The following is a 144,179-nucleotide window of genomic DNA, read 5'->3' as shown; positions in this document are numbered from 1 at the left end:
TCCTCTAAAATGCAGCAATTCCGGAAAAGCACTCAGCAGTCTCCGCTGTCTTCTCCCCACCCTCCACCAGGTTCTGTTCCCTGCCCCCACCCCCACCCATAGGAACCAGCCTTGGCCTTTGATGCATCATCTCTGAGTCACCGCTCTTCTGTTCTTTCAATAACGGGGTTGGGTTGAGGTAGCTCTTCCCGAAAAAGTCTGTACTCCTCTCTTCATTCCTTCTCCATTCTTAGTGCTGTCTCTACGCCAAGGTTTTCATCAGCTGCCAGAGCCAACAGGACGACCCGGCTGCTAAAAGTGCCCCTGCCGTCTCATCCAAGACTCAATGTCTAAGATGAAGCGGGCGAAAAGTGCTGTGCTTCTGCCGCACTAGACCACTTGTTAAGTGAGAGATTTAGGCATGACTTTAAAAAAATTAATTTATATATTTTAATTGGAGGCTAATTGCTTTACAATATCGTGGTGGTTTTTGCCATATATTGACATGAGTCAGTCACGGGTATACATGTGTTCCCCCATCCTGAACCCCCTCCCACTTCCCTCCCCACCCCATCCCTCTGGGTTGTCCCACAGCACCAACTTTGAGTGCCCTGCTTCATAGGCATGACTTTTGACCAACTGAATTGTGTCCAGATGATGGCTGGGTGTCTGGGAATCACCTCTGGGACTGAGGAATAATTGAGGTGACAATTAGCTGGGGAAGGTTGAAGGGGCAGAGGCTCTATTTGCTAACATTTTGAGGTTTGATCCATGAGGCTCAGGGCAGACTTTCAGGAAGGGAATCCCACCTTGCCTCTGGACATTTTTCTTCCTTCTGCTTCTCTGTTCCTTCATTAGCAAATTGGGGATGAGTACATTGCTTACCCCTAGGTTTGGTGTGGGGATTAAAAGTGTTAGTACAGCAATGTGCTCAACCAGTGTTAGGTGTGATAATGATGGTGGTGCCAAGGGTTTTTTTTTTTTAACTATAAAGAGCACTTGAGGGGGAAAAATTTACATACTACCCAAAGAAATCTACATATTTAATGTGATCTCTATCAAATTACCCATGACATTTTTCATAGAGCCAGAAGAAATAGTTCTAAAATTCATATGAAACCATAAATGATCAGAATCATCAAAGCAATCTTGAAGAAAAAGAACAAAACAGGAGGGTTGGTTAAAAAAGAATGAAATAATGCCATTAGCCGCAACATGGATGGGTTTAGAGATTACATACTAAGTGAAATAAGTCAGAAAGAGGAAGACAAATGCCATTACTTATATGTAGAACCTAAAATGTGAAACAATTAATCAAATTATCATTTGAATTTCATAAATTATTTGATAATTTATGAAAAAGAAACAGAATCATGGGCATAGAGAACAGACTAGTAGTTGCCAGTGAGGAGGGGGTTGGGGGAGGGATGAAGTGAGGTTGGGGTTAATAGAAGTAAGATTTTGTATACAGAATGGATAAACAAGGTCCTACTGTATAGAAAACTATAATCAATATGCAATGATAAACCATAATGGTTTATCATAATGGAAAAGAATATTTAAAAAGAATGTATATATATGTATATCTGAATCACTTTGTTATACAGCAGTAACACAACATTGTAAATCAACTATACTTCAATTTAAAAAATTTTTTAAATAAAAAGTGTATATGTTTACTGATATATAATTGATTTACAATACTGTGTTAGTTTCAGGTGTACAGAAAACTGATTCATTTCCTCCTCCAGGGGATCTTCCTGACCCAGGGATGGAACCCAATTTGATTATGCTGCTGCTGCTACTAAGTCGCTTCAGTCGTGTCCGACTCTGTGCGACCCCATAGACAGCAGCCCACCAGGCTTCCCCGTCCATGGGATTCTCCAGGCAAGAACACTGGAGTGTGTTGCCATTTCCTTCTCCAGTGCATGAAAGTGAAAAGTGAAAGTGAAGTCGCTCAGTCGTGTCCGACTCTAGCGACCCCATGGACTGTAGTCCACCAGGCTCCTCCGTCCATGGGATTTTCTAGGGAAAAGTACTGGAGTGGGGTGCCATTGCCTTCTCCGTTGATCATTATACCTATGTATTTTTTTCAGATTATTATCCATTATAGGTTATTACACGATATTGAATATAGTTCCCTGTGTTATGCAGTAGGTCCTGGCTGCTTATCTGTTTTATAGTAGTATGTATCTGTTAATCCCTTACTCCTAATTTATCCCCCTCACCCCATTTTTTTGCTCTTTGGTAACAATAAGTTTATTTTCTATGCCCATGAGTCTGTTTTTGTTTTGTAAATAAACTTATTTGTATTATTTTTAATATTCTACATATAAGTGGTATCACATGGTATTTGTCTCTCTCTTTCTGACTTACTTCATTTAGTATGATAATCTGTAGGTCCATCCATGTTGCTTCAAGGGCATTATTTTGTTCTTTTTAACCAACTCCCATTGATTATTCAAGAATCATTAGAGTTCATTCAGGAATTATGTTTTGTAACTGAACTAAAAGAGTTGAATGTACATCAGAGGATGCTCTGTTTTTCTGGGCCAGTGCTTAAGATGCTAAATATCAGAGGCAGCAGAGATTTTTATATCAGTGCTTGAGTTAAATGACATTCTGTGTTTCTATCATCCAGACAATAGGTGGAAAGTGAGGTGAGGGTGGGGAAATGCCATCTTTCCTAATTTCAGTTTATTATGAGACCCCTTTCCAAGGGAAATATCACAAGTGCTGAGTGGAATCTTCTATTTAATAAAGATATTTAAATAAAGATATTTAAAGCCTTTAATTTATCTGATAAAGACTTTATTTGAACTTGAATGTGTGAATTAAGCCTCCAAACTGTGTTTTCACTTCATCCATAATTAGTATTTGAGTTTTCAAAAGTAATATTGCAGGCAATTTCCTGGTTTTGGCTGAGACTTCTCACTCCCCATGCAGGGGTCCCAGGTTTAATCCCTGGTCAATCCCACATGCCACAACTAAAGATCCACACACCACAACGAAGATTTAAGATCCCACATGCTGCTATGGAGACCTGGCACCTCTCCTAAAATAAGCAACATTGCAAGGAATTCCCTGGTGGTCTAGGGATTACTCTGTGTTCTCACTGCTGAGGGCCCTGGAGTTCAATCCCTGACTGGGGAACAAGATCCCACAAGCTGAGTAGTGTGACAAAAAAAAAAAAAACAAACCACTTTGCAACTAAGTGGGGAATTGCTGGTTATCCATTTAAAAGGCTTCCCTGGTAGCTCAGCTGGTAAAGAAACCTCCTGCAGTGCAGGAGACCCTGTTTCGATTCCTGGGTTGGGAAGATCCCCTGGAGAAGGGATGGGCTTCCCTGGTGGCTCGGACAGTAAAGAATCTGCCTGCAATGTGGGAGGCCTGGATTGGGAAGATCCCCTGGAGGAGAGCATGGCAGCCCATTCTAGTATTTTTGCCTGGAGAATCCCCATGGACAAACAAGCCTGGAGGGCTACAGTCCATGGGGTTGCAAAGAGCTGGACATGTCAGTGCGATTAAGCACGCACACATTTAAAAGGAAAAATAAAACAGAATCTCTACCTCACACCAAACGTAAAAGTCAATTCTAGATGAACTAACTAAAACAGTAAAAACTTCATCAAATTAAACCATAAATCTAGATGACTTTACTGGTATAATGCTATTCTTACCTTGTAGTCTCATTTTATGACAAAGTTCTATAGTATACAGAATCAACCCTATTGATTACAGGCATGCGTGCATGCTCAGTCTCTCAGTCGTGTCTGACTCTTTGCGACCCCAAGGACTGTAATCCACCAGGTTCCATTGTCCATGGAATTTTCCAGGCAAGAGTACTAGAGTGGGTTGCCAATTGCTACTCCAGGGGATCTTCCCAACCCAGGGATCAAGCCTGCATTTCTTGTGGCTCCTGCACTGGCACATGGATTCTTTACCTCTGTGCCATCCAGGAAGCCCCATTACAGGCACACATAGGAGATACTGCAGTTCGGTTTGAGACCACTGTAAAACTGTGAATATCCAAATAAAGTGGGTCACACAAATTTTTTGGTTTCCTAATACATATAGTTTTGGTTTCCTAATGCAATATAATGTAAAAGTTATGTTTACACTATCTATTAAGTGTGCAATACCATTATGTCTATTATGTAAATACCTTAATTATAAAAAAACACTTTCTTGCTAAAAAAATGGGAATCATCATCTGAGTCTTCGGCAAGTTTTCATCTTTTTGCAATAGCAACATTAAAGATCACTGATCAGAGAGCACCATAGTAAATATCATACTATTAATATTATTAATAATAATAAAATTTAATATATTGCAAGAATTACCAAAATGTGACTTGGAGACACAGACTGAGCAGATGCTGTTGGAAAAATAGCTTCAATAGACTTGCTCAACACAGGGTTGCCACCCACCTTCAATTTGAAAAATGCAATTATCTCTGAAGCCCAGTAAAGTGAAGCACAATAAAACGAAGTGTACCTGTATCTGACCAAGTAATATAGATTACTTTAAACATCATGTGGACCATGGATAAGAGTCAAGTTGGAAGGCTGCTGCAATAACCCAGGCAAAAAAAAAAAATAATGACATGAATTAGGAAAGTGGTTGTCAGGATTGAATGAAGGGACTGGATTCTGGATGCACACACTGGGATTTTTTGGATGAGTTCAATATAGATGGTAAAAGATAAGCAACATCTAGGAATGCTTATCTGTTATCTGCCTTGGGAAAGGAAGTGAGAGGAGCTGGTTTATGGAGGAAGATGCTATTGCTTTTGAACTGTGGTGCTGGAGAAGACTCTTGAGAGTCCCTTGGACTGCAAGGAGATGAAACCAGCCAATCCTAAAGGAAATCATCCCTGAATATTCATGGTAAGGACTGATGCTGAAGCTGAAGCTCAAATACTTTGGCCACCTGTTGCGAAGAGCCGACTCATTGGAAAAGACCCTGATGCTGGGAAGGACTGACGTCAACAGGAGAAGGGGGCAGCAGAGGTTGAGATGATTAGATAGCATCACCAACTCAATGGACGTGAATCTGAGCAAACTCCAGGAGATAGTGAAAGACAGAGGAGCCTGGTGTGCTGCAGTCTAGGGTGTTGCAAACAGTCAGACACAACTTAGCCACTAAACAACAGTAACATCACGCTATAATTTACTGTGAAGGTAGCCATTCATTGAGGTATCAGGCTGGCCAAAAAGTTCATTCAGGTTTTCTATAACATGTTACAGAAAAACCTGAATGAACTTTTTGACTAACCCAATATATTCTATAGATCAGGCCCTGTGCTACATGATTTAGATGTAAAATTTCATTTAAATCCTCACAAAAAGCCTGTAATGTGGGTGCTATTGTCTTCATTTTATAAATGAGGGAACAGACCTAGAGAAGCTAAGTAACTTTTCAGCCATCATAGTGGAGGAACCAGGGTCAATGCAGGACTGTCACACACAAAGCAAGAATGCATGACGATGTTGGAATATTATGAGCGTGACCCATCTGTGAGGACCCTGTGATGGGTGACACGTCCAGCAGGTAGTTGAATGTATGAGGCTGAGCCTTTGGGGGTTAGGTCTGGTTGAAAAGCATTCCAGGCAGAACAAACAGCAAATTCAAGTGCCCTAAAGCAGGAGTGTTGAGTGGGTTCAAGGAACAGAAAGTCAGTGATCCTAGAGCACAGGGGATGAGAGGAAGAAGTGAGAGATGAGATGGGAGAGACCTGGGGAGGCGGGGGCAAGGCCATGGGGCTCTGTCTTTTGGGTTGAGAGGACTGCAGATGGCAGCCGTCCTCCACCTGGTCCAACAGCTGCAGCTGGGATCAGGCTGGCAGCCTTTGTGTCTCAGGCTCTCACTGACGCCCTCCATATGGGGGTTATAAAGACCTGACTTTTTCATGTAAGTTTTGTCCTGATAGAACTAACATGTGCCTCTACCCCACTCTTACCAGTGCTTTTTAAATGAAAGAATCTTCCAGTCTCTTTGGGCTCCAGGTTAGACGCTCCTCTTCTGAAGGGGTCCAGCCAACTGGTCAGGGAAGAGGGTTTTTGCTGGAGGTAAGGGTGCATGTTAAGTCGCTTCAGTCATGTCCAACTCTTAGTGGTTGCACCCTGCCAAACTCCTCTGTCCATGGGATTCTCCAGGCATAAATACTGGGGAGGGTTGCCATGTCCTCCTCCAGGGGATCTTCCCTAACCATGAATCAAACCCACATCCCCTGCATCTCCTGTATTGGCAGGCGGGAAGCCTGGAGCTAGGGGTAAGTCCCAACAAATTTACCACTTTGGTAAAGGCCCTGGAAATCATTTCTATTAACATTAGGTCATGCTGCTGCTGCTGCTGCTAAGTCTCTTCAGTCGTGTCTGACTCTGTGCGACCCCAGAGACGGCAGCCCACCAGGCTCCCCCGTCCCTGGGATTCTCCAGGCAAGAACTCTGGAGTGGGTTGCCATTTCCTTCTCCAATGCATGAAAGTGAAAAGTGAAAGTGAAGTCGCTCATTTGTGTCCAACTCCTAGTGACCCCATGGACTGCAGCCTACCAGGCTCCTCCGTCCATAGGATTTTCCAGGCAAGAGTATTAGAGTGGGGTGCCATTGCCTTCTCCACATTAGGTCATATGTGCCCTAAAATGGCCTTGTTCAGCATTGCTTTTCCTCTATTCTTATATCCTGTCCATGAGCACATGTTTTCTTTCTTCTGGTGAGTTGTACACAATCATTAGACTAAACTATTGGAGAAGAGTATCCCTAATAAGTTACCTCCTATCTCATTCCCTGGTGGCTCAGATGGTAAAGAATCTGCCTTCATTGCAGGAAACCTGGGTTCGATCCCTGGATTGGGAAGATCCCCTGGAGGAGGGGATGGCAATCCACTCCAATATTCTTGCCTGAAGAATCCCATGGACAGAGGACCCTGGTGGGCTACCCATGGCATTGCGGAGTCGAACACAACTGAGAGACTAACACACACACACACTAACACTATTTCATTCTCATTCATTCAATTTGAAATAACACTATTACAAATTCATTCAGTTTAGGGGCCTGGCAACCTCTGAGGTTAACAGACTATGGCAACTAGCTCCATGGTCTCAAACAAGCCAGCTTCTTTCCATCCACAGAAGGAGAGGCAGGAATTCAATATTTTGTTCCTTTCCCATCCAACACTCTTTGAGCGCACCCCAGAGGACTGCATCGAGTGGTATTTACTGCCCTCTGGTGGTAGAGAGATTTTGCTCTTTCCAGTTGATTGACTTTTTTAGATGAAATCGAAAAGATCAAGTTTTGCAAGAACACATGTTATTATATTTATATTTGGGTGACATCTTTAGTATAGAAAGAAAAGGGAAAAGGGAGGGAGAAAAGGAAGAAAAAAGGACGGAGGGAGGGAGCGGGGGCGGGGGGGGGAGGGAGAAAACGAGCCACAGTCTTTTAGAATCTGAGTAGGCTAATCTCTGACCCAAGAACCAAAAAAAAAAAAAAACACCTCCAAACAAACTTATTCCTTATTCTCCTTGACTAGTACCCCAAATTTGTAAAATGAGCCATGTGTTTTATTATCCATTTGATACACTTTTCACACAAGAGTTAGGTGAAAAAAGTTTGCTGCACACAAACTACTGAAGTTAGAATTTTAGGGTTTTGTGATGTTTTGTTTTTACTTTTTAAAAATACATCTTAATTTACTTTTAATTGGAGGATAATTGCTTTACAATGTTGTGCTGGTTTCTGCCATACATCAACATGAATCAGCCTTATACATCTGTCCCCCCGTCTTGAAGCTCCTTCCCACCTCCCACCACATCCCACGCCTCTAGGTTGTCACAGAGGATGGTCTGAGCTCCAAGAGTCATATAGCAAATTCCCATTGGCTATCTATTTTCCATACGGTAGTGTACATGTTCCCATGCTACTCTCCATTCGTCCCATCTTCTCCTTCCACCAGCGTGTCCGCAAGTCTGTTTTCTATGTCTGCATCTCCGTTGCTGCCCTGCAAATAGGTTCATCAGTACATCTGTCTAGGTTCCATATATGTGCGTTAGTATACTATATTTGTTTTACTCTTTATGATTTATTTCACTCTGTGTAATAGGCTCTAAGTTTCTGTGATTTTTAAAGTTCAAATCTTGGAGTAAAACTTCCCCCAAATTTATATTAGAATCTGTTTGGATCAATTTCATTATAATTTAAACTTTATGGCTCTATAGAAATTTTTATTTTAGGCTTTTTACAGAATGTGTATAATGTGTAATTGTTTCTATTCTAGTACTTCAAGAATGCATTCTTATTATTGTGTTTACTACTTACTCTTAAATTTCTATATGCAGTATTTTCTGTGCTGTACTTAGTCGCTCAGTCGTATCTGACTCTTTGGGACCCCATGGATGGTAGCCATGGCTCCTCTGTCCAAGGGGATTCTCCAGACAAGAATACTGGAGTGGGTTGCCATGCCTTCCTCCAGGGGATCTTCCCAATGCAGAGATCAAACTTAGGTTTCCCCCATTGCTGGCGGATTCTTTACCATCTGAGCCACCAGGGAAGGCCATGCAGTATTTTAGATATAGAAATATGGTTTAAAGAATAATTTGATAAATACCTGTATTTCCACCACCTGGTTTAGGAAATAAACATTGCCAACACAGTTAAGTACCTCAGTGATAGTTAATTTTATATGCCAGTTTGGTTAGGCTGTTGTAACCAGACTTTGGTCAGACCCCCATCTAGATGTGCTATGAAAGTTGTTTTTTTCTTTTTTTTTTTTAAGCAAGTGATTAACATTAAAGTCAAAAGACTTTGAGTAAAGCCTATTATCTGCTGATGCCGGGATCCAGCGTGAGGAACTCCGCCCGTGGCAAAGGTCATGAGGAAGGAGGCTCGGCATACGCAAAGGCGGGATCGAGCCTCAGGAGTCCCCCTGGAAATTCTTGAGCATCTACCCGCAAAACCAGAGTCTGCTTACTTTACTGCTTTGTGCTCTCACCTACAGCTCTGACTTTATGGGGGGCTGTCCCCCACCACCTCTCTCTGGAAAAGAGTTAACTTAGAGCTCCAGTTGATAAAGTTCCTGGGCGTGATAAGAGTGTTTCAACTTACAAACTCCTCTGAAGGTTATTCCGGCCACATGTGATTGTTCACAGCCTCCCAACCGTGAGAGGCATGAGATGTTCTAAACTGTCTAAATACAGATTCCTTTGAGCAGTTAAAAGATTGATTAGAAATTGTATTGGTGAAGGGGGTTTCACTTTTGGGGCCAATGTTTGCTGCTAAGTTTCCATATCCCTTACCTACTGTGTCCCTGGCAGTGTATTGATTAATATAGTTGGTGTATAGGAATGTAAGTAGTAGCTTTAATGTTTGTAACCTTGGACCCTTGAGTTAATTCTTTTCTTGTTATAGCCCACCACACCTTTGCCCTATAGGAATGCAACTTTATCTAATGCTTTTGGAGGGTGGTGCCTGACTTTAGAATAATCACCTTTAGAGAAAAATAAGTTTTCTGAAGAAAGGATCTTAAAATGTTGACAGGCCCCCTGGCCAGAAGATGATGTAATTCACCTAAACTTTTGCATATGATTAAGTTTGCAGAAAGAAAGCCTGGCTTACTGCTAACTCTACCCCTTCCCCCATTATCCTCTGTGCACAACTTAAGGTATAAAAACTACTTTGGAAAATAAAGTGCGGGCCTTGTTCACCGAAACTTGGTCTCCCCATGTCGTTCTTTCTCTCGCCTTCTGGCTGAATTGGAGCGTGGAGACTCCTCAAGCCTACTAATTATGCCTGGGCTTCTAAGATCTGACCCAGGAGGCCTTAGTGTCTCCTCTCCTTCGGGAGAACGGTAGGACACCTGTGGCCTATGTAGGTGACATAAATTCCTTATTTTGGAATTTTATTAGCTTTCCATGTAAACCAAGTTACTCAGCCTCTTTTCTCCACTGAGTTTTCTCACTGAGCTATCCTTATTTAACCACTCTTTTTATCTTTAATTCTATCGTATCCTGATCGCCGAAGCCGTTCCCCTTCAAAACCCCTGACTCCACCGGGGCTGGACCCTGGCATGCCATCATGTAGTTTGTTGTTGTTCAGTTGCTAAGTTGTGTCCAAGCCTTTGTGACCCCGTGGACTGCAGCACACAGGCTCCCCTGTCCTTCACTGTCTCCAGAAGTTTGTTCAGACTCCTGTCTGTTCTATTCATTCATCTGTGACTATTCACTCAGCATAGTCAGTGATGCTATCTAACCGTCTCATCCTCTGCTGCCCTCTTCTCCTTTTGCTTTCAATCTTTCCCAGCATCGGGGTCTTTTTTCACATCAGGTGGCGACAGTATTGGAGTTTCAGCTTCAGCATCAGTCCTTCCAGTGAATATTCAAGGTTGATCTCCTTGAAGGTTGATTGGTTTGATCTCCTTGCTGTCCAAGGGACTCTCAAGAATCTTCTCCAGCACCACTATTTGAAAGTATCGATTCTCCAGCCTTCTTAATGGTCCAATATATGGTATTTATTTGAGTGTGTGTATATAACATATAGGACTTCCCTGGTGGCTCAGATGATAAAGAATCTGCCTCCAGTATGGGAGACTTGCATTTGATCCCTGGGTTGGGAAGATCCCCTGGAGGAGGGCATGGCAACCCACTCCAGTATTCTTGCCTGGAGAATCCCATGGACAAAGGAGGCTGGTGGGCTACAGTCTGTGGGGTTGCAAAAGAGTCAGACATGACTGAGTGACTAAGCATAGCACATCACACATAACACATAAGGTATATGTTATAATACATATGTGTGTGTTTATGTTCAATGATGTTAAGTGCTTTGATGGAAAATGAAACAAAACAAGGGCAATGCAGGCATGGGTGATGTGGTGGGCAGAATTCTAAAGATATCCCCCACAAATGGAACTGAGGTCGCTAATCAGATAACCCTAAAATAGGGAAATTGCCCTCATTTTTGGAGTGTTCCCTATGTAATCACAGTATAATCCCGCTACTGCAAGATCCTTACTTTAATTCCACCATGGAGGTAACACATGCCATGTAAGGCGCCACAGTCAGAGGTCTGGGGGTCAGGGTGTGGATAGCTTTGAGAGGCCATTATTCAGCCAGCCAAAATTCTGTTTTGAGGTTTCCTGCTTTTTTCAATGAAAATAAAAGGGTTATCATCAGACAGGGAAGCAAGCAGAGGTTATTGAAATTTGAGAAGAGAGGGGAAAATTCAAGATGGTCATCTGGACATGGCAGAAAGCCACCTGACCAGGGAAATGTAGGGCGATGGGTCATGATGAGGAAACCTGGAGGTCTCCGGTGGGACGTGTGATGAGAAAGCAGGCATCTCATTGAGCTTTTCTCCAGCCCCGCCAGCTTCTGGAGTGCAATCAGGGAGCGGAATTCAACTGGGGTGAGATTTTCCAGTGAGCTTGTTAGTAGAAAGGGAGTGGAGGGACAGCACATCATAGAATCTAAGGTGGGGGAAGAAAAAGCAAGAATGGGCTGCTAAGACAGAGAAAGACAACTATTATTTGGTATCACTTATATGTGGAATCTTTTTAAAAAGTTATACAAATAAACTTACAAACAAAACAGAAATAGATCCACAGACACAGAAAACAAACTCATGGTTACCAAAGGGGAAGAGAGGGTCATAAGTTGGAAGTTTGAAGGACTTCCCTGGTGATCCAGTGGTTAAAAATCTGCCCTTCCACAGGTTCAGTTCTTGGTTAGGGAGTAAGACCCTCCATGCCATGTGGTGTGGCCAAAAAATTTTTTAATTTAAAAATAAAAATAAATGATACAAATTTAAAATTTAAAAATATAAAAATGAAAATAAATTTTAAAAATTAGGAGTTGAGGATTAACATATACACAGTACTATATAAAAATGGATTCTATTATATAGCCCAAGGAATAACTATAAGGGAAAAATCTGAAAATGAATATATGTACATATCAGTTCAGTTCAGTCGCTCAGTCGTGTCTGACTCTTTGCGACCCCATGAATTGCAGCATGCCAGGCCTCCCTGTCCATCACCAACCATATACATTATATATATGAATCACTTTGCTATACACTCAAAACTAACACAACATTGTAAATCAACTATACTTCGATTCAAAAACAACTATGAAAAATATAATGGGCTGCTAGACTGGAAAATGTTATCCAATCTGCAGATTACAGGCTGATGAAGAATTTGAGGTTGTCAGTAGTAGAGAATGTAAGCTGGAACTGAATGGTGCAGCCACAGGTTGGGGGGATGCTTAAAACCAGAATTTTTTAAGATGGTGCAGTTATTGGAAAAGACAAGTTCCCTCTAGCCTTGACAAGAGGAGTGGTGAATGAGGTGTTAGGAGAAAGGAGGTCAACTTTAGATGGGTCATGGATAGTTTATAATAAGAATGCAATGCTTAGGACTTCCCTGATGGTCCAGTAGTTAAGAACCTATGCTCCCACTGCAGAGGGCATGGGATTGACCTCTGGCTGGGAAACTAAGATCCCACATGCCATGTGGTGTGGCTGGGGGAGTGGAGGGGAGAATACAATGTTAATGGGCTAATGGTGGGGAGGAAGCTACTGAGCCTGATGCTAAAATGTTTGTTACAAGAAAGGAAGAGTCCTAGAGGCGACTCTAACTCAAGTCCAGCCCCTAGACTTTGATTCTGCAGAGGGCACAGGGTTCTGGGTGGTCAGCCAGAGGACCACTAGGCAGGACCAGGAAGACTGCACTCAGGGGGTTTTGTGACAATGACTTTGGGTTCCAGAGGACTCAGTGGAAGACTGTAGGGGGTTGGGAAACTGGGTCTGATTAAGACTTGATACACAGAGCATGGAGAGTAAGGCTTGGGAGGGGAAGAAGAAAATCACTTGACTCTGTAGTCAAACCACTTTACTCTGATTTCTGACATCAGATGTATGTATTTTTGTTTCTTTTCCCTCCACACCAACTAATTCACTAACCTGAAGTCCTACAATTCAGTTCGTATCTGGCACTAAATACTGGTGTTAGAATAGACCTCATAAGCCAAGGGCTCAGTCCTATAAGACTGCCTCTCTTCCAATGCCTATCACAAGTTCCTTCAGTATTTCTGATTGATGAGCTATAAATTGAGGGAACCCCATGACCCCTCCCTCAAGTTTAATAATTTGCAATAACAACTCATAAAACTCGAGAAAACAGTTTACTTATGATTGCCATACCTAGACAGACAACTGACACAAGGGCAAATGATCATAATTGCAGAGAACCTCCCCGAACAGTGAGGAATCTGAGCTCCACATTTAACTCCTCAATCTGGGAAGATGAGCCCCCAGTACATCTGTCTTTGAAGGCCAAATCAGGCCAGGAACCAGCTAAAATTCACATAATAGGGCTCCTAGAAAAAGAAGAAACAGAAAGAGGCAGAGAATTTATTAGAAGAAACGTTTACTAATCTGAGAAAGAAGACAAAACATCCAGACACAGAAAACACAGGAATCCCAAACAAGATGAACCCAAAGAAATCCAAACCAAGACACACTATAATTAAAATGACAAAAATTAAAGATAAAGAAGAATCTTAAAAGCAGCAAGAGAAAAGTAGCTACTTACATGCAAGGGAAGAAACCCTGCAGGCATGAAGGAAATGATATGCTATATCAAAGTGATGATGGGAAAAAACCTATGACCAAGAACTCTACTGGCAAGGTTTTTATTCATATTTGAAGGAAAGATAAAGAGTCTTACAGATAAGCAAAATCTAGAAAAGTTCAGCACCACTAAACTGGCTTTACAAAAAAAAAAATGGTAAAGGGATTTCTCTGGGTGGAAAAGAAAAAACCACAAGTAGAGATATGAAAACTATGAAAGAAAAAAAAATCTATATATAGATTCAGTTACATATATGTATAAAACTGAATCACTCTGTTGTACACCTAAAACATTGTAAATCAACTATACTTAAAGCTTAAAAATGTAAATGGAATAAACATTCTGATCAAAAGACATAGAGTGGCCGAATGGATAAAAAAATCTAGACCTGATTTTGGATGCACATAGCAGTAAGTGGTAACAAACTGCTGGAAGCAAACAGCAGTAAGCGGTAGCTGAAAGCAAGGTCTTAGATCTGGAATCCTAACCACTGGATCACAGGAGCTAGCAGTTAGGGTTAAGGTCCCTAGTCTTTGCCTGCCTAGTCAAGAATTCAGGTGAGGAGGCCAAAGGAAAAGAGTAAAGTAAGAAGTTTACTGAAAAGAAAAGTACAGGCAGAAAGACTCATGGGTGAGCTCAGAGAGTCATGCCTTTGGGAATTTAAATCCTTTAACAGGGGGCAGTTTTTCCAGTCTTAGTCTTCCCTCAGGCCAAGCATCTTGCTTTGTCCCTCTCTGGTTAATTTGTCTCAGGACCCTCTCCTGGGGTGTGCACATCTTAGCTAAGAAGGATCTCGAAGTAAAGGCTTCTGGGACAAGCAAGACTCATTATGGTCTGGAATTATCCTCTGACTTTTTTATTCCAAGGAGCCTTTATGTACATATGTAGTGTCTCCATTATCTTTTACTCAGACAGGGTTTTTGCCTCTCTGTGTCCTTGCCATGATCATTCCCTTGAGGTGTTTACAAGAGACAAAGACTACCTTATTTATATTGTTACTTCTATTAAGGACTTCCCTAGTGGCTCAGCTGGTAAAAAATCTGCCTGCATTGCAGGAGACCTGGGCTCCATCCCTGGGTTTGGAAGATCCCCTGAAGAAGGGAAAAGTTACCCACTCCAGTATTGTGGCCTGAAGAATTCCATAGACTGTATAGTCCATGGGGGTCACAGAGAGTTGGATACAACTGAGCAACTCACTTTCACTAAGAGCAAACAGAGGCTGATTGTAAATTTCTTAGCTGGAACCCACCTATCTCTTTTCTCAGGAAATGCAAAGAGGAGGCTGGCTGATTGTAAATCAGCCAACTGGGAGCCCAGTCTATCTACTACCTCAGACCCATATATGTGCTGCCTCAAGAGACTCATTTCAAATCTAAAGACACATACAGACTGAAAATGAGAGAATGGAAAAATGCATTCCATGCAAATGGAAAGAAAAGGCTGGGGTAGCAATACTTACATCAGACAAAACAGAATTTCAAACAAACAAAAGACAAAGGAAGACATTACATAATGATCAAAGGATCAATCCAACAAGAAGATGTAACAATTTTAGGTGTATATGCACCCAGTATAGAAGCATCTAAATACATACAGCAAATATTAACAGACATAAAGGGAGAGATTGACAGTAATACAATAAAAGTAGGGAACTTTGACACCCCACCTACATCAATGGACAGATCATCCAGACAGAAAACCAATAAGGAAACAGTGGCCTTAAATGACACATTAGATCAGGTAGACTTAATAGATATAATATACAGAACATTCCATCCAAAAGCAGAAGAATACACATTTTTTTCAGGTGCACATGGAACATTCTTCAGGATAAATTACATGCTGGGCCACAAAACAATTCTCAATAAATTTAATAACACAAATCTTAAGAAAATATTAGCAAACCAAATTCAACAATACATTTAAAGGATCATACACCACGATCAAATGGGATTTATCCTAGAGATGCAAGAATGACTCAGTATCTGCCTATCAATCAGTGTGATATATCACATTAACAAATTGAAGAGTGAAAATCATATGATCATCTCAATAGAGGCAGAAAAAGGTTTTGACAAAATTCAACATCCATTTATGATAAAACTCTTGACAAGTGGATATAGAGGATAAAAACCTCAACATAATAAGGGCTATATTTGATAAACCTGGCTTCCCCAGTGGCTTAGAAAGAAACCTCCTGCAATGCAGGAGATGTGGGACTGGATTGGGAAGATCCCCTGGAGGAGGACATGGCAACTCACTCCAGCATTCTTGTCTGGAAAGTCCCATGGACAGAGGAGCCTCGCAGGCTACAGTCCAGTGGGTCACAAAGAGTTGGACACGACTAAGCATACACATGCATGATAAACCTACAGCCAACATCATACTCAAGTGTGAAAAGCTGAAAGCATTTCCTTTGAGATCAGGAACAAGCAAGGATACCCACTCTGGCTACTTTTGTTCAACAAAATATTGGAAGTCTTGGGGTTCCCTGCTGGCTTAGTGGTTAAGAATCCGCCTGTCAATTCAGAGGACACAGTTTCGATCTCTGGTCCTGGAAGATCCCACATGCCTCTGGGAAATAAGCCCATGAGCCACAACTACTGAGCATGTGTTCCACAAACTACTGAAGCCTGCAAACCTAGAGCCCGTGCTCACCAGCAAAAGAAGTCAATGCAGTGAGAGGCTCGCGCACCACAATGAAGAGTAGCCCCTGCTCAGCTCAACTGGAGAAAGCCTGCACAAAAAGCAGTAAAGACCCAGAGCAGCCAAAATAAATAAAATAATAAAGAACAGCAACAAAGTACTGGGAGTCTTACCCATAGAAATCAGACAAGAAGAAGAAATAAATCAAATTGAAAAGGAAGAAGCAAAATTGTCACTGTTTGCAGATGACATGATATTATAGATAGAAAATACTAAAGACAGCATCAAAAACTATTAGAACAAATAAATTTACTGAAGTTTCAGAATACAAATTAATATACAGAAATATGTTGCATTTCTATATACCAACAATAACAGAAAGAGAAATTTAGAAAACTGTCTCATTTACAACTGCATTAAAAAGAATAAAATACCTGGGAATGAACTTAGCCAAAGAAGTAAAAGAATTGTTAGAACTGGACATGGAACAATGGACTGGTTCAAAATTGGGAAAGGAGTACATCAAGGCTGAATATTGTCACCCTGCTTATGTGACTTATATGCAGAGTACCTCATGAGAAATGCCAGGCTAGATGAAGTACAAGCTGGAATCAAGGTTGCCAGGAGAAATATCAATAACCTCAATATACAGATGACACCACCCTTATGGCAGAAAGTGAAGAAGAACTAAAGAGCCTCTTGATGAAGGTGAAAGAGGAGAGTGAAAAATCTGGCTTGAAACTCAACATTCAGAAAACTAAGATCATGGCATCCAGTCCCATCACTTCATGACAAATAGATGGGGAAACAATGGAAACAGTGACAGACTTTATTTTCTTGGGCTCCAAAATCACTGCTGATGGTGACCGTGGCCACGAAATTAAAAGACTTGCTCCTTGGAAGAAAAGCTATGAGCAACCTAGCAGCCTAATAAAAAGCACAGACGTTACCTTGCCGACAAAGGTCTGTCTAGTCAAAGCTATGGTTTTTCCAGTGTGAGAGTTGGACTGTAAAGAAAGCTGAGTGCCAAAGAATTGATGCTTTTGAACTGTGATGTTGGAGAGGCTCTTGAGGGTCCCTTGAACTGCAAAGAGATCAAACCAGACAATCCTAAACAAAATCAGTTCTGAATATTCATCGAAAGGACTGAGGATGAAGCTGAAGTTCCAATACTTTGACCACCTGATGCGAAGAACTGACTCCTTAGAAAAGACCCTGATGCTGGGAAAGATTGAAGTCAGGAGGAGAAGGGAACAACAGAGGATGAGATGGTTGGATGGAATCACCGACTTGATGGACATGAGTTTGAGCAAGCTCCAGGAATCAGTGATGGACAGGGAAGCCTGGTGTGCTGCAGTCCATGGGGTCACAAAAAGTCAGACATGACTGAGGGACTGAACTGAACTGAAAAGACTTGTACTCAGAAAATTATCAGACACTGATGAAATAAACTGAAGACAATACAAACAAATGGAAAGTTTTACCTTTCTTACTGATTGGAAGAATTAATATTGTTAAAATGACTGTACCACCCAAAGCAATTTATAAATTCAATGCAAAATTTGTGTGGAAATGCAAAGACCTTGAATAGCCAAAGCAATGTTGAGAAAGAAGAAGAAAGTTGGAGGTATCATCCTCCCTGATTTCAAACTATACTACAAGATGACTATAATCAAAACCATATGTTACTGGCACTAAAACAGACACATAGATGATTGGAACAGAATACAGAGCCCAGAAATAAACTCATACCTATGTCGGCAATTAATCTGCAACAAAAGAGGCAAGAATATATAATGGGGAAAAGACAAACTCTTTCATAAATGATTTTGGGAAAACTGGATAGTTATATGCAAAAGAATAAAACTGGACTACTTTCTCACATCATATGCAAAAATAAACTCAAAATGGATTAAAAATTTAATGTAAAATCTGAAACCATACAATTCCTAGCAGAAAACATAGGGAGAACACTCCCTGACATCAGTCTTAGCAAAATTTTTTGTTATATCTCTCAGGCAGAGGGAAACAGAGCAAATATAGATAAGTAAGACTACATCAAACTAAAAAAATTTTGCACAGGAAAGAAAACTATCCACAAAAGGAAAAGGCAGCCTATTGAATGGGAGGACTAATTTGCAAACAATATATCCAATAAGGGGTTAATATCCAAAATATACAAAGAACTCATTCAACTCAACATCAAAAAAACTCAAAAAATTCAGGCAAAGGACCTGAATAGGTATTTTTCTACAGAAGACATAGAGATGTCCAGTAGACACATGAAAATATGTTCAACATCACTCATTATCAGGAAACCCAAGTAAAAACCACAATAAGGTATCACTGCACACCTGTCAGAACGACCATCATTAAAAAGAACAAATACCAAGTACTGGCAAGGCTGTGGGGAGGAGGGAACCCTCGTGCACTGTTGGTGGGAATGTAAATTGGTGCAGCCACTGTGGAAAACAGCACAGAGGTTCCTCAAGAAATTGAAAATAGAACTGCCATATGATCCAGCAATTTCACTTCTTGGTATTTACCTGAAGAAAACAAAAATGCTAATTTGAAAAGATATCTGCTCTCCAATGTTCACTGCAGCTTTATTTACAATTGCCAAGATAGGAAAGCAACCCAAGCATCCATCAATGGATGGACCAGTGGAATATTGTTGTTCAGTTGCTAAATCACGTCCAACTGTTTGTGACCCCATGGACTATAAGCCGCCAGGCGCCTCTGTGCAAGGAATTCCCCAGGCAAGAATACTGGAGTGGGTTGCTATTTCCATCTTCAGGGGATCTTCCTGACCCAGGGGTGAAACCCACATTTCCTGCTTGACAGGCGGATTCTTTACCACTGAGCCACATGGGAATGAAATGGAGTATTCCAATGGAATGTTACTGGAATGGAATATTACTCAGCAAAAAAAAAAAAAAGAGAGAGAGAGAGAGAGAGACCATCTCTCCATTTACAGCAACATGGATGAATCTAGAGAGCATTATGCTATGTGAAATGTCAGACAGAGAAAGAAAAATACCATATGATCTCACTTATACATAGAATCTAAAAAGCAAAATGAAAACATACAGATACAGAGAACAAATATTTGGTTTCCAGAAGGGAGGGGACTGGTGGAGTTGCAAAATAGATGAAGAAGATTAAGAGGTACAAACCTCCAATTGTATAACAAATAAGCAACAGCTATGTATTATATACAGCTTAAAGACTATGATCAACAATATTGTTATAACTTTACATGGGAGAGATGGTTATTAGAATTATTGTGCTGAACATTTTACAATAAATGCAGGTGTCAGATCATTACAGAATACACCTGAAACTAACGTAACACAGCAGTCAACTATATTTCAATAAATAAAAGAAATGGAGGCTTCCCTGGTGGCTCAATGGTAAAGAATCTGCCTGCCAATGCAGGAGACTCGGTTCGATCTCTGGTCCAGGAAAATTCCACATGTGGTAGAGCAGCTGAGCCCCAGTGCCACGACTAGTGAGCCTGAGCCCTAGTAGCCCTGCTCTGCAACAAGAGAAGCCATGGTAATGAGACGCCCTTGCACCGCAACTAGAGAGTAACCCCACTCTCTGCAACTAGAGATGCCCACGCAGCAACGAAGACCCATCACAGCCAAAATAAATGAATAAATAAAAGTTTTTAAAAGTACGGTCAGTAATATTGTAATAACTTTATAAGAGGAGAGATGGTTACTAGAATTTTTGTGCTGATCATTTTGTAATGTTGTCAGATCATTATGGAGGACACCTGAAACTAACATACTACTACATGTCAACTGTGCTTCAGTTGAAAAAGAAATGATTGAATTACAGAATATTGCATTATAAACACGTCATTAGAAAACTTTGGAGGGAAAAATGAACATTCACACTGTTGTGTAACTATTGCCACTATTTCCAGAACGTTTTCATCATTCTTCCTGCTAGCGCCTGTTAAAGGACAATTTTGCAACACCTATAAACGTTTTTATTTTATTTTAAAATGAAAAATATTTTGATTCATTGTTTTAATCAATTTGGAACATGTGTTGAAATAGAAAATAAATGTTAACTGCTTCCTCTCAATATATATTTATATAGTAATAAATCTAGATAGCACATGAAGGATGGACTCTTGGAAAGTAATGATGTAGATTAGCCAGGTTATTTGATATTTGAAATACCTTTCAGAAAATGTTTGTTAAATTCCATGAAGAACACAAAATGGTAAAAATTTTAATGGAACATCACTGAATCTACAGGTCAATATTTTAAAATATTACTTTTTTTCATATCAGAAAATATGACTTTCTACCAAGATGTGTCACTTGGGTACCTTTTATATGTTTTTTGTTTGTTTGTTTTCATTGGAATATAGTTGGTTTACAATGTTGTATTAGTTTCAGATGTACAGCAAAGTGAATCCCTTATACATAAACACACATCCACTCTCTTTAGATTCTTTGCCCGTATAGGGCATTATAGAGTACTGAATAGAGTTCCCTGTGCTGCACAGTACCTACAAACATTTTAAATTCACATGCCCTGTCGTCTAGCAGTTTCACCTCCAGGGCTCTATAAAACTATTCATGAGAATGAGAGAAGAAATTCATTGCTGTATTAATATTCAATTTAATAATTAGTAAGTATATATAGTTGAGTGGAATGGCCTAATTAAAAAATATCATTGAAAATGTATTATTGAAAACAAATTTGTTTTTACTCATTATTGTAGCAACTTAAGCAGTTACATTTGAGGTTGTTTTAACACTCTTATTCTGTATCTTTATTTAAAATTTTGTATCTCAGGGACTTCCCTGGTGGTCCAGTGGTTAAGATGACACGTTCCAATGCAGCGGGTGCAGGTTCGATCCCTGGTCAGGGACCTAAGATTTCACATACATTGAGGCCAAAAAACCAAAACGTGAACCTGAAGCAATATTGTAACAAATCCAATAAAAACTTTAAAAATGATCCACATTAAAAAAACTTTAAAAAATATAAAAAATAAAACTTGTATATTAAAAATTATTAAACTTAATCATTGATATCTAAAAATTCTAATAGAGAATGATTTTTCCATAGTATTCTCTGTGAACATTTAAATTTATTTCAGGAATGCCTCATATTTGAGATCTGTATGCCAGAAGAAGAATTCCAGTTTTAAAAATATGTTCTTCAAAAAATAAAAATAAAAACATGTTCTTCAAACAGTGTTCTTGCAAGACAGGAATAAGCAGAGCGTGGGGTAATTTCAAGCACCAAACATGTATTTGTTACACAAGCCATGTGGGCTTCCCGGGTGGCTCATACCGTAAAGAACCTGCCTGCAATGTGGGAGGCCCAGGTTCGAAGATCCCCTGGGTTGGGAAAATCCCTTGGAGGAGGGCATGGCAACCCACTCCAGTATTCTTGTCTGGAGAATCCTATGGACAGAGAAGCCTGGCGGGCTACAGTCCATGGGGTCGCAAAAAGTCGGACACGACTGAGTGACACAGCACACAAGCCATGCAGGATTTTGTCTTTTAAAATAAGGAAACACTGTTTCACTGTCAAACATGTACTCAGAATTCACTTGTAAAGTTTAATAAATGGAATGTTTTACAGTAGAGGGAAGTGCATGCAAATACTCCTGTATTTGTTTCAGTGAAGGAGGAAGAATTGGAAAACAGCAGTGGTTATCAGACTGCCAAGTTGCACAGGAGGTGAGCAGGCAACTCCACTTTGGACAGTTTTGCTAGGATTGATTTCTTGGGACCTCTTAGGACCAGACCAGTCAGTGTCTATATTTGGAAACACCATGACTGCAGGATGTCTGATTATAATTACACTGAGTTATTGGCATTGACTGCAATCAGGAATGCTAAATTGCTCAAGAGAGGTGCTATTGCACTGAGCACAGCTTAATGTGCTGTTCATGCTTATTTAAGAAGAACGTAAGATCGTTCCTTGAGTGCTTGATTTGCAAAGGGGATGGTGATAAATGTCATATTTATGTCATCTATGCAACTGTCCCATGACATTTTAGGCAGGAGGAAACCATTATCCTCGTTAGAGGATTATGTTGACTCAGACAAAAGGAATGGCGACAGGGATCAAACCTCAAACTGGCTGAGTCCAATGCCCATGAACTGAACCCAGATACTGTATGGCCTCAAGCTGTCTATTAGGTGTATCAGATGGGAGAGTTCACCAAAGATTCTGGTTTGCTATACATTTCTTTAATAATAGTGAAAAGAAATCTTGAAAGAGCACAATTTGGGATTTCTTAGAGATGGTTAGGCTTCTCAGGTCGCGGTAGTGGTAGAGAACCTGTCTGCCAATACAGGAGACATAAGAGACTCAGGTTCAATCCCTGGGTCGGGAAGATCCCCTGGAGGAGGGCATGGCAATCTACTCTAGTGTGTTTGCCAGGTGAATCTCATGGACCAGGGGAGCCTGGCAGGCTACAGTCCACAGAGTCACAAAGAGTCAGACACGACTGAAGCGACTTAGCACGCGTGCATGCATAGAGATGGTTAGATAGCATTGCTGACTCAATGGACATGAATTTGAGCAATACCTGGGAGATAGTGAAGGACAGAGAAGCCTGGTGTGCTGTAGTCCACATGGTCGCAAACAGTTGGACACGACTTAACGACAGAACAAGTATGCGAGCCTGTGTTCATCTAATGCCACCTCATCTCAGCTCTCTGTGTTTGACAGGTTAAGTTGTCTCTTCCACACTGGGGTAAACTGTTTATTTCCCAGGATCCTGCCAACACCAAGAGCAGAAACTGAAATCCCATCCAAGTCTCAGATCCTCTGAAGAGAAGCAAAGTCAGAATGCAAAGGGAATGGTGTGCCTCTCAAATGGAAGGTAAAATCTTTTAAGTTTCCCCCCAATTATCCCAAAGTGGAAAAGAACACTTATATGGTGCTCAGCCAATGGAAAAGAATTCACCTGCCAACGCAGGAGATGCGGGTTCAATCCCTGGGTCAGGACAATCCCCTGGAGAAGGAAATGGCAACCCACCCCAGTATTCTTGCCTGGGAAATCCCACGCACCAAGGAACCTGGCAGGCTAGAGTCCGTGGGGTCCCAAGAGTCAGACACGACTTAGTAACTAAACAACAGCTGTCATGCAAATCCCTCTCCCTGATGGTATGAGTAGCAATCGTGATCAAAGCTCAAAGAAAATACACCACTGCCAATCTTAGAGTTCTCAGGAACCATAGTGAGCAGCTCCCCCAACCTGGCTTCACTGGGTAAAAGGTAGGAATTTTGGCAGGATTTCTTACAATAAGTGAAGAGAGTTGGTGTTGCAGGAATATTTTCTTGCCACTCGTTCGATAAATGGCTGGCTACTAGTGTGCCTCCTTGATGTCATTCATTCACTCATTCATTCAACCCACAGTCACAGACACTTTCCAAGGATCACAGCAGAGAGTCAGTGGTAGGCATACAATAAAGAAAGACATATACAAGGTGATGTTAGGTGGTGAGGATGATTGGTGACAGTGAATTCTCTCCAGGTTACAATTTATACAACAGCCTATACAGCCCAGTCTCTGTCATGGTCAAAGCCATTTTCTGGTATTAAGATTCTGAGTTCCTCTTATCCCATAAAGCTGGGGTGCGCGGTGGGGTGGGAGGTGAAAGTGGGCAGGGAGGAAGGAAGCACTTTTTCAGTTGACATCTTTCCTTTGCTGATATCCATTTCCTTCCTTACAGGTTTATTTCCTTCTCGAAATTCCATGCACCACAAAAGCTTGTTTTGCAGGACACTATAGCTACTGGTGCCCTAACATCACCCACTAGTCTGAGTGTTTCTGGTAACCTGTCTTCAGAAAGATTGAATGATGTATTGGAATGGCCTTTATATAATAGTAAGTACATAGTTAATTTGTACAACTGGAACTTGGAATCTTTTTGCAACTCTTGCCAACATCAATTTCCTTCTCCCGCTGACCTCTGTTTCTCCTGGAAAACCCCGGGGTGGCAGGCAGGATGAGTGTGAGGGTGGGAGGAAGTCCACTCCCCCTCTTTGGAGCCTTTACAGGAACCTCAGCCCTGGTGGAGCTGGACTGCTGCCCCTGCAGGGTGAAGCTGTACCTGAAATGAGCTCTCCAAGCCTCCAATCAAATGGGCTCTTTATCTCCCATCCTCCAGCCTTCCATACATGCCTCACCAACCCAGTGCTGGCAGAGGATCCTAGAGACCTTGGTAGCAGGCAACCCCCTCTCCCTCCATGGAGCCCAGAGAGCTACCAGCATCTGCATTTGCCCGGCCCCGCTGGATACCTCCCCCCTCATTACCTGTGCTCCAGCCACGCCCTCTCCACCCATCAGGGTGCCCCCACCTGATTCCCATTCTAGACTCTGTCCTTAACATCTGCACATCACCTTGCTCAAGTCTCTTCCACTGAAAGAGAACCAAATACTCTGCTTTAATGAGGTTTGCCAAATTTAGCAATAAAAATACGGAACACCCATGGGCATTCCCTGGTGGTCCATCTGAGCTCTCACTGCAAGGTCTCACTTTCAATCCCTGGTCAGGGAACTAAAATCCCACAAGCCCCTCAGTGTGGCCAAAACAAGAAGGAGAAAAAAAGACATCCAGGTAAATCTGAATTTCAAATAAACCACAGAAAATTTTTGCTAAAAGCATGTCCCAGATAGTGGGACCTATTATAATGAGAAATTATTCATTGCTTCTCTAAAGTTCAAATTTAACTGGGCATCCCTGTTTTATCCCAAGACCCCAGGACTCCATGTGGCTCCCCAGTTCTCACCCCCAACACCTTTTTTTCACTAACTTTTGACAGGTTTGTGTTCACCTGTTGTCACTCACCATGAATTCCCAGATTCCCATAGTCTGGCTTTCCCCTGAAAGCCTCTCATTAAGGTTAATACCTTGTGGCTAAACCCAGTGCATGTTTCATTGTCAACTGTCATGGCATCTTGGTGACCTTGGGTCACCCTGAGTCTGCCATCATCTTCTTCATCCTGGAGACCCTGCCCTGAGCCTCTGCCAGGTCATCCTGGCCTCTGCCTGTCCTCCATCTCCTCACCCACTTCCACCCATCCTTTGGCCCCTCCACTGAGGTATCCTAAAGGGTCCAGGGCTGACTTTCCTCTTCCTCCTCCAGGGTTTCTTGCTTCTGCTGATGGTACCACTGTCCTCCTAACTGCCCAAGCCAGGAATCAGGGCCTCATTCCTCACCTCCCCCAGCCAGATGAGTCTCCCTCCTGGAAGAGTTCCTGATCTCTTTAATTCATTTTCCTTACTGTAGTCAAGGAGATCTTTCTAAAATGCAAAGCACATCAGGTCCCTTCCCTGGCTCCCTTGTCAGTGTCCAAAGTTGAAAATCTGAGCTTCTTAACTTAGGTTCTAAGATCTGAGTATGTGGTCCCTGCTAACCTGCAGCTTAGAATGGTAAAGACCTAACAGAAGTAGAAGAGATCAAGAAGAGGTGGAAAGAATACAGAGAAGAACTGTACAAAAAGACCTTAAAGACCTGGATAACCACGATAGTGTGGCCACTCACCTAGAGCCAGACATTCTGGAATGTGAAGTCAAGTGGGCCTTAGGAAGCATCACTACAAACAAAGCTAGTGGAGGTGATAGAATTCCAGCTGAGCTATTTAAAATCCTAAAAGATGATGCTATTAAAGTGCTGCACCCAATATGTCAGCAAATTTGGAAAACTCAGCAGTGGCCACAGACCTGGAAAAGGTCAATCTTCATCCTAATTCCCAAGAAGAGCAGTACTAAAGAATATTTAAACTACCAGACAATTGCACTCACTTCCCATGCTAGTAAGGTTATGCTCAAAATCCTTCAAGCTAGACTTCAGAAGTACTTGAATTGAGAAGTTCCAGATGTACAAGGTAGGTTTAGAAAAGGCAGAGGAATCAGAGATCAAATTGCCAACATTCGCTGGATCATAGAGAAAGTAAGGGAATTCCAGAATAGCATCTACTTCTGTTTCATTGACTGCACTAAAGCCTTTAACTATGTGGATCTTAACAAACTGTGGAAAACTCTTAAAGAGATGGGAATGCCAGACCATCTTACCTGTCTCCTGAGAAACCTGTATGTGGGTCAAGAAGAAATAGAACCAGACATGGAACAACTTACTGGTTTAGGATTGAGAAAGGAGTACGACAAGACTGTTTATTATCACTCTGCTTATTAAACTTATATGCAGAGCATATCACGCAAAAAGCTGGTCTGAACGAGTTACAAGTTGGAATCAAGATTGCTGGGAGAAATATCAACAATCTCAGATATGGAGATGATACCACTCTAATGGCAGAAAGTGAAGAGGAACAAAAGAGAATCTTGATGAGGGTGAAATAGCAGAGTGAAAGAGCTGGATTAAAACTCAGTATTAAAAAAACAAAGATCATGGCATCTGGTCCCATCACTTCATGGCAAATAGAAGGGGAAAATGTGGAGGCAGTGACAGATTTCCTCTTCTTGGGCTCTAAAATCACTGCAGATAGTGATTGCAGTCGTGAAATTAGAAGATGATTGCTTCTTGGAAGGAAGGCTAGGACAAACCTAGACCGCATAGTAAAAAGCAAAGACATCACTTTTCCGACAAAGGTCCATATAGTCAAGGCTGTGGTCTTTCCAGCAGTCGTGTATGGATGTGAGAGTTGGACTTTAAAGAACGCAGAGCATGAAAGAATTGATGCTTTCGAACTATGGTGCTGGAGAAGACTCTTGAGAGTCCCTTGGACAGCAAGGGGATCAAACCAGTCAATCCTAAAGGAAATTAACCCTGAATACTCACTGGAAGGACTGATGCTGAAGCTCCAATACTTTGGCTATCTGACGCGAAGAGCCGACTCATCGGAAAAGACCCTGATGCTGGAAAGATTGAAGGCAGAAGGAGAAGAGGGCAACAGAGGATGAGATGGTTGGACAAGATTAGTTGGATCACTAATTCAATGAACATGAACTTGGGCAAACTCAGGGAGGTGGTGAGGGACGGGAAGGCCCGGCGTGGGGTCGCAAAGTGTCTGACACAACTTGGTGACCGGACAACAACCTGCAGCTTCCTTCACCTCCTCTGCCCATCCCCTGACCCTGACCCTCCCTCCTGTTTGCCTGGGCACCTTGCTCCTTCTGGAAAACACACAACCTGAGTAGATATCACCTATTCTTCCCACTTGTCCTCACCCTCCGCCAAGGAAGCCCTCCCTCCACCCTTGCTATGTGTATGCTTCCCCGCCGAGCATTCAGGCTCCCTAGCACACAGCTGTCTCTTGACATACCTGGAGGCTCCAGGAAGGCTGCATTCTCGCCTCCTAGTTCCTGCTCTGTTCCTAGCATGTAATAAGTCCTGGTAACACTGTGTTAGTCAGTCCCCTGGACTCAAAGCTGACAAGAGGGAGGTGGGTCTGTTGTCTTGGTGTCCTAGCATGGGGCTGATCAGAGAATCTGGAGGATGCAAGTCCAACGAAGAGGCCCTTGTATTTCACAGTCGTCCCTTCCCTGGGTTTGTCAGAATCAGCCACTTCCATGAATTTGTAAAAGGCATGTTGTTTGAAAGGTTCAGTGACTTAATTTGAAACAAAGTTATCCGAATCAATATTGATATTAAAAAAAATGGCATTCATCTTTATATGTGAATAAAAAGTAAGTTGTTGGAGCCAAAGAAATCCCAGACTCAAAATCTTTCACGTAGCTTGGTACTAAAGTCTGTTTCTGGTGTTTACAAAGAATAGCACATCAGGGACTTCCCTGGTGGTCCACTGGTTAGGAATCTGTCTGCCAAGGTAGAGGACACAGGTTTGAGTCCTGGTCCGGGAAAATCCCACGTGCCTCAGAGCAACTAAGCCCGTGGGCCACAATAACTGACCCCGTGCCTGCTCTAGAGCCTGTGAGCTGCAACTACCGAAGCCCACGTGCCCTAGAGCCTGTGCTCTGCAACGAGAGAAGCCACCGAAATGAGAAGCCTGTGTACCACAACGAAGAGTAGCCCCTGCTCACCACGACTAAAGATAAGGGGGTTCGGGATGGGGAACACATGTACACTTGTGGTGGATTCATGTTGATGTGTGGCAAAACCAATACAATATTGTAAAGTTACCTCCAATTAAAAAAAATTAATAAAAAAAGAATATCACATCAATTTACTATTAGCCTTTATGATTTGACATTGCAAGGGGTAGAGACATTTTTTAAACTAGGAATTTTCTTAAGTATTCCTTTTTCCTGTGAAAGCTATGTTTTATTATAGAGTCCTTTTTATTTTATGCTTTTTATAGAGCCCTTTTAAAAAAACATACGTAATGATTGCGCTGCTGGCCCCGCCACACACAGACCGCACATAACTCACACCCTCTGTGGTCTGAGTATACACCCACCCACAGTGGAAAGCTCTGCTCTGCAGAGGAGGGAGGCACACATTAGAGCCACCCAGTGCCCCTCATATCAGAAGTTTCCATCAGACTGACACCTGCCACCAGAGGAGAAAATCAAAATTTGCTTTAGAAGTCACCAAGGCTTGTTTTGAAACACTTGGAAGACTGTTTCCAACTTGTCCATCCCTAAATAGGTTAATTTCTTTGGACCAGAGCAACTTCTATTCAACTTAACTAGTGGATTTCCTAAATTAATCCCCAAAGGTGATCACTAAGTTCTGTCCCAAAAGGGGATCACTAAGTTCTGTCTTGATTTTCATTCTTCGTTAACTGTCATTTAGGGGGAAAGATGACTCATACCCCCAAGTTCCTGTGTTTTTCATTTATACCATTTAGACTTTATGCCAAAATATACTATGATAAAACTGTGGTACAGTCTGTGTAATAAACACAGCCTAGGTCAGATAAGTAGAATAAATTGTGGATTTTCTGTGTTTACAATCTAGGACAGATGAGGTTATCTTGGGTGACCCAAGCCTGCGGGGCATGATCAGTCCCTTTGTGTTTATGAATAATGGGCAACAGAGAATTAAACATAAAGGCGCCAAAGTGGAGAGTGAAAGCCATGCTGGAATTTAGCGTTGCAGTTTGGAAGAGAGATAAAAAGATTACACCTAACTCTGTTCTGAAGCAGCACTGGTAAAATCCCTCAGCTTTGCTTTGCCTCTTATTTTATACCACTTTGTTCATTTATATCTTTTGGCCACACTGCACAACATGTGGGATCTTAGTTCCCTGACCAGGAATCAAACCCATGCTCCCTGCTGTGGAAGCATGGAGACTTAACGACTGGATTTCCAGGGTGTCCCTGCCTCTTATTTTCAAAGGATTGTACCACCAATGACTGTTCTCTTATTCTTGCCAGAATACCGGGTTAACAGGACTCTTGCCTGAAGCATCCTCGTCAGGTTCCCAAAATTAACAGCCAGAGACTGCCTATGAGCCATTCAGAGTTGGTCAAAGTGTCCAAATCAAATCTCAAATGTTCTTGTTCTGGAAGACTAATCATGCCCATTGTTACTTTTTCATGGGTTTGATGAGATTTCCTAGAAAGTTTCAGAAAATCCTCCACAAACATTACAGTCTTTTACTATAAACAACAAACTCTTACCAAAATAGTAAAGAAAAAGCTAATGGAAGGTACTTCCTTGACTTAAATTAAAATAGCAAATGTTTTCCGAACACATATTCTTTGCTGTGTGCTGGATTCAGTTGTATCTGACTCTTTGCCAAGCTCCTTTGTCTATGGGATTCTCCAGGCAAGAATACTGCAGTAGGGTGCCATTTCCTTTTCCAGGGGATCTTCCCAACCAGGAGTCGAACCTGCATCTCTTGTGTCTCCTGTATTGGCAGGTGGATTCTTTACCACAAGTGCCACCTTTATTACATCATACACCAAAGCATATTTTAAGGAGGAAGAAGGAATACCTATTATTATACCTGTTGCTGCATTAAATTTCTTTCAGGCAGAAATTTTCTTGGAATGTGACTGAAGTTTTGATCCAAATCAACATGACAGAACCATTGGCTGAGTTATCTATAATCAAATGCCTTTTTTCTTTCCGGAAAAGTCATTTGATGTAATTCAACACCCTTTCCCGATTATAAAATGGAAACTAGCCCTCTTCACAAACCAGGAATAGAAGGGAACTTCCTCAATCTGATCGAGTATATTTACCAAAGAAATAATAATACCCTGAAAGTATCCCCTATAAATAAGACTTTAAAAAGACTATTACACTGTACTGGAGGTCCTGGCATGAAGCCAAGCAGCACATCAAGCAAATGAAATAAAATATAAAAGACTAGAAAAGAAAGAAACTATTATTATCACAAATAACATGTCTATATAGAAAACTTGAAAGAATCCACATACATACTCCTAAAAATAATAGGAAAGTTTCGGAAAGAGACTGGTTAGAAAGTAATATAAGAAAATCAATGATATCTCTCTACTCCAATAACAAACAAAGTCATTTAAAAAGCAACAACAATGAATTAAGAGATAAATCTAACAAAAGCTGTACAATTTATAGAGAAATTTTATGAAACTTTATTGAAGAACATCAAAGACTTGTCCTGCCAAGTTCAAGGGCTATTATTAAACAATGTAACAAAGACAGTGTGTAGGGGCACAGGACAGACAAATTGGCCAATGGAATAGAACAGAGATCCCAGAAAACACTCATAGACAGAGGGAAATTTAGGAAATGACAGAGGTGTACTACAGATCCATAAGGAAACAAATGGCCTATTGATTAGTTGATACTGGGACTGATGGTTATCCATATAAAAAACTCAAAATTGGATCATTACTCATAGCATTCACAAAAATTTTTCCTGATTGATTAGAATTAAATATAAGAAACAAAACTTAAAACTTTTACAATAAAATGTGGGGAAAGATCTTTATGCTATTGGCGGAGCAAAAGATTTCTTTAACCAGGACACCAAAGAAATGTTAACTAGTAAAAGAGTTGTAAATTTAACCATATTCAATTAAGAACTTTGCCTCTTATTCCCGTCAAGACAAAGAGAGACACTACAAAAAGAGAAAAAATTGCAAATAAAGCAGGTATTTATAACACATATAAGTAATGGAAGATTATTATCAAGACTACGTAAAGAACTTGTATGAATCAATAATAAAACGACAACTTAGCATTTCTCAAAAAAGAAAAAAATTGGTATAAAAATGTGACAAGATACCCATTAGTAATGAAGGAAATGCCAAATAAGAGAATGGTAAGATGCCATCCTAAACTCCCTGGGTTGGCAAAATTAAGACTCTGAAAATACCCGAGGGTGGCAAGGGTGAAATGTAATGGGGTGCTCGTACACTGCTGACAGGAGCACAAATTAGAACAACCGCGGTGAAAAGCAGTTCAGTCCTGCAGAAGACGCTTTATTGCTCAGAAATATTTGCTGCCCCTCCCTGTGTGAAGATTATACTTTCCGCCCTGTAGTTACCCATAGTCGGCTGCATGACTTTTTCTTACAGTTAGAATCTAGTCAACTAAATATGAGCAAAGTGACCTGTGTTCCTTTGCCATGAGCTGGTCAGTGTTCCAAGGAGAAGGTGCTCTGGGACTTATACACCTAAATCCCAGAGTGAGATAACATGGGACAGAGTCACAGCCAGCCTGCAGTGGGCATATCATGACAGCCAGAAGCGTACCTCTTCTGTGTGGTTGTGACCCATTAAGACTTTGGAGGTGGGGTCACTTGTTCTTTCTGCGTAATTTAGCACATCCTTACTGATATGGGTACTAGCTCATAAAGTTGAACATTCAAATGCCTTAAGATCCAGAAATTCTTACTATAAGGAAGTTTCCCTAGAGACACTCATCAATGGGAAACACACAAAAGAACATTCATAGCAATGTTTTCCATAATTATTTAAAAAAACAACCTGGAAACAACCCAAATGTCCTGTAGTTTAGAGTGGATTTGATAAATAATAGTATATTTGCAAGACTATATAGCAGTCAAAATGAAAGCATTCTAGCTACACAAAATAACATGAGTGAGTCTTATAAATATACTTTCCAGTGGTTAAAGCACAGTAAGTTTCCATATAGCATAATACCATTTTCATAAAGGTCAATAACAAACAAAAGTAAGTAAACTAGTTGTGGGGTACATAATTATGTGATAAATGAGTCTTTTAAAGGCAGGAAAATGATAGACAACATTCCTGGGAGAAGTTTCCGGGTTTGGGGTGGGGAGGTGGATAGGAGATGAAGGAGGGAAGGAGCACAAGGATGGATGCTCTGATCCTGACTTTGACCTATATGTCAGTTATTAAATATTCTAGGCTTTGTGAGCCATGCAGTCTCTGTCACAACTACTCAACTCTGTTGTTGTAATGCAAAGGGCACCTGCGGGTGGCTTGTGTTTTCCAAAAAACCTACTTAGAGACTCCAAAATTTGAGTTCCAGCTAATTTTATGTGTCATGAGATAATATTCTTATTTTGATTTGCTTTTAACTATTTATACATGCAAAACCATATGAAGGCACATGGCATCTCAGATTTGGCCCATGGGAGTTTGGCAACTCTTGCTTGGTTGGGTGATGTGTTCATGGGTCTCCTAGTTTATGTGTATCAAATATTATGGTTAAAGTTTTTTAAGAATATAAAAAAGTAAGTTGTGACTCAGAGGGGAGTAGGACAAAGGCAGAAGATGTGAAGATGGAGAGGACCACAGGATACCCATGAACTCTTTTCAGAACTCTTCATCAAGGTCTGCTTTTTTTTTCTTTTTTTCCCTTTTTGTTTATTTTTGACTGCATCACACAGCATGAGGGAATCTTAGCTCCCCAACCAGTGATCAAACCTGTGCCCTCTGCATTGGGAGTATGGAGTCTTGACTGCTACACCACCAGGGAAGTCCCAAGGTCTGTCTTTTTTTTTTTTTCCATTTTTTTGCTCTTGACCCCAAACTTGGGCCATGATGATGATTGTCATCATTCTTTCTCCTGACAGTGGAGGAGGCCCTTGTTGAGGATGCTTGAACCAGTGGAAAATCTGGTCGGGGATATTGTCTGCATTTTACGGCTTATTGACACACGTCATATGAGCACCAGAAAAAAATAGAACTGATTTTGATTATCATTTTAGCTGCACCATTGGATTCCATGATTAAATTTAAAATATACTTCTCTCGGTTTCAAGAAAACTAGCCTGAACCTCTTAAGTAGTATGTACAAAATGCCCCCTTCACCACCAGTTCTGTCCCATTTTTCTGTTCTGTTAAAAGTGGTATATCTTCAAAGGCCAATTCACTAGCATTTAGGAAAAGTTTGTTGGGGTAATCCTGGGTGTGATCTGGAATGATGTTTTAGAAAGTATAATAGTGGGATCCTTTATATTTCTCCTGCGATTCTTCTCAAGAGAGTCCCAACACATCTTCACAGTTCACACTCTCCTTCCTCTTCTTCTGGAAATCGGCAGCTGCAGGCATCTTCCTCTTGGGCTGTTTGTACTGGTCTCATAAATGCTAAAAGGTAATTTAGAAGAGTTATCTTTCATTGTCTGTTTTAATCATTTAACATCCATTTTCCATAAATCCCATTTGCAGAATATCTCTAAACAGCAAACATTCTCAGCTTTAGTTTGAACAAACTCATCAGCCAGAGAGGTTATAGCAAATATAAAAATTTTCAGGATTATTTAAGATTTTTTTTTCTTTTTACCTAGTACTGTTTTATTGGTCCTGAACAAACTAGTTTCTTTAGTGTCCACAAAAACTAAAAACAGTCTTGAGCATGAGTCATTATAGCATAAAATTAGTCATATGCCAAACATGATTGCAGTTTCAATTCAGCAGCACATGTTTTAGTCTTGAGGGTTACTTAGATTACACATTAGATGGTTTCTTTTGAATGAAATGCTTATGGCTCTGAGATGTTAAATATACTCCTACTGCTTCCATCAATCAGTAAGTAAAGAACTGATTTATGCACTCGCTTCCAGATTTTCATTTACATGTTAGTGTAAAGTTATTTGTGCTATTGCTGATTAACTTGAAATTCTAAAATATATATTAAAATTTATATATAGCTAACACACACATACATATATGACTGTGGCCTCACACCCAAGTCCATCAATATATATATATACACATATAAATATATATATATGTTATGTCCGACTCTTTGCAACCCCATGGATTATAGCCTGCCAGGCTCCTCTGTCCATGAGATTTCCCTGGCAAGAATACTGGAGTGGGTTGTCATTTCCTTCTCCAGGAGAACTTCCCAACTCAAGGACTGAACCTATATCTCCTGAACTGGCAGGCAGATTCTTTACCACTGAGCCACAGGGGAAGCCCATATATATAGGTATATCAGTTAAATATATATATATATATATATATATATATATATATATATATATAAATACTATACATAATATAGTATCAGTTAAAATATATATATAAATATATATGTAGGTATATTTTTATACCCTGACAAAGCAAAAGGCCCTATCCCAACTTTATATGCTTCTTAACTGTAAAAAAATAATCAAAGCTCAACAAGCACACCATCTCCAAGGTCTTTAAAAAATTGTCAAGATACCCAGGATTCCCAATGAGATGTCTTTTTCCTTTAGAAATAGCATCAAAGATTAATTTTTAAATGAAAATTTGATTCTGGAAAGACAGAGTAATCATACTTTCTTCTATTCTTCCTGCTAAGTATTGCTGGAAATGCTGGACCTTTTATATAACAAACATAAGAAGAACCTGAAAGGTGGCAAGAAAGTAGACCAGTTAAGGATCTTGGAACCCAAGGAGCTATGGCCTTAAGTTCCCTGAGTATTCTTTCTGCTTCATATGCCCTGGACTGGGAACTGTAAAAGTGGACTAATAAAAGTGGTCCCACACCTAAGCCCACCACTAAGACCCAGTAGAGCACTTAGACTTACACTCTTACCAAGTGCTATCAAGGCTCACTGGCCCATACCTATTAGGGTGGCATCAGAGGAGTCCTAGTGGAGAGTTAGGACTTCATCACCACTCACAGTATCAAGGTCACCCCCAATCCCATCCACTTATTATCAGTGGAAGCCATGTGGGGAGCAGGAACAAAGTCCCTCAACCTAGCCAGAGTCTTATGAGTAGAGGCTTAATGGGGAGCCCAAACTGCCACACATGTCTAGCAATAACAAGGATACCATCCTGAGGAGGTCTAGGTGATGTAGATATTAGAGTTATCTGGCAAGGATATTAAAGTAGCCATCAAAAAGATGGATGCTTCAACAAGCAATTGGGAACACACTGGAAACAAATGAAAAACAAGATCTTAGAAAAGAATCAGGTGGCAATTTTAGAACTGAAAAATTACAATAACCAAAACTTAAAATATCAGTGAATGGGTTCAGCACAAGAATGGAGAAGAAGGAAAGGAAAGAATCATTACCGCATCTGAACAGAGAGAAAAGACTGGGGGAAAAGTGAACAGAGCTTCAGGGACATGTGGGACTAATGGGGGAAAAAAAAACAACAAACTAATATTGATGTCACTGGGGTCCTTGAAGAAGATAAAGGGAGTAGGGCTGAAAAAGTATTTGAAGAAATAATGGCTGAAAATTTGCCAAATCTAGAAAAAGGCTTAAATCTACAGATGCAGGAAGCTAAGTGAATCCTGAACAGGACTATCCAAGGAAATCCACACCAAGGCACATTTCAGTTTAAGTTCTGGAAACAAAAAGAAATCTTGAAAGCAGCCAGAGGGAAGTAACACATCACTTAGAGGGGAAGAGCCAAAAACGACAGTGAATTTCTAATGAAAGCCAGGGAAAGAAAACAGAAAACAAAATAAAATAACATCTTTAGTCCTAACATATAAGTAATTATATTAAATGTACATTTTAAAAATATACCAATCAAAAGATGACAGAAATTAGTAGTGTGACCATTATATGTTATTTACAAGAAATTTATTTCAGATATAAAAATGTAGGAAGGTTGAAAGTAAAAAGATGCAAAAAGATACACCATGTATATTATAAATTTTTAAAAAGCAAGGGTGGCTATATTACTATCAGATAAAGTAGACTTCAGAACAAAGAAAACTACCAGACACAGAGAGGGAGCTTACATAATTAAGAGTCAATTCACCAAGAAAGCATGGCAGTACTAAATATGTATACAACAAACAACAGAGCTACAAAATAGGTGAAGCAAAACTGATAAAACTGAAAAGAGAAATATACAAATTCACAATTATATTCGAAGAATTAAATGGCATTCTTCCAAGAGTTGATAGAACAACTTGACAGGAAATCAGAAATGATATAGAAGAATTCAGCAACATTATCAATCAATAGGATTAAATTTATATTTATAGTACAGTCTATCTACCTTTTCAAGTGTCTAAAGGAGGACATCAAGGCTGTATATTGTCATTCTGCTTATTTAACTTATATGCAGAGTACATCATGAGAAATGCCAGGCTTGATGCAGCACAAGCCAGGATCAAGATTGCCAGGAATATCAATAACCTCAGATATGCAGATGGCACCACCCTTAAGGCAGAAAGCAAAAAGGAACTAAAGAGCCTCTTGAAGAAGGTGAAAGAGGAAAGTGGAAAAGCTGGCTCAAAACTCAACATTCAAAAAACAAAGATCATGGCATCTGGTCCCACCACTTCATGGCAAATAGATGGGGAAACAATGGAAGCAGTGACAGACTTTATTTTCTTGGGCTCCAAAATCACTGCAGATGGTGACTGCAGCCATTAAATTAAAAAGATGCTACCTGGGAGAAAAGCTGACATCTAGACGACACATTAAAAAGCAGAGATATTACTTTGCTGACAAAAGTCTGTATAGTCAAAGCTATGGTTTTTCCAGAGGTCATTATGGATGTGAGAGTTGGACTATAAAGAAGGCTGAGCACCAAAGAATTGATGCTTTTGAACTGTGATGGTTGGAGAAAGCTCTTGAAAGTCCTTTGGACTGCAAGAAGATCAAACCAGTCAATCCTAAATGTTCATTGGAAGGACTGATGCTGAAGCTGAAACTCCAATACTTTGGCCACCTGATGCCAAGAACAGACTCATTGGAAAAGACCCTGATGCTGGGAAATATTGAAGGCAGGAGGAGAAGGGGACAACAGAGAATGAGATGGCTGGATGGCATCACCAAGTCAATGGACATGAGTTTGAGCAAGCTCCAGGAGATGGCAAAGAACGGGGAACCTAGAGGGTTGCAGTCCATGGGGTCACAAAGAGTTGGACACAACTGAGTGACTGAACAACAATAATAGAAAAAAGATCAAGACAGACCATGACCTGGACCACGAATCAAACTTCAGCAAATTTAAAAGAAATCACACAGAGGGTGTCCTCTTACTATAATAGAATCAAAATAGACATCAACAACAGAAAGAAAACAAAAAAATCACCAAATACTAGGAAACTAAAAACCACACTATTAAATAATCAAGAGAAACACAAAAAAATACACTGAACTGAAAGAAAATGGAAAACAACATATCAAAATGTGTGGACACAGCTAATTTAGTACTGAGGATACTTACAATAGGAAGTTCTTATAGAAAGAGGAAAACTCTCAAACCAATAACATAACTACCATCTAAATAGAAAAATAACAAAATAAATCCAAGGCAAGCAGAAAAAAGGAGATAATAAAGGTAAAAGCAGAAATTGGTGAAATTGAAAATAGAACGACAAAGAAAATCAGTGAAACAAAGAGATGGTTCTTTGAAAAGATCAATAAAATTGAGAAATCTGTACCAAAACTTATTCAGAAAAAAGGAGAATGGCACACATTACCAGTATCAGTAGGTGATATCACTACCAACCTGTATACAACAAAAGGATATAAGGGAGTAGTATAAGTAACTTAAGCACATAAATTTGACAACTTCGATGAAATGGACCAAGTCCTCAAAAAACATAAACTATCATAATTCACTCAATATAAATTAAACAACTTCAGCGGCCTATTAAGGAAATTGAATTTGTAATTAAGAAGCCTCAAAAAGAAAGCTCCATGTTCAGATAGCTTCACGAGACAAAGCTATTTAAAGAAGAACTAACACCAGTTCTACACAACCTCTTCCAGAAAACAGAATAAGTTGGGAATAAGCCCCAACTTACTTGAGGAAGTCAATATTACCTTGATACCAAAACCAGACAAAGACAGTACAAGAAAAGAAAACCACAGGTCAATATTCTTCATGAATATAGCTGCAAAAATTCTTAACAAAATATTAGTCAAGAGAATTCAGACATATATAAAAATAATTATATACTATAACTAAGTGGACTTTAATCCAGGGATGTAAGGTTAGTCTGAAATTCAAAAATCAATCCATAGAATTCACCATCTCAACAGGCTAAAGAAGAAAAATCACATAATCAAATCAATTGATACCAAAAAAGCACCTGTCAAAATTTAGCACTAATTCATGATTTAAAAAAAACCTTCAGAGCACTTTCTCAACTTAATAAAGAATATCTACTAAAAATCTGTAACTCACATCATACTTTATGACAGACTATATACTTTTGCCCTGAGGTTTTTTTTGCAGGCAATGATATCCACTTTGACCACTATGATTCAACATAGTCCTGGACATTCTAATTAGCACAATAAGGCAAGAAAAGAAATAAAAGGCATATAGACTGGAAATGAAAAAAGACAAAACTTTTTTTTTTTTACAGATTACATTTCAATCTACATAAAAAATCCCAAGAAATCTACAAAATACCCTAGAACTAGTAAGCAAGTTCAGCAAAATCACAGGACAAAACTCAAAGTACAAAAAAACCAACTGTATTTCTATATACTAGCAATGAACATGTCAAAAAACAAAATTTAAGATACAATATCATTTGCAATTGTAAAATTTAAATATTAAGGCCTAAATTTAAAAAACACGTGCAGGACTTGTATGCTGAAAACTACAAAGCACTGATGAAAGAAATCAAAGAAAATATACATAAATGGAGAGACACACTGTGTTCAGGGATTGGAATAGTTAACATAGGAAAGATCTCAATTCCTCCTGAACTGATGTACAGATTTAACACAATTGCTATCAGAATCCCAGCTGACTTTTTGTAGATAGAGATAAGATTATCCTAAAATTCTCTTCATGAACTAGAATAGTCAAAACAATCTTGAAAGAGAAGAATAATGTGGGAGGACTCAGTCTACCCTATACCTAATTTCAAGACTTTTTCACAGCTACAGTAACCAAGACTGTGTGGTATTGGCAGAAGGAAAAACACACAGACCAATGGAAGAGAAGAGAGAAACCAGAAATAGTCCTCACACAAGCACAGCCAACTGAGTTTTTATAAAAATGCAATATTATTTCAATGGAAGCAGAATAATCTTTTCAATAAATGATGCTGAAGCCATTGGCCACCCATAGGCAAAAATAATAATAATTTTAAAATATTGACCTGAAACTCTCACACCTTATATAGAACTTAACTAAAAACGAAATGTATACTTAAATGCAAAACATTTAGCACATGACATAGGAGAAAGTCTAAATCTTTGAGATCTAGGACTTAATAAAGAGTTCTTAGATGTAATCCCATAAATTTAAAAAGTGGCCAGTTGGACTTCATCAAAATTAAAAACTTTTTCTCTGCAGAAGATCATGTGAAGAGGATGAAAAGGCAAGTGACAGACTGGAGAAAATATTTCCAAACCTCATATCTGATAAAAGACTCATATCTTGGAACTTTAAAAAATAGCTCAAATGTCAAAAGATAGGCAATCTAATTAGAAAATGGGTAAAAGACATGAAGGAACATTTCACTGAAGAAGACTGACAGATGGAAAATAAGTGCATGAAAAATGTTCAGCCTTTAGGGAAAGGCAAATTAAGCCCACATTGAGATCTTAGTGCATATCTCTTCAAACAACTGAAATTAAAAATTGCAACAATACAAAATGCTGACAAATATGAGGAAAAACTGGATCTCTCACACCTTGCTGGTGGAATGTTAAATGGTACAACTCCTGTGGAAAAGTGTTTAGCAGTTTCTTTAAAAAATGAACACATACTTATCACATGACCCAGTAATTGCACTCCTGGGCATTTATCTTCAAGATATGTACGCTTATGTCCACACAAGTCCTGTACATGATTATTCATAACAGCGCTAATGTAATAGTCATGGAATAGTTCTGCATTTTGATTGTGCTGCTGGTTTCACCAATCTACAAGGGTGATAAAATGACATACACTAAACACAGGTGGCTCATGGTAAAGAATTCACCTGCCAGCAGGAGATGCAGGAGATGTGGGTTCGATCCCTGGGTCAGGAAGATCCCCTGGAGGAAACAATGGCAACCCACTCCAGTATTCTTGCTGAGAGAATCCCATGGACAGAGGAGCCCGGTGGGCTACAGTCCCTGGGGGTCACAAAGAGACACAGCCGAGCAACTGAGCGTACACATGCACATGAACTAAGCACACGCAGTGTGCCAGTCAACTGCCTGGTTTTCATATTATGTGCTGTGTGCTGTGCTGTGCTTAGTCACTCGGTCATGTCCGACTCTGCGACACTATGGACTCTAACCCACCAGGCTCCTCTGTCCATGGGGATTCTCCAGGCAAGAATACTGGAGTGGGTTGCTATGTCCCCTGCCAGGGGATCTTCCCAACCAAGGGATTGAACTCAGGTCTCCGGCATTGCAGGCGGATTCTTTACCATCTGAGCCAGCAGGGAAGCCCAAGAATACTGGAGTGGGTATCCTATCCCTTCTCTGGGGGATCTCTAGGATCTCCAGCATTGCAGGAGGATTCTTTACCAGCTGAGCTACCAGATAGTTAAATATGATGTAACCCCATGAATGGCACGTATGACTTTTCTGTACTGTCTTTACAACTTCCTGTGAATCTCTATTTCAAAATAGAAAGTTTTAAAAAATAACCTAAAAATTTTTTAAATTGATGACAGTTCCATTGAAACTCCCTAATTACTCATAAATACTTTTGAAAACCATTTTATAAAGACCTTTATTGCAGTTTGGGGTAAAGCTGGGACGGATAATTGTTTAAATCAGAAGTTTTGGTGAGAATTTAAAGGTTTAAATCAGAGGTTAAGACCTCAAAAAGAAAATCAAAGAACAAACCACAGGGTCGGAAAATATATTTGCAGACCATAAACAGTAGACTAAAAAATTCCTATAGATTAGTAAGAAAAGGACAAACAACCCAATGGGAAAAGGCTCAAAAGATCAGGTGATTTGCAGGAGAGGAAATCCTAGTGACCAAACATAACATGAAAAGATGTTCAATCTCACCAGTAATCAGGGAAATGCAAATTAAAACCACGAGACACTACTACACACCCATCAGACAGATAAAAATTAAGAAGTCTGATAATGCTAAGTGTTAGCAGGGACTGGTGCAAAAAGAATTCTCATACGCTGCTAATTGGACTCCTATCACTCTCAAAAAGTTTTATAAATCTAGTACTATGGACCAAGTGGATATGAGTTTGAACAAGTTGGTGATAGACAGGGAAGCCTGGTGTGCTGCAGTCCATGGGGTCGCAAAGAGTTGGACATGACTGAGCAGCTGAACTGAAGGACCAAGATACATATTCCAGCACCTTTATTCCTAGGTTTAAAAAAAGGAAAGAAAGAAACGTGCTATGTACACTGAGATACATAGACAAAAATATCCAAATATTATTCTCTGTAAGAGCCCCAAATCGGAAACAACCCAATTGGCCAGGAATATTAGAATGGATAAACAAACTGTGATACAGTCCTTCAATAGAAGAACATTTAACAATGGAAATCAACTCAAGATAAATGCCACACATGGGTGAATCATAAAGATACAATGTTGAGTGAAAGGGGGAAGGAAAATATAGAACAGATAGAGTGTGATTCCACTGGTCTGAAGTTCACAAGCAGCCAAATTAAACCATGTTCTTGGGTAGCAAAACTATAAATAAGAGCAAGGAAGTGAACACCGTAAGAATCTAGATGTGGTTAGCACTAGCAGAGAGAGGGTTTTTAATCTGGAAGGAACACAAGAAGGGCTTCCGGGGAGCAGAGTGTGTTCTATTTCTTGACATGAGTAGGGTTACACAGGTGTTCATTTTACAGTTTGTTAAACAGAGGAGCCTGCCAGGTTGCAGTCCATAGGGTTGCACAAAGTCTGACACAGCTGAAGCAACTTAGCTCAAATACATGCAAACTTTACATGCATGCATTTTTTTCTGTGTATTTCAAAATGTTGAAAAGATTTTGTATTGTTTCCGAAAAGAACCTTTATACAAATCAGTGTATTGCATCTTTAGATAAGACTTTACTAGTTCTTTCCCTCCTATATTAAAAAAAAATTATACATATTTTTGACATTTTCTTGAGATAATGCAGGACTTTATGTCATTATTACTGATATTTTGTCTCCAGGGTCTTTGCCTTTTTTAAGAAAAAAAATTATTCTTAATTGGAAGATAATTGTTTTATTTGAGTCTGTTCTATTAAGTGGATGAACCTAGAGCCTGTTATACAGAGTGAAGTAAGTCAGAAAGAGAAAAACAAATACTATATACTAACACATATGCATTGCATATGTGAGTGCTTAGCTGCTCAGTCTGTCCAACTCTTTGCGATCCTGGACTGTACCTGCCAGGCTCCTCTGTCCATGGAATTTTCCAGGCAAGAATACTGAAGTGGGTTGTCATTTCCTACTCCAAACATATACATTATCCTATGTAAAACAGATAGCTAGTGGAAAGTTGCTTGTAACACAAAAAACCTGAGAGGGGAAGGAGGGAGTGGGGAGTGGGAGGGAGGTTCAAGAGGGAGGAGACATGTTATACCTATGGCTGATTCATGTTTTTGTATAGCAGAAATCGATGCAAGATATAAAGCAATTATCCTCCTATATTTTTAGCAACTTACAAGTAGGCACTCTCTAATCATATTATGATGGCCTGGGCTACATTACTAGAGAAGGAAATGGCAACCCACTCCAGTGTTCTTGCCTGGAGAATCCCAGGGACGGGGGAGCCTGGTGGGCTGCGGTCTATGGGGTCGCACAGAGTCAGACACGACTGAAGCGACTTAGCAGCAGCAGCAGGGCTACATTACAGAGCTCTCTGAGTGACCCTCTTGTATATGAATTCCTCTTAGTAAGTCTTTCCTGTTATCTAAGGTTCTGTCCTCCACAAAGTCAAAAATGCAAATTGCCTCCATCTATATGCCTTTTGGAATAAATATTAATAGCTTTTGTTTAGTGAATATTGACTCTGTGCTAGACACTTGCTGAGTTCCTTATAGAAATAGTGTCTTGTGTAGTGAGTGGAATCCATCATTGAAATTCTCATTTAATCCAGATCAGTGTCCTAATAACTCATCCCATTAAAACCACTTCAAACTCTCTTTTAGTTCTCTAGGCTCTCTTCTAGCTGTGGGTCTAGCTCAGGTCAAGGTCATTTACCAGCCAGAGAAGTCATGCTAGATGGGGCAATGTTATTTTTGATTCCTCTTTTCAGTGTCCTGTATTCACTATTGAGTGGACACACACACACATACACAGAGTTGTCGAAGGCTGCAGCATACTTGAAGTAGTAATTTTTCCAGAACCTTTGGGCTATGTTCTGCCATCACTGAGCTTTCTCCACCTCAGCCATGGACCTCTGGGGCTGGGTCACTCTTTGTTGTGGGGCCGTCTTGTGCATATAGGATTTTAGCAGCATTGCTGACCTCCACTCACTAGATACCAGAGCACAGCACCCGCTCCACCACCTCTTAGACTTTGACCATCAAACCTGTCTCCTGACACTGCTGAGTGTCCCCTTGGGACCAAATTGTCCTGCTTGATAACCACTGTGCTATACTGACCTAACTTCTGTAATTTAAAAAAAATCATCTTTTTATTTCTACTGCAAAACGTCTAGCCTCAGAAAGCTGATATCTCACACTTTTACATTCATCTTACGTTGTTTGAATATATACAGGAGCTTCTTTCTGCCCTGCTTAATCACAGAGAAACGGAGAACCACGAAGGACGCCAGGCACAGCATGGCAGCTGATGTCAGGGCAAGGAAGAAGATGACGATCTGGGAGGTGAGACCTGTAGAAAAAGACCAAAAGGAGAAATATCATCTGACATCCCTCATATGTGGAATCTAAAAGACACGATACAAATGGACTTACTTACAAAACAGAAAGAGACTCACAGACTCAGATAACGAACTTATGGTTGTGGGGAGAAGAATGGGGGGAAGGGATAGTTAGGGAATTGGGGAAGGTTGTGTATGTACTGCTGTATGTCCTACTACATAGCACATAGAAATCTACTCAATGTTACATGGCAGCCTGGATGGGAGGTGGGTGTGGAGGAGAATGGATACATGTATACATGTATGGCTAGATCCCTTAAATGTTCACCTGAAACTACCACAACACTGTTAATTGGCTATTAACAAAATAGCCAATACAAAATAAAAAGTTTAAAGCTTGCAAAACAAAAAAGAGCAAAAGGAAAACTGAGGCAAAAATATAATTTTCCAAATATGCTGATGTAAACTTGCATTTTTAAACTCTTCACCATGAGAAGAGGTGCTTCAGGCATCTCCCACCAGCTCTTTTAGTAAATTTGCCTGCTTGCTTGTTAAGAAAACTTAAAAAAAAAAACAAAAAAACAAAAAACCTTAATAATGTTCCTTTGTTGTTGATTTTTAGTGACTAAGTCGTGTCCAACTCTTTTTCGACCCCATGGACTGTAGTCCACCAGGCTCCTCTGTCCATGGAATTCTCCAGGCAAGAATACTAGAGTGGGTTGCCATTTCCTTCTCCAGGGGATCTTCTTGGCCCAGGGATTGAACCCATGTTTCCTGCATTGGCAGATGGATTCTTTACCACTGAGCCACTAGGGAAGCCCAGTAATTTTCTAGAGACCCACAAAATTAACTGATTTGGCCTTCTAGGATATAGGAAACATGGGACTCTATCACTATCGTTATTTGGCAAGATCAAAGGGGTTAGTGTCTATTTGGATCGAATCTCACCTTGCTCTGCTCATTAATATATGTAACCCAGACTAAATAATAAACACTGATGAAAGAGATGGGTCTCTTGAAGCCAGGGTAAGAGAAAGAAGGTGTGTCGGAGGTGCCTGCTATAGATTGATATGCAAGACATCAGGACATTGGGGTGATTTAGATGCCAACCAGAATGGCCATGATACATTCACTTATTTAACAGCAACAAACCAGCTACCTGGCTCTCTCCCAGGGGCAGGCACGATGGTGGAGGATGCACCTGGAGAGAAGTCAGATGACGGTGGTCCACACACTACGTCACTTTCCTTCGTCCCGTTTACAAGGACAGCCTTTCCATTCAAAGAACAGCTTAGAGAGTCCAATGAAAAGAGTTCAAATAATTAATTCAGGTACAGATCATTCTAATTTTAAAAGACTGACATTTTCTACTTGATTGAGCAGTTCTAGTGACAAGGGTATGTGGATCTGGGTTTATAGGCAAAGCAAGGATATTTTGAAAAACTTCACTGAACGTCGGGCTTCTTCCAGTGTTCACTTGGCTTTCATGGCTCTCCACAGTCCATCTCATGCTACCTGCCTAACTGGCTTCTTCTTCCTTCCCAGTCTGCAGAACCTGGCCCATGATAGCCTACATCAGGCTGTTGCATGGTTTGTCTGTCACCTCCACCTTCTTAAGTGTGTTTGAGCATCTCTGGCACACAGAAAGGACAGACAGCTTAGCATAGGGTTGTAGTAGTAGTGTGTGTGATGGTTGCTCAGTCGTGTCTGACTCTTTGCGACCCCATGGACTGTAGCCAGCCAGGCTCCTCTGTCCATGGGATTTCCCAGGCAAGAATACTGGAGTGGGTAGCCATTCCCTTCTTGAAGGGATCTTCCTAACCCAGGGATCGAACCCTGGGTCTCCTTCATAGGGTTAGGATCTCCTAACCCCATGATGTATTGGCATATGACAGATCAGAGAGAATCTGCCTACAATGCAAGAGACCCAGGTTCAATCCCTGGGTTGGGAAGATCCCCTGGAGGAGGGCATGGCAACCCACTCCAGTATTCTTGCCTGGAGAATCCCCATGAATAGATGACCCAGTGGGCTACAGCCTATGGGATCGCAAAGAGTCGGGCATGACTGAACAAGTAAGCACATGATTGTGGTCATCATCACCATCATCATCATTGTCCTGTGTCTCTCCCCTGTCCTTTACCTAACATGAACCCACCCATTCCCCAAAGCCAGTTCAGTCCCACTTTCCACACAGAGTCACTTCACTGCTCAGAACTATTTGTGTCAAAAGACAAAAAAACAAAAATAAAAAACAAAACTTTCTAATGTGCTATGAATCAATACTTTTGTAAAACACAATAAGAATGTAAATGTAAAATAATAATAAAAATGATCTTGTAAGAAAACACAATGCAAAAAGAACAAAGGCATACAAAACACACTGTTGGCTGTTTGACTGCCTGGGATGGTCTTATTTGCCCAAGTCTATGTTAATCATTCTGAGGAAAGGAAACATACTTTACCCTCTTCTATATCATTATCAGTGGACTGGTCAATAAGGAAATATTAGAGGCAGCAAAGAGATTGGAGGGAGACAGAAGAACCCTTGGGGCAGACAGTAACTAAGTTCCACTGCAAATCTGACATAGCTGTTCTGGGCATTACTCCTGGAGAAAATGCCCATTTTGGCAAACCAGTCACAATGACCTCATACCATTCCCATGCTGCCTATTTGCACAGTTACTCAATATTTACACTTGACAGGTTTAAAAAAGCATCAGTGAGTGAGAGGGAAGTTCAAGAGGGAGGGAACATATGCATACCTATGGCTGAATCATGTTGATGCATGGCAGAAAACAACACAACATTGTAAAGCAATTATCCTCCATTAAAATAATTAATTAACTAAAAAATTTTTAAGCATCAGTTGGAAAAGTTAACCCAGACACTTTACTTTTAAGCAAAAAGAAATGATACATACTCTGTCCAAGGTCGACAGATGCCATGTTCCTGATCATTAAATGTCCCAAAAGAGCAGTCTTTACAACCTTTTATAAAAATTAAAGGAATAATAAAAGGAAGCATTTTTATCATTTTAAACTTTCCCTGAGATGAACATGATTTCATAACAATAAAGTCATTAATTTAATATGATCTGTGCTGATTATCCAACAATTCTTCCTGAATTTCATTAGTGATAAACAATTCTTCTTGAGCAGTATATGATAAATATAATCCTGTAATAAAGTTATTAGCTTAATACAATCTACACAGATTGTTCAACAGTTTTTCTTGAAATGAAACCCTAATGTGACTAAAGGTTTTATTCTAATTATATGTATGGTATTGTATATGCATGAAAAAGCATGGTTCTGGTGAAAAATGTTGTCATCTCAAATTAGTTTCATTGACCTAAAAGTAATTTTGCAAATATCAGATATGTGACTCCATGGTTCATTATTTATTACTTAAAGGTTCTACAAATCTGTTTTATAATCAAAGGACCATGAACTAAGCGAATGATGTAAGTCTAGATAACAAATTTGCACCCTACAAGAGGAAACTTACCCTCATTTGTTAATTCTTGACCTTGTTTACAGTCCTTTTCACACATGGAACATCCTGCCCCTTCGCAGTGGAATCCCGGAATGCATTCACACTCTGCATTGCTGGTGGAGGAACATGGCTTCTTGATCCTGAAAATACCTACAAAGTCCATCAGGGTTACACCGACCCTTGACCTCCAAAAGCAGGAAGCAAATTCATGTTCTGCAATAAAAACTATGCCCGTTCTACTTATAACGTTCCTTAATGACCTCAGGGGCTTTCCTGGTGGCTCAGCGGTGAAGAATCGTCCTGCAATGCAGGAGACTCGGGTTCAATCCCTGGGTTGGGAAGATCCCTTGCAAAAGGAAATGGCAACCCATTCCAGTATTCTTGTCTGGGAAATCTCATGGACAGAGGAGCCTGGTGGGCTACAGTCTATGGGTCAGATAAGAGTTAGTCTCGACTTAGTGACTGAACAAACAGTGACCTCAGAGTACAAAGCTTACTTTTAAATAACTAAAGAAGACATTTTACGTTCTGCTATTAAAAAAATTCTCTCTTGTCCAATGAATGTTTCCTCTAATATTCAAAAAGCTCAATCCACCAGTGTTGGCTCTTACACTAAATTATTTTACTGGACCCTGCCTATTGGCAGAGGAATCAGTCGACCTGACACTTCAGACTTTTAAGCAAGATTAGTACACTAGGGAATAAAAACTTGTCTTTCCAACACATATCGGCATAAAGACTACATTTTTTAATCATACCTTCACACTTTCTGCATATGTCACAGGACTTCTGTCCACTTGTGCTGGAGAAACTGTTTAAAGGACAAGAAATGCAGAGCTCTGGATTGCTTTTCCCACAGAAAGTACCTAAAAAGGGAAGATAAGAGCTGTTCATGTTTTTCAATGGACAGTCATCACCTGAAGTATTATGAAGTTCACAAGAAAACCAGAATATGAAATAAAGATTCGATTTCTAGGTAACATAGCAACACACTTTATTTGTTGATCGACTGTTTTAAATTATCCATTTAGGGCTTCCCTGGTGGCTCAGTGATAAAGAATCCACCTTCCAATGCAGGAGATATGGGTATGATCCCTGATCTGGGAAGATCCCACGAGCCTGGGAGCAATAAGCCTGTGAGTCACAACTATTGGGCCTGTGCTCTAGAGCCCAATGAGCCACAAGTATTGAAACCCAAGTACCCTAGAGCTCATGCTCTGCAAAAAGAGAAGCCATCACAATGAGAAGACTATGCACCACAACTCGAGAGTAGACCCTGCTTGTCACAACTAGAGGAAAGCCCACACAGCAATGAAGACACAATACAGCCAAAGAAAACCTCAAAACATCCACCTGCAAGGTTTCCTTAAGTGTAATCATAGAATTAAAAACAGTGAAGTATAGATATAGCAACAAAAAAATCAACAGAAAAAGTTTTTTTAATCTATTGAATAAAACAGAGTTTCTCTTGATCGATCTGGGAGACCAGTATGACTGGATTAAGGGGGAGATCAATGTCCTTTATTGGCACACTAACATTTAAATGTGTCGGCCTTTTCCCTCCGAGAAGGCAATGGTGACCCACTCCAGTACTCTTGCCTGGAAAATCCCATGGACGGAGGAGCCTGGTAGGCTACAGTCCATGGGGTCGCTGAGTCAGACACGACTGAGCAACTTCACTTTCACTTTTCACTTTCATGCACTGGAGAAGGAAATGGCAACCCACTCCATTGTTCTTGCCTGGAGAATCCCAGGGATGGGGAAGCCTGATGGGCTGCCATCTGTAGGGTCGCGCAGAGTCGGACATGACTGAAGCGACTCAGCAGCAGCAGCAGCAGCAGCCTTTTCCCACTCTGTTAAGCCACTTGCTTATTCCTTGTTGCACCCCCAGTCTGAATACTTGTCCTCATACACCAAGCTATTTGTTGAGGTCTTTTCCTGTACTGTGCACTGATCTAAGCCCATCATACAGTCCTTCCAGCAATCAATCCTATGATAGGTGCTCATATCACCCCTACATGACAAAGCTGAGACACGAGAGATTAAGAGAGAAGGCTATGTTCACACAGCTAAGATGCAGCATCCAAGAAATATTTGTAAATGAATGAATAAAAGATATTAATGGAGGGGAGGGATAAATTAGGAGTTTGGGATTAATAGATACACTGCAATATGTATATGTGTATATATATATATATATATATATATATACAAAGATCCCCTGGAGGAGGGCACGTCAACCTACTCCAGTATTCTTGCCTAGAGAATCCCATGGACAGAGGAGCCTGGTGGGCTACAGTCCATGGGGTCACAAAGAGTTGGACATGACTGAAGCAACTTAGCATGCACAAGCACAGACATATATGTGTGTGTGTGTGTGAACCATGGAAGATTCCCTGGAGAAGGGAATAGCTACCCACTCCTTATTCTTGCCTAGAGAATTTCATGGACAGAGGAGCGTGGCGGACTACAGTCTATGAGGTAAAATCGGACATGACTGAGCAGCTAACACACTGAAACTAATGCAATATTATAAATCAACTATAGTTTAATTTTTTAAAGGATCATTAAAACAGAGCTAATTAGCTCTGACTACCAGACTAACCAAACCATGTTTGCAACAGATGAAGCACACGTGATAATTTGGTTCTTACCTGCTGAACAGTTACAGAAATCCTGCAGTGATCGTGTCCTCTCAAGATTCATGACCAATAGCACAGTAGCCACTATGTTGTAATAGCCATTTCCCATGATGAAATCTTGCAGAGATTTATTAGCCAAGCAGAGTCCAACAGAATTTTAATCAAAGTAGCTGGTTTCACAAATACCCACTCTAGAAAGTAAAAAGTTTCAAGGATGAGGTGGTTTCTCCTTTCATAGTTATCAACAGTTCACCTATTTATTACCTGTGCATTTCTACAAGATCACAACTCAGGGGTTCTCAAGAGCAATTAATGATGGAATACCACAGAAAAGATAGTGAATTCATAGAAACTTCTATGATAAGACCTGCATGATTAAACACACAGCTTTGTGCAGATTTGCCAAAGTCTATGAGTGCACTTTCCAACATGCTTTGCCAAAATGCAGAAATAACAATAGCAAGAACTTTTGGGGACTTTCATAGATATTCAGCATTAGCATCTAGATTTCAACAATGGCAGTGGCGTACTGTCACCGAAATAACAGTCCTTAAAAAGAGAATCCGACAGTTCAGCTCCATGAGAAGACACCTCATTATTAAAATTCCTCCTTTGTCCAAACAGTATGTGGAATTACAACACCTAATTGCTAAAATGTTGAACTCACTATCACACTTTCTTAATAGTTATGTATTTGTTCATTTTGAGATTTGCAGTCATAAAACTAGAGTCCAGCAATCTCTAGAGGCCAGGTTCCTGGTCTTTATTTAATGGGCTGTGGAGTGAAAGTCATTAGAAATCAGAAGGGAAGAAAGTCTAGAAACGTATAAAGGGAACAAAGTTTCCATCCTCATCCCTACTCGGTTCCTCCTCTCCACCCCCAACCATCTCCCCAAATGGACAAACCTGGAGATTCCAGGGCTGCTGAAGAAGTTTGCTCCTCCTTGGTCTTCAGAGCAGTGAGATCTGCAGCTGAGAAGAGCTGCAGGTCAAAGAGGGGAGTTTGGTGACTCAGGGGGGCGGGGCCTCATGGGAAATCCCCAGAGACAGTTCTGATGTATAATAGCTCACTTGGTATTTGGTGACCTTAAAGTCTCCTAGAGTGTCTGTCCCGACTTGATAACGCAATTCAAACTAAAAGCAGCCCCCTACTGTTAGGGCATTTTTGTTTGTTTGTTTCAGATGACTTTGGCAAACTCATTTTTGTCACTTGAAAGTGGTTCTCCGTGCCAAAGCTTTTAAGGCATCCTCAAAGTATTTGAAGCCCTCAACGGGCTTCCCTTGTAGCTCAGTTGGTAAAGAACATGCCAGTGTAGGAGACCCAGGTTCGATTCCTGGTTTGGGAAGATTCCCTGGAGAAGGAAATAGCAACCCACTCCAGTATTCTTGCCTGGAGAATCCCATGGACAGAGGAGCCTGGCCGGCTATAGTCCATAGGGTTGCAAGAGCTGGACATGACTTAGCAGGTAAACCACCACCAACATATTGGAGGGAAGAAACCCACTTCTAAAGAAAGATCAGCACTCCTGTCAATTACTACCCCTTAACCCTATAATAACAGGGTTAATCACTATAGTACTAGTGATGCTCTAGCTATAATTTATTTACTGCAGCTGATGATCCAGGCATCAGAGAAGTAACTAAGCTGCAAATGATCCCTAAGAGTTGATATGAGGAGGAGGAGGGCATTATGCAAAAGAACATTGGAGCAATGAGTCTGGCCAAATTATCAGCAGGTTGAACCAAGGACAATTCGACTCCCTTTTGACTGCTGCGTGGGTGAGATGGAAGAAGGAGAAAGAAATGGAGGGGAATTGGAGACAAAGGAAACAGAATTTATGTGGCTGGGGACTTCACTGGGTGAAGCTGTGATCCATGAGGGTTTTTGTTGTTATTGTTGTTTGGTCGATAAGTCATATCTGACTCTTTGTGACCCTATGGACCGTAGCCTGCCAGGCTCCTTTGTCCATGGAGTTTTCCAGGCAAGAATGCTGGAGTGGGTTACCATTCTCTTCTCCAGGGGATCTTCTTGACCCAGGAATCAAACCCATTTTTCCCACCCTGACAGGCGGATTCTTTACCACTGAGTCACTTGGGAAGCCCGTGAAGGATTTTATAAAATCGTTATTTCAAATTAAAAAAAAAAAAAAGAATAAGAGGATCAGGAGAGGAGGAGGAGCAGGAAGAAGAGGAGGATGTTTTCAAAATGCTAAAACACTGAGTCCAGCTAGCAGCCCTCAGGAAGACAAGTAAGGGAACTAAGAGGAAGAATGATTTCCAGTAAGACAGATGTTTTTCTATCAGATCCAAACAGTTTCCGTCCCTAGGTCAAGAAGATCCCCTAGAGGAGGAATGGCAACACACTCCAGTATTTTTGCCTGGAGAATTCCATGAACAGAGGAGGCTGGCACACTATGGGGTCCATAGGGTTGCAAAGAGTCATACCTGACTGAAGTGACTTAGCATGCACGCATGTGTGCGTAATACATGCCCTCTTTCAGGGGATCTTTCAAACCCAGGTCTCCCACATTGCAAGTGGATTCTTTACCATCTGAGCCACCAGAGAAGCCCCTTACATGTCTCCACAACTCCTATTATGCCATCAACCTCCTTAGAAATGTTCATGGCTTCCTGTTGTGTACAAAAGAAAACCTGGACTCTGTAGTCCAGTATTCAAGGACTTTCCAGATCTGATCTGAAGTTGTTTAAATATATATATATATATATATATATATGTATGTATATATATATATAGTCAACCTTTGAAACTGTACATAAATTACACCTGTTTAAATGTGTACATTTCAGTGGAGTTTAGAATATTCACTATATCGTGCAGCCTTCACCAGTATATCATTTCAGAACATTTTTGTTAGTCCAAAAGGAAGCTCTGTATATCCATTAGTATCACTCCTCAATCCTCTTTCTCCCAGCCCCTGGTAGCCACTAATCTACTTTCTGTTTCAATGAATTTGCCAGTTCTGGACATTTCATATATTTATACATAAAATCATATGCTAGCTGGTCTTTGGTGTTGGACTGCTTTCACTTAGTATAGTATTGTCAAGGTTCTCCTGTGATGCAGCATGTATCAGTATTCTCTTCCTTTTTCAGGGCTTAATTCTATTTCATTCTGTAGGTTTACCACATTTTGTTGATCCATTCATCAGTTGATGGACATCTGAGTCATTTCCACTTTTTCACTGTTACAAATAATGCTGCTATGAAGATCATTGTACAAAGTTTCATATGAACATGTTTTCACTTCTCTTGAGTATGGAATTGCTCCATTGTGTGGTCATTCTGTTTCACTTTTTGAGGGATTACCAGGCTGTTTCCCACAGCAGCCGCAGCATTTTACATTCCCACCAGCAATGAATAAGGGTTTCAAATTCTCCACATCCTTGCTACCACTTCTTGGTTTTCTGTGGGTTTTTCTCTTTCAACAACAACAAAATTTTTTATTATAGCCATCCAAGTAGGTGTCAAATATCTCACTGTGGTTTTGATTTGTTACTCATGCCCCAATTTTATCAACCTCACCCACACCCCATGAAAGGGGAATAGTAGAGTATAGCACGTGGTTAAGTGTCCAGGCTTTCTTGTCAGGGTGATCTGGATCAAATCTAGGTTTTGCTATCTTGATGGTCATGCAAATTTGGGCAAGTTTCTTGGGGAAACTTGTTTCTTGACAGAGTCAGTCGTGTCTGACTCTTTGCAGCTGCATGGACTATAGCCCGAAAGGCTCTTTTGTTCATGGGATTTCTCAGGCAAGAATACTGGACTGGGTTGCCGTTTCCTCCTCCAAGGGATATTCCTGACCCATGGATCAAACCCACGTCTCTTGTGTCTCCTGCGTTGGCAGGGAGATTCTTTGCCACTGTGCCACCTGGCAAGCCCCCACACTACACTTAACCTTAGCCAAAAGGCTGAGAACCTCCCTAAATCTCGGCTTTTCCAACCATACCTTACAGATACAGGATCCTTGTACCCATCTTCATTTAGAGAGGATTAAATGAAACAGTGAATATGAAGTGCTTAGTTCAATGCCTGGCACATAGTTCTCAAGAAAGGAGTAACTGTGATTATAAGACTTATTGTTACAAAAATTTCCCCTCCTAGCCTCCCATAGCAATGATCAGTAAAGCAACCAGGGCAAGTGGCAAGAGAGAAGAAGAAAAATGCCTGGGCTATCTATGAATTTATTCCTGGATTCTGAGCATCATCTGAGAGCCATTCTCCCTGTGATAACTGTGGGAGCTCCTCCACCAACTTCAGCAGAGTTGGCCAAATGTAGGAGCATCACAATGTAGAAATTTCACTGCTGATAATTTCCTAACACTTGCAACGTCACAGCCTAACCTCATTTATATGTGGGGTTCTGGGTTTAACATGACAGTCTGACATTTAACTGGACTATATTTTTATTTAACTCAATTCTGCTTGCTAATTTACATTTTGGATATTCTGTGGGCAGAGGTATTACCTCCCCTGAAAGTGATTATGTGTTGTTTCCTAGCACAGGAATTAGCTCACTTTTTGAATCTTAGCCAATGACATAAGAGTTTTTACTGAGCTCAAAAGATTCTCAAGATTAGTTTTACCAGCCTACAGTTAAACAAAATCAGCCTCTTCAGAATTAGTCTACCGAAGACTGTACAGACAGCTTCATATGGGTGTGTCAAGAGGTTGATAATGTTCACATTACTGCATTCTTGTTTGATAAAATAATGATAGGAGGCTAAAGCAATTCTGTTGCTAGCTAGATGCTTATAATGTTTAAGCTAGCCAAAGATGTAATACTCTTTTAGTACAATTTTCACTTGCCTTAAAATACATATCACATTGCTTTATTTATTTTAGCCTTCTAAACTGTTCAAGGCAATAACAAAAGAATCATCTCTTTCAAAAAACCTTCCCAAACTAAATCAGAGATAACCCCAACAAAGTATCAACACTAACAACTTTAGCAATAATATTTGTTTCATCATATTCTAAACATCTCATTCTAAGCCAGGGCAGAGATTTTGTTTTAATTTGATTGGTTGCAGATCTAAGATTGAATATCTCAAGTGAGCATAGTTTGAGGCTAAACAGCATGAAGGTTCAACTACTCTAAATAAGATAAAATACAATACTTAGAGAACGAGAAATAGACCCTCAAAACAAGCTTCCTATAAAATATGGTCCTGTCCTGCCAGTACACATATTAGAAGTAATCTCAACCATAGATTATTCACTGTCTGCACTTGTTATTTCCCCAAAGTGAAAGGGAAAGTCGCTCAGTCATGTCCAACCCTTTTCGACCCCATGGACTATACAGTCCATGGAATTCTCCAGTCCAGAATACTGGAGTGGGTAGCCGTTCCCTCCTCCAGGGGATCTTCCCAGCCCAGGGATCGAACTGGGGTCTCCTAAATTGCAGTCAGATTCTTTACCAGCTGAGCTACCAGAGAAGCCCCTATTTCCCCAAAGGTGGATTTTTTCAAGGTTCAGTGTCCCCACCCCTCCCCCAAGCATCTATCCATCCAGCTCAGGGAACAGTCTCTGTTAGGGATAGTCGAGGCTCGTGATGCCAATAGGAGTTCTGACACATGGGAATGGGTCAACTAAAAAGGAAATGGAAAAGAGAAAGTGATTGGGAAATCAGAGGAAGAAAGCAGAGTGGAGCAAAGAAGGAAGCACATATTGTAAAGAAAAGTGGGATGTCAGCAGCCATCAAATAGGCTTTTCCTGCCTCTTCATGCTTTCTCTGTGTGATAGCCAGGTCTCTGTGAGTGACCCATAGATCTGTGCCTCCAACTTCAGACCACCTCCAACACTGTAGCGCCCAGGACAAGAGGGCAAATAAAGGCCTGCTTTGCATATGTCCAGATACTCAGAAGAGACACATCAAGCTAAACACACTGTTGCATAAAATCTGTTCTGTCCAGGGCAGGGCCCACAGATCCAACAGACACAATGAACACATGGTGCCTCGGTGGCTGGAGTTCTGGCGCTTCATGCTGGCGTAGGGAAAGCATAATGGTCCCAATGGCCCTACCGCCCTTGGAGATAATACTGTCTGGCCCCAGGTAAACACATCCCCACAGCTCTTCTCTCCATCCTGAAACCCAAGGTGACACAGTCTCTGTGCTGTGCTGCTCTCCAGCAGAGCAGCCCCACCTCGGGGAGTGTGAGCCACTGAGGTACAAGGACTGGGAAAGGCAAATCAATTAGTCAAATCCTCCTCAGAGACCTACGCTGCAACACACTCTTGAATAATAACAGATTATGCAAGAATACTTTGTGAAATAAAAAGCAGAGACATCACTTTGCTGACAAAGCTATCCATCTAGTCAAAGCTATCATTTTTCCAGTAGTTATATACATATGTGAGAGTTGAACTAGAAAGAAGGCTGAGCACCAAAGAATTGATGCTTTCAAACTGTGGTGCTGGAGAAGACTTTTGAGAGTTTCTTGTACAGCAAGGATATCAAACCAGTTGATCTGGAAGGAAATCAATCCTGAATATTCATTGGAAAGACTGATGCTGAAGCTGAAACTCAGATACGTTGTCCACCTGATGCAAAGAGCCAACTCATTGGAAAAGACCCTGATGCTGGAAAAGATTGAAGGCAGGAGAAGGGGATGACAGAGGATGAGACGGTTGGATGGCATCACCAATTCAATGGACATGAGTTTGAGCAAACTCCAGGAGATGGTGAAGGATAGAGAAGTCTGGCATGCTGCAGTCCATGGGGTCACAAAGAGTCAGACACAACTTAGTGACTGAACAACAACAACAAATAACTTCCCAGAAGTCCCAAGTATCTATGATCTTGACACGATTTATGTTCCCATTTATGGTTCTCAAATTCCTTGTGAATTACCATGGAATTCAAAATAATTGCACAAGGGACTTCCCTGGTGGTCCGGTGGCTAAGACTCCATGCTCCAAAAGCAGGGGTTGTTGCTGCTGTTCATCGTTGAGTCACTAAGTCATGTCTGACTCTTTGAAACCCATGAACTGCAGCATGCCAGGCTTCCCTGTCCTTCACTATCTCCTGGGGTTTGCTCAAACTCATGTTCACTGAGTCAGTGATGCTATCTAAGCATCTCATCCTCGGCCACAATGCAGGGGGCCTGGGTTCAATCCCTGGCCAGGGAACTAGATCCAGCATGCTGCAACCAAGACCTGGGCAGCCAAATTAATTAATTAATTTAAAATTTTTTAAAGAAAGAAATGTATTTTAAAAAGTAGTTGCACAAGAAATCTGAAGAAGGCTTTGCAACATCATATCACTCAAATCTCCATCTATGTAGTAAGTAGCATGAGAACTGTAATATTGGTTCCTTACAGGAATATACTAGGACACTGAATCCCAGAATGGCAGACGTTTTTACTTTTTATAAAAGTATTTAATAAAATTTAATTGAATTTCACAAAGTAAAAAGGTTAGATATATTTAAACAATTTTAGATATTTGACTTTTAACAAGTATCCTGTTTTAATAGATAATTTTGAAACTTTTAGAAGAAAAATGACTTAAAAAATTTTACTTATGTATTTACTGTTGGCTGGTCTTCATTGCTCTGCTTGGGCTTTATCTAACTCCTGCCAGCAGTGGCTATTCTTCATTGCAGTGTTCAGGCTTATCTTTGTGATGGATTTTCATGTTGCAGAGCACAGGCTCTAGGGTGCACAGGCTTCAGTAGTTTTGGCTTCTGGGCTCTAGAGCGAGGGTTTAGTAGCTATGGAGCACAGACATATTTGTTCCACCAATGTGAGATCTTACTGGACCAGGGATTGAACCCAGGTCCCCTGCATTTGCAGGCAGACTCCCATCCACTGTGCCACCAGGGAAGTTGAAAAAAGAACTTTAAAACAAACGTGAAAAAAAATTTAACTTAAAAATTCTTCATACTCACATATATATTTTACATTACACACATACGTTATAATTCAAGTGCAATTATATTGCATTTTTTAATCCTTTAAGTCAAGGTGCTGTCATCAAAACACAAAATCTCAACTATAACAAATGAAAATGAAGGCAAGAAAAATAAATTTTATGCACCAAGTATATACTAATTTATGAATTATATGTCTTTATGGCCCATTCAAACATTTCCAGGCCATCAAAGAACACTGGTATCCATAGAAATAAAACCCAGTCATCTTTGATATTTTCCCCACTTTTGTCACATAAAAGCAATACCTTTTTTATTTTGTTAAGTCTGAAGATTTCTCTGTTGAAGTAGGAAAACAGAACACATTTAACACTGGCTGGACCTGCCACCTTTAAATGATGTAGGGTGTGTAAGCTCTATTTCTACACTTGCTTAAGGTGCACAAGTAATAGTGAAAGTGTTGAGATGCATGTAGTAGGCAGTTAAGAAACCTTTATTGAATGAGTGAGTGAGTGAATGAATGAGGGAATGAGGGAATGAATGAATTACTCCAGTCTCAGAGCCTGCCTATTTCTTCATGACCTAAAATTCTACTTCTCTCTCTCTTCCTCGGGAAATTGTGCTCATCTATAAACCCCAACTGAAGCTGTACAGTTTTCTTTTCCCACAATTGCTTTTCTGCAAATGGCTCACATTTCCTGAGGGTTTACTACCTGCAAGGCAGTTTTATATTTACATAGTTCCTTCAGTTATACTTCACAATAGCCTTCATCCTAAGGGCACCAAGAAAGCTAGGTAGACCGCCCAATGTCCCCTCGCTGGAAAGGAGCTGAAAAAGGGGTCAAACTCAGCTGTCTGACTCCAGAGCCCATGCTCTTACCAAAGACTTAACCTTTCATCTTGTAGCCCCAATGCTTGCAGGACTCCACAGAATAATGCTCTCGAGTTTGTAAATATAATACAAAGGATTTCAAAGGAGACCAATCGTATCGAAATATACTACCAAATATTTAAAACCGATTTGTGATATAATACATGGGCTTCTTCATGATCACATTACTGTCATAATTTCAGATTCACCATGAGCATAAGTGGTATTTGGGGATATCAGCAAGAACCGTAATGTGATATGGAAATAACTAATTTCTTTCAGTGAAATACCACAGGACTGTTTCTTTGGCTATGCTTTGTGAAATTTTAAATTCAAAATTGAAGGCTAAGTTTCCATTAGAGATTAGTGAAAATGAAAGATGTGATTTTCCTCATCCAAATCCACAGACCCCTGAACTTTATCTGTGCCCCTTGGGCAAGTGAGGACCCACAACCAAGCATCACAACTCCTGTACCAAATCTCTTTGCTACCTTTCATGCATGCTAAGATAAATGTCTTGTTTTGAGGCAGGTACACAAAGCTCAAATAGGTTTCCGTTCAGTCGCTCAGTCATGTCCGACTCTTTGCGACCCCATGAACTGCAGCACGCCAGGCCTCCCTGTCCATCACCAACTCCCGGAGTTCGCTCAGACTCATGGCCATCGAGTCAGTGATGCCATCCAACCATCTCATCCTCTGTCATCCCCTTCTCCTTCTGCCCTCAATCTTTAGCTCTAGGAATTTGCTTGTTCTCCAAGAAGAGCTACCTTCACTTTATTTTTTTCAAATTCTTACATGATATCCTATCACTGTATCTTAAGGCAAAAACTCTACCTATACATTCTATCCTTCACCTTCACTAAGATGGTACATCTTCATGGTATATCATTTTCTCTGTTCCTCTCTTGTGAGCCTATCAGCGTTGAATTTAAACAGATTTCAACTATTGATAAATAAATGTTTTATAATTCCCAAGTGTGCAGTGGTGAAGAATCCACCTGCCAATAAAGGAGACATAGGAGACCTGGGTTCAGTCTCTGGGTTGGGATGATCCCTTGGAGAAGGAAATGGCAACCCATTCCAGAATTCTTGCCTGGAAAATTTCACAGACAGAGGAGCCTGGTGGGCTGTAGTCCTTGGGGTGGCAAATAGTTGGACATGACTGAGCACACATGCACAGTCTTAATAATGGCAAATACAGGTTGCTTCCTGCATTGCAGATGGGTTGTGTTTCAGCACATTAAATACTTTATGTAGCCTCTTACCAATCATAGGAGGTAAGAATTATTGTTACTGTCCTAATGGGAAAGAAACAGAAGCTGAGAGAAGTTCAGGTAACAGCCAAGTGTTAATAGTAGTATTACTCTAAGCCAATGGTCTAGCTTTTTCTCTATTTACTCCTTTAATCCTCACAAGAACCTTTGAAGTTATCCCTGTTTTGCAAATAAGGACCCCAAAGCATGAAGGATAAGTAATTGGTTCAGGATCACTTAGCTAGCATGGGGCAGAACTGAGATGGAACCCAGACAGGTCACATGCAGAGCCAATATTTTTCCACCACACGCACACACATTGTCACATTTAAGGAACAGAGAAGTCAGGGTTAGAACACAGTCTCGTTCCAACGCTACCTTAACCTTTGACTACCTGTTGTGACTAACTCAGAGCTACATCAGAGCTACATGTAATGGAGCTGCTCATTTCTGTGAATGAATAAAAAGATATGTTGACTCAGCAACCAAGACTGAGACTGTCAACTCGGTGGTTTGCAAGCTGAGTTGAAAACCACACTCGATCTCATCTACGTGAATGATCGCCAAGAAACTGACTTTGAGAAAAAGAGCCGCATCAATAGCCCGTAGTAGCCACTTTTTGTAGGGAGCCAAACTAACCAAAATAATACTAAAATTAAAAAAATTTTTAAAGTTAAGAGCTTGTTACCAAAAACTATTAAGTAAGCAAGGGTTCTGTATCTTTTAATTCTGCTGGAGAGAGAGAGTTGCTATGAACCACGAAGGCTTGGGCTGCAAATGAAGACTGTTGCCACAGCAATATCACTCCAACAAGCAACACATCCTTGAAGTTTATGACTTCAAAGCCAAAGGCCAAATTCTGCTTACAGGGTATTGGCTTCCTGCCCCTAGCATTCACTTTAGCCCGTGGGAAGGTAGAGGTTTTTAAATGTATCTGATTATTTCATAAACTCAACTTTTTTTGACAAATATTCAAGTATTGTTCTTGCAAATGAAAAGCAGGACAACATTAGGAGATAGTTTTTGTTTCCTTCCAAACTTTTTTTAAAAATAATTTTTATTGGACTATAGTTGATTTAAAATGTTATGTTAGTTTTTGCTGTACAGCAAGGTGAATCAGTTATACATACACATACTCACTCTTTTTTATCTTTTACTTATTTTTTGGCTGGGCCACATACCATGTGGGATCATAGTCCCCAGACCAGAGATCGAAATGCTTAGTTCCCAGACGAGGGATCCAATGCCTAGAATTGGAAGCATGGAGTTTTAACCACTGGACAACCAGGGAAGTCCCCTATCCATTTTTTAAAAATTTCTTTCCTATATAAGTCATTACAGAGTAACAAGAAGAGTTCCCTGCGCTATACGGTAGCCATTGTTTATCTATTTTACATACAGTAGTGTGTGTATGCCAATCCCAGTCTCCCAATGTATCCCTCCCCTCTTTTCCCCTCAGTAATCATAAATTTGTTTTCTACATCTGTGACTCTAGTTCTTTTTTGTAAATATGTTCATTTCTACCCTTTCTTTTAGAGTCCACATATAAGCAGTATCATTCGATATTTATCTTTTTCTGATTTACGTCATGCATTATGACAATCTCTAGTTCCATCCATGTTGCTGCAGATGACATTATTTCATTCTTTTTTATGACTAACATTTCCTGGTGGTCCAGTGGTTAGGACTCTATGCTTTCACTGCCAAGGGCAAGTCAGTCCCTGGTCAGGGAACTAAGATCCTTCGTGCCTTGCAGCACAGCCAATAAAATAAATCAATAAAAGCAAAAGTGCATTCCGTCTGAACTTTCAAAAAATGATCAGTATTATCTATCAAATAATTCCATGCAATGGAGTGGTATCAGTCCATTTCTTCCTCCAGGAAATCTGCCTCCTCATCTTCTGGATTTCCATTCTAATGAAAAATCACTGCAAAAAACACTGGTTTTCATTAAGATTTTTTTTCAGTGAAATGTCACCACATTGAATAAGAGTTCCAACGTATTTGTGTGCAGGTTGTGAATACTCTATACATACGTATTGGGTCTATCCCACCAAAGCAATCTCCATGTTTCCTTGGAGAAATGACAGTAACAACTGTCATTATTCTCCATCCCTTATTGATTCAATAAATTCAATCCAACAAGCATTTCTTGAATGCCTAATGCAAGTGTGTCATGATCTGACCCCCAATCTTCTCCTGCTTTGCGTCCCACCATTTCCCTTTGGCCTGACTCCTTTGCTGTTCTTTAACATACTAAACATATCTCTGCCTCAGGGCCTTGACTTTGCTGCTCTCTCAACTAAAATCTCTTCCTCCCTCTTTTGTAGGTTTCCCCAGGTTTCCTCCTCAAAAATTAAAAGCCTTCCTCTGACCACTCTCTCTCCATCTCCTTTGCACCTAGAGTACAGGTGGGCACATGACAGGCCCTCAGTAAGTGTTTCTTGAATGGGTTCTGCTGTTCTGTGTTCAGTTCAGTTCAATTGCTCAGTCGTGTCCAACTCTTTGTGACCCCATGGACTTCAGCACACCAGGCTGCCCTCTCCAGCACCATCTCCTGGAGCTTGCTCAAACTCATGTCCATCAAGTTGGTGATGACATCCAACTGTCTCATCCTCTGTCGTCCCATTCTGCTTCTGCCTTCAATCTTTCCCAGCATCAGGGTCTTTTCTAATGGGTCAGTTCTTCTCATCAGGTGGCTGAAGTATTGGAGCTTTAGTTTCAGCATCAGTCCTTCCAATGAATATTCAGGGATTGAGTATTCAGGATTGACCGGTTTGATCTCCTTGCAGTCCAAGGGAATCTCCAACACCACAGTTGAAAAGCATTAATTCTTTGGTGCTCAGCTTTCTTTATGGTCCAACTCTCACATCCATACATTACTACTGGAAAAACCATGACTTTGACTAGATGGACCTTTGTTAGCAAAATAATGTCTCTGCTTCTTAATATGCTGTCTAGGTTAGTCATAGCTTTTGTCCCAAGGAGCAAGTATTTTTTAATTTTATGGCTGCAGTCACCATATGCAGTGATTTATAAAGTCTGTCACTGTTTCCATTGTTTCCCCATTTATTTTCTATGAAGTGATGGGGATGAATGCCATGATCTTCATTTTCTGAATGTTGAGTTTTAAGACAGCTTTTTCACTCTCTTTCACTTTCATCAAGAGGCTCTTCAGTTCTTCTTTGCTTTCTGCCATAGGGTGGTGCCATCTGTGTTGAGGTGATTGATACTTCTCCCAGCAATCTTGATTCCAGCTTGTGCTTCATCTAGCCTGGCATTTCACATGATGTACTCTGCATTTAAGTTCAATAAGCAGGGTGACAATATACAGCCTTGATGTACTCCTTTCCCAATTTGGAACCAGACCATTGTTCCATGATCAGTTCTAACTGTTGCTTCTTGACCTGCATACAGATTTCTCAGGAGGCAGGTAAGGTGGTCTGGTATTCTCATGTCTTGAAGAATTTTCCACAATTCGTTGTGATCCGCACAGTCAAAGGCTTTGGCATAGTCAAGAAAGCAGAAATAGATGTTTTTCTGGAATTCTCTTGCCTTTTCTATGATCCAGTGGATGTTGGCAATTTGATCTCTGGTTCCTCTGCCTTTTCTAAATCCAACCTGAACATCTGGAGGTTCTCAGTTCATGTACTGTTGAAGCCTGACTTGAAGAATTTTGAACATTACTTTGCTAGCGTGTGAGATGACCACAATTGTGTGGTAGTTTGAACATTCTTTGGCATTTCCTTTATTTGGGATTGGAATGAAAACTGACCTTTTCCAGTCCTGTGGCCACAGCTGAGTTTTCCAAATTTGCTGGCATATAGAGTGCAGCACTTTAACAGCATCATCTTTTAGGACTTGAAATAGCTCAACTGGAATTCCATCACCTCCACTAGCTTTGTTTGTAGTGATGCTTCCTAAGGCCCACTTGACTTCAGACTCAAGGATGTCTGGCTCTATTAATGATCACACCATTGTGGTTATCTGAGTCATTAAGGTCTTTTTTGTATAGTTCTTATGTGTATTCTTGCCACCTCTTCTTAATATCTTCTGCTTCTGTTAGGTCCATACTGTTTCTGTCCTTTATTGTGCCCATCTTTGCATGAAATGTTCCCTTGATATCTTTAATTTTCTTGAAGAGATCTCTAGTCTTTCCCATTCTATTGTTTTCCTCTATTTTTGTGCATTGATCACTGAGGAAGGCTTTCTTATCTCTCCTTGCTATTATTTGGAACTCTGCATTCAGATGTGTATATCTTTCCTTTTCTCCTTTGCCTTTAACTTCTCTTCTTTTCTCAGCTATTTGTAAGGCCTCCTCAGACAACTATTTTGCCTTTTTGCATTTTTTTCCCCTTTGGGAATGGTCTTGATCACTGCCTCCTGTACAATGTCCATATGAACCTCCATCCATAGTTCTTCAGGCACTCTATCAGATCTAATCCCTTGAATCTATTTGTCGCTTCCACCTTATAATTGTAAGGGATTTGATTCAGGTCTGTTCTGTGAGGCATAAATAGAAAAGGCACCATCCCAAAGTGGTCACAATGTAGAGAGGAAGGAAGAAGCTTATACATGTAATTTTTTTAAGGCTGCACAGCCTTATAAATTCTATATTAGGAGGACGAAATAATATGCAAATATAGTTTCCTGGAGGGATTGGCAATGCAATTGGGTTTTGCATTGAAATTACGGTACATACTTTCAGAAGGGCATTCCAGTTACAGGGAACTGCTATGTGGAAGCGTGAAGAAGCCAAATACAGAATGTATTCAAGGAACAGAAAAAATAAGTGAGGGAGAGTAAGAGGTCAGAATATGGAAGATCAGGCAGAAACAAGTTTTGAAGCACAGTGTGGAGGGATCCCACTGTCCTCCACAACTCTTCTATGGATTTTAATCCCCTATATAGCTGCACACTGCCAAAGTCAGCACATCCACAGACCCATGCAGACATGCAAAAGTCTCCAAAATATTTTGTTCTCACCCGGGTGCAGTCATAGTTTAACAATCTTCAGAGTAAATGGGCCTCAAGAAAAGAAGGGGATACAAGATGCAGTCAACCCGTAGGAAGTCAGGAAGGTTCTGCTAGTTTCAAATGTGTTGCTGGGTGAAAGCTGATTGCCTTGCCTATTGAGAGAAAGACTGGCATGGCTCCTGGATTATCTGAAGACATTACTGAAGCAGAATTAAAGGACTACCATAGGGAATAACAAGAAGGGATTCAACATTTCAATTCCTTTGAGCTTATAGAGACCTAGGGCGTCGCCAAGCTATGGACAGGTGCTGTGCAGAGCTAAGTTGCTTCAGTCGGATCTCGGCATGATTACTGGAATGGATTGCCATGCCCTCCTCCAGGGGATCTTCCAGACCCAAGGGTGGAAGCCCAGTCTTTTACATCTCCTGCATTGACAGGCATGTTCTTTACCACTAGTGCCAACTGAGAAGCCCAATGGACAAACGTTACTCTTCACATTTTACAAATGAAAAGGGTTTTTTAAACTTAAGATAACCCATGTTGAAACCATTATCAGATCTTACTCTACTTCCAGAAATAAGATGCCAATTGAGGAGAGCATGGTAGCAACTATTTTGCCAGGAAAAATGAGAAAAAACGTAGTCTTGCTTTTCACAAGGCTCTGCAGGTTTTCCAATAAGCTATCAATGAGGTGAATCCACTGGATGCTGCAGAGCCTGGGTTTTGATTCCTCAACACAACACGACTCAGAGACCGGGGACAGGGTCAGTGTTGTCGTTCCCTCGCGCACCCACTGGCCTCGGCCATCAAAGCCCATCTGAGACCATGAGGTGGGGAGCGTCGATTTCCTGCCTCCCCCTCGCAGGCCGCAACTTTCCCCGGAAGTCCGCAGAGTTGCTAAGGGGCAGCGATCCCACGGGTGCGGTGACCCCGATGTGACCGGTCGTGTCCTTCAGACACTTCTCGCCGCCCACAAGGAAGTGGCCCTGAGAGCGCAGCTAACACAGCCGCTCCACGCTGCGGGAAACAGGGCCAGAGACGCCCGCCCGAGCTGAGAACGCGTGCCGCCCCGCCCCCTCACGCCCCACCCACGGCGGCGCTGCTCGACCAATCCAAGCGCCGCGCGTCCGGGTCGACGGACGTGGGTCTGACGTCACTGCGGGTCGGCAGGCCGGTTTCCGGCGCCCGGCGGCCCGTGGGAGTTGTGCTAAGTGGCCCACGCTTGGGGGGGCTTTTCACACGGGGTGGGAGTAGAAGCGAAGCCATCCTCGGGCCCCTCGCAGACCTCGGTGTCAGAATTTCCCCCCTTGCGCCAGCGCTGCCTCAAATGTCAGGGCTCGCCCACTCTTCTCCGGTCTCGCCAGCCTAACCTTTTGGGGGCTCTCAGGGGAATTCGCCATTTCTGCTGGACCTGTCTGGGGAGTGCCCTGAACCCAGCCTTTACTGGATGTTGAAAAATACATTTATTTAATGCCACAAATGGCCTCTTTATGTCCAGTAACTGCAGTTAGCACCCCCATCCCTGTAAGGTAGCTCCACCACCTTTTGGTGAATAGAAAACAGGTTAGGTTAGTAGAGGGTAGTATTACCCATTCACCCTCTGGTGAAATGAATTTGACATAGGAAATGAGGTTAGAATAGGAATAAGAAATTGGTTGAAATCACATCGTAAACTGCAGTATTGTACACATGTATCAGTCCTGAATATTCGTTGCAAAGACTGATGCTAAAGCTGAAGCTTCAATACTTTGGCCACCTGGTGCGAAGAAATGACTCACTGGGAAAGACCCTGATGCTGGGAAAGGCAGGAGGAGAAGGGGACGACAGAGGATAAGTTGGTTGGATGGCATCACAGTTTGAGCAAGTCCAGGAGTTTGGCTCAGGGCAGCCTGGTATGCTGCAGTCCATAGGGTCGCAAAGAGTCCGACACGACTGAGCGATTGAACTGAACTTAAATTATTTAAATCTGTAGCCATTGTCAAAGAAAGGAAAGAACGTACTATAGGGTGAAATTAAGATGATATTTGCAGGTGTTTATTGAACACCTGCTATGTGCCAGGGGCTGCAAGAGATGCTAGGGATTCAGCGATGACCAAGACAGGAAGTTCCTATCATGGAATTCACAGGGTTAAGGGGAGACAGATAATAAGTAAACAAAAGACAGAAAATGCTGGAATAAGTGCTATCAATGAAATAGAAGGATATATTCATAGAAAATTAGTTTTATTAAGATGAGATGCAACATATAAGTGGCTCATGAAAAAAAAAAGAATAAACCTGGCAGCAGTTTCTTTTCTATTTATTGTGATCAGGCTAATTCTAAGAAGTTGCTTTTTAGAGTCAGGATCAGAAGGACCATGGCTGGCTGCTGAGAATGTAAGGGAGGCAAAACCTTTACCTTCTTAACGTCTCTGGCTGGACCTGGGAATTAAATTGGCATAAGACTTAGGAGAAAAAGCATACAAATTAGTATAAGCTTTACCATGATCTGGGAGACTTCCTAAGGAATTGAGGACTCAAAGAAGAGGCAAAAAACTTAAGTGCATATACACTGGATTGAGCTGAAAGTGGGAATTGTGGGAAGTCAATCAGAGGAAGAAAGGAAAATCAGAGGAAGATGGCAATTATTTTAAGAGTCTTTCTGTGCAAATTGGTAGACTCAACTCCCTCTCTAGTATTATGCATGTTTCTTTCTTTTTGGTGTAGGGAGGGCACTTACTACAGAAGAGTAGCATCTGCCTTGGGAAAAAAGAAAAACGGTAGTGTGCCTCTCTTGCGCCTATTGTTTTTCATGTCCCTTTAACTCAAAATAATTGATATCTTGAAATGGCATATTTGAAAGTGGCACATCCTACTGTCCTTCACTCACATTATCAACACCATTTCTCTATTGTTGGGTTGTGAGCTCCACAAAGCAGATCAGTTCATTTCAGTTCAGTCGCTCAGTCATGTCTGACTCTTTGCGACCCCATGAATCGCAGCATGCCAGGCCTCCCTGTCCATCACCAACTCCCGGAGTTCGCTCAGACTCATGGCCATCGAGTCAGTGATGCCATCCAACCATCTCATCCTCTGTCGTCCCCTTCTCCTCCTGCCCTCAATCCCTCCAGCATCAGAGTCTTTTCCAATGAGTCAACTCTTCACATGAGGTGGCCAAAGTACTGGAGTTTCGGCTTTAGCATCGTTCCTTCCAAAGAAATCCCAGGGCTGATCTCCTTCAGAATAGACTGGTTGGATCTCCTTGCAGTCCAAGGGACTCTCAAGAGTCTTCTCCAACACCACAGTTCAAAAGCATCAATTCTTTGTGCTCAGCTTTCTTCACAGTCCAACTCTCACATCCATACATGACCACTGGAAAAACCATAGCCTTGACTAGACGGACCTTTGTTGGCAAAGCAATGTCTGCTTTTTAATATGCTATCTAGGTTGGTCATAACTTTCCTTCCAAGGAGTAAGCATCTTTTAATTTCATGGCTGCAATCACCATCTGCAGTGGTTTTGGAGCCCCCCAAAATAAAGCAGATCAGTATCTCTTAAATACATGTTGTAACAGCTGCAAGAAACTGACAATTTTAAGCTCCTTGAAAACAGGGAGAGTGTTTTAGTTTCTACTTGCCCCAAGGCCTAAAGACTTGTCAAAGTTGAAAAATGTAGTGGATAGGATGACATTATTGTTTTACCTGGAAACAAGGGACTGAACTAGGGGGTGTCTTCATTTCTCATACTAGAGCAAAGTTTTTAGGGGAAATGGTTTAATTTTTTGACTTTGTTTTGTAAATGTGTAATGAGAAATAAGTATGAACTATAAGGTTGAAGGGTGTCAAGTTGCTGATTTATTAATAAGTAATATTGATAGACTCTATGGTGATTATAGTGTGAAATCTGACATCAGAACATCTGAATTTGACAAAGACTCTGCAGGACTTTATATAGTCATTTCATCCGTCTGGACCTCAACCTCAGCATCTCATACCCGCCAGGAAGTCAATATACAATGTCTAAAACCAACATGTAAGAAATAACAGTATTAGTATATTGTTTTAAAATATCACCAGAAGAAATCATTTAAAAAGTTGAAGAGAGGAGGGCTAGAGAGCAGGGCTGAGGGATATGAAGAATGGGGTCAGGAAGCTGTTTTTTCATGATGAGTCTTTGCAGGCAGTATTAGTGGGCTGTGTAACAAAACCTGGGTATTGCTTTCTGTTCCCTGGGGAAAAGGTCTTCCTTATGACAAGGCGAAAGTACAAGCAAGCAAGCCTCATAATCACGTTACTGCTTTACAAGGCTTTGATCAGTTCATGTCTGTTAACATTCCATTAGCCAAATGGAATGGTAGCAAGGACAAGCCCAAAGTCAAGGGGCTGTAGATGAAGAGGAAAAAGAAAATATTTCTGAAAAATTATCCAATCTACCCTAAGAAGCATTTGAGTTTTGAAAACTGTATGCAGTGTATTCATTTGGTGAAAATTCCCACAAAGGTCCATTTCAGATCATAATGGTGATGTAGCTAGGAGTGGTAACTCAAATTCTCTCTCTCTTTTACTAAGCGTCATCTTGCCATTTTAATTCTGTCACGGCTGTCTCATGCTGCAGCAGGCCACCAGCATGGTTGTCTCTTTACATGTTTGCTGTGGACACTGGAGCAAAACAGCTTGTTTTCTCTTAGTTTTCCTTTCATCTACCTAAATCCTTCCTTTGTTCTTGAAGCACCTCCTGACCACTTGCCTCTTCTCCCTCTCTGTCCTATTTCCCACACTACTTCAAAATTAAAAGGGGGCAATATTTGCCTCCCTCCTTTGCAAATAGCCAAACGTGACATCATTCAAGAACTCCCCAAACCTTTTCTTCTTAAAATGCAACATGATTGAAGACACTTAAATTTTTTGCATGCATGCATAAAATAGTGTTGCATTAATAATCTATTTACAATTTTTAAAAAAATAGAAACCACTCTCACCACCATTGTAAGGGTCACATGAAATGTATGGAAGTGTTTTGTAAACAAAAACAGCCTGTTGTTTCTTAAGAAGATACATGTTTTTAATATTAATTTAATTTTTAATATTAATATTCAATTTAAATTGAAACGAAAAACACTGACATTTAAAAATCCTTTTTGACCTCATATTACTGGTGAGAATGCTAAGTGCTTCAACTTATATGGAGTCAATCAAATGTACTTCCCACTTCTGGAAACTTACCCTCCAGTTATACTTGCACAAGTAGGACCTAAGAATATGATCATTCAATGCAGTGCTTTTGACAGAAGACAATTGGAAATAACCTAAGTGTTGACAGTAGGACACCAGTAAATAAGGGCTTCCTATGTGGCTCAGAGGTAAAGAATCCACCTGATAATGCAGTAGACTCCAGAGGTGTGGATTCGATCCTTGGGAAGATCCTCTGGAGAAGGAAATAGCAACCCACTCCCATATTCTTGCCTGGGAAATCCAATGGATAGAAGAGCCTGGGCAGTTACAGTCCATGGGGTCGTAAAGAGTCAGCCACAAATGAGCATGCACACGGCAGTAAATAAGATATGGAACATGCCCACCCGCAGTGGCATACTATTTTGTTCAGGAGAAAAATAAAATGAGGAACTTCTTTTTGATATGGAAAATCTTCAAGGTATTCTTAACATGGTAGTGGCAGCAGGAAGGGAAGTGTATAACAAAATAGTCTGCTACATTTCTATGAGAAAGGAAAACAATAGTATTTGTATTTGCTTGTGAATGCATAAAGAAATACTGGACGTATGCCCAAGAAACTAAGAACGTTGCTACCTAGAAGATAACAACCTTACCTTCTAGGTAACGTTGAAGGTGGGAATGGAATTGGATGGGGACCCAGAAGGTGGGTTACCTAGAAGGTGGGAATGGAATTGGATGGAGACCCAGCTAGGAGTCATCTGTTCTATGGAATCATTATCATTTGGGGTTTTGAAACTAGTAAAAGTATCACTAATCAAAGACTTCTAAAAACATAATTTGAGATTGTTGACCTTAAAAAAATAAGACATTCAGAGGGCTGAATTTACTTGGGAATAGCAGAGAAATTGCCAACTCAGGACAAGCCCAACTAACTATGGTGAACCATAGGCAAGTTTAGGAAGCCAAGGGAAAGTCAACATTTATTAGATTTTAGAATGAAATTGGGGAGGGCTGTAGTGGTTTTTTTTCATTGGCTGCAATTATGGGCAGCTTGTTGCTGTGTCAAAAGGAAATTTTCTTTCTTTCCCCGAGCCTGTGAGGTGCAGTGAGTGATATGTGTATTAGACCCTCCCTTCATGGTTTCCCCACTCCACTCTGATTTAGGTTTCCTTTGTGCATTTTCACAAGATTACAATTTCAATAAATTAATTAATCAAGCATGGACATACATCAATTTATTGCATTTACTTGTGCTTCACAGACATTTCGTTTTTTACAAATGGAACGTTTGTGGCAACCCTGCATCAAGCAAACCTACCAATGCCGTTTTCCCAACGGCATTTGCTCCCTTTGTGTCTCTGTGGTGCACTTTGTTAATTCTCCCAGAACTGTAAGTGGAGCCTGAAGATGACTCAGTTGCTGTAATATCGTGATAAAACTTTATCTTCAGATGAGATGAGATGTAACTTTTTACGGATGAGCAAAGTAAGTGGTTTCTTGAGTGGGAATATACTTCTGGTGAAGACACTGTGAAATTGAAATGACAAGGGATTTATAAAATGACAAACTTAGCTGACAAAGCAGTAGCGGGGTTTGAGAGAATTCCGATTTTAAAAAAGCTTTGCCGTGGGCAAAATTTTACCAAATAGTATTGCGTGATAGAATGACTCCTTCTATCTCTGCATTCCTTCTAAGGGGAGTGCAGAGAAAAAGAGTGCGAGCCGGGCATTCAGGCAAGAAAAGAGAAATTTATTAGAGGGAAATGAGAGGGAGACTGGCCCTTGAGGAGAACTATTGTCCTCCCTTTCTGGTGAGGTCTTTCTTATATCCCACCAATGAAAAATTTTCTGAAGGGATGGTTAATTTTTAGCCTGTAGTTAAGTCCTGTGGTCATGTAGCTGGAGGTCTGGAATCTGGTGGTCTCGCAGCTTTGAGAAGATAGGCGCCAGTGACAAACCAGAATGTTATTTGGGCAATTTGGTCAGTCTCAAGGATCACTGTGATTTTATTCTTTGTTTGCCAGGTCAACATAATGAGCCACGTTAACAATGAGACCCCCCACCCCCCCAGCAATGTGGGCCTTATCACTTCAGGAAAGAGCCAATTGATCCAACAAATTTTATTAAGAAATTGCCACAGCCACCCCCAACCTTCAGCAAGCATCACCCTATACTGTCAGTCATCAATATCCCAGGTTCCACCAGCAAAACCCTTTCATCAGGAAAAAGATAGGACTCATTAGCTCAGTTGATGGCTAGCATTTTTTAGGAATATTTTTTAAATAAAGCATATACTGTTATTAAGACATAATCCTATTGCATACTTAACAGGCTACATATAACTTTCATTATGCACTGCTGCTGCTGCTGCTAAGTCGCTTCAGTCGTGTCCGACTCTTTGCGACCCCATAGACTGCAGCCCACCAGGCTCCCCAGTCCCTGGGATTCTCCAGGCAAGAACACTGGAGTGGGTTGCCATTTCCTTCTCCACATTATGCACTAGAAAACAAAAAAAAACTGGTCTGAAACCCAATCTAGTGTCCCTGACTTCGGTGTTCAGCTCCTATTCAAATCCTGTGGATGCAGTATTAAACTCTATTAAAAATACTATTATGAGAACCAAATACACGTGAAATTAGCCACTAGCCAAATCAGTCACAGAGAAACTGGGGGGACCTTAAAGAGTCATAAAACAGTGGAGGTGACTGGACAACGCGCGCCAAGAAACAGAACAATGCAAAGAAAGCCCCGAGGGCACAGAGGAAGCAAGAAGGAACTATTTTATTTTGTGAAAATGCGGGTTTAAAGCAAACCCACGCGGCTCTCCAGACGAGCACAGAGAAAAACGTCTGGCTTGCAGGCATGAAAAACGGGTTAAATTCAGCGCGCGCTGGGGGCACACTGGGCCGTCCCTCGGATGCGGGAGATTTCGGGAGAATGCGTGAGTTTAGAAGACTCCGCTTTCGCTTGTTGTTTCAAATGGAATCAAGCCTAGGCGTACAATCTACACGCAGAAGGGCAGGAGGTACCGCACGTTCCCCAAGGTGAGTTCGGCCGGATATGACATCACGCGAGGCGAGCCACGTGGGTCTGCGCAGTGCGGGACTGAGGAGCCACGCAGGGCGGCGCGCGCCTGCGCAGTGCGGGGCTGAAGGCCAAGCCTGACGGCGCGCGTGCGTGCCGGCGTGCGTGCTTGCGTGCGTCCCGGTTTAGTGCGGTACTGGCCCAGTCGTCACTGGCGCAGAATTGCTGACGGAACGGGCCGAGGCTGGCTGGCTGTGGGAAGAGAGGCGAGGTTCAGGTCTGGGCCATGGGGAGCGCGGCGCAAGCTCAGGTCGTCGGGGCACGGGCCGCCCGCTGGACCCGTAGAGGGTCCCCGAAGCGGCGCGGACCCGGCCGCGTCTGAGGAGGAGGCGGTCTCCCAGGGTTCGCAGAGGGCGCCGTTCGCTCGCCAGCGTAGTAGCAACGCTGAAGCTTCTAGAATTTGCGTGCATAACATCGCACCAGCTTGGAGCTAGTTAATGTTGTTTGTTGACATCGTTTACTAAAATCTGTGATGCATGGGAAACAAAGTCCAGAAAAATAGGCTAACAGCGATTCAGACCCCGGCACAGCGGCTGTCGTTTACGAGAGAGCTAAGTGCGAAGAATCTATCAGGATTGACTGTAGCGTGGGGGAATTACCATTTTTCTCCGTTTTTTTTTTTTTTTTTTTTAAAGCGTGTTCAAATATGTAACACTGTTAACCGCCCCCGAAAATTTAGTGCAGTTACTGGAACTAAAAAATAAAATCCCCTCCAAAAATCTCAGGGGGTAATTGCTAAAGACAGTATTTCTTTTTTTATCCATGAAGTTCAGCCTTTTCTATGTGAAATAGTACTTGAAAAAAGGCGGCTTTGTATTTCCCTCTCCCTGAATTGTGTGAAATGGAAGGCCTATGTGCTTAGGTGTTGGAAAGCTTCATTTACAATATATTAGAAATTAGATTTTTATAAACGTGATGAAATCTGAACATTAACCAACGTGTTGGCAATCTTGCTGTGATGTCATCTCAAAAAAACAGGAACTGAAGTTCTGTTTAAGTCAATATTAACCAAAAATGCTGTTTTATTGTGTTTGCCTATCAAAATCTTTTCCCTGGGAAGCACTTGGTTACTCTGCTTAAAAGTGTTCCTTAATCTTGTTTTTAGGTCTTCTACGGTTGCAGTGAAAGTTTCTTGAAAATCTTGTTTTAATTGAGTCTTTAATAAATACAACGTAAAAATGGCTTCAAAAAGAGCTCTAGTCATCCTGGCTAAAGGAGCAGAGGAAATGGAGACGGTTATCCCTGTAGATGTCATGAGACGAGCTGGAGTAAGTCCCTCAAAGTTTTTTAGCCCTCCTCCGTTTGAAAGCATTTTTGAATTCTTATAAGTAATTTTGGATAAAGTAGTGTTGAATGTTCTTTGTGAAATATTTCAAACATACGCAACAGTACAGAGGCTGTGTAATAATTACTTGTCTGCAACTTAATAGTTAACATTTTACTATATTTTTTTCAGACTTGTTTTTTGAAGATACAAATGTTTTAAAGGAATAAACATTGCAAAGCTCTCTTTATTTCCCTAATTCAATTCCCTTTCTGGCCCCAGAAATAACTGCTCTCCTCACAGTGATGTGAATCCAGCCCAAGCATGTCTAAAGTAACATTAGACTGTGGTTCTCACTCTGCATATCTGCATTATAAACCTTTATACGCCCACATAACCATAGTGAATGCTTAAGTAGCCTTTACTGAATGGTGGATACCATTCTAAGCACTTATACTAGTTTTTAAAACGTTAAAACCACCCTAAGAGTTATTGCCAACCTCTTGTTACAGTTGAAGAAACAGGCAGAGAAGCAGTCAGTGAATGAATCAAGTATTTAAATAAGTGAACTAATCACATTGTAGTAAAGAATGTAGATGCGATTTATTTAAAACTGCTGCTTAATATTGCACTATGGGAATATGCCCAGTCTCCATTCCTCTATTGCATTGTTTTACAGCATTATAGTGCTGTAATACTTTTTTTTTGGTCGTTCTGGTTTTATTGAGATATAATCAACATATAGCATTGTGTAAGTTTAAGGTGTACAGCATACTTAAATATATCATGAAATGATGACCACAATAAGTTTAGTGAATATCCATCATCTTGTATCAATACAAAAGTAAAGACGTAAAAGAAAAATATTTTTTTCCTATCATGAGGACTCTTAGGAATTACTCTTAAAAACTTTTGCATATTAAACATAACAGTATTAATTGTACCTATCCTGTTGTACATTAGTTTCTAATCCTTATTTATCTTATAGCTGAACATTTGTAATATTCTTGTGCAGGTTTTTCTTGTTTAAAGATATGAAAGTTTTTCTAGGCTCTGAGCCTGAAAGGAATTACTACTTGCATATATGATGTTACTAGATTTTGTCAAGTGACTCTCCAAAGTACTGATATTTGGGCCCACCAGCAGTGAGAAAAATTCCTATTGTTCTCAGTATTGTCAGCTTTGTGAATTTTTGCAGGGCAGTGGAGTAGTATTTCATTGTCTTAACTTGCATTTCTACCTTATGAAAATACCAGGAGGATTAAATGGCAACAGCAACTTTGCAAGGTGTTTTATCGATAGGATGATCATATGATTTATCACACAGACAAGAACACTTGTAAAAGAAAGGAGGCTAAGCAGATGGGTACTGGGACAGCATCTTTAATTCATACTGTCAGACCAACTGGGACAGATTAGTGGTTAAATATATTTAGCCAACTTAATAGCCTAAAGTCAGCATGGTTTTGTTGCAGTATTTCCTGCCAGGTTATTTTAAAACACAGGCCAGTTGTGAAAATGTTACTCTAAATTTATGTTCAGTGTTCTTAAATATCATGATGACGTCTTCCTCTTAGATTAAGGTCACCGTTGCAGGTCTGGCTGGAAAAGACCCGGTACAGTGTAGCCGAGATGTTGTCATTTGTCCTGATGCCAGTCTGGAAGATGCAAAAAAAGAGGTTTGTTCTCTAGATTTGGAATCGTTCCTTCCTACCGCTTCTTTATCAGTTTCTTGAACTCTGTCTTAACTACATCTAAAACTGTCATTAGCGCAGACTTATTTTAAGAAAGTTACTTTGCTTAGAGGTCTTCAGCACTAAATTAAGTCCTGGGGAGTGGAGAACTTTGCCTTTTTCCACTCTGTATCCTCAGAACCTGGCAGGTCCCTGACCTCATGTGTTTGGTGTGGGTGGATGGGCGGGACACCATCACTAGTGTTCTGGCTCATACAGGCAGCCTTGCCTCCTTCTGTAACTACATTACTTAGTATGAGAGTCACCTGCACATTTCCCATTCATTTCTTACCCTTTATTCGAAAGCTGTTTCTTATCTTTCCTTTATCAGTGACACAGATGTGGGGTTATGTGATTCATTTTACACGGAACAACTCATACTTGATTTGTGGTTGGATTAAAGGAGGAGTGAGTTCTCCTTAAATTGTGTCATTTTTTCAGTATCTTCAGAATTGAGGTTCTTCCTTTTATGGGGAACCAACGCTTTTGGGAATCCGTCAAGAGCTGTGGTCCCTTTCCTCAGAAGCATGCCTGCCCACACATACCAGCCACTTGAGCCTGCGCTTTCACGGGGCTCAGGCTTCAAGGGCCAATGTGATAGAAGTGTGGGGTGCACCCTTTTAGAGCAGGGATGGGGCAGATCACCACCCATGACAGCTTTTCTGTGCTATGAGGAGCCTGGGTGTAGAATTCCCTGTGCCTGGCTCTCCTCAAAAGCATAGAAAAATGTATTCCTCTCTGATAAATTCACATATCTCAGTGCTAGATTGTGAAGTTTAAGAATGTTGATATTTTGTAGTTGTTGGATCTCTAAATAGGAGGTTAGAAATGAGAGAGTAGCAGTAAGTGTTTCTTCCCTGTTCTTTTTTGTCCTGTAGGGTCTGGGTGTTCTGGAATAGTGGTTACATTTTGTGTCTGTTTATTGTTCAGTTTCTAAATGGAGTGAAAGAAATTTTCATACTTCACAGATTTTAAGTTTTGCTTGGCTTTGAAACAACATAGGACATTTCATAGTCTTTAAAAGTAACTAAATAGTATATGTTGGAGTAAAAATGTATTTTTCATTTTGTTGTTTGCTTAATGACTAAATTTTTTTAAAAACTTTTTTAACATTTTAAGATACTGTATTAAATCAATTTCTATTTCATAATTTAAGCAAGTTTGAAATCATTAGATTTCTAGGGTGTTTTAGTATCTGAGATAATAAAATATTGTGTCATTTTTTTTAATACCCCAAGTTCCATTTTACTTAAGGTTAAAACATTCTTTTGTGCCTTCTAGAGTTTTTTAATTTATTACTGTGTACATTCTTGTTGAAAAATAATCCATACAATGTAGACAAACACAAAGTCACGTGTTACTGTTAATGTCCCTTTCTTATTCTTCCCTTCCTTGCTCCCTGCATCAGTTGGCAGTTTCCTTTGTCCATGAGTATCTATACTGTACACATGTATGGGGGGGGGTGTGTTTGTGTGTAGACACACACATATGCATTCACGTACATTTATTGTTTTTACAAGAATGAGATCATGCTACACCTGGAATTCTGCAGCACAGACATCATTTCGTGTTACTAGTATATGGAGGTTTTCTGCATTGTTGGCTAGTTACAGTAGTCCATTGTAGAGAAACACTTTGATTTATTTAACTTTCTCTATGAACAATATTTTTGCTGTGACCATATTTAACATATGAATGTGTTACTGTTTAATGCACATTTCAAATAAAACATTTTCACTTTTCTTATTTTTTAAACTGTTACAGGGACCTTATGATGTGGTGGTTCTTCCAGGAGGTAATCTGGGTGCACAGAATTTATCCGAGGTAAAGTATGTAAAGAGAGTATTCCAACATCTTGTATTCTGTTGTTTTTGTTATTAAAATATTTCAGGAAGGAGGCTGTGAATAGAATAGGAAAAGATGAACAAAACGGTGTTCCAGCTTAATTTTTTAAAAAGTCATTTCTAATAACATCTACTGTAGAAGTAAGCAGAATTGGTGGAACAGTTGTGAATAGATTCTGTGAATAGAGTCCAAATGTAAGATTACTGCCCCCCTCCAATAGCAACAGAATGATTTATTTTGTGCTTGTGAAGGGTTAAGCATTGAAAGGTAAGAGGTTGGCTGTCTATTCAGCCATTGGAGTGAGGGAGATTGCAGGGGCCTAGAGCTGCCAGCTTGAATGAGAAATGGTATAAAGGAAGCCACTGTTTCTTCTGTTATGTCAAGCATCAGCCTGCAGGAGGGAAGAGAAAAGGAGATGAGAGAGTCAGGGACTTCATGAGACAGAAACTCATGAACCAGGTCAAGTCAGTCATCTGGGACCTTGGGGCACTCTCCTCACTTTGCTATCTGAAAAAAAAGCCCAAACAGCACCTTTCCTCTTTGCTGTATCCCTAGAGTACAAGATGGCAAAGGTTAGCATGCCCAAGGGAAATAGTTTTCTCATCTTATCTTTAAACATCTTTAAGGAGAGGGTACCCTTTTCTATATAAACGTTGTGGTTGGGTTTAAGCCTGTAGAAACACTATGAATTTGATAGTTTTCATATTGAGGATTTAGCAATGTTGTTGAAAAACAGATGGAAGTTGTTGTGGTTAAGCTAAAACCAGATTCTACCAAAGTTTCTAGCCGAGATTGGCTGTGGCTTAATGACAACTTGATGTACTTTGGTTCTCTGACTAGTCCGCTGCTGTGAAGGAGATACTGAAGGAACAAGAGAAGAGGAAGGGCCTCATCGCTGCCATCTGTGCAGGTAACCTCAGGCCGGCCCCTGTCCAAGGGTGCCTTCAGTTTAGTCGCTCAGTCGTGTCCGACTCTTGTGACCCCATGAATTGTAGCAGCTTGCTTCAAAATACACATGACAGGGTTGTCTTTGAGTACAAGGTTGTGTTCCCAGTACTTCTTCCACTTCCTGAAGCATGAAGGGCTTCTGTGTCAGTGTGTTTAGTTGGGGGCATGAGGTTGGTATCATGTCAGAAGTGACTGCAGTTACTCCGTTTTCTGCCTCTCCCTGCCTTTGGTGTGCATTTTGTGGAACCTATTGTTTTCTATGTATGATGGACCTGGAGGAAAGCAAGGCCCCTCTGGAATTCAATAAACAGTTGTTCCAGCCAGTCCCAGTGCCAGAGAGGACTTCTGCCAGGACAAGGTCAGCAAGAATCAGGCCAGCGTTAACAATCACAGATCTGCCCTGAGCTTGCCCCGGGGGCTTCCCACCTGATCCTCAGTGTTCAGCTCCAAGTCTGAGGTACTGTATGTTCTCTGCCACATGATTCAGAGTAAGGATGGTGGTGCTTTGCAGGGGTCCTCACATCTTTGAGACCTAGTAATATCAGTCCTTTGGTTTTTGATACCATTTTAAAGTCCATTCATTTTGCTCTAATAGATGATATTCCACCATCTTCCATTTTTTTCATAGTGTAATTTTGGCAGGTGCCTGTGGCTCAGATGGTAAAGCGTCTGTCTACAATGCGGGAGACCTGGGTTCGATCCCTGGGTCGGGAATCTCTGGAGAAGGAAATGGCAACCCACTCCAGTACTTTTGCCTAGAAAATCCCATGGACGGAGAAGCCTGGTGTCCATGGGGTCACAAAGAGTCGGACATGACTGAGCGACTTCACTTTCGCTTTCCTTATTCATAGGTCTTCATTAAATGTTTTATCAAGAGAACAGATAAGCAAATGAATGGATGGTTAGACAAAATGACACGATATTTTGTTCAATACGGTAGACTTTTTAAAAGAGATCATAGTCATAGGCTGGGGGTCTGGGGACTGTGCCTTAGAGCAGTCGTTCTCACAGTCTTTCCAGAGGGTTTGTAAGGGCAGAGCAGATACTGCTCACACATTATTTGCCTTTTTACTTTTAATTCTCATAGGAATTACATCAGAGAATGACAATGGCATCATTCAGGCATGGCTTGTGTGCTGAGTGTTCTTAGCTCATAAACCTTTCAAAATTTAATTTCTGGCATGGCAGTTACTGATAAATATAACTCACACTAATAGCTGAAGGGACCCTAAGACTTGAGTGTGTGAGAACCCCCAAGTAAGAGACCAGGAAGGACTGAGGGGCATCCACCTGGCAGTCCTTGTCTTTGGGTTCCAGTCAGTACTGACCTCTGACCTGCCCTTGTGGCTTAAGGATTTCTTTGCTAAAAGACACTGAAGCCCAAGTAGCTGCACTGCTCCTTAAGGAGGAAGACATCAGTTAGTTCAGTCACTCAGTCATGTCCATATCTTCGCGACCCCATGGACTCTAGCACGCCAGTCTTCCCTGTTCATTACCAGCTCCCAGAGCTTGCTCCAACTCAGTCATGTCCATTGAGTCGATGATGCCATCCAACCATCTCATCCTCTGTTGTTCCCTTCTTCTGCCTTCAATCTTTCCCAGCATCAGGGTCTTTTCCAGTGAGTCAGTTCTTTGCAGCAGGTGACCAAAGTATTGGAGTTTCAGCTTCAGCATCAGTCTTTCCAGTAAATATTTAGGACTAATTTCCTTTAGGATTGACTGGTTTACTGTCCAAGGGACTCTCAAGAGTCTTCTCCAACATCACAGTTCAAAAGCATCAGTTCTTCAGCACTCAGCTTTCTTTATGGTCCAACTCTCACATCCATATATGACTACTGGAAAAACCATAGCTTTGACTAGATGGACCTTTGTCAGCAAAGTAATGTCTGTGCTTTTTAATATGCTGTCTAGGTTGGTATTAGCTTTTCTTCTAGAGAGCTCTTCAAGAAGATTAGCGACACCAAGGGAACATTTCATGCAAAGATGGCCATAATAAAGGACAAAAACAGTATGGACCTAACAGAAGCAGAAGATACTAAGAAGGAGGAGGACATAGGTGGTATTAGTTGAATATGGACTTAGTCCAGTCCACCCTCACCCCACCTCACCCCACCCCACCCCACATGCTGACCCCTCACCTCTGTCGCATTCTTTGTGCTTAGTGCTTAGACCAAAGAAAAAAAGGAAGGGTTTGCGTTGGGTTTGTTCCCTTAGGACAGCTGAAAGTAAAAAATCACATGTCAGTTTGTCATTTTGTGTCACTGAAGTAGCAGAATCCTGAGCTGCTTCTGGTTCCCAGTGTTGTGCTGAGGCAGGATCGACTCCCAGGCTGTCAAGGCATGCAGCCCTTATCATTTACATCTATGCTGTAAAGTAAACGGCGCTGGTAACATGTCGTCTGGTTGAATGTCCTGCACTGCTCTGCTGGGTGCTGCAGAAGACCAGAGAAGTGTGATCGTGTGTTGAGGAGAGATTGGAATGAGCAATGGCAGAGATTCAGATGTTTCAATCAGTAGATGAGAACAAGATGAAGCTTACACTTAGGGGTTGGGAACAGTTTACTGAACTGAAGGAATGTTAGCTTAACCCCTAATACTGAGTGAAAGTGAGAGAAAGAACCTGGAAGGGAGGCTTTCTGGAGAAATAAAATGAGATTAGGGGAGAGGGGGAGGCGTGAGGGGTATGGAAGCCAGTTGGCAGGTGCTGGGCTCCAGGTACAGGCTCAAGCTCTGGGACGCCTGGAGAGGCTAGGACCCTTTCCACAAGTAACCACATGGTGGCGCTGTTGACTTTGCCTCTGGTCCTCCGGGGTGATTCTGTCCACTGTGCCCTCTGCTCCCAGCGCAGAGCTGGACCCTTATGTATTTATATATATATAATTTATTTACTTTTGACTGTGTGCTGAGTCTTCATTGCTGTACAACCTTTTCTCTAGTTGAAGAGAGCAGGGACTAGTCTCGGTTGTGGTACACAGGCTTCTTATTGCGGTGGCTTCTCTTGTTGTGGAGCACAGGCCCTGGGCTTCAGTAATTGGGCATGTGGACTCACGTGGGCTCGGTAGTTGTGGTTCTCGGGCTCTAGAGCACAGGCTCAGTAGTTGTGCACTGACTCAGCTGCTCTGTGGCATGTCGGATCTTCCCAGATCTGGGATGGAACCTGTGCCTCCTGAAGTGGTAGGTGGAGTCCTTACCCCTGAGCCACCAGGGAAGCCCCCAACTAGGATTCTCATGCCCAGAAAGCCATAATTTTGAATTTACCATACATTTATTAACATCATTATAGGTAACAATTTTATCACCTGGAGGGAGCAACCTAAAAATTCCTAACTCACCGTATGACCACTGTCCTCAAGTATGATCCATCATCTCTTGAAATTTGCTCTAAAATGTACTGGAGAAAATGATTGTTTCTTAAAACCTCACAAAATAAGAAAGATAATGAATCCATTCAAATAAAATTGAGTGATAATTATGACAGACTTTTAAAATTTGCTTCCAAACACAGCTCTTATATACAGAATACAAGTAAGGAGGGAGGCGACATCAGGCATGTTGAAGAGACTTTTGATGTAAGTTATAAATGAGGACTTGGTCTAAAACCGACACTTGATGTTAGACCGACAGCTTATGTAATTAGATGATACTTGTTCGATCTTCCTGTTAGTAGCTGCTAAGATCTTGAGTTGCCCGTAGGTCTGTTTATGTAACTACTTTTTCCTTGGAACCGTGTGGAAATATGAAAGGTCAGAAGAGCGAGTGCTTGGGTTTGCTGGAGCTAAAAGTGCGCGAGTCTGTCTTGGGACCTTAGCTGAAGTGCCCTAACTATTTAGAAGGTCACAGTGTTCTTCTGAAGTTTTTTAGGTTTGACATGAGGTGTTAGTAAGTTTTTGTTTTTTTTAATTTTTGGTGACTTAGAGAAAAAAGGTAGAGGGACTCCTTTTTTAAAAAAAATAGATTTAAAATAACAAAAAGTAAGAAATCTTTCTGATTTTAGTCTCTAATTGAGAATTGTTACAAGATGATTTATCAGTAAAGTTGACCACTCATTAAAGTCTCAAGTTGGCACCTGCATTTTTTTTTTTTAACCTTCATTTTAAGAGAGACAGTGTAGAGGACCACAGTGGACATTTGTGCTGTACTCTTCTCTTCAGTGCGTGGTTGTAAAAAGAAACGCCAGCACCTCTGTGTCTCAGCCATGTAGGCATTTCATGGCTGTCTCCTGTGGGGCTGGGAAAATGTCACATTCAGTTTAATATAGTCATTTAATATATGCCACCTGATACATTTGGGTAGATGGGTGAGTGCTTATCTTTCATTTTCAAGTAGAAAAGTAAAATTAGTCCATGAAGTAGCAGTCAAGCCCAGAGGTTCAGAGCATGCTGGTTGCGTTCAATATATAACTAAGTCTTCCATTTGCAAAGAGGCAAGACATTTAACCCTTGATGGTCTCCCATTCTTTGTACCCCTGGTACACTTGCAACCTGTTCCTTGAGGGGGCATGGTTTGTTTATCTGTTTGCTCCTTAGGTATAAAGGTAAATCTTTCTGATTAAGTGGTTATTGAAGTGTTTTGAGTTTGTACATTTTTGCCACACGTGTTCTGCAGATGGTTGATTATAAACATACTTTACCTCTCATACTAGTAAGTGTTTAGTTTCAGAATCATAAGTATATTTTTAGGTAAGAGCCCCCTGATTCAAAGAATGCTCTTGTTGCTGCAGTTTTTAAAACATGGGTTTTTCTGTGTACACACTTAAATCTCTTTATTCATCTTTTTAGGTCCTACAGCTCTGCTGGCTCATGAAATAGGTTTTGGAAGCAAAGTTACAACACACCCACTTGCTAAAGACAAAATGATGAACGGAAGTAAGTACATGCTTACGTTCTAACGTGCAGAAAGACCTACTCAGAAAGCTGTGGTGTGACGTTGTCTCCCACTTGGAAGATTTTTTGTACATAGGGGTTCTCTGTGGGTTGGGTTGTGATGTGTTCCTCACTTTCTTTGCAAGTGTTTTAATGAGAAAGACCGGCTAATGGGGTGAGTCTCTGTGTGCAGGTTGCCTAACAGGGTACAGGGGCTGAGCCAAAGGCCAGCCGGGTTCCTTGTGGTCACAGATTGAAGTGGTTGCAAATGCCAGTTTAACTAGTTTGCTAAATACTTTGCCAGCAGTCTGAGGATAAAATTTAAACCTTGGTGGCAATTTCAGAGGGTGCCCTTTTGCCCACAGTCCAGAGTAAAATGGACATTGCTCCCTTCCTGCAGAGGAGGCCTGCTCCTTCATTGACAGGTTCCTTTGTAAATATTAATATCAGCCAGACATTTAACTTTTATGCATTTATTTTTATAAAAACAATTTTCTATTCATGGTAAAAAAAGAAAACAAAACAAGCAGTACAGAAAGGAATGAAATAAAGGTAAATGATTCGCTTCTCTCTGACTTCCCTACCTCCTTTCTACTTTTCAGAGGTAACTTCTGTTAGGTTTCCTGTGTAACTCTAGAATTTTCTCTGTACATACTCATTATCCTTTGTAGTTTAATGTTTTTACTCAAATGAGAGCTACTAAATATGTTCTGCAGCTTGCTTTTCAAACCTAACATTATACCTTTCTTTTCCCCTAACTTATCATTTCTCTAATGTTACTTGGTACTTGGAGGTTATGTTTTTAAAAACGCATGTCGTTGTCTCTGCCCTCCAGGAGTTAATATCTTGCAAAGACATGTGCACCAAATTTAAAAATGCATCAAATTTCAAATTACGAGGCAGTGTATAGTTAGGGGCACAGCAGGGTCACTGTGACCCTGGCTGTGCAGCTGTGTCACGATGGATGCTGCCTCAGAAACAGTGCTTCTTGGTGTGTGGTTCAGAGCACCAGCCAGGAAGTGTCTTCCTCTGCCACCTGTGCCTGGCGTGCATATCGAAGGGAGCAGAGACCAAAACCTGTATAGAGAAAGGGACGTCACACTGGGTGTGGATATGTGCAAGGGAATCAGAAATTCCCACTTGGAAATCATAAGTGGCTCAGCTGGCGTTTTACCAGTGGGGAGACTGGGTGACCAGCTCCATTTAAAACACCCGCTAACCAGCAGCCAGTGGCTACGTCAAAAGACTGATAATGTCAAGAGCAGATTTGAAAATAGCTGTGCCACTGATAGATTTTTCGCTGTATCAGTTCTGCTCTGGACTTCCTCTGAACTAAAAGTAGGGAAGTCCATGTTCTTTCTTCGTTCATCCTTTCATAGGAAAGTAAAGTGATGCAGTTTTCATTTTACTGCCTTGTAAACCAACAGACCTTATGTTTTAAAGGAGTGTTAGGTTCACAGCAAAATTAAGCAAAGAGTACAGAGTTTCCATAAACCCTGTGTGCCCCCATCCCCACCTCCCTCCCCATCCGCTTCCTTTCCCCCCAAGACGGTACCTTTGTAACAGTCGATGAACCTACACTGACACGTCATCACCACCCAAAGTCCATAGTTTACCTTAGGGTTCACTCTTGGTGTTGGACATTCTGCATATTCTTAGATTTGATCCAAGGTAGTAGTGATGTCTTTTTTGAAAAATCTATAGTTGTTTTCTGGTTGATAGAAAGATAAATTGTCAATAAAACCTTCTATGTGAAATTTTTTTTTTTTTTTTTTAAGGCTCTGACTTCTGGGCAATTTTTAATTTAGGGGTTTAGTTTACTTGGAGCTAATGGGGTTTTGGAGGGTCAGAAAGAGCAGAATCAGGCTTCCTTTAGCAGTAACGACTAGTGAGAAGGAAGAAATGAGTGGAACATGTTCCCCGTTATCTGCTCGTGTATCTTTGTGGCTCTTTCCTCGTAACACCTCAGGAAGACGAGGCTGATCAGAAATAGAAGAATATGAGATTGTTGACTCTTGGGCACTTACAGGGCACGTTCACATGTGTTATCTCGAGCCTGGCAGCCCAGGTACCCAGTAAGGCACGTATGGGCTTCACCGACGAAGGAACAGGCCGCTTGCCTGAGTTGGTCCGGAACTGGGGCCCCGTGTCTGTCCACATGAGGCCCACACACACTGAAGTCACCAGGCGTTGGGTTCAGTCAGCAAGGCCTCTTGAAAGAAAAAGACATTTGCAGTGTCTGCATTCTGAGAAGTGGAGCTGTAATCACTTCCTGGGTGAGGAGGCCCTTCTGCTTGTCCTCATCGTGAACTTCAAATTAAGAGCAATGTGACATTTTTTACTTACATAAGCCATCCAATCTGAAGGACAGAGTGTTTCCATTTCTCAGCTTTAAAATAAAGAAGGGGTGACTTCAAAGATTTGTTCAGTTCTCATTTGTGTGGTTTACTGAGCGGTTGGATGCCGGCTCCCAGGACGAGCAGGGACTCCAGAGCAGATGACTCCAATGTGGCTCCAGCCCCACCCTTCCCTGCCCCCAAGGGCTGGTCCTGTAACCTCGCTGGGCCTCATTTTCCCCATCTGTCACCTGAGGAGGACCATAGGTAGCTCCTGCCTCTCGGGGCTGTTGACGGGCTCCATGAGGCAGTGTGTGTGACACACCTGGACGTCTGTGGGTCACTGAAGCTGTGTCAGAGGGCCCACCAGTCAGTGCCTGACTCTGCCTGGCTCTGGCTGAGTGCTGGGGATGCAGAGTGGACGGACCGCTATCGCCAGGGCTCAATCTGTTGGGGTTGGCATCATGCCCATTTTACAGAAGAGAAAAACAGGGAGGTCAGACAGCTGCTAACTAGCAGACTGAGGTTTGAATCTGGCAGACTGATAGCTGATGTGCTCAGGGGTCAGTGGCTTTTCTTGGAAGGGCTGGATAGTAATGATCTAGGGCTGTCTGGGCCACCGTGTCTCTGGGGCTCCCAGACCACGAAGGTGAGGGTGTGCAGGTGAAAGCGGCTGTTGGTTACTACCCTGTGGCCCCTAGCCTCCCCCTTGCTTCATCTCTGGGCTTTGAGAGAGGCTTTGGGGTGTTTGCTTAAAGGTAAAAAGGAATGAACACCTCCTGCAGGTTGACCAGGAATGGACTGGCATGCGGGTGTCGTTTTTCTCCATCTTCACCGCTAGGTGGAAGTGGTCTGTAAGCAGACCTTTAGCTCTTCCTGACTGAGATTTTTGAGAAGAACCGGAATTTTTAAACATTTTTAACCAGTGTAATCCGTATGTGTAGTATTTTACCCACAAAGAGGTTGTTACCTGAATCATTCAGAGCCTTGCCTTCACTGCCTGTGTCTTGGTGTCCATCTCGGCTCCGGGTTCTCTACTTCAGCACTTGGGATGATCTCTAACCAACAGTAGATGAGGTTAGCTTAGGAAAACCACTCCCCTGCAGACCAGGGATCCCCTTTTCTTCTGTAGAAGGGTAACTGGGAGAGCGCTCCCGGACTGTCGTCAGTTGTTTCACTGGTGACTTGATTTGTAATGAGGAGAGGAAGCCCTGAAGCAGGGCAGTGGTGTTCATCCCTGGGAAAGGACGGGTTCGTAAGGACATGGTCTCTAAAGCTTGCTGGTGCAGCGGGAGCATCTTGCTCAGGTGCACTGTTCTGTGTAAGCATCAGACAAGCATTTCCTGAGTTCTTTGGGCTCTGGGGACAGAGAAGGGGACAAGATCAAGCCATGTTCTCGGGGCTCCTCAGAGGGGGAGGGGACAGAGGTCGTGCAGTGCTGCAGGCCCAGCAGCAGGGACTGCAGGGATCGGGTGGGGCAGGATTGCATAGAGGACCCGTGTGGGCTTTTGACCCTGGCCCTGAATCTATTAGTCCATCATGTCCTGTCATTGAGCAGTGTCACCATGCAGCCAGGCAGCCAGGAGTCCTCATTGGTGTCTCCCCACGTCCAGTCCCTCTGCAAGGTCTTGGCATTTTATCTCCAAGACACACCTCGGGCCTCCATGTCCTCACCGTGGCCTCTGTCCCATCCAGGTCGCTGTTTACTCCCGTGGGTTCTTCTTTGTCTCCCCTCGGCTTCTTTCTGCCCTGTCTTTGTGCACAGGCTGGGCCTCAGGGCTTGTGTACCATGATGTGGAGTTGAGGGTCACTTCAAGATGCCAGAGAAAGCGGTGAAGGCTTCTCATGGGGGGCACCTGGGTATGCTCTGGTTTGCACTGTGGAACGTCCCCTGTTTGGTGGTGCTGAGAGTGGAGGGAAAGGCAGGAGGAAGGGGGTCTCTGCACGCAGAGGTCCTGCATTGAGGCAGCAGGCAGGGAGTGTTCATTCGATCTTTCCTTCACCTGACACTTGGGAGTACCTCCCTGGTGCCATTAGCGTTCTAGACTGGACGGGTAGGTGAGGGCTCAGCGTTGGCACAGACCAGAGGTAAATGGGAGCCAGATGGTTTCCTGGGTGCTGGGAGGGTGCATGATAAGAGTGACCTGGGGGGCCTGGTGAGAGAGGGGTCCATGCTGAATTCAAAGGAGTGTTTCTGAGAGGAGCTTTCTGGGCAGAGGAAGCAGCCTGGGCAGTTCCTCCAGGGCCGGAAGGACTACAGTGCCCTCTGTAGCAGAGCTGCAAGCTTCAGGCGGGAGAGTGGGCCCTCAGGGCAGCTGCGGGGTCACGGGGCCAGGCCACGTGGGGTGCTGCTGCATGTGAGGAGTTCGGGCCTGGTGCTTGTGCAGTGGGAGGATTTGGTGACCGTCTGATGTGGAATGTAAGGGTGCAGGGTGGTTCAGGGAATCCCAGCTTTGAGCCCTCAGATCTCCTCGGAGGTGGTAGTGTTTACTTCATGAGAATATAGGAGCAGCCTGTTTTCTTATTACATTTGCAAAGATACAGCCAGCTGTGGCCTCCGAAAGCAGGCAGTGCCTGACGAGAAAGTAGGTTTCTCCCCACTTGCACCTCTCTCTCCCCACCCATGGCACATTGTGTGTGGTTTCTGCTTATTTGCTTTGGAGGCAGCAGAAAGTGTGCATCACCCAGGGGGTCTGTATATTACAGGTCGTTTCTGCCTTCAGCACTGGTTCCCCTACATCCCCCTTCCTCCAGCATTTTATAGGAAAGGAAAAGTAGTTTTCCCTTATATCCTTCCGAGTTCTTGGTTGAGACCCTTGTTACAGGAGACAGGTGACTGGAGAAGAACGAAGTCTGTTGACATGTGTACTTGATGTTTGGGCTTCCCAGGTGGTGCTAGTGGCAAAGAATCCGCCTGCCAATGCAGGAGCCCTCATGGGGGCTGTGGGGGCTACAGCGGAGGCCTGGCAGGCTACAGGCCATGGGGTCGCAGAGTCAGACACAGCCAAGCAACTAAGCACTAGAACTCATGTTTACATGGAAGAGCCCCAGGGGAAAATGAGTAACTCCCTGAGGTGGTTTAGAATTCTGGCTTAAATTCCATCTTAATGGGGAAAGGGGAGACAGGCCTCTCAGGGGAAGGTAATTGGCTTTTCAGAAAGATGAAGGGGCCCTTTGAAGAGTAGATGGGAGGAATGATAGTTTGTGACAAGGTTTGTCTGGGTGTAGTATCAGCTTCTGGTTTTCTCTTCTGATTGATAGAACTTCCCAGAGGGGATTTCTGATAGCTGCGTTCCTTTTGGACAGTCTGTGCTTAGGCAGGAAAGGGGATTCAGAGAAACCCTCTCTCTTTCTGTCCTGCTGTGTTCTGAGAGCTGGGGGTGCCTAATAGAGTTATGAGTGACTGGCTACAGTGTTGGTGTTGTGAGCTTTTGCTTTTTTTAAAATTTTGGCTCGTTTGTATTTTCATTGTTGTGAGGCAGTAGTGTGTGGTAAGGGAATGGAAGTGTCGAGTGGTGTTCATGGCTGTCCTACAGCCCACGAGGATGTAACCCTTCTTTGTTTTTATTTCCCAGGTCATTACAGCTACTCCGAGAACCGTGTGGAAAAGGATGGCCTGATCCTTACCAGCCGGGGGCCAGGAACCAGCTTTGAGTTTGCTCTGAAGATCGTCGAGGTGCTGGTTGGCAAGGAGGTGGCCGACCAAGTGAAGGCCCCGCTGGTTCTTAAAGATTAAAGTGGAGAGGCTTGATGATGGGTCAGAGAGACAGGCCATTTGTAATCCAGCCTCGTTGTGTTCACTTTTAAAAGGTGGGGTGGTCACTGTGTTGAGAAGCCATCCTCCTCACTCCCTCCCCATCCATTTGTGGCTCTGACATGACAGCTATGCAGAGATACCAGTTATATCCCCTCATTTCTGAACCTTGATTGCAAAATAAATAGGGCATTTAGCAAACTACCACCTGTTCCTTCTTTTCTCTCTGGTCTCTGTTTTCTTGTGTGAAACCAAGTGGTATCAGCTTCGTCTGCAGCTCGTAACTACTGTTCAGTCATGTCCAGCTTTTTGCAACCTCATGGACTAAAGCCAGCCTGGCTCCTCTGCCCATGGGATTCTTCAGGCAAGAATACTGGAGTGGGTTGCCGTGCCCTTCTCCAGGGGATCTTCCTGACCCAGGGATCGAACTCCAGTCTCCTCCATTGCAGGCAGGTTCTTCACCATCTGAACCATCAGCAAAACTGGCAGCTCATAACTGTTGATCCAGCTGCTAAAATAACTGAACAGGGGACATGGTTCGCACAGCATGTGAAAACACATAAAACAGACGAAAGAGGCTTGTGACTTCTCTCCGATTCACTAACTAACTGTATCCCTACTGTGCTATTAAAGATACCCACGCAGTTGGCTTACTGGTGAATTTTTGTAAGTCAGTTCCTTGTCTCCTGTTGCAGAAAAAGTCCTGAGATGGGAGTTGAGAGCCTCTCAAGGCTGGCCTTGCCTGTTTCCCCCTCCTCAGCGAACAGCACCCAGCTCTTTCATGCCCAGGTCCCTAGGTGGGGTGGGTGAGCTGAACCCAGGGCGTGGGCCCATCCAGTCAGCCCAGCACACCTGACCACGCAGCCCAGGTGAGACCCGTCAGCCAGTGGGATTCTGTTCTGGGACCTATCCTGCCTGCTGCGGTTCTATCTGCCAAGTGCTCAGGAGGACTGCCCTAGCATGGCTCCAGAATGAGAGGTAGGAAGCTGAGGATGAGGCTTGACCCAAGGTCTGTCTACACCTAGAGCAGGACAGCTCCTGGACTTCTGAACACGTGTCAATTCCCTTGACTTTTGTGTTGGAATCATTTATAAGGGACTGATGAGATGGAAGTGAACTTCTGACGGCAGAGGGCTGAGCTATTAAGTAAAACTGCCCAACACAGAGAACGTGCGTTGCTGGGTGGCCTCATCGTTGGCTATCCTTCCTTTCCTCCTGGGCACAGCATGGACATCAGTGAACTTTCTGAAAAGGCCAGGCCAGGTGGTCAGTACTTAAGGTGTATGGGCTGTCAAGCTTCCATCACCGTTGCTCAGCTCTGACCAGGCTGCACAGAAGCATCCACAGCCAGCCATCAGGACCGCTGTGCAGCAAAACCCCCTTCACCAAACCAGGCAGCAGCAGAGCTGGACCCTCAGGCTGCAGTTTGTAGATTGACCCCTGAACCAGAAGACAAGGTGGATGTTCATTACTAAAAATGCAGATAATAACTGCTTGTTTTGATGAGCTTCTTGTTTTGATCAGCTCCTCAAAGGATGTGAGGAGAGGGAACAGAAGAGACCTCATGAGGGGTGGGGACCACTGAGGCTTCAGCTGAGACCTGAGGGCAGGTCCGGCTCCATCAGCAGCTATCAGCATTGCTGCACCTACTATCTGCTGAGCCTAATCCTGGGGCTGGAGTAAGCATTGGGAGACACAGTCTGTCCTAGATCCTCTGTGTAGAGTTGTTCAGTCGCTCAATTGTGTCTGACTCTTTGTGACCCCATGGACTGCAGCACTCCAGGCTGCTCTGTCCATCATCAACTCCCGTAGCTTACTCAAACTCGTCCATTGAGTTGGTGATGCCATCCAACCTTCTCATCCTCTGTCATCCCCTTCTCCTGCCCTCAATCTTTCCCAGCATCAGGGTCTTTTCCAATGAGTTGGCTCTTCACATCAGATGGCCAAAGTATCGGAGCTTCAGCTTCAGCATCAGTCCTTCCAATGAATATTCTGGACTGATTTCCTTTAGGATTGACTGGTTTGATCTCCCTGCAGTCCAAGGGACTCTCAAGAGTCTTCTCCAACACCACACTTGGAAAGCATCAATCCTTCAGTGCCCAGCCTTCTTTATGGTCCAACTCTCACATCAATACATGACTACTGTAAAAACCAAAGCGCTAGACTGACCTTTGTCAGCAAAGTAATGGTCTCTGCTTTTTAATTTGTCATAGGTTTGTCATAGCTTTTCTTCTAAGGAGCAAGCATCTTTTAATTTCATGGCTGCAGTCGCCTTCTGAAGTGATTATGGAGCCCAAGAGCCCAAGAAAAGAAAGTCTGTCTCTGTTTGTATTGTTTCCCCATATATTTGCCATTAAGTGATGCGACTGAATTCCATCATCTTTGTTTTTTGAATGTTGAGTTTTAGGCCAGCTTTTCACTCTGCTCTTTTCACTTTCATCAAGAAGCTCTTTAGTTCCTCTTTGCCTTCTGCCATGAGAGTGGTGTCTTCTGCATATCTGAGTTTATTGACATTTCTCCCAGCAATCTTGATTCCAGCTTGTGCTTCATCCAGCCTGGCATTTTGCGTGATGTACTCTGCATTTAAGTTCAATAAGCAGGGTGACAATATACAGCCTTGACGTACTCCTTTCCCTATTTGGAACTAGTCCGTTGTTCCATGTCCGGTTCTGGCTGTTGCTTCTTGACCTGCATACAGATTTCTCAGGAGGCAGGTAAGGTGGTCTGGTATTCCCATCTCTTGAAGAATTTTCCACAGTTGTGATCCACACAGTCAAAAGCAAATGAAACAGAAGTAGATGTTTTTCTGAGATTCTCTTGCTTTTTCTATGATCCAAAATGGATATGTGGGGTCGGGAGAGAGGAAAAGAACTACATTCTATGTGGAAAAGCAGAGAGAAGAGATAGTGACAGACTGTTCGGCAGGGTGTGTAGAGAGGCCTCTGAAAAAAAGGCCTGGGGGGAGACCTGGTATCTGCTGAGAGCATTCCAGGAAGAAGAAACTGTAAGAGCTAAGGCCCTGCGGCTAGGGTGAGGTGGAGCACGGGGTTGCGGAGGGCTTGCTTGAGGGGTGGGGTTGGAGAGGGAGCTGGCGCCACTGGAAATAGTCAGATGAGGGCCTTGACCCTTCTTGGTCCAGAGTCGGCTCTGTTGAGAGAGGACCCCATGGGGAGCAAGAATGAGGACCCCAGAGGTGGGCACACATGTGGGTAAGAGGGAAACCATTTCCGAGATTCCATCTTGAACACAAGGTCACGTGGAGACTTTGTGTCCTTGGCCAGAGAAGGAGCCCTTGTGGTAGGCTGGTGACTCTGGAGTTCAGATCGATGAATTTGAAAGGTCTATAAAATATACTTTCAATGAAGAAAGACTCAAAACCTGCTACGTCAAAAGTCACAAATTACTGACATTTATTATTCATTATTAACAGTGAACCTTAAAAACTCTTGCAGTACTTCCCTGGCAGTCCAGGGGTTAAGACTGCAGTTCTACTGCTGAGGGCATGGGTTCAGTCCCTAGTTGGAAGAGTGAGATCCTGCATGCCTTGGGGCCAAAAAAGAAAAAGGAAACAAATTGATTATTTCGTTTGAAAAGACAACAAAGCTCTTGCAAGTCACAAGCATATTGTACCAGCAACCCCCACCTCTGATTCAGCTCCCTGGAATTTGAGTGATCTGCAGGAAGGGGGCAAGGAAAGGTGATTCCAAGTAGACAAAAGGGAAAGAGTATTTTTAAGAGGCTCAAAATATCAGAGTCCAGGAGACTTTTTTCCCCTGTGTTTGGGGTGGGGGTTCCAGGATCTGCTTTATCTAAACCTTGGGCCTTTTCTGGCCAGGTCAGGAATTACTGGCTTTAGGCATATCAATAACATTTAACTGCCTCCACCCTCTCTATCTGTCAACTTCTTTCCTAAACTAAACACACCTAATCTCCTCCTTCTAGGAAAAAAAGGTGGGAGGGGGCCATGATGCCCAGAAAGAGAACTTGGGACCTGAGGAGGGGTGCTGTCCACATTTCCAAGTGATCTGGACTTAGAATTTAGGTGTGTGGTCCATCCAGCTGGACCTCCTCCTCATTCAAGGGTCACCCCACTTTGGGAATCACTTTTACTTTGCCAACAAAGGTCTGTCTAGTCAAAGCTATGGTTTTTCCAGTAGTCATGTATGGATGTGAGAGTTGGACCATAAGGAAAGCTTATGCGGCTCCTTAAGGAGCGCTAAAGAATTGATACTTTTAAACTGTGGTGTTGGAGAAGACTCTTGAGAGTCCCTTGGACTGCAAGGAGATCAATTCAAACCAGTCAATCCTAAAGGAAATCAGTCCAGAATATTCATTGGAAAGACTGATGCTGAAGCTCCAATACTTTGGCCATCTGATGCAAAGAACTGACTCATTGCAAAAGACCCTAATGCTGGGAAAGATTGAAGGCAGGAGAAGGGGATGACAGAGGATGAGATGGTTGAATGGCATCACTAACTCGATGGATATGAGTTTCAGCAAGCTCCGGGAGTTGGTGATGGACAGGGTAGTCTGGTGTGCTGCAGTCCAAGGGGTCACAAAGACTGAGGAGGGGTGCTGTCCACATTTCCAAGTGACCTGGATTTGAGCGACTGAACTGAACTCCTTCATGCTCACCTTTGTGGCTTTGGGATCCCCGGTGCCTGCCCAAGGCCGGTTGTAGAATTAGAGAGGGGTTGGGGTCTGGAAATAAGTCTCACCCAGAGTCCAGTCCCCTCGACTGAAAGGAGCAAATCCCTCTTGCAGGAAGCGGCTCTGAGACCTTGACTCAGCAGCTCTGGGCCACAGCCTTCCCAGCCGTTTCACTGGACAGATGTGGCCAAGCTGCAATCCCTGAGGCCCTAGGCAGTGGTGCCCTAGGGAAGTGACGGCCAAACTGCTTTTCCGCAGGGGGTTGGTGATGGTGATTTTGATTCTTAGTGAAAGCCTGATGAATAAAATGAAGGAAGGGCTGTGTCCCAGGTGCTGAATAGAGCAGGGAGGGCCCAGGGCTGACTGGATGGCTAACTGACTCTTTTCAACCCCATGGAGTAGCCTACCAGATTCCTTTGTCCATGGGATTCTCCAGGCAAAAATACTTAAGTGGGTACCCATTGCCTTGTCCAGGGGATCTTCCTGACCCAGGGATCTAACCTAGGTCTCCTGCATTGCAGGCAGATTCTTTACCATCTGAGCCATCAGGGAAGCCCTTCAGTTCAGTTCAGTTCAGTTCAGTCGCTCAGTCGTGTCTGACTCTGCAACCCCATGAATTGCAGCACGCCAGGCCTCCCTGTCCATCACCAACTCCCGGAGTTTACCCAAAATCATGTCCATCGAGTCTGGGATGCAATCCAGCCATCTCATCCTCTGTCATCCCCGTCTCCTCTTGCCCCCAATCCCTCCCAGCATCAGGGTCTTTTCCAATGAGTCAGCTCTTCGCATCAGGTGACCAAAGTATTGGAGTTTCAGCTTCAGCATCAGTCCTTCCAATGAACACCCAGGACTGATCTCCTTTAGGATGGACTGGTTGGCTCTCCTTGTAGTCCAAGGGACTCTCAAGAGTCTTCTCCAACACCACAGTTCAAAAGCATCAATTCTTCGGCGCTCAGCCTTCTTCACAGTCCAACTCTCACATCCATACATGACCATTGGAAAAACCATAGCCTTGACTGCTGCTGCTGCTGCTAAGTCACTTCAGTCGTGTCCGACTCTGTGCGACCCCATAGATGGCAGCCCATCAGACTCCCCCGTCCCTGGGATTCTCCAGGCAAGAACACTGGTGTGGGTTGCCATTTCATTCTCCAATGCATGAAAGTGAAAAGTGAAAGCTAAGCCGCTCAGTCGTGTCTGACTCACACTGACCCCAGGGACTGCAGCCTACCAGGCTCCTCCATCTATGGGATTTTCCAGGCAAGTGTAATGGAGTGGGTTGCCATGTCTCTGCTTTTGAATATGCTATTTAGGTTGGTCATAACTTACCTTCCAAGGGGTAAGCGTCTTTTAATTTCATGGTTGCAATCAACATTTGCAGTGATTTTGGAGCCCCCCAAAATAAAATATGACACTGTTTCCCCATCTATTTCCCATGAAGTGATGGGACCAGATGCCATGATCTTAGTTTTCTGAATGTTGAGCTTTAAGCCAACATTTTCACTCTCCTCTTTCACTTTCATCAAGAGGCTCTTTAGTTCCTCTTCACTTTCTGCCATAAGGGTGGTGTCATTTGCATATCTGAAGTTATTGATATTTCTCCCAGCAATCTTGATTCCAGCTTGTGCTTCTTCCAGCCCAGCATTTCTCATGATGTACTCTGCATATAAGTTAAATAAGCAGGGTGACTTGATGTACTCCTTTTCCTATTTGGAACCAGTCTGTTGTTCCATGTCCAATTCTAACCTTTCACAATTGATACAAAAGGAATCCTTACATATGTCACTGTTTTGAACTTTTTTTTTTTTTTTAACTGATTATCTCTCTTTTAAAAAAACAAATTATTTATTTGTTTTTGGCTGTGCTGGGTCTTCGTTGCTGCATGCAGGCTTTCGCTAGTTATAGAGAGTAGGGGCTACTCTTCATCGCTGTGCTTGGTCTTCTCATCTCAGTGGCTTACCGTGTTGCAGAGCACAGGCTCTAGGGTGCTCGGCTTCAGTAGCTGCAGCACAGCAGTTGCCCTGCGGTGTGTGAGATCTTCCTGGACCAAAGATCAAACCCGTGTCCCCTGCATTGGCAGGCAGATTCTTAACCACTAGATGACCAGGAAAGCCCTCACTGATCACGTCTTAGATAAATTTTCTCTACTTATTTATAGGCTGGCTACTACATTATGCCATCCCTGGTGGCTCAGTGGTAAAGAATCTGCCAGCAATGCAGGAGACACAGGAGACATGGGTTCAGTTCCTGGGTTGGGACAATCCCCTGCAGGGGGAAATAGCAACCCACTCCAGTATTCTTCCCTGATAGCTCAGCTGGGGGCTTAGTTGGGGCTTCCCTGATAGCTCAGTTAGTAAAGAATCCACCTGCAATGCAGGAGACCCTGGTTCGATTCCTGGGTTGGGAAGATCTGCTGGAGAAGGGGAAAAGCTACCCACTCCAGTATTCTGGCCTGGAGAACTGGGTCTCTGGGTTGCAAAGAGTCAGACAGGACTGAGCAACTTTCACTTTCATTTGGGCTTCCCTTGTGGCTCAACTGGTAAAGAATCTACCTGCAATGCAGGAGACCTGGGTTCGATTCCTGGGTTGGAAAGATCCTCTGAAGAAGGGAAAGGCTACCCAGTCCAGTATTCTGGCCTGGAGATTTCCAACTGGACTATACAGTTGACTCATTGGAAAAGACCCTGATGCTGGGAGGGATTGGGGGCAGGAGGAGAAGGGGACGACAGAGAATAAGATGGCTGGATGGCATCATCGACTCTATGGACATGAGTAGACTCCAGGAGTTGGTGATAGACAGGGAGGCCTGGTGTGCTGCGATTCATGGGGTCGCAAAGAGTGAGACATGACTGAGCAACTGAACTGAACTGAACTGATACAGTCCATGGGGTTACAAAGAGTCAGACACGACTGAGTGACTTTCACTTTCACTCTTCCAGTATTCTTGCCAGGAAAATATCACAGATACAACTGAGTGACCGAGCACATTTGCTTGCTTGTTACTACATCATGCAAATCAGTTCTCCCAATATCCCTGCAAAGTTGTCATCATCTCTTGTAAAAAGAAGAGAAGCCGTCTCTTTATCCTGTGCTACAGGTTGCCCATGGATCAAAGGCGGCCATAAAGGGGGAAGTACGTTTTTTAAACTGTGAAGCACTAAATGTAAAGTATGATTTTAGTGTGACCAACACTATCATCTTAAAGTCTGGATATGTGTTCTATATTCTAGGCTGTTGCTTCTCCAAGGAATGAGGAAGACATTCCTTTTTTCTGAGGAATCACTTCATGTTGTTCGATTGCCAAGTCCAGTCGGACTCTTTGCGACCTCATGAACTGAAGCATGCCAGGCTTCCCAGAGTTTGCTCAAACTCATGTCCATTGAGTTGGTGATGCCATCCAACCATCTCATCCTCTGTCACCTCCTTCTCTTTTTTGCCTTGACTCTTACCCAGCATCAGGGCCTTTTCAAGTGAGGTGGCCAAAAGTATTGGAGCTTCAGCTTCAGCATCAGTCCTTCCAACGCATATTCAGGGTTGATTTCCTTTAGTATAGTTAGTTATTTTTAAAAAAAACCCTCCTTGCCTTAGCCCTCGGTCAGGAACCTGGGCACCTATGGAGCTACCTACTACTGCAGGTCAGGGCCACTGCACCTCCACCACCCCCGCCCCCTGCCCCAGGCACATGTGGGGCAGAGTCAGTGAGGTGCACAGGAAGGGACTGAGGAGCATCTGGGCTGGACACACCCTGCTAGCCTCTTCCTACAAATCCCAGCTCCAGCCTCTAGGTGCCTAGGGCAGGAGGGCCAGGGCTCTCACATGGCCTGCTGCTGAGGAAGGATTCACCATCATCACCGTCATTATCACCATTGCCATCAGCATCGCCATCTGGGCTTCCTGCGGCCCGCAGGGTCTGTTTCAGGTTCCCCGAGTCCTGGGCCAGCTGCAATCCCAGATCAGCTGCAATCTCCCCCCAGGCCTCACACCTCAGCTGCTGTTTTGCTTTTTCAGTTCTGCCTGCGATCACATTCTCAGGTTTTCACTTTAAACATTTTGTTTTGTTTTTTAATTCAGCCTGCTCTTGGAGATTTTTCCTTGGCTTAAAAATAACATTAGGAAAGTTCATTGTCTTAAAAAAGAAGAAGAAAAGAGGAGCCGTGTGCAGACATAGATGTTGGGTTGATGATGATGAGATACCAGGTGCTGCCTTGCAGGAGAGCAACCCAGAATCTGGCCGTGGGGCCTCCATAGATGTCCCAGCTTTGCCTGAGAGGTTTTCTTCAAAACCAAGCAAAAGTGAGAATGTCACAAAGGCGTGTTTGGCTCAGATTTCTTTGTTCAAGTGGAGAATAATATTTCACAGTTTACTGAAGGGCGAGTTGTGCTTTGTTTTAAAAGACACATGGAATGTAGCCAGTGTCAGTCCTGAATGCCTGTGTCCTGAGGGCTGGTCCCTCCAGCCCCCACTCCGCTCCAGCCTGTAGGGTGGCGGCCTTGGGCCCACCTGCCTTGATCCTCAGGTCCCCAATGTCATATGTGGTCAGTTTCATAAAAGTAGCCTTCTCCTTTAGCCTCCCTGAATGACTAGCCCTCGGGTGTTAGAGGCAGTTACGTGGCTCAGATGCTGAAGAATCTCCCTGTAATGCGGGAAGCCCAGGTTCGACTCCTGGGTTGGGAAGATACCCTGGAGAAGGGAATGGCAATCCACTCCAGTCTCCTTGCCTGGGAAATTCCATGGACAGAGGAGCCTGTGGGCTACAGCCCTTTGGGTCCCAAATAGTCGGACACAGCTGAGCGACTAACACCTACCGGGTGAGAGACAGGTAAAAGAGGATGATACAGAAACTGATAGTCATGCCTTAGAGCCTTAGCCCCTCCCCTTGATTTGCCTTAAGCAGCGGATCAACTCTAGAATAATGGACAAGTTGGCAAGCAGGAATGCGCTCACCTTCTTCTTTAATATTTGGTTATACTTCTTTGAAGGCAAAAGGAGAAGGGGGCGGCAGAGGATGAGATGATTGGATAACATCACTGACTCAATGGTGACTCATGGACGTGAATTTGAGCAAACTCTGGGAGATAGTGGAGGACAGAGGGGCCTGGTGTGCTGGAGTCCATGGGGTCACAAAGAATGCGGCACAGCTTAGCAACTGAACAACATAAGCTTTTTCAGCTACATATGTTTCTCCATCCCTAATACAAGAATAATAGACATTCATCATACTTACAACAGAGTAAATTACCTCTGAGTTGTGGATAATACTATGCTATTAGTCCATAAGGCATCAAGCTCAATGCCACCTGAGTCTTCAAGTGCTTTAAAAAAAAATGTAATTATACTGCAGGCATATTCCACCGTTTATCCATTGTATTGCTGATGAATATTTAAGCCCTTTCCAGGCTCCCAGTGTTTTGCTCACATCTCCTGATACATATGGGCCAGAGTTTCTCCGGTTGTTGTTCAGTTGCTCACTGATGTCCTACTCTGCGACCCCAGGGACTGCAGCACGCCAGTCTTCCCTCTTCTTCACTGTCTCCCGGAGTTTGCTCAAACTCATGTCCATTGAGTCGGTGATGCCATCCAACCATCTCATCCTCTGTCATCTCCTTCTCCTTTTGCCTTCAGTCTTTCCCAGCATCAGGAGCCCCTGGTGACTCAGACAGTAAAGAGTCTGCCTGCAGTGTGGGAGACCCGGGTTCAATTCCTGTGTTGGGAAGATCCCCTGGAGAAGGAAATGGCAACCCACTACAGTATTCTTGCCTGGAGAATCCATGGATGTCATGGCTATCTTGGAGGCATCCTAGAGGAGCCTAGCAGGCTACAGTCCATGGGGTTGCAGAGTCAGACACGACTGAGCAACTTCACTTTCACTTTCCCAGCATCAGGGTCTTTTCCAATGAGCTGACTCTTCGTATCAGGAAGCCAAAGTATTGGAGCTTCAACTTCAGCATCAACACTTCCAATGAATATTCAGGGTTGATTTCCTTTAGGATTGACTGATTTGACCTCTTTACAGTGCAAGGGACTCTCAAGAGTCTTCTCCAGCACCACGGTTCAAAAGCATCCATTCTTCAGTGTTCAGCCTTCTTTATGGTCCAACTCTCACATCTGTACATGACTACTGGAAAAACCATAGCTTTGACTATACGGACTTTTGTTGGCAAAGTGGTTTTGAGATACCTGCAACAAATTCAATGTGATACACAAAATCTGTATTCTTTTGGTTTGTAGAAGTCACAAGTACTAGTGACACAAAAGTTTAGTTGGTAACAGAAGGAAATGGCAAGTTTCAGTTACAGTTAGTGAAAACACAGACATTGTTTTTTTTCCCATTCGAGTACATGGACCCCCTGAGCTCTAATTGCATATACAGGTTAAGAACTCCTGCACTAGGAATTGCTAAGCCATTTCCCAAGCAGTTCTGGCAATTTATTCTCCACAAGCAGTGAGAAAGAATGACTGTTGCTTCATATCATGAGACCATTCAGATCAGATCAAATCAGTCGCTCAGTCGTGTCGGACTCTTTGCGACCCCATGAATCGCAGCACGCCAGGCCTCCCTGTCCATCACCAACTCCCGGAGTTCACTCAGACTCACGTCCATCAAGTCAGTGATGCCATCCAGCCATCTCATCCTCTGTCGTCCCCTTCTCCTTCTGCCCCCAATCCCTCCCAGCATCAGAGTCTATTCCAGTGAGTCAACTCTTCGCATGAGGTGGCCCATGAGACCATTAGTTATTATCAAACTCTTAAGTTATTGTTAGTTTGGTGCATGTGAAATAGTATCTCCTGGAGGCTTTACTTTGCATTTTCCTGGTTACTCAGGAAGCATTTTTCTTGGGGTTTCTTCTGTGTAATGACTCTCTTTTGCTCATTTTCCTGTTGAGTTTTTGTCTTTTTATTTGTAGGGATTTTTTATACATTCTGGATATTAATCATTATTATTTACATGAGAAGAAAAGGGGAGAAGTGAGTGAACTGGTTTTGATTTTAATTTAAATAAAGAAGAAAAAGCAAAAGCCCTGTTAATTTATGTTTTGCAGATATCATTCGGATTGTGGCTTGCCTTTTCACACTTCTTAAAAAACAACGATGTATATAGCTGATTTTCAATGATCTATTAGTTTCAAGGTATAGCAGAGTGATTCATTTATATATATATATACTAGATTCTTTTCCTATATATCTATATTCAAAATACATATATATTAGATTCTTTTCCATTATAGGTTATTATGAGATATTAAATATAGTTCACAGTAGGTCCTTATTATTTATTTTATATTTGATAGTTTGTATCTATTAATCTCAAACCCCTAATTTATCTCTCCTTCCAATTTTCCTCTTTGGTAACCATAAGACTGTTTTCTATATCTGTGAGTCTATTTCTGCTTTGTAAATAAGTATATTTGTATCATTTTTTTAGATTCTATATATAAGTTCAGTTCAGTCGCTAATTCTTGTCCAATTCTTTGCAGTCCCATGGACTGCAGCATGCCAGGCTTCCCCGGCCTTCACCATCTCTCGGAGTTTGCTCAAACTCATATTCTTTGAGTTAGTGATGCTATCTAACCATTTCATCCTCTGTCATCCCCTTCTCCTCCTGCCCTTAGTCTTTCCCAGCATCAGGGTCTTTTCCAATAAGTCAGCTCTTCCCATCAGGCGGCCAAAGTCTTGGAGCTTCAGCTTCAGCATCAGTCCTTCCAATGAATATTCAGGACTGATTTCCTTTAGGATGGACTGGTTTGTCATATGTTTGTCTTTCTCTGACTTATTTCACTTGGTATGATCATTTCTAGGTTCATCCATGTTGGTACAAATGGGATTATTTCATTATTTTTTTTATAACTAAGTAGCCTTATCATACTTTTCAAGGGGTTCTCAAGGCAAGAATACTGAAGTGGTTTGCCATTCCCTTCTCCAGTGGATCACAGTCTGTCAGACCTCTCCACCATGACCCGCCTGTCTTGGGTGGCCCCACATGGCATAGCTTAGTTTCATTCAGTTAGACAAGGCTGTGGTCCGTGTGATCAGATTGGCTAGTTTTCTGTGATTGTGGTTTCAGTCTGTCTGCCCCCTGATGCCCTCTCGCAACACCAACCATCTTACTTGGGTTTCTCTTACCTTGGACGTGGGGAATCTCTTCACGGCTGCTCCAGCAAAGCACAGCTGCTGCTCCTTACCTTGGATGAGGGGTATCTCCTCACGGCCACCCCTCCTGACCTTGAACGTGGAGTAGCTTGAACGTGGACCTTGAACAGTATGAAAAGGCAAAATGATAGGATAATGAAAGGGGAACTCCCTGGGTCAGTAGGTGCCCAATATGCTACAGGAGATCAGTGGAGAAATAACTCCAGAAAGAATGAAGGGATGGAGCCAAAGCAAAAACAATACCCAGTTGTGGATGTGACTGGTGATAGAAGCAAGGTCCAATGCTGTAAAGAGCAATATTGCATAGGAACCTGGAAAGTTAAGTCCATGAATCAAGGCAAATTGGAAGTGGTCAAACAGGAGATGATAAGAGTGAACGTTGACATTCTAGGAATCAGTGAACTAAAATGGACTGGAATGGGTGAATATAACTCAAATGACCATTATATCTACTACTGTGGGCAGGAATCCCTTAGAAGAAATGGGATAGCCAGCATGGTCAACAAAAAAAGTCCGAAATGCAGTACTTGGATGCAATCTCAAAAACGACAGAATGATCTCTGTTCATTTCCAAGGCAAACCATTCAATATCACAGTAATCCAAGTCTATGCCCCAACCAGTAACACTGAAGTAGCTGAAGTTGAATGGTTCTATGAAGACCTACAAGACCTTTTAGAACTAACACCCCCCCAAAAGATGTCCTTTTCATTATAGGGGACTGTAATGCAAAAGTAGGAAATCAAGAAACACCTGGGGTAACAGGCAAATTTGACCTTGGAATACGGAATGAATCAGGGCAAAGACTAATAGAGTTTTGCCAAGAGGATGCACTGGTCATAGCAAACACCCTCTTCCAACAACACAAGAGAAGATTCTACACATGGACATCACCAGATGGTCAACACCGAAATCAGATTGATTATATTCTTTGCAGCCAAAGATGGAGAAAGCTCTATATAGTCAGCAAAATCAAGACCAGGAGCTGACTGTGGCTCAGATGATGAACTCCTTATTGCCAAATTCAGACTTAAATTGAAGAAAGTAGGGAAAACCACTAGACTATTCAGGTATGACCTAAATCAAATTCCTTATGATTATACAGTGGAAGTGAGAAATAGATTTAAGGGACTAGATCTGATAGATAGAGTGCCTGATGAACTATGGAATGAGGTTCGTGACATTGTACAGGAGACAGGGATCAAGACCATCCCCATGGAAAAGAAATGCAAAAAAGCAAAATGGCTGTCTGAGGAGGCCTTACAAATGGCTGTGAAAAGAAGACACACAAAAAGCAAAGGAGAAAAGGAAAGATACAAGCATCTGAGTGCAGAGTTCCAAAGAATAGCAAGAAGAGATAAGAAAGCCTTCCTCAGCAATCAATGCAAAGAAACAGAGGAAAACAACAGAATGGGAAAGACTAGGGATCTCTTCAAGAAAATTAGAGATACCAAGGGAGCATTTCATGCAAAGATGGGCTCGATAAAGGATAGAAACGATATGGACCTGACAGAAGCAGAAGATATTAAGAAGAGGTGGCAAGAATTCACAGAAAAACTGTACAAAAAAGATCTTCACGACCCGGATAATCACGATGGTGTGATCACGCACCTAAAGCCAGACATCCTGGAATGTGAAGTCGAGTGGGCCTTAGAAAGCATCACTACGAACAAAGCTAGTGGAGGGGATGGCATTGAGCGATTCCAGTTGTGGTGCACAGGCTTTTCTTTGCGGTGGTTCTCTTGTTGTGGAGCACAGGCTCTGTGGTGTGAGTGCTTAGTTGCCTCGTGGCACATGCTATCTTCCCAGACCAAGGATCAAACTCGTGTCCCCTTCACTGGCAGGCAAGTTCTTAATTACTGGATCACTAGGGAAGTCCCGAGTCATATATATATATTTTTTTGTTTATTAATTTATTTTTTGGCTGTGCTAGGCCTTCACTGTTTTTGTGCGGGCTTTCTCTAGTTGCAGAGGGTGGGGCTACTCTTTGATGTGGTGCATGGGCTTCTCATTGCACTGGGTTCTCTTGAATAGCACAGGCTCTGTGGTGCATAGGCTTCAGTAGTTGTGGCTGAAGGGCTCTAGAGCACAGGCTCAGCAGTTGTGGCTCACTGGTGTAGTTGCTCGAGGCATGTGGAATCTTCCCAGACCAGGGATCGAACCTGTGTCCCCTTCAGTGGCAGGGACATTCATATCCACTGAGCCACCAGGGGAGTCTTTGAGTCATATATTTTTGATCTGTGTACTTTTCTCTATGTTCTCATTCAGTTTAAAGTTTAGTTTAAAAATGTCTATTCTTGGGAAAGAATCTGAAAAAGAAAAAATATATATATATATGTAGAGAGATAATAACTTTGCTGTATAGCTGAAACATTGTAAATCAATTATGCTAAGTGCTATGTTGCTTCAGTTCAGTTCAGTTCAGTTGCTCAGTTGTGTCCGACTCTTTTCAACCCCATGGACCACAGCACACCAGGCCTCCCTGTCCATCAACTCCCAGAGTTTATCCAAACTCATGTCCATTGAGTTGGTGATACCATCCAACCATCTCATCCTCTGTCATCCCCTTCTCCTGACTTCAATCTTTCCCAGCATCAGGGTCTTTTCAAATGAGTCAGCTCTTCCTATCAGATGGCCAAAATATTGGAGTTTCAGCTTCAACATCAGTCCTTCCAATGAACACTCAGGACTGATCTCCTTCAGAATGGACTGGTTGGATCTCCTTGCAGTCCAAGGGACTCTCAAGAGTCTTCTCCAACACCACAGTTCAAAAGCATCAATTCTTCGGTGCTCTGCTTTCTTCACAGTCCAACTCTCACATCCATACATGACTACTGGAAAAATCATAGCCTTGACTAGACGGACCTTTGTTGGCAAAGTAATGTCTCTGAGTTTGAATATGTCATATAGGTTGGTCATAACTTTTCTTCCAAGGAGTAAGCGTCTTTTAATTTCATGGCTGCAATCGCCATCTGCAGTGATTTTGGAGCCCCCAAAAATAAAGTCTGACACTGTTTCCACTGTTTCCCCATCTATTTGTCATGAAGTGATGGGACCCGATGCCATGATTTTCATTTTCTGAATGTTGAGCTTTAAGCCAACTTTTTCACTCTCCTCTTTCACTTTCATCAAGAAGCTCTTGAGTTGTTCTTCACTTTCTGCCATAAGGGTGGTGTCATCTGCATATCTGAGGTTATTGATATTTCTCCCGGCAATCTTGATTCTAGCTTGTGCTTCTTCCAGTCCAGCGTTTCTCATGATGTACTCTGCATAGAAGTTAAATAAGCAGGGTGACAATATACAGCCTTGATGTACTCCTTTTCCTATTTGGAACCAGTCTGTTGTTCCATGTCCAGTTTTAACTGTTGCTTCCTGACGTGCATACAGGTTTCTCAAGAGGCAGGTCAGGTGGTCTGACCTGACCCATCTCTTTCAGAATTTTCCACAGTTTATTGTGATCCACACAGTCAAAGGCTTTGGCATAGTCAAGAAAGCAGAAATAGATGTTTTTTCTGGAACTCTCTTGATTTTTCAATGATCCAGTGGATGTTGGCAATTTGATTTCTGGTTCCTCTGCCTTTTCTTAAACCAGCTTGAACATCTGGAAGTTCATGGTTCACGTATTGCTGAAGCCTGGCTTGGAGAATTTTAAGCATTACTGTACAAGCCTGGATATATTTCAACAATTCTGGCAAATTCTCACCCATCATTTTTTCAAACATTGCTTCTTCCTTATTCCCTTGTCTTTTCTTCCAGATAATGTAATTTGTCTCCTTTTATTACAGTATCTTTCATACCTCTCAACATCTCTTTTCCCAGATTTTTGTATTTTGGTACTGCATTCTTCATAATTTCTTCAGATCCATCATTGAGTTCACTAACTCTTCAGCTGTTTCCAACCAGGTGGCTACATGTCTTTTGAATTATTCTTTTTAATCATTACATATTAATTTTATTTTAAAATGTTTTAGTCTTTTTCAAATCTGTTTGTTTTATTCACATGTTTATTTAAGTATACCAAACCTATATTTTTTATGTTCTATGTCTGATAACTCTTTTTAAATTAAATTTCATATTGAAGTATAATTGATTGACAATGTTGTGTTAATTTCAGGTGTACAGTAAAGTGATTTACTTATGTGTGTGTATATATATATATATATATATATTCTTTTTCAAATTCTTTTCTCACTTGGATATTACAGAGTATTGAGCAAAGTCCCATGTGCTATACAGTTCCATTTGCTATACAAGTGCTAACCTTGTTGGCTATCTGTTTTAAATATAGCAGTGTGTGTCTGATAATTCTAGAATCTAAAGTCTTTGCATTTCTGTCTCTGCTGTCTGTGGTTCCTGCTGTTTTTACTTATAATGCTTTGTTTCCTTGTGTGTTTTATGGTTTTTGCTTCAGAAGTGTTCATTTTCTTTTATTTTTAATTCTGTAGGATTCTTTGAGCTTCAGAATAATTTTGAATTCCTCCCAGAGAGAGTTTACACTTGCTTCAGAAAGTCACCTGAGGGGCCCTATCATTCTAAGACCCGAGTGTGTGTGTGATCAATTTCAGAGCTCAGTGTAGGAAACAGAAACTACTCACTGCATTTTAAGACTCTGTTGTTGAGTTGCTAAGTCATGTCCGACTATTTGCGACCCCATGGACTGCAGCACATCAGGCTTCCTTGTCCTTCACTGTCTCCCAGAGTTTGCTCAAACTCACATCCATTGAATCTGTGATGCCATCCAACCATCTCGTCCTCTGTCACCCGCTTTTCCGCCTGCCCTCAATCTGTCCCAGCATCTGGGTCTTTTCTAAGGAGTCATCTCTTCGTATCAGGTGGCCAAAGTATTGGAGCTTCAGCTTTAGCATCAGTCCTTCCAATGAATATTCAGGGTTGATTTCAAAGGGGTTTAAAACAGGAAATTAGGTGGTTATAAAAATCACAGGAAAAATTGGAGTCATGGTAATCAGGAAGCCTCCCCCAGAACTATTGAGTTGAAGACCGCATCACTGTAGTTTCGATTCAGGCATAAAGAAGCCAGGGCTAGGAGGCTACTGCTGCTGCAGCTGTTACCACAATGACCATAATCTACCCACAAAGCTGCTGATAAAACCCTGAAATGCTCTGTCTGGCTACCGCCAATCTTTTATATTCATCTCCATGACCTTGGTTGTCAGCAGAACTGTCTCTGACTCAGTTGCAGCTACCAAATCTCATGCAGGTCCATGCAGTTGGCAGAACCTAATTCACATCTGGGCTTATCTGCTGGCTCAGTGGTAAAGAATCTACCTGCAGGGTAGGAGACCTGAGTTTGATCCCTAGGTTGGGAAGATCCCCTGGAGAAGGGAATGGCAATCCACTCCAGTATTCTTGCCTGGAAAACCCCATAGACAGAGGAGCCTGGTGGGCTACAGTCGATGGGATTGCAAACGAGTCGGACACAACTTAGCAACTAAACAACAACAACGATTCACGTCTAGAACCTCGCTGCAAAAGAGCGTCAGAAATTAAGCTTTTATGTTCCAGCCTCTACAATTACGGGAGTGGGAATGTGTGCTGAGTCTGTAGCTTGTCCTGCTTAGAGCTTCTAGATAGCTCTTCACCTCTCTGCAGCCACTCTTTGCCCTTTTATCAGCTTTTGCCTAGTGTGTCTTTTCCATCCCAATATTTTGAACCTGTATGAGACACTGTTCACTGGCTACAGAACATTCATTTTGCAATCTCCATCTCTTGTCTACCTTCACTAAGTAAGCTGGGGTGACCGCCTCTCTTGCCAGCTAACAACAGTGTTGATTATTGAAACACCAGCAGAAGTCTGTTGAGAGCTCTGGGAAGGTTTTTGCTTTTCCCAAAAGAGGAAGCCACGTGAACAGTGTTGCTTTTCTCGGCTTCCTACCTTCAGTGCAGATGCAATACCTGAACCCTTGGCAACTATTTTGTGACCATGAACAAAAAGCCAAGAGAATTGCTAAGGTACCACCCTTATACTCATGAACCAACAGCAGCAGCCACATACTTCCAGACTTCAACAAGAAAAATAAGCTCTTTTGTTAGCCACTGTTAATTGGCATTTCTGTTAATATTCAAAAGGAGCTGCAACCAATATATAACTTTTTTTTACATACGTCTTCTGTGAATAATATATCAATTTGGTTGCTATTAACTTAACCTGAAAGTCTCTATTTTAAAAGGTTACCCTCATCTTTGTTGTTAATGCTGTTGTTGCTTTTTATTTTATGTAAATATAGTCGATTCACAATGTCCTGTTAGTTTCAGGTGTATAGCACAGGGATCCAGTTATACATGTATGTGTGTGTGTGTGTGTGTGTGTGTTCTTTTTCAGATTTTCTCTTATAGGGAATATATTTTCATACTATACTCAAAATATTGAGTATAGTATCCTGTGCTATATATTCATAGTAGGTCCTTGTTGGCTATCTGTTCTGTGTTTAGTAGTATGTATCTGTTAATTCCAACCTCCTAATTTATCCCTCTCCCTCTTTCCCCTTTGATAATCATAAGTTTGTTTTCTTTGTCTGTGGGTCTACCTCTGTTTTGTAAATAAGTTCGTTTGTATCTTTTTCTTCTTAAGATTCCACATATAAGCGATATCATGTGGTATGTGTCTTTCTGTGTCTGGCTAACTTCACTTATTATGACAATCTCTGGGTCCATCCATGTTGCTGCAAATGGCATTACTTCATTCTTTTTATGACTGAGAAATATTCCGTTGTGTCCAACTATACCACATGTTCTTTATTCATTCATCTGTTAATGGATATTTAAGTTGCTTGTAAGCCTTGCCTATTGTAAATAGTGCTGCAGTGAACATTCGGGTGCATGTATGATTTTGAACTAGAGTTTTCTCCAGATACGTGCCCAGGATGGGATTGCAGGGTCCTGTGAAGAATTGACTCATTGGAAAAGACTCTGATGCTGGGAGGGATTGGGGGCAGGAGGAGAAGGGGACGACAGAGGATGAGATGGCTGGATGGCATCACTGACTCGATGGACTTGAGTCTGAGTGAACTCTGGGAGTTGGGGATGGACAGGGAAGCCTGGCGTGCTGCAATTCATGGGGCTGCAAAGAGTCGGACATGACTGAGCAACTGAACTGAACTGAAGGTAGTATGATATCTATTTTTAGTTTTTTAAGGAGCCTCCATACTGTTCTCCATAGTGGCTGCAAATTTACATTCTTACCCACAGTGGAGGAGGGTTCCTTTTTCTCTACCTTTCCAGCATCTGTTATTTATACACTTTTTGGTGAGATTCATTCTGACCAGAGTGAGGTGATACCTCATTGTAGTGTTGATTTGCTTTTCTCTAATAATTAGTGCAGTTGGCCTATTGGCCATCTGTATGATTTCTTTGGAGAAGTGTCTATTTAGGTCTTCTGCTTATTTTTGTTGTTGTTGTTTGCTTTTTTACATATTGAACTGTATGAGCTGTTTGTATATTTTGGAAATTAATTTGGAAATTAATCCTTTGTTGGTTGCGTGGCTTGCAAATATTTTCTCCTGTTCTGAGGTTATCTTTTCCTTTGCTGTGCAAAGCCTTTAATTCAGTCCCATTTGTTTATTTTTGTTTTTGTATTTTGTTTTTATTTCCATTGTTGCAATTTATGTCAAAGAGGGTTAATGGGAATTTAACTTATTCCCCTTCTGTGATTACTGAAATGTTTTGACTTATTCTTACCATCTTATGTTTGCTTTTTACCATGGTTATTTCATGTTAAATTTCCTCTCACCATTTGTTGGATTAATCATTTTCTTAAAGTTTCATTTTCTTTTTCATCAAGTGTTTTAGGAGCCGTACATCCAGTTTCTACCATCCCTCCTGAGACAATTTTGTAGTCTTGTTTCTTTTTGTGCTGTAGTTTGAATACCACCTGTGCGTGTGTGCATGCTCATTCCCTCAGTAGTGTCTGAGTGTTTGCAACCCTACAGACTGTAGCCCAGCAGGCTCTCCTGTCCACCGGTTTTCCCAGGCAAGTGTGTTGCCATTTCCTCCTTCAGGGGATCTTCCTGACCAGGGTTTGAAACCAAGTCTTCTGTGTTTCCTGCATTGGCAGGTGGATTCTTTACTACTGAGCCACCTGGGAAGGCCCTTGAATACCTTCTCCTTACCTCAAAGTTTGTTTTCATGTTCACATTAAAAATCCTTTCTTTTGCAGTATCTAATTTGTTGTCAGACTCCTAAAATTTTTTTCAGGTATAGCATTTTTCAGGTCTAAGACTTCCATTTGGCTCTCTTTTTACAGTTTCTATATCATTCCTAAAAAGTTGTCCCTAGGGACTTCCCTTCTGGTCCAGTGGCTAGGACTCCCCACTCCCGGTGCAGGGAACCGGGGTTCAATCTCTGATCAGGGAACTAAATCCCACATGTGGCAAGTTAAGAGTTTGCATGACACAACTCATCCCAAGTGATCCCACAAAGATCCCAAATGCCTCAGCTAAGACCTGGCCCAGCCAGATAAATAAATGTTAGAAAAAGTCAGGGAACTAAATCCCACATGTGGCAAGTTAAGAGTTTGCATGACACAACTCATCCCACTGATCCCACAAAGATCCCACGTGCCTCAGCTAAGACCTGGCCAGCCAAATAAATAAATGTTAGAAAAAGTCAACCCTAAATCTTCACCCATTATATCCATCTTTTCCTGTCAAGTCTTTAACACGTATAATAATTATTTTCACGTCTTCACTAAGTCTGGCACCTGGCTTTTCTGTGGGCCTTCCTCTATGGACTTTCTTCTCTCGATTATGGGATGCACTCTCCCGCTTCTTTGCAGGTCTCATAAATTCTGATGTACCCTGAACATTATGGGCGATGCACTGTAGTACAGTGGTTTCTGTCATCTTCCTCTGAAAGGTGAGAAACTTTGTTCTAGAAAGCAGTTCAATTACTGGCAGATAAGCTTTGATCCCATGGCAGTTTAGTTCTCTGCTTTGTTCGGGTAGGTTTACTTCAGTTTTGCCCTCAGTCTGGGATGTGGGCCTCACTTCTAAAACATCACCCTTCTGGGGTTTTAGTAGAAAGTCCAAGAGGTTTACCATGCACCTCGAACTTGAGTGGACTTAAATTCCAAACTCTGTGTATGCAGTTGGGCAGCTGCTGAAATCTCAGCTCCATCCTTTGCCCCTCCAGGTGTCACTTTCAGCCAGGCTCCTTGGAGGCATGACCCATAACATACTGTCCTGGAACCAGCCAAGGACTGAAGGGGTGTTTGTACACAGATTTGGGGGGTTCTTCCTTTTGGGATCTGCCCTCCCTCAATTCCCAGCTACTCTGGCAGGCCTGAAACCCAACTTCTATCTTTTCAGCACTGTAAGATGGCCTACCAAGCAAGAGATGTGGGTTCGATCCCTGAACTGGAAAATTCCCTGGAGAAGGAAATGGCCACCCACTCCAGTATTCTTATCTGGGAAACTCCATGGACAGAGGGGCTTGGTGGGCTACAGTCCACAGGCTGACAGAAGTGTCAGGTGTGACTTAGCAACTAAACAACAAGACGGCTGCTTTCTGTTTGAGTTCTGTTTCTTGTGTGCAGAGAAAATTAAGAACTCTCAGGGGAAAGCTGGTTACTCATGGATCACCCCTGGATTCCTTCCTCGTAGGGCACTGGTTCCTTTCCAGCACCTTTACATAGTTGTTTTTTATATTTTTCCTGAGTATACAGTTGTCACAAGTAGGCTGGGTGAATCTGACACAAGCTTCTGTGCTATTATCTGAAGTGAAACTCATCCTGTAGATTTTGAAAAAACATTTTTTATCTATTTGGCTGCACTGGGTCTTAGCTGTGGCATGCGAACTCCTAGTTGTGGCATTCGGGCTCTAGTTCCCTGACCAGGGATTGAACCAGGCCCCCCGCATCCAGAGTCTTGGCCACTGGACCACCAGATCTTTAATATACACTGTGTGTGCTCTGTCGCTCAGTCATGTCTGATTTTTTGTGGCCCCATGGACTACAGCCCATTGCATGCTCAGTTGCTTCCGTCATGTCCAACATTTTGCCACCCTATGAACCATAGCCTGCCAGGCTCCTGTGTCCATGGGATTCTCCAGGCAAGAATACCGGAGTGGGTTGCCATTCCCTCCTCCAGGGGATTTTCCCCCACTAGGTGATCGAAATTCACGTCTCTTACCTCTCCTGCATTGGCAGGCAGGTTCTTTCCCGCTAGCGCAACCTGGGAAGCCTATACCCCATTAGGCTCCTCTGTCCATGGAATTCTCCAGGCAATACAGGAGTGGGTTGCCATTTCCTTCTTCAGGGATAATCTGGTCCAGGGGTCAAACCCATGTCTCCAGGCAGATTCCTTACCACTGAGCCACCAGGGAAGCCCCATGTATACTAACACAGACACACACACAGAAGTCGCTCAGTCGTGTCCGACTCTTTGTGACCCCATGGATTGTAGCCCACCAGGCTCCTCGGTCCATGGGATTTTCCAGGCATGAATACTGGAGTGGGTTGCCATTTCCTTCAATATCCAGAATTAATCAATTCTATCCTCTTCTCCAAAAAGATGAAAACATGCATTTGATTTCACTTCCCCCATCATTCTCCTTTTCCCTGAATTAATCTGGGATCTTAATTCTCTGTTATTATTAATTTTTTAACTGTGCAACGAGATGTGTAGAAATTATTTAAATTTCACGAGAAGTGGTAATGGCTGTCCTGTTTGCCTCTGGCCCGTTGGATAACACAGTTTTCTCCTTCTTGGATTCTTCCTTTCTTGCTCTATTTCACCTTGAGGAATTCCTTCAGAGAGCAAATCTGAGAGTTACAGAGTCCTGAGGTTTATATGCCCTAAATACTCCCTGTTGGCCTTTCACCGGAATGCTGATTTGGCTGGGAAAAGGACTCTGGGATCAAAGTCATTTTTTCTTAGATTCTTGATATTGATATTGCTCCATTTTCTTCCAACATCCTGTGTTGCTGGGACTTATAATTCCTAACTCTTTGTAGATAAGTGTCTCCTTGTTTTTCTTTGGAAAGTATTTCCCCCTCCTTCCTTGGTATTCTGAAATTTTGGGAAAGGTGTCTGGGTGTGTCTTATTTCCAGGTAAGTCATTTGTCACCTGAGGGCCCTTCCCATGTGAAGACCTGTATCTTTTCTTCAGATCTGGGAAATTTCCTTCTATTCTGATTTTTAAAAAATATTTATTTATTTGTCTATCTTAGCTGCAGCACACAGGATCTTCCATTGTGGCATGTGGGCTCAGTACCCCTACGCATGTTCAGCCACCTGATGCAAAGATTGGACTCATTGGAAAAGACCCTGATGCTGGGAAAGATTGAAGGCAGGAGGAGAAGGGGATGACAGAGGATGAGATGGTTGGATGGCATCATTGACTCAGTGGACATGAGTTTGAACAAACTCTTGATAGTGAAGGACAGGGAAGCCTGGTATGCTGCAGTCCATGGGGTCGCAAAGAGTTGGACACAACTTAGCGACTGAAAAACAACAAGGCATGGGGGATCTTGTTTCCCGACCAGGGATTGAACACTTGTCCCCTGCATTGCAAGGGAGATTCTTAACCACTGTGCCACTAGAGAAATCTCTGTTACATTTTAATACTATTTCTTTCATTCCATTCTTCATTCCTGCCTCCTCAGATTCTGTGTCTTTACTTTTCTTCCCCTTTTCTGTTCCTTGGATCTTTTTTTTCCGTATGTGCCTAGTCACTCAGTCGTGTTCAACTCTTTGCGACCTCATGGACTGCAGCCCATCAGGCTCCTCTGTCTATGGGGATTCTCCAGGCAAGAATACTGGAGTGGGTTGCCATGCCCTCCTCGAGGGGATCTGCCCAACCCAGGGATCAAACCCAGGCCTCCCACATTGCAGGCAGATTCTTTTACCAACTGAGCCACCACGGAAGCCCAAGAACACTGGAGTGGGTAGCCTATCCCTTCTCCAGAGGATCTTCCTCACCCAGAAATCAAACCAGGGCCTTTTGCACTGCAGGTGGATTCTTTACCAGCTGAGCTACCAGGGAAGCCCTTTTTCTTTTTTTTTTTTTAAATGCCTTGTTTTTGTGTCATGTAATACTGTGTCTAATCTCTGAGGATTATTTTCATGTGTTTGCTTTGTGAAATGTTTGCACGAGTGCTGGTCTCTGTTTAGAGTTTTGTGCTCTTCTTGATATTAGTTTTTTCCCAAAGTTTCAATGATTTTTCCTTTTATGCTCATGTTTGTGTTTGAAAACTCCCCTTCTGTCAGTGGATCCAGGCTCAGATCTTGTGTCCTAGGAAGAGGAAGGGTCCGTGCTTCTGGACAGGGTGTGCAGTGGGGACGGGTCCTTTTCATCAGGTAGGGCTTTCCACCCCACCTGGAGACTTCCTTGTCACCTGGGGCCTGTCTCTTGGACACCAGCACTCTAGCCTGGAGGCAGACACTCACTGGCACGGCTTAGCGCAGGGTTGGGGGTGGGAGCGGCTGGCCAGCAGATCCTCTGCAAGTGGTTCCGCAGATAATCACCCTGACGACTGCCCCAGGGCTGCTTCCTGTTCTGTGCCCATAAACACAGAACTTTCGCAGAACTCTTGGAACGGCTTTCACAGAAGTCATTGCCTGTGAATATTTTAGCCTTCCTTTCCCTTTGATCCGATTGCTCCATCAGGCCACACCTATCTGCTCTGCGTCTTTCATGAATTCCTGAAACAGTCTGCACTGCCAAAGAGATGTTTTTGGCTTTTATTCTTCATTTCGGGAGATTTCAGGAGATGTTTAGCAGGGAGGCAGGAGGGCTATACGTGTTAAGCCGTGGATGGACTCCCCACAGCCCTGCCGTGTTACATCCCCGGCTGTGAACTACAAGAGGGGCTCTGACAACTACCGAGACCATGTGCCGCAGTTGCGGAAACCCGTGCACTTAGACCCCGTGCTCTGCACCAAAAGAAGCCACCTCGACGAGAAGCCTGTGTACCGCAGCTAGAGAGTAGCCCCCACTCTCCACAATGAGAGAAAGCCCCTGCGTAGCAGTGAAGACCCAGAGCATCCAGAAATAAACGGAGGCAGTTAAAAAAAAAATAATAAGGGCTCTGCACCACTCCAAATAAGCTCCAACTTTAGGAAAAGGACCTTCCAACATCAGAATTAGTAACCAGAAAAGGAGTTGAAAGCATAGCCTCAAAATTAGACTACAAAATTTTAGAAGGAAACCTTTCTGTGAAATTCCCACCTAGAACCAGTTATGGGGAAATGAGGTAATCAATAATTCCAGAAAAGTATAAATGGGCTCTTCTAAGTCAGCCACAACTTGTGTCAGGACACACTGAGGCATAAATAATACGGCAAAGTTTTATGTGCAACTCAGGGCGTGGCACTTCTGTATGATTCAGAAAGAATAATGTGAGTTTGCATAGCTGGAAATGAGCACTGGGTGGGGATTAAGTAAGGACAGAATTATAATGCACCCTGGGTGGGATGGTGTGTGTGTGTGTGTTGTCACTCAGTCATGTCCGACTCTTTGCGACCCCATGGACTATAGCCCGCCAGTCTCTTCTGTCCGTGAAATTCTCCAGGCAAGAATACTGGAGTGTGTTCCATTCCCTCCTCCTGGGGATCTTCCCAACCCAGGGACTGAACCTGGGTCTCTTGCATTGTAGGCAGATTCTTTATCATCTGAGCCACCAGGGTAGGAAGAGAACACCCCTTTTTGCCTATAAGGCTGTTCAGAGAAAGCTCTGTGTTCAGAAAACTGTCTTGTTAGGATTACTGAATACATAAAATCATTAAGAATAGATTTGAGGAAAAAAATAGACATAAACAGATGTCTACAGATTGATCAAAACTTCAAATAAGCAGATGATACCATTCTAATGGCAGAAAGTGAAGAGGAACTAAAGAGCCTCTTGATGAAGGTGAAAGAGGAGAGTGAAAAAGCTGAGTTGAAATTCAGCATTCAAAAAACTAAGATCTTGGCATAAGGTCCCATCACTTCATGGCAACTAGAAAAGGAAAAAGTGGAAGCAGAGACAGATTTTGTTTTCTTGGGCTCCCAAATCACTGCAGATGGTGATTTCAGCTTTGAAATTAAAAGGTGCTTGCTCCTTGGAAGAAAAGATATAGCAAATCTAAACAGCATATTAAAGAGTAGAGACATCTCTTTGCCGACAAAGGTCCGTCTAGTCAAAGCTATGGTTTTTTCCAATAGTCATGTGTGGGTGTGAGAGTTGGACCCTAAAGAAGGCCAAGTGCTAAAGAATTGATGCTTTTGAATTGTGGTGCTGGAGAAGACTCTTGAGAGTCCCTTGGACTGCAAGGAGATGAAACCAGTCAATCCTAAAGGAAATCAACCTTGAATAGTCATTGGAAGGGCTGATGCTGAAGCTGAAGCTCTAATACTTTGACCACCTGATGTGAACTGCCAACTCATTGGAAAAGACCCTGATGCTGGGCAAGAATGAAGTTAAAAGGAGAAGAGGATGGCAGAGGATGAGATGGTCAGATAGCATCACTGACTCAATGGACATAAATTTGAGCAAACTCCGGGAGATAGGGATAGGGAAGCCTGGCATGCTGTAGTCCACAGGGTCAAAAAGAGTCGGAGACTGAACAACAGCCTGATACGCCAAGCTTTAGAGGAAAATATTTAAAATGAGGATTTCATGGACTTTCCTGGTGGTCCAGTGGCTGAGACTCTGTGCTCCCAATGCAGGGGGCCTGGGTTTGATCCCTGATCAAGGAACTAGATACTACAACAGGAGTTCACGTGCTGCAACTGAAGACTGAAGATCCCATGTGTCATGGCTAAGACCAGGTGAAGTCAAGTAAATGAAATAAATATTTTTAAAAAACAGTAAAATGAGGATTTCAGTTTGATAAATCAATTTCTTTATAGGATCCTTATCAATGACCAGATAAGTGGCTATTTGCTTAATCCCATTAAAGTGTGTGGTTTCTTACAGAAGGAACAATCGAACTGATTCAGCATCCAGTGAGCTCGGAAGAAAAAAAAATAACAAACTTATAGCTTTGAAAACAAAAACAAAAACAGATTTCTGGCTGCTCTCCTCAAAATCCTCCCACACAGCTGACTGACGACAGGATCAACACCTGTTGTGTTACCCCCTCCCACGGCTCAGCTTTCTTTCCTGAATAAGCTGCTGACCAGCATGTGCCAGTTGAGATTTTGGTTCCAGTGACAGTGACTTTGTTGCTTGGCTCCGCACAGGTGTCTTTTCTTTTTATATATTCTATTTTAAAAAAAAATGTATTTATATATTTGGCCATGCCCGGTCTTAGTTATGGCCTGTGGGATCTAGTTCCCTGACCAAGGATTGAACCTGGGCCCCTGCATTGGGAGCGCTGAATCTTAGACTCTGGACCACCAGGGAAGTCCCCAGGTGTCTTTTCTTTTAAAGAAGATGGCTTGGTTGTAAGGTGGATGCTGATGTCTTCACAGAAGATTTCAGTGTGCTTTATGAAGACCCTGGGAAACAGAAATTTCTGTTGGCTGTCAATACGGTCAAGGAGCTGCAGGAACAGGATCCACTAGTCAAAGTGGCTTCCCACGATCCACCTCGTGGGTCACAGCTTTATTGTATGGGGGAAAACCCAGCTGCTTGGGGACCTGATATTGTGTTTTTTGCATTGGTTCTGCTACGAGGCCCAACAGTTTTCTGCTATTCAAGTTGGAGGTCTGGAGGAGGTGGAAAGTTGAGCTGGAAAGACTGCAAAGGTAGAGTTTGGTCGGAACCTTGATGGGAGGATATAATGGTGGCAATGCTTGGAGAAGAGCCGCCTGGTTAAATGCACTCTTGTTGTCTTTGGAAGGCGGTTGTTATAATTTATATTGAAATGACGCACGGGGCTCAGAGGAGCCTCGCCCACCCGGCTGCGAGGGCAGTGAGAACTGTTCCCGCAATCTCTTCACAGTTCTGGGATCATGTGAGCTGGGCCACCTGGGCTCCTGTGAGCCCCAGACGTGTAATTAGAGGCTCCTGGGCTGGGACGATGCGTGGACAAGTCTTATCATGCATCTGGGCTGCTGTGGGTGCGCTGAGCTGGGCTCCCAGGCCTCCCTGTGCCTTGGGATCCTGCCTTGACTTCTGCTTAGCCAGGAACTGTGATTGGTTACTGTCAATAGACAGAAAACTGTGTACAAGACACCAGTACCTGCAGGAACCCCAGCACGGCCAGGGAAACCAGCAAAATAAGCTTCCTGCGCACTAAGCTGGGGGCTGCTCTGGGCTCAGCCAGACAGACGGACTCATCCTGCCTTACACAAGAGGGGAGGGGACAGAAGTCAAGCAGTCCCCGGAGGAGGTGCTGGGCTCATCCCTCATGACTGCAATCTTTGAAGAAGCACACCAGAAGCGTGTGATGATGTTTATTTGACGCAGATCCACAGTGATTGCCAAGGAATGAAGCTGCTGCCTTTCTGCATCAGGGCAAAAAGTCAAGATGATGAATGCTCCTACATTCCCAGGGATTGGTCCCTTGATTATAACCAGTTGGTTCCCCCCTTGCCAGCTTCTGCTTTGGTTGCGGGAAGGGGAAGGGCAGGGTTATCTGCCATAAGGGATGCTGTTTTAGAGGACTTGCTACAGGTGGGCTCGCTTGGGGTTCCTGGCCGTTTTATGAGATCACGGGGTGAAGGCCGATGGCATAGGGGAGGCACGTGTAAGCCTAGTGGCCTGCCAGCAGCTCTCTTTCTAGGCAGGGAAAACCTTCCCAAGCAGCTCCACCCGCAGGTGGCCACGGGCTGAGGAACAAAGGGCTGTCGAGGGCTGCTCTGGCGTGAAAGCACTTCTGCAAGTGTGGGGAAACATGCGTGGTGTACGTAGGTTTGCTACTGAGTTCTGGGCATATCACATGGGAGCTGAGGTGCGCTTGTTTAAACACGCTCTCGTCACAGATCTGGGTGGCTGAGGAAGAAATACCTTGAAATTTGATACATGGCAAGCAAAAAGCAAGCGTGAAAATTCACACCCTCAGATTGCATTACGCATGCTTGAGTTACATTATTTCACTCAGTCTTTTTTTTTCATTCCCTGAGCTATTAAAAAAAAATAATAATTTATTTATTTGGGTCTTCGTTGCTGCGCAAGGGCTTTCACTAGTTAAGGTGAGCAGGGGCTACTCCCTAGATGCCGTACGAGGCTTCTCGTCGTGGAGCACAGGCTTAGTTGCCCCGAGGCACATAGGATCTTCCCAGACCACGGCTTGCACCCGTGTGTCCTGCATTGGCAGGCGGACTCTTAACTACTGGACCACCAGGGAAGCCCCTCACTTAGTCCTGATAAAAGGAGAGGCAGCCAACTTTGAATGGACTTGAACCTTCTATCCCGTTCTTACTTCTCTCTACTTTTTCCAAATAAAACTCCAAAACTTCTCTTAAAAGGTGTAAGGTTTGAATGTGGAGAGGAGAAGGGTCAGAACATTTGCCAAATGGCCTCGTTTGCAAAGCAAACAAGTCCCTGAGTGTGTTTTAGTTTGACCCAAACTTACTTTCTTAAGAACAAGCATTCAAACACCGACCCCTCAAGCTTTAGGACTGGTTTAGGAATTCACAGTGTGCCTCCTGGCTTGTCTCAAGTTCAGATTCAAAGATACGGAACATTAAGTCTCCGTCTATCTGAAGGCCTTTAAAGGAAAAATCATTCATGAATCCTCATGAAGTAATATCCTTACTCGAGTTAATGAAAATTAATCTTGCAGAAAATCTTGGCAGATCAAAATGAACATGAGTCAGTTCTATCTTCTCAACTGCCATTACCAAAATGTAGAAATTTTTATAAGGTAACATAGTTTTAAAGCTTTATTAGTTTTTCACAAATTGCCTAACAGAATGACAGAATGAATTTCCAAGTTAATTTTTAAAAGTAGGACCTAAGTCTATTTTGATGTAACTATTGCTAAATAAAATTCTGTATTATGCGTGTTGTGACAATGTAGTCAGCTTCCTGGGGTTATTTTTGGCCGTACCCCGGAACTCCCCGACCAAGAATTGAACCCACGCCTCTTGCAGTGGAAGTGTCTTAGCCACTGGACCACCAGAAGTCCTCACTTTCCTGGTTTTGATAATGGACGATGATTATATCTTATTGTTGGGGAATCTGGTTATTGGGTCCAGGGGACCTCTCTGTACTGATTTTGAAACTTAAGAATTTATCATTAATCTCAAAATGAAAGTTAAAAAAAAAGAAAGACAAGCTATATATGAAATAACCAGGAGCTTATTTTTGAGAAAAAGTCTCCATGTACCCTAAAATAATAGATTATGTGATGAAATTAAAAACTAAATTACTGGGACTGCCCTGGCAGTCCTGTAGATAAGATTCCATGCTTCCACTGTAGAGGGCATGGGTTTGATCTCTGGTTTGGGAAATAAGATCTCGTAGGCCTAGAAGTGCAGCCAAAAAAAGGGAGAACTAAAATAGAGAACAGCATAATAAACATTTTGATTCTTGAACCAGTGGGCGGATGTATTTCTCTTTCCTATGAACTGCTCTAGAAAAATCTACAACTTTACTGTTTTAACTCAGGGCCCTAGCATTGAAGAAACATCCTCTTAATCTTTTCATGACATAGTTAAGACAGCCCTTGAGACCTAAGGAGAAATAAGCAACATATAAACCAGGTTAAACTTCATTAGAATGTGGAACTTTGTGAGATTGGCAATGTATATTTGATTGTTGCAGCCTAGATAATATAATTCAGATTTGGAGTTGACTTACAAAACAGTCCTCTTGAACTTAGCTTCTGTTTTCTACCATGAAACAATCCCTAATAATAAATTCCTTCTATTTTTATAGGGCTGGGTCCTGCTCTGCCATGGTCTCCCATGGATGGGGAACAGAGACTGTGGGAAGCTGAGAGGCGCCTGCATTTCCTGACTTAAAGCCAGAGCTTTGTTACTGGGTATGGGAAGAGACCTCAACAGTGCATTCAGTGGCTGCTAAGAGTGGCCGTTTCCTCGACATAATGGCCTTATCAACACTAAGAGAGCAGGCCCAGGGCTGTCCTAGGCCCAGGGCTGTCCTAGCATTCCTTCTGCTCTGTGTGCCGGACGAGGACTGAGTTGGCAAATGGATAACGTTCTGGTTGCTAGTGGCAATGGCCAAGAAGAAAGAGGAAAAGATAATATTTTTGCAGGACTTCCCTGGGAGTCCAGTGGTTAAGAATCCACCTTCTAATGTAGGGACACAGGCTCGATCCCTGGTCAGGGAACTAAGATCCCACATGTCCCAGAGCAACTGAGCCTGTGGGCTGCAACTAATGAAGTCTGCACACCACTATGAAGACCCAACGCAGCCTGCCCCCGACCAAAAAAAAAAAAAAAGATAACATTCTTTCAAAATCAAGGAAAACTCAAAGGTGAAGAGTGAAGCAAATATACAATGAATTAAAGATTGTCTTGACCACAACGGACTTCCCATGTGGCTTAGCAGTAAAGAATCTGCCTGCCAATGAAGGAGACATGCACTCCATCCCTGGGTTGGGAAGATTCCCTGGAGAAAGAAATGGCTACCCACTCCAGTATTCTTGCTTGGAGAATCCCATGGACAGAGGAGCCTTGTGGGCTTCAGTCCATGGGATTGCAAGAGTCAGACATGATTTGGTGACTAAACAACTTGACCACTATACAAAGAAAAGGCTTGCAGAAAGCTGGGGGATACTTATGGCAGCCCAAGCCACATACTGGGACTGTCTCCCACCTAAGGTCCCCAGCCTTCTGTTTCTACCTTGAAGTATTATCTTCAAAGCCAATTTTTTTCTTTCCCACCGTCTGACGCTCGGATCTCAATTCTGACAGCCTGTCCTGAAGTTTCCTTGTTTCCAATCTATTCTCCATACAACTGGCCTTTTGAAAACACATCCCACCGCATCCCTCCTCCGCTTGGACCTCTGGGTGGTACCGACCACCCTTTCCCATTGTCCATCTCACTGTATAACTTCTGGCTTCTGGAAAACACCCAGCTCTCCTCTGGCCTCAGTGTCTCCTCTCCTGTCCCTCCCTGTTCACTCTGCTTCCTTCAGCTCAGATTCCACCCCTTCAGACCCTATCACCTTGGGGGATGCAGGAAGGGGAGGCGGTGTTTTGTTATCCTGTCACCACCACCGTTCATGCCTTCCTAGGGTTTATCACAAATGGTCATTATGTACTGCTTCAAATTCCTGGGTGTGTGTTCCAAGCATGTAGTTACTCAACGAATGTCTGATAAATGAACTCAAGTCCATTTCTTCATCTGTTAAATGCCAGAAATAATGTCCAACTTGTGGGCTTAGGGTGAGCAACAGAGAATCACAAAACCAACTCACAGACCAGGCCCTCACTGTGTTTACATTTAGTTACTGGTTTACATGTAATTGTCAAAGGTAATTCCCATAGGCATCACCCCTGCCCCCCTATTAACTTTACCAGTGAGAAAACCGACATACAGATTTTGAAGTATCGCCCAACAGGTCATTAGAAAGAGCCCGCGCTGGACTTTCAGCCCAGATTGTGTGTGTTGAATCCTCACTCTTGACACTGGCAGAAACCCAGTACAGACGAGGATGCAGTCAATGTCACGGCAGCTTTGCTGTCATGTGGGAAGCTTGAGGGCAGAGGAGAGCAAAGGAAAACTAGGCGAGTGACACTGGACGGGAGGGTGCCCTCCCCAACAGCATCCCTGTATCCTCCTGCTTCCCAAAACTGTGACTCTGAGAGACCAGAGCAGGCTGTACTTTCTTTGGGGGCCTCAGGTCAAGCAAAAAACAGGGCCTTCCAAAGGACCCAGGGCAATCCAGACCTAGTCCTCAAGCCCAAGATGAGACATGTCACGTCCACGTCAGAGCTGGTTCCTTCCTGGTACAGTCCACTTGATGGGGACATCCCTTCCCACATGGAAACTGTTTCCATGGCAACATACCAGCATCAATTCAAAGGACCCTTTAAATTGTTGCAGGTAAATACAAACAGCTCACTTTTGCCATTGTCTGTATACTACTTAAATCTAAATTGCTCAAATTATTTCTCATTTTAGGGAATGATGGTAAATTTCAAGTGTACATTAGACTGTAAAACATCTTCCTTTGTGCTTAAAAATGGTCAAGTTGTCATACTACCCGAGACACAAAATTGTATAAGAGTGTAGGCAAGAAACATTATTAACGGTGTCATAAATAAGTATTATAACTTTATTAAAATGAAAAGACAATATTCAAAATAATGCAACAAAAATGAATAAAATCCTTTGTCCAATACTGTACACATAAATGCAGAAATCAGTGCCTTTTTCTAAAGCATGTTTTAACCTTCATTTAGTTCATACTAAAATATAAGCTTTAAATAGCTCAAATAACATCACTCAGCAGTTTAAACTGTAAACAGCTTGTTTAATGTGGAGAACATTGTAGTAAGGTACTTCTGTTAATGAGCACCATCTCTTCTGTGCTGCTCTACACAAGATAAATACAGCGAAGCACGTGGAAGTGCAACACAAGCTCTGTGTCTCACCAGATCCGAGCGGAGCAGCCTGCTGTGAGAGCTTCCAAAGTAGGTGACATGACCTCCGGTCTTAAGACATACTGGGCTGTTGGTCAGAAGGGTTTTACTTAGAAAGCAAATAATCCCCAGGAAATACTGAAGAGGAACCAGCAACACAAGGCCAGCTTGTGTTGTATTTGTTTATTCATATGCAACTAAAATAGGGGAGGGAAAAAAAAAAAAAAAGAAACCCACAACACACATCTCCACACAGATACTCTCAACCCAACAGCTGACTGTTTCATTGCCTCAACTGACATCCTCAACACTGGCCAAGAGTTTGCTTTTCCCCATGTGTCCTGTGTTTCCTGGGGGTGGAACAGAGAAGGAATGGTAAGGAAAAGTGACTTATTCTGTTACCTTCCCATTGTTCATATGAGACCCAGACAGGTGAGAATACGGTACCAAAGCTGCTGCCATCCCTCCAGCAAGACCTACAGGATTCAGGTCTCAGGACGACTTAAAGCAGGCAGGTGAAGTCATGGAAAGAATGTACGGCCTGCCCTCCATGGAAAAACTGCTTGCAAAAATAAATGAGACAAAACAGAAGAGGCCTCAGAGCTGGCAATCTTCAACCTTATTATGCAAAAATAATAATAATATATATATATAATATTTTATGATTCTGAGCTAAACAATACTGTATTCTCTCCCATTTGCTCAATGTTCAGTCTCTCAGGAGCCATCCTCCAGCTTGAGTTTTTCTTGTTCTAAATATATATTACTCTAAGACAGGAACCACTGGGTTAACTTGCAACTGGAATCTATGGTTTTACCACAAGTGCAGATGCAGGCGTGCAGCGTGCACACAGATGCGTGTCCCTTGTCCTTCCTCCCTGCAGCGCATCTTTAAATGACAGGCTTGAGCAGACTTTTCTCTGACGCTCACACGGTCAGGGATGCTCAGCACCTCAGCACCTCCCGACTCTCTAAGCTCTTCCCGTTCAGACGGAGAGTTCGACTCTCTGATCCTGTGATCTGGACCACTTTCCCAGGGAACCTTGACAGGTCTGGGGAACTGCGAGAGAACCACTCGCTTCCATGGCACCTCTGCTGAGCCGGGACTCCAGGGTCTAAGGAGAAACCACGTAGGAGAAATGTTTGCGCTTCACATGGCCTCCCGGGTCCACTCGTGGCTTTAGGTCCAGCTTGTCTGGGGCTGAAGAGATACTGCCATTGGCCAGGAGGGGGTGGACAGGGGTGTTCCCGTGTGTTTCTTCTGCTTCCCTAAAGAATTTTTCGAATCTGTCCAGGTAGGGTGGCCTCTCAGGGAGCAGGTAGTAGTGTGTGGAGCTCACCTTCTTCCCATTTTCAATGATGGGCAGGATGCAGGGTGCCTTGCCGGCAGCCCCCTCGCTGTGCTGTCTCTGCAGGGCTTTGCTGCTCACGTACTTGGGGTCGGGGGCAAAGCTCTGCGTGGGGGGCATGACCCCGTTGAGGTAAGATGGGAGGCTTTTGGGGCTTGGGGTGCGCGAGTTGCTCCGGGACAAGGGCTCTCTCGGTGGGACTTTGGGGGGCCTGTCCTCATCGCTATACGTACTGGAGGTGACCTCGGCCGACCACCTTCTGTAGTCTGGCTTGGCCGGCCGGGGAGGGATGGGGACCCGAGGGGGAACTTCAGGCTTGTCGTCGTCGGAATTGGGAGAAGCCCTGTGCACGGAGCTGGAGATCCTGATGGCCGGCTTGTTGAAGGACCCCGCGGGGCCTGAGTGAGACCTCCTCAGTCTCCGGTGGGCCTGGGGCGGAGGGGGGTTGGCACTCGGTGCCCTGGCAGCCTGGTCGGGTTCCTGGCTGAGATCCACGGCGGAGACGGTTGGGGTGTCAAAATATGCATAGTTGATCTGTCCGCACCCTCGGAAGCTGCGCCTGCCGGGGCCGTCGGCTCTGAAGTCGGAGAGCCCGCAGTCTTCCAGAAGGAAGTCCGTGTCCGAGCTGGTGAGGAACTCGACCTCGCAGTCTGTCTCGTCCAGGGTGAGGTCCTCGGAGATGGGCAGTGGCGGCAAGGGCCGGGAGCCCCGCTCGCAGGGCGCTGAGCTGGAGAAGAGGGACAGGGGACTCTTGACAGGGGTTAGCGGGGGTGTGGCGGCACAGACCCCGTTCACCGCCAGCTTCTTCAGTCCACATGCCACCCGGTCCTGCTCCTGCTGCCCCCAGCCTTCACTTGGGGGGATGATGAGGGGAGGCAGGCGGGACTTCGGAGGGGGGCCGTGCTCTGCACAGTGGCTGCTGCTCATCGGGGTGGATCTGGAGGTGCGCCCTGGAAGGAAACGAGAGGTTATGGAGGATGGTCTGTGCTCTCCCCATGGAGGGAATTGGACCCCACCCCAGCAGCCTGGATTCCTGTCGCCTTCGGCTGGGTCACTCGTGGTGAAACACCAGCTGATGGAACGCTGAGCACACCCAGGCAACTGCTGCGGGTGTAATCAAGGGCCGGAGGCGGGGAACGCACCTGATCTGGTTCAAAGAACAAATTATCTCTTCCATCGTCTTGGCCGTGTGCACGGCGCACGCCCACACGCCCCAGACAGGTTCTGTGACATGTGCGAAGTCCACGGAAGGTGAACAGCATGTAATTTGGGGAGCCAGGCCATACCAACCTGGCCATTTGCAAGACAGGCCACCCAGGACACGCAGGGCAGGCCTGAGATAAGACGAGGCCTCACCTGGCCCATTGCGATACCCAGAGCCGGGAGACTCACCCGCGACGTGACAGGCAGCCCTTGGCAAAAATCTAGAAGGGCTGATGATACACACATTTGTCTAAGTTTCTGTCAGTATCTGTACTATTCTGTTACCTTCAAACAGGTGTTCGAAGCTAGTAAGGAAGAAGAGAGCTCATGTCCGAGGTTCTGGAGAGTTCAGTGTGTCTCCTGGCTGGGGTGGCTTCACGCCTCCACACAGAGACCCAGTGACTCCGGCTGAGCCACCGAGAGCCTGACAAGAACACGCTTACTTCAGGATCTGCTGCCACTAGGGGTCAGACTCCTGTCGGAAATGGCCTCGGTCACTTCCTCATTTAGAAAACAGCACTGGGGCACAGGCTCCCTCGGGGCTGCTAGCTTCCTCTCCCTATGCTGAGGGCACCTGGGTTCTCAGGACGCTCTGGATACGTACCGATGGAGGTTAGCTGCTCCTGCGCCCGGGAGTTCAGACTGTAGGCCATGGTTATTGGGTCGATGTTTAAAAAGCCGCTGAAAGGGAAGGACGGACATCTGGGTCACAAACAAGTAGCAACCACGTCCCCTCTCTCACTCCAATGTTACCCGCTTGGGGGCTCTGGCAACCCCACATCCTGCACTTACTTCTCAAACTCGCTGCGGCCACCCCAGCAGGCCTTCAAGCTTCCCAAGGCTTGGCCATCATGCAGAAACCCAGTTTTTAACGGGACTCTGATCTCCTGAGCAGCCACTCCTGCCATGGACATTGTGCCTTATTCTGGGACGTCTTCAGACTTGTGATGCCCAGGGATGCGTACGGTCAACCGGTGGCTTTCATTCCCTGGTGGGGGGGAAGGTTGGGTACAGAGGAGGTTAAGAGCAGGGTAAACAATCCCCAAACACGAGGAACTTGAGGGGAGAGAATTCCAGGGCCTGCGGAACAGAAACATCCAGTTACAGACTTCCCCCCAGTCAGGTTTACATTTGCTGTTGCTGCTGTTCAGTTACCAAGTTGGTTCCGACTCTCTGCAACCCCAGGGACCGCAGCACGTCGTAACACTACTGAGTTCTTACTTTTCATGAGGTTACTTAAATACCGACACTAAAAGTCTTTTTTGGGGGTAGGGGTGGTGGTGTTAAATACAGGCTTCCCAGATGGCACTAGTGGTAAAGAACCTCCTTGCCAATGCAGGAGGTATTAAGGGATGTGGATTCCATCCCTGGGTTGGGAAGATGCCCTGGAGGAGGCAATGGCAACCCACTCCAGTATTCTTGCCTCAAGAATCCCATGGACTGAGGAGCCTGGCAGCTACAGTCCACAGGGTTGCAGAGAGTCGGATATGACTGAAGCAACTTAGCATGCATGCAATAAATACTAAGATTTGAGGTGTTTTCAGCCAATGAGAAACAGTCTGTCTCAGGCCAGGGCAGACCTTGGGGTTGGGCGTGGGGGGCAGACAAGTGCACACAGAGAGGCCTCACACAGACGTCTCTCCAGCCTCCTAGTAGACCGACCTGCCCGTGTGGTTGTGCTGAGCGTTGAGCTCATTCCTTACTCCCTGCACCCCACCCTGTCCCAAGCTAAGAAAGTCATTTCAGGAATTACTGTGTTCAATATGGCAGCACCACTGTTCACTAAGACCCAACGCTCTGATGAAGCAGAGGGTCTACAGCTGTCACTTGATGACCCCACAAGCCCAGCACTTATTTAGATTCTGTATTTCAGGGGTGGGGGGTGGTGGCGGGGGGGTGGAGATGGGCCCCGGGAAGACAAATTCTCCAGACACTACTTGTGTAGGAATCGAGACGTCCTCATGCACAGAGGACACTCACTCCTGTTCTGTAAAAAAAAATCAAGTTCTGCAGGATGACCGGCTTCGGGCAGAGGCCTGGACAGCATCCTCCTCCCTTTTGAAGGCAAACTGCGGTCTGCATTCTCTGCATTCTCCTCGGTGGAGTGCCTGGTAATTTATGTGCCGCCTCGCTGTGAGGCATGGGTGACAGAGGCCAAGTCAGTGCAATTTCTCCTAATCCAGCCGCCCCTCTCTTCAGAGCCCTCCAACCCTCCCCTCTCCCCTCAGTCCCTACTGCCTCTCTTTAGTTTCCTGTATCCGTTGGCAAGGTGTACTCATGATTAGCACCCGTCTCTGCCCCCTCTTCAGATACTCATATCCGCTTAGAACAAGTTGAGAACATACCCTGTCGGCCCTCTGCGTCACAGTGACCCCTTCTGTGATGTGTACATACACTTTATGACCCGTTCTCATCCACTCGGCAACTGTGTTTGCACAAACCGAGAGAGCTGGGTGCTGCGCTGAGGGCTGTGGCTGACATGAGTGCGAGAGATGGGTGTGCGGAGCAGAGGGAGGCGGCACACGGTCAGGGTTCTGTTTTAGGGACCGATCTGTCACCCCCTACGAGACTGCGAGCTCAGGAAAGAAGCTGTGTCCCAGTCATTAATTATCACCACCTGAACAGGAGCAGGTGCTGGGTAAGGAGACGTTTGTTGAATGTATATTTGTACAACGCCATCAAACTATTAGTATTGTCAGTATCAACTGAATGTATACAATATGTAAGGCACAGAGCTGTTTTTAAGTTAAGGGTCTAGAAAAACACTCTGCAAATATTCTTTTTTTTTTTTTTTCGTAAAAAGGAATGTAGAGAAGGTACTGTTTCAGTGACAAAGGACCGGGGGCCCAATTACCACTTCTCAGCTTTTTTACTCTCCCAAAGTCAGCTGTTTGAATATACCAGGCAGAGACTTAATAGGTTTAAAATATTATTTCTAATAGTCAAACTTTATCTTTCATCAGTCTCTAAAGATAAAGAAGCAGGGGGGAACCCATCATTTCAGAAATCTAAGTTATTTAGGGGAGGTCTTTTCTGTTGTTTTTGAGGGTTGGTTTTTAGATTAGGAACACAGCGAAATGTGTTTTTACTTCCTTTGAATTCAGTTTAAGCTCTAAGAAAAAAATTTTAAAGACAAGCTTTAGAAAAAGATTTGCTAGACACTTCTTCTCTGACCCTGCCCGGTGCTTTAGAGTGCTCTTCCTAAGAGATCTACAAGCGCTGGCAGGACAACAGGGAGTGTATCTGTGGTGATAGAAAAATGAAAGGCCAGAGAGGAAGGAGAATATGGTATTTAAGTGGTTTGAAAGCACACGTTTGAAGATCGCCCATCCAGATTACAGGAAAGTGCTGCGGGGGACTGTGGAGGCCCAGCCCCCACCTGTCTGCAGGCCAACAAGAACTACCAGTAATTACTGTGTGTCAGACTCCTAATGCCATCTAAATCTTCGCTTTCAACAGAGTGATTGTGTAACCATCGCCTCTGCTGAAATGGCCTCGGAATCCTGGCCCTCCGTCGTCAATGGTCCCTTAACATTCTGTATATGTTCTAGAAAAAGTTATTTTTCAGTCATTGTTTCTATCACCTACTTGTTAGCTTTCTTAAAGGGAAAAAAATTTTTTTTTTTTAGTATAAAAAGAATTGTGTTCACTAAGGCAGCTTGCTGTGACCACAATAGCGTCTTTGTGCATTCATCGAAGGTGACCTGCCTCTACATTTCAATGGGGAATTGTGAATGGGCTGTGTTATGAAACTGTCCAAACCTCCCACTGGCTCGCACGGGGAGCTCCGCCGCAGTGTCACTGCTCTCTCTCTCTCCTTCTGGAGAATAACTCCCCCCTCGGTGGACTCCCAGGAGGGCAGCCTGCTCGGGGTCCAGAAGCCAACTTCTACAGGGTGTTCCCCAGGCAATAAACTGTGGGTGTGGGGCGGAACCACCTGGAATTCTTTTATGCCTCTTAAAAAACTCTAGAAGCATTCAAAATATGTACTCCTTGGAGTAGGGGTGGTGGATCCATCCATTGGTCAACCCTGAGTTAAAAGAAATGTGTGCAGAGCTCAAGGAAACTGAAGCTGATACTGTTGTGTTGTGAATTTTGTCCCCTTACATGTGTAAAACGAGCTCTGCCTTAAGATTCATTAGGAAAACAACTGCAAAAGATACCCCCTCCCCTGTCCTGGGGAAAACCAGGATCTACAAGTCCAAGATGGCACTGGGTGATGAAATGCAGAAACACGAAACCTGATGGGCATCTGGGCAGCCTAGCACACTGACCAGGGTCTCCATAATCTTGGGTATGGAAGCTCCTCTGAAACATGTGGACTAATCTTTAGCCTTTTAGGGTCGAAAATGCTGTTCAATACCAATGGCAGGTATGAACTCCTTTTTCCTATTAACATCACTTGATTTGTTTTTTTTTTTAATTCAAGGAAAAACAAAGGACAACCCTAAAACCATCTGTTTCTTGAGACTGCCCCTTTACTTTCTGTCCTAACAACCTGGGTTAGGGTTAGGGTTAGGGTTAGCGCCGCCTTGAGTTCTGATCCCCGTAGAGGGCTTCAACCCCACATCACAGCTCCTGAATCCCAGGTCCAGCCCTGGCTCAAGCCTCCACTTTGTATGTCCTATTGTCTGGTGATTACCTTTCCACTTGGATGGTCCCCTGGCATCTGGAACTCCACAAACCAAACCCCTCTTGCCACACTCCCTTCCCAAACTAGTTCACGGTCTAAGCAGATCACACGTCTCCCAAAGGCACCATTTTTATCCTGAGCCACAGCAGACGTGCGTTGAATCACCAAGGGCCAGAGCTCATTTCTATGCTGTTTTTCTCAAATCTATCTTCCTTCTGTCCTAATCTGCCTCGGCTATGAAGATCCCCAATCCACCCTACACGCTGGATCTCTGTCCCTGACCTAACCTAAGCTCCAGCTTAGATCTTCCGCTGCTCAAAGACCTTCAAAGGCTTCTCCATACATGCCGCTCAGCCTGCCATTGAAGGCCTCCGGAACAAGGCCCCAGTCCAACCTTTTTCAAGCTCTTGCTTCTCCTTTCCCCAAACTGCTGTTAGAAATCAACATATCCTTTAGGGCGGTTCTCATGCTATCTTCTCCGTGAACCTGCTTTCTCCAGAAAAGCCAGAGAAGTGTCTCCAGGGCCTGATTATTCTGTGCTGTGCCCTAGTCCCCTTCTATCATGCTGATTTTCTACAACAGGACTCTCCGCCTCCCCTCCTTCAACAGATCCTGGCCTCATTCATCTCTAACACGTGCTTATTAAGTGGACTCTGAGAAAACATTCACCTCATTTTTTTTAAAAAAGTAATTACATGAAAGACTCATGTAATTTATAATATATATCAGTGAAGAAGGGAAAAAGCACAGATTTGTAAGGGATAAACATTTGGTGACACTGGTCAATTATAATACAAGTCTAGGGACATGGAGCCGGCAAGGAATGCTCACTAAATTCATTTCCAAAGCCCAAAGCAGACGGTTTTGAGACTAGGTAGTAAAAAGATTTGGAGAAGGAAATGGCAACCCACTCCAGTGTTCTTGCCTGGAGAATCCCAGGGACGGGGGAGCCTGGTGGGCTGCCGTCTATGGGATCCCACTGAAGTGACTTAGCAGCAGCAGTAAAAAGATTAGAAGCTTAAATGGTTAACACTGTAACTTTCCAAACTAGCAGCTGTTACTACATGCTTGCTTAAAGCAATCAGGTAGGGGCTTCCTAACAACAGACACAATGTCACCTTCTCTTCTGGATTATAAGGCACCTACTGTGTTTTTGCTGCTAAATTTAAGCTCATTTTCCTTAAAAAAAAAAAAAGGGGGGGGGGTACACCCAAAAGCACATTCCACATTCTTTATTAAATAGGTGAAATCACATGCTTTTTGTTTGAGGATAACCTCTTTGATACTGTTCTTTAAAAAACCAGGCTACCTTAAGACAGTAACCTAGATATGCTTACCTGGCCACAGATCTCATTAATAAATCTCAGAAGCAATCCACGAGAGGGGGAGGGGCACATTTTTGTCACACGACTCATCCAGTTCTACTCAGTGCTTCCTTATTTAAAAGTGTGATGTAATTTCCTTCTTTCAATCTGGTTTAAGAACCTGATTTCTGTTTATTCAGGGTGATAAATGGTCTCCTCAGCTGCATTTAACAATTACCTCCCTAACAATTTCCATATCCAGGGAGCTATCAGGTAACTATATTTAGAGCCAAAATTTGAGAAAAAAGAAACAGACTTCAGACTGTGACAAATACCAGGATTTTAGATACCCCCCAACCCCTCAAAGAAACCAACTCATCTTTCATTCTGAAAATGTCTAAAACAGTCACCTTTGGCAAAGTAAAAAAAAGAAAACCAAACCAAACCTCACTATTTTTCCTGTGATCAGTGTCTACAGCACTAATGGCCGAGCGATCTGCACTGAACGTTCAGTCTGGCTGTTCTAGAGGGTTTTCACTTTTATTAGGAATATGAGAAAACCTACTGATTTGCTCCTCACCTAACACATTCCGTGTTCACAACTGCTATGGTGTTGTGTGGTCTGAGTTGATTCACTGAAAGCAGAAGGCTCTTCAAAAATCACTGGCTTTAATTCAGGGTGTTGCTCGGATTTTAACAGGTGTGATCTGCCGAGGGGCGGAGGGCAGAGGAAGAGAGGGGGCCGCAAGGTAGGGGCCGCTCTGTGGAAGCATCAACAGCTTCACCCTGAATGCCCAGATGACTTACAAGGGTGTTGAACAAAGTTAACAACATGGAATGAAACTCCGTGGTTTCTGTGAAGAAATGAGTGGCCCAGTGGGAATGGACATATTTCCTCCTCATGCAGCTCCAGGCCTGGTACATAATAGCTCATTGGCAGGTGGTAAAAACCAATGCGACCAGGAGAATATTTCACCTTCACTCTGTCACAGTCAAAGCTGGATGACCTAAGTTCAGGAATAATTCATTATATTTTCTAGCTAAGTATTTTAAGAAATGGCAAGCCAATGGAAAACCTATTTATTCAACTCCATGGTCACTGCCAGCCTCTGGACTCGCGCCGTCTCCCACACGGCCCCGGTGACACAGCAGAAACACCCCGCGGCAAGAACAGATGCTTCTGTCCTTTGTCCCTTCCCTACAGAGCACCACTAGCATCAGCAGAACACATACACACTGGAGGGAAAAATATTATTCCTTTCAGACACGTGCATGGTAGGTTTCCAATTGTAGGAGATACAGGATTTCTATTCAAATCTTAATGAGGATGAGCACAATAGTCTAATGATGGGAAGCGTGTCTTTCAAACTTCAAATTTATTTAACGAGCGTTTAAGTCACCCAGTGGGTAACCTGGGATTGTTACAGAGAACAGAAACTCAGCAAGCATAATCACTAGTTCCCTGGATGCTTATCTGACGGGCATTGTTCTAAGTGCTTCATGTGTATTACCTAATTTAATCCACAGCCCTGGGAGCTGGGTGCCTGTGATTACCCTCATTTACAGACAAGGAACTGGAGGCACAGAGCTGAGGGACCTAGGCTCCAGGCTTGAGCCAGGTTCTCCCACACACCTCGCCGACGGATGGATGATCTGAGCCACTGTGGAGCCCAAGTCTTTGGGGGGGCTCAGACAGACTGTCCTGGGGCTCTGTTGACTGGTAACAGTTTTTCTTGGGTTACCTTTAGTGTATCAAAGTTCCTATTTAAGCTCCAGTCCCTCAGATCTCCAGTAAGAGTTATTACTTGCAGTTCTGTCCTATCTATCCTCTAAAAGGAGAGAGGGGATTAAGGTATTGATCTATTCTGTGACCACCTCAAACAGTTCTTTGAGACCCTCGACCTTTAGTGACACAGGGACGCTCCGCTTGATATAATCCGTTTGATAATAATGCAGGTCTGTTTTCACCCATAAAAAGGGGTCACAACATATACCCAGAGAGCTTCCTTTGAATCTACTCCCAGCCTGGATCTCTGTGAGGCATTATTACAATAGAGTCTTATAATCAGGCTCTACTGTAAGAACCAGAATATAATGATAGAATGTCTTGTATTTGGAAAGTGTTCCACAAATGAAAAAACACTTTCTAACATGTCATCCCACTTGATCCCCACAACATCCCTGTAAGAAGAGGCAGGGATCATGATCTCCATTTTGCAGAGGAGGGGGTGAAGTGAGGTGAAGCATCCTCCTATCTGCTAAGGATCAGCACGGTCCAGGATCTTCCTAGCTACACTTTCCTCACCTCTCCTTTCTAGAGTGTCTGCTTTGTAGGCGACAGCCACGTTTCTCCTCCTCTTGGTTACAGGTGGGGAGACTGATACACAGAACAGGACCCGAGCACTGGTCCACTGGGCAGAGCAAGACTGAACTCAGCTCCTGTGTTTAGCTCATGGTTTCTTAAGAGGGCACGGTTTCACTGATATTTTCACAAACAGCTACCAGATGCTTACTCTTTTTGACTAGATACGACACTCATTGAAAGGGACATGGTGCTGCCTGAGGAAGGCCCAGTCTAGCGAGGAGAGAGGTAACAGGCAGGCATGCAGTTTCAGATTGTGGTCACTGCCAAGGGATCAAATGGGGAACAATAAGAGGACAAGGAGGGATGAGGACCTATTCACGCAGGCAGTGAAGGCAGGCTTCTCTTGCGTGATTTTTCAAATGTGAATCTAAAGGATGAAGAAAAGGCAGCCGTGAGAAGACTCAGGAGGAGAGCATTTCATGCAGAGGGGAACAGTATCTTCAAAAGACAACCTGTGACTCGTCGAGTTTCATATTCTGGGGGGACCTTTATTTAACAAGCGCTCTTGGATGGTATCTTCCCATCCTTATCTTCCTACTGTGTCTTCTGTTAGACTGTAATGTTTTGTGGAATCATGGCACTCTGGAGTTGAAAAGGGCTAACTCATGTAGCCACAGCCCCGTATTTAAAAGATACATTCAACAGCCTTTTGGTAATATTGCCCAATTTGATGGTACAGGGACTGGATTCAAGTAGCAGTGACTCCAAATGGCAGAATTCTTTTATTCTCTCTTCTGAAATCTGAATCCCATGCTAACTCTTCCTTACCTTAAAATAATTGCTGTATGAAGCTAGTCACTTAGGTTCAGAACCCTCGAAACTTACCAATTTTATCTATCTTTAAAAAGCATGTGTTTATGCTGTGCGGATAATGCCAGAATGCCACAACGAGATTTCGTTTCTCTAAAACGAAATTATCCATCAGCTTTTAAAATGCATGACCAAACAGCAGCACCAAAGGATGCTCCAGGAATCCTGATGCTGCTGTACCGATTCAACTGTATTTAGATCAAGAAAAGAGTTGTGCCTCTGCTAGAGGGAGACGGTGACATTCAAATTCCTGGAATTACCCTTGGCACCACCTTTCCCCTCCTCTGCTCATCTTTCTAAAGAAACCTGATGGTATGCAGAAATTCAGGTCAGTTTCCAGCATGTTAGATTGCACCTGTAATTTGGGTGACTTGCTTTTAAAAGCTACCATTACTACCAGCAGAAGGGAAGTACTATCTGGTTTGGCTTCCGAGGAGCGGCAGTTAAGAGCTCTTTCCACACAAAAACTCAGGTGTACACTGTAATTAAATCTCACAGAACCGAGCGACTAGCGTCCACTGTGAACTTAAAGTAGGAAACCCAGTGCATCACAATGCTGGTTCTCCCTATCTGTCAAAAATACGAATAATTCAGACATTTCATAACAGCCATTCGAAAAAAGCAGATTTGCTTTCTGAGCTTTATCAGTGACTGGTGCAACCCTGCTGAATTTTAAAATGTAAAACATGCTTTCCGGAAATTATCAATCATCAACTAACGTGCAAAGCTGCCTAAGACAGAAGCTGTGCAAGGCAGGGTTCCTGCCCTTAAGGAGTTTACAATCTAGTATCTGTGGGGTTATACATTGTTAGTCCCAGTGAGTGTCCACAAGAACACACAGATGAAAAGGAAACCTCTGTGCTTGAAGTGAAGGCAATGAACTCCATGCTATAACCAATTTGTGGTTCTCTTCAAATTTGCTAATATCTGCAAAGGGGCCTGATTGATTGATAACATACTGATAACCAATCACTGTCAGCCTGTTAACAAGGACCTGATTTCTTTCATTTTGGTCTTAACAAAACTTGGTCATTTCCTGAAATGGGTATCAAAATGCCTTTAAGAAAAACTCCACTTACAACTACATAATTCCAGTGAGGTTTAAAAAAGAAAAGAAAAAGGAAAAACAAAAAACCAGAAATGCAGTTTAAAAAAAGAAAGCAAGACAAGGTATGGTGAACTTAATCAGATGCCTCAGTCTTCTCAACAAATGCTTTCTCACTGCATTCTTAACAGATTTATAAAAGCTTGCAATTTTGCAGAACACTTGTTCTCCAGAAGAGAAGGGGGGAAAAAAGCATTTTAACCTCACCTTTCTTCACCCCTGACAGTTGCCTAGAAACCAGTCTTGCCCTACCTGTGTTGCAGGTGTACCTAAAGTCACCAACACATCTCTTTTAAAGCTACAGTCTCTATTCTGACTGCACTTAAGTTTATGACTAACAATCTATTCATATTTTTTTTATCAGGTAAGAGACTGGTTTCTTTCAAGCAATGACGAAATCCTAATAAAGACTTTGCGTACCAATACGGTACTAATCCTGATGAAAGAGTCATCTAATTTGTACAAGACTACGATATACATATAAATGCACACAGGCACAGAGGCGAAATATCTAATAAGCGTTCACGTTTCGAACACAATTCTGCAGTTCTTTCCCTTTTGAGACAGCATTTAGGACGTTCTAGCAAAGAATCGCGTTCCTGGGAGGAGAAGGGCACAGGGCTGCTCCGATGAATTAAGAACACCGACTGGGGATGACTGTCGTCGCCGAGACCAAGCAGTGGGACCGTGGGTCAGAACCCGCGCCGATCCCGGCCCCCAGCAGCTCTCCGACCCAGTCTGCGGGCGCGCGGTGTGGACCAGACTCGCGCAGCCCCGGGAAAGAGGAGGAAAGAGCCCGAGGCCGCCGCCAACCCGCGGCCGCAGGACCCCAGCTCGCCGCTCCTGGAGCCGCGCGTCTCCAGAGCGCCGGGCCGGCCCCTCCCTCCGTCCCGGGAGACTCCGCGCCGGGAGACCCTCTTCGCGCCCAGGGACCCGCCCCGCGTCGGGAGCCTCCCGGAGTCCCGAGGGGCGCGGCGCCGCCCTTCCCGCCCCGGGCCCATAGGCCCCTTACCCCAGCAGAGCCGCGGCTGCCCCACGGCGCCCTCCCGCGCATGTCCGTCCCGGCTGTCTCAGCGACTCGGGCTCAGGGGCCCTACACCGCGCAGGCGCCTCGCCCAACACCAGCCGCTCGCTCCCGCTCGCACTCCAAGCTCGCACTCGGCCGCCGTCGTCGCTATCGCAGCCGCCTCACTATATAGTAAGGGGGCGGGGCCGTGACGTCGCCGCTCACCGCCCCACCTCCACCGCGCAGCCAATCCCGGCCTCAAGCCCCTTAAAGGGGCGATGTCGCGGTCAAGGTGCTCTCGTGGGGTCCACTGGCGTCGGGTGGCCCCTCGCCAGGGAAGCAGTCTTTGTCTCCCGAGGGACGTGTTTTTGGCCTGCTGCGGCCCGGGCGTCCCCCTGCTCTCCCAAATCCGGGAGGCTGCTGCCTGCCTCCGGGCACTCCTTCCCCTGAATCTTCCTCTGAAGAGTGCAGGCCGCCCGGCCTCGGCCGCGGTTCCTGCCCGAACCAAAGGTGGCGCCATGCCTCGCACGGGGTTTCCGTCGTTTGCAGCCCTGGGGAGGGTTTTCTCTTCCTCTGTCCGCGGGCCGCGTGGGTGGGCCGAAGGCACCGCGGGGAGGCGAGCAGAGCCTCTGCGAGCCGGCCTGGAGAGGCGGGTGGGGGGCGCGTCTACCGCCTGCAGGACCCACACTCACCACGAGGCCCGCGGGCCAAGGTGTGGGAGGGACAGCGCGGGGCATCAAGGGTCTGCGCAAGACAAGAAAGGACAGAGCGGGGCATCGGAGGACAGCGTGGGCAGAGTGACACAGTGTGAGACGGCGAGGGTCAGCGAGGCCACATTCGTGTGGGTGCCGGGCCATCTCTCCTCTGACCACACGTCTGCACATGGAGCCCAGGCCTGGTTGGCAGTTGACTCGGATAGGGCCGGCCACGGGCTTCCAGAAGGTGTCCGCCACCCACAACCCGGTGTCCGCTTGAGTTCCAATCTCTTGTTTACTTAATAGACCCACGCAGACCTCAACATCTCTTGGCATCAGGGCAGCCACTGATGTCCAAGGACAAAACACCAGCGAGCCGGCGGGAGGAGGTTTCTCAGGGCGCCAGTGATGCAACTTAGGCTTATAGTTTAACCGTAAAATAAATAATACAAATGATAACAAACCAAGAGTAACTAAAGTAAGAAAAAAAGCAAACAGACAGAAACCCTCCAGTTTTAACTAGAACAAATCCCCTGAATGGTACTCTGTTGAGTAGAGGCCAGAGACCTCCTGCTGACCTCTTTGGTCTCTGCAGAGGCCCTTTTTGCATTTCAGCAGTAATGCCGGATAGTTAGACATTTAGCGCTGCCTAATTGGGGTAGTTTAACATATGGAATGAGATTGCGACCTCATTATCAGGTTAACTATTAACTTTACACTGCACGAAATGATTTGCCTTCTCCACACTGTTATTTACTTACTTTCTTTTAAATTTAATTCAAAGGCCTAATTTTGAATTCAAGGCCTTAAACTCCAAAAAAAAAAAAAAAAAGAAGAAAGAAAGTAAAAAGAAAAGAAAGAAAGATAAAACAAGAAAACAAAACTCTTTTATGTGCAAGATATTTAGCCAAGAGAACTCTATCTCCCCATTTTGATGTGCTCTTTTGGGTCATTTTCTTAGGTCATTTTCATGGCTAGGCTACTTATCAACAGTTCAGTTGTTCCATCTTTCTGTTAAGTTTTCTTATTGCCATTTGGTATTATTTTAGGAAATGATGGCAATTAGGCATAACTAATGCTAACTTTCTTACGAATCAACTAGATTTTTTGATTCACAGTTACACAGATTTCCCCCCAACCCCATTTTGATTTCACTAAAGTTTACAGCTTACCCATACAACTGTTATCAGTGTAAAAAAGGGATCAGCATGGGAACTTGCCAGAGAACATCTTTTCAGACCTCACAGTCCAGCATTTAATGAATGGGGACTTAGCTGAGCTCAAGTTTCACCCAAAAGGAACCCTAGTTGCACTATTTCAAGTCGCCACAATACAGCTGTAATTTGGGCTTTGGCCTTACTGGTGAGCTTTTACATTCTCCCATTCATTAAACAGTGATAATCACTAGAGCAACCATCAAACACACCCCTTCTTTAGAGAAAGAAGATCAACAGGATACTCACTATAGGATTGGGAGCTGGGAGCCGAATGAGGGGCTAATGTTTTGGTAAATTATAAAAAAAAAACAAAACCCACAAAATCACAGGAGTCATTCCTCATGAATCCAATTTTTTTCTTCTGATCTATTTAAAACTTGCAAAATAAACATCTTAAAAATTTTTCTTTATTGAAATAGAGTCAACTTACAATGTAGTGTTAGTTTCAGAGATACAATGAAGTGATTCAGTTATATATATATATATGTATAATTTTTTCTTTTTTTAACATTCTCTTCTATTATAGGTTATTATAAGATATTGAGTATAGTTTCCTGTGCTATACAGTAGGCTCTTATTGATTATCTATTTTAGATAGAATGTGTATATTTTAGTTCCAAACTCCTAATTTATCCCCCTCCCCAAAATACACATTTTGATTTATTCATTTTGGAGGAAAAACCAGTTATAGCTGATGGCTTACTGAATTTTGCTTATAATGATATTCACATAATATGGCTTTCTCAGCTGTGGACGAATTACATGAGAAGACTTAACCCCACAAATCTCTTATCTAAGACTCTATTAATAATATTTTGTAATAGCACTAGCATGTCAATAATAATGTGGAATATTTGGGGAAGAGTTTAAAAGGAAAATGCTAAGCAAGTTGAAATGAGCCTTTTGTGTTTATCAAGTGATCATTTGGTGACTTTTCACAGATTAGAACACTAGTCTAGAGGTTTAGGGGGGAAAGTACCTTCTTTGTACTGAATCTAGCATGTTTTAAATTATCTCCAGTAAGGAATAAATTTAAAGTCAGAATGTTTTTTCACATCTCTCCAAATCCATCTAATTTTGAGGTCACCTCCCAAGGAATTTATATTATCTGATGTTATTTTATATAAAAGATTCTAAACATAGCATCTAGAACATTAGACTTATATCACATTGACCCAGAATGTCACTTTACACTTGTGCTTCTCTAAGAGTAAGAAGAGGCTGTCCTTGGAGTAAGAACAGGGGAAGGTTCTGGCTCAGAAATCTTACGATCACAATCTCTGCTTTCCTGAGGACATTGTTCCTGTCTGTCCTCTCCCAGCATCTTTGCAAGTTGTGTGTAAGCTCACATTGTGCCAGAGAGGGGCCTTGCAACCCTTCTGAATTTCTGTTTTGATATTACATGAATCCTGCAGAAGAGGATCACAATTTGGCATTTATTCATCTTGATTACAGATGTTTTTGTATTTTGACTTGTTTATAGAGATATATTTTAAAGTGAGACACTTTCTGCATAACTGCTTAGTCCTAGAGCTTTTTCTATTCATGATATATATAGATATGCACTTTCAAAAAACTAATTTATAGATGTGTGCAACTAAAAAAAACATGACAATAAAAGAATTGCATTTCATATAGCTCATTTGTTTAGTTGTCACTTTACGTTTTGGAAACATCTGGGCACACACACACACATAGATACATGCACATGTACATGTATTGGAAATATACATACATACATACATATATATACACACAGTATTTCCAATAAACTTTGTGGATTATTTTAGACACTCAGACACTCACACTGATAAGGGCTGAGATTCACCCATGAGGACTGCCTCATCGAAACAAAGTCTGCATGGAGCTTTCAAATTTAGCAGTCATTTGAAAAGTTTCATAGAAAAAGATTTTCTTTACAACTTCCATTTTTCCCAGGGATATTAATGAAGGATATTACTTCACCTTCTTAGCTTTCCCCCTAAATATATATATATATTTATGCAGTATATTCAGCCTGGGAAAAGACCAAACAGGCTGGTTTTAATTTATCTGTCTACTGGTTTAAGTGTTAGGGCCAGGGCCTACCTGTATTTGCTTAGTATGAGTTTTGGAGGGCTGTTTGTATAGTTTTCTTTTAACTGGGCCACTTTTTCATTTAATGCTCCCTTAACAAACATTTGATGCTGTTGGCAGTTATTATATTTCTAGTTTTATCCCATTTCTAGAACTTGAAACCCTTTTTTTATTGCCCTATAGATACATTAATGTATAGATGTTTATAAGACAATTTTTTTCAAATTTCTTTGAAACACTAATCTGATTTTTATCTTTAAATTTTAACATGACATTTTCTTCCAAGTAAATCCTGTATTTCCCATGAGCTGGCCAGTAGGGTGTGCTCTAGCCCCTTGCCAAATTAATTAATTAATTAAAAATATTAATGTCAGCTCTTCATTAAGAGATTTCAGAAATACATTTCACTCCTTCACTGCCACCAACATAGATGAGGTATGGTTATATAGGCACAAGCTAATAGTTCAGCACACACAACACATATGGAAAGTTACATCATTATATGAAAGCAGGAAAACTTAGAGCTATTTACTTCTTTGGATTTAGTTCTAAAATAACTTGGTATGGGGACTTCCCTGGAGGTCCAGTGTCTAAGACTCCTAGCTTCCAGTGCAGGAGGCCTGGGTTTGATTCCTGGTTAGGGAACTAAGATCCTACATGCCACAACTAAAGAGCCCACGAGCCACAAGTAAGACCCTACAAAGCCAGTATGTAGCCAGTGCTTGTGTGTGTGCTCCGTCGTGGCCAATTGTTTTGCGACCCTGTGGACCAAGCTTCCCTGTCCATGGGATTTTCCAAGCAGAAATACTTTAGCGGGTTGCCATTTCCTTCTCTAGGGGATATTGCTGACCCAGGGATCAAACCTATATGTCTTGGGTCTCCTGCATTGGCAGGCAGATTCTTTACCACTTTGCCACCTGAGAAGCCCTAAGATCTGAAATAGCCAAAGAAATAAAAATAATATTTTTTAAAAGGCCAACGTGGTGTGATTTTACCAAGTTGGTTCCCTGGTAAGAGAGATTTTCTTTTCTTCAGGGTAAAAGAAGAATAAGGAAAATGCTGCCGTGATGAAGGGTCTGTATTTGGAGGGATGAGTTTGAATCCCCACTCTGTCACTAGCTATGAGCTGGGGCTAACAGTGCTTCCTACTCTGTAGGGTTACTGTTCAGATAAATAAGATTGTACACCTAAAAGTATTTAGATCATGGCCTGGTCCCAATCAGGATTCAATATGTGTTGTTATTCAGTCACTAAGTCATGTCTGATTCCTTGCAACCCCATGGACTTCAGCCCTCCAGGCTGGCCTGTCCTTCACCATCTCCCAGAGCTTGCTCTAACTCATGTCCATTGAGTCGGTGATGCCATCCAACGATCTCATCCTCTGTCACCCTCTTCTCCCTTTGCCTTTAATCTTTCCCAGCATCAGGGTCTTTTTCCAGTGAGTGAGCTGTTTGCATCAGGTGGCCAAAGTACTGGAGCTTCATCTTCAGCATCAGTCCTTCCAGTGAATATTCAGGGTTGATTTCCCTTAGGATTGACTGATTTGATCTCCTTGCAGACAAAGGGATTCTCAAGAGTCATCTCCAACACCACACTTGGAAAGCATCAATTCTTCCTTATGGTCCAACTCTCACATCCATACATGACTACTGGAAAAACTATAACTCTGACTATATGGACCTTTTTTGGCAAAGTGGTGTCTCTGCTTTTTAAAATGCTGTCAAGGGTTTGTCGTAGCTTTTCTTCCAAGAAGCAAATGTCTTTTAATTTTGTGGCTGCAGTCACTGTCTGCAGTGATT

General features: G+C 42.9%; 3 protein-coding genes and 1 long non-coding RNA gene across 7 annotated transcripts; 2 read left to right on the top strand and 2 right to left on the bottom strand.

Annotated features, from left to right (window-relative positions):
* Nucleotides 1-33,093: 33,093 nt before the first annotated feature.
* On the bottom strand, nt 33,094-51,382 carry TNFRSF9 (TNF receptor superfamily member 9). Its single transcript, NM_001035336.2, is given in 8 exon segments — nt 33,094-33,688; nt 44,153-44,287; nt 45,436-45,566; nt 47,198-47,264; nt 47,785-47,922; nt 48,531-48,638; nt 50,427-50,605; nt 51,321-51,382. Coding segments are annotated over 7 exon segments (765 nt in total). The 5' UTR covers nt 50,524-50,605; nt 51,321-51,382; the 3' UTR covers nt 33,094-33,599.
* Nucleotides 51,383-73,770: 22,388 nt separating this feature from the next.
* On the top strand, nt 73,771-90,586 carry PARK7 (Parkinsonism associated deglycase). 3 transcript variants are annotated; one of them, XM_005216955.5, is made up of 7 exons: nt 73,771-73,983; nt 74,747-74,909; nt 76,483-76,584; nt 78,403-78,462; nt 79,324-79,393; nt 84,209-84,295; nt 90,204-90,586. In XM_005216955.5, the coding sequence occupies exons 2-7, from the start codon at nt 74,820-74,822 to the stop codon at nt 90,362-90,364; spliced, it is 570 nt and encodes a 189-aa protein (XP_005217012.1). In that variant the 5' UTR covers nt 73,771-73,983; nt 74,747-74,819; the 3' UTR covers nt 90,365-90,586. The 3 variants fall into 3 exon arrangements, with proteins under 3 accessions (XP_005217012.1, XP_005217013.1, NP_001015572.1); XM_005216956.5 differs by having other exon boundaries at nt 73,771-74,196; NM_001015572.1 differs by having other exon boundaries at nt 73,828-73,858; nt 90,204-90,585.
* Nucleotides 90,587-124,289: 33,703 nt separating this feature from the next.
* On the bottom strand, nt 124,290-138,553 carry ERRFI1 (ERBB receptor feedback inhibitor 1). Of its 2 annotated transcripts, NM_001077930.1 has the most exons (4): nt 138,399-138,553; nt 127,962-128,157; nt 127,774-127,850; nt 124,290-126,916 (listed from the first exon to the last, which is right to left on the bottom strand). In NM_001077930.1, exons 2-4 carry the CDS (start codon nt 128,081-128,083, stop codon nt 125,733-125,735), a joined length of 1,383 nt encoding a protein of 460 aa, NP_001071398.1. In that variant the 5' UTR covers nt 128,084-128,157; nt 138,399-138,553; the 3' UTR covers nt 124,290-125,732. The 2 variants fall into 2 exon arrangements, with proteins under 2 accessions (NP_001071398.1, XP_059731368.1); XM_059875385.1 differs by lacking the exons at nt 127,774-127,850; nt 127,962-128,157; nt 138,399-138,553 and adding an exon at nt 127,455-127,767.
* Nucleotides 128,148-131,597, top strand: LOC132342469 (uncharacterized). Its single transcript, XR_009490856.1, has 2 exons — nt 128,148-129,807; nt 130,629-131,597. It is a non-coding gene; the product is annotated as an uncharacterized lncRNA (long non-coding RNA).
* Nucleotides 138,554-144,179: the final 5,626 nt, after the last annotated feature.

Source organism: Bos taurus, chromosome 16 (genome assembly GCF_002263795.3).
Source record: "Bos taurus isolate L1 Dominette 01449 registration number 42190680 breed Hereford chromosome 16, ARS-UCD2.0, whole genome shotgun sequence".
Classification (NCBI taxonomy): Eukaryota; Metazoa; Chordata; class Mammalia; order Artiodactyla; family Bovidae; genus Bos; species Bos taurus.
This window is presented reverse-complemented; position numbering and strand designations above follow the sequence as displayed.

Excerpts from the sequence above, each read along its gene's own strand:
- PARK7 (XM_005216955.5), top strand. The coding sequence starts at position 74,820 with ATGGCTTCAAAAAGAGCTCTAGTCATCCTGGCTAAAGGAGCAGAGGAA. Across the intron at positions 79,394-84,208 it reads CATCGCTGCCATCTGTGCAG|GTCCTACAGCTCTGCTGGCT; the intron begins GTAACCTCAGGC and ends TCATCTTTTTAG. Across the intron at positions 84,296-90,203 it reads AGACAAAATGATGAACGGAA|GTCATTACAGCTACTCCGAG; the intron begins GTAAGTACATGC and ends TTTATTTCCCAG.
- ERRFI1 (NM_001077930.1), bottom strand. The coding sequence starts at position 128,083 with ATGTCCATGGCAGGAGTGGCTGCTCAGGAGATCAGAGTCCCGTTAAAA. Across the intron at positions 127,851-127,961 it reads GGCCGCAGCGAGTTTGAGAA|CGGCTTTTTAAACATCGACC; the intron begins GTAAGTGCAGGA and ends CTTCCCTTTCAG. Across the intron at positions 126,917-127,773 it reads GGAGCAGCTAACCTCCATCG|GGCGCACCTCCAGATCCACC; the intron begins GTACGTATCCAG and ends GTTTCCTTCCAG.